Here is a 121896-nt window from a genome sequence, read left to right as displayed (position 1 = left end):
CCATATCTTTGACCTACAGCACCAGCTCATGGCTATGGCGGATACTTAATCCACTGAGCAAGGCCAGGAATTGAAGCCTCATCCTCATGGATACTAGTAGGATTTGTTTCCACTGTGCCACAACAGGAACTCCCAAGGAAGATTTTTTTTAACAAAAAAATTTTTTTTAATTTTCTGCACTAATATTCATACAGCTGTAAACTCAAGGTATCATCCAAGACTTATATAAATCTGGGGAACAGTTAAGAAGCACCTTCAATGGTTTCCACAGTTTGAGAATTTACCATTTCAAAAATTTTAGAATGAATCTAGTAAAATGAATAAAATAGTTATAAACATTACACAAAATCATGACAAAACATTTGATATAGAGGGCTTGATATGGAATGATAAATATGAAAAGAAAGTGAAACTAACTTGTGGGGTTGGGCTAGATAAAAGACCCATGTGTTCCCCAAACCTGGAGACTCTTGGGGATATTTCTGCCTCTCAAAACAAACTCTAATTATTCAAGGAAAGGCTCTCTTGACTCTGATTCCCATAGGGTGCAGAGGGGGGCGGTGAGAGGAGCTGAGTGTCCTGAGGTTCACAGATGAGAAGAGGCATCTCTTCCGTAAGGAGAAAACTAGGCAAATTCTTCCACGTCCTGAAGTCAAGCTCTTTGAGACTTTGCACTGCGTCTTCTCTACGCCCCTCCCCTGATCTTGACTGACTCAAGCTCCCAATCCTCAGCTTTCAATCCCAAATTTCTATTGTTTTAGGACTCTGGGAAGTAGCTGACCAAATAATAATAATCATAATAATAGCACTGATGTTAATAATAATAAACATCAGGAGATGTTTTCTGAATAGACCGTAGAAACAGAAAATGAAATGGGGCAATGGTCCTTTTAATGACAGCAATGATCAATAAAGGGTCTGGACCCCTAGTATAAATATTCAGTTTGGCCCTCCTGGATTGTGTCTCTGGATGAGAATATATCCAGCAAGGGCCATGGACAGAGGAGAAACAAAGGAGAAGAAAGCTCACGTTGACCGTAGAGGGTCTCCTATGGGTGGAAGCCGAAGGTGAGGAACTATAGGGGGGTCATCCCTGGAACCAGCCCCAGCCTGTGTCTCAGATGGGTGTCCATGCAGAGGCTGGACACAGGTGCCAGCAGCGAGGCTGTGCTGTCCAAGAGACTAGACCCTAGGATCCAAGTGCTTTGGACAAAGAGGAGGAGTAATGCGGTAATCTTTGGTATAATTTAAGGCACATCAATAGAATCCTCATCCTCAAACATCAGACTTTACACCCTGTAAGTCCTACCACTGGACACTCCTTTGATTTAAGCCTTTGACTACAAAAGCCTACTGCTGAAATGCCAATAACTTACCTGGGAGGGGCTGCTCAGTATCATCCACCAAAATACCCATAAATCCCTCGGACAGGGTGGGTTCTGATCAAAAGGCAGGGCCTGCTCACTAGTATGTGGGCACTGGGCAGGATGCAGGGGGTACAGACCTCAGGGGTAAAAAGCTAAGAGTTTAAAGAGGGAAATCAGAGCACCAAGAGAAAAAACATGGGAGGGCTAACTCCCTCCTCTGCTCACAGCCTTGCCTGGACAATCCTAGCTGGTGTCCAGCCCCTGATGGGATGATGGGTGTCTCCAAGTGAGGCTGAGCTCGTAAGGCCACAGGGCAGGTTCTGCTCATCACCGGGATGTTAAGGTTGAAGAAAGGGTCCAGGGTACCAGGATGGGGCACACGATCCTCACTCGGGGCTGTATAAGTCTGAGGGTTGGGGTCAGGGAGAATTTCTGTCTTTCTGTAGGGTTAGAGGCTTTCCCATTCCAGAAGCCCAGGGCCTATGTTGTGGGGATCTGTGAGGGCAGTGCTGTTGAGGTTCAGGCTGAGGTTGGACCTGGGTCTGAGGGCCACGCAGCCACAAAGTCAGATAGTCTTCATTCTGGACCCTTTCAAGTAGGGTGTTGCTGTGAAATACTTGTCTTCATTTCTGCTCGATACAGTCAACGCCCAGGGTGTTGTCAGGGCAACGGCAGGTCCTGCTTCCTGGGGTGGCCAAGCAGAGGTGGGTGCAGCCACCATTGTTCACTGAGCAGTAGTTGTGACCTGGAAAAGGCAGAAGTCAGCTCGACAGCTCAATCAGCTAAGAGAGTGGCCCCCAGGGAATGGGAGGGCATACTGGGCACCCAGCTCAGCTTATCTACTGGCTGTTTCCTCATCATTAGAGTTTGTCGGATGCGCAAAAACCTGGATCCCTGATTCCTGACCTGGGGGCTATGCCGATGTACCATCAAAGCTCCAAAAGGTTTTTCCAGCTCTGCTGAGAACATGGAACTGGAGTTTTAAGGCACCAAGTACTCTCTCTAGCTTGGCCACTTGCCTGGAGGACCAGAGAGGAGAAAAGAAGGTTGGAGAGAGACCTTGGGAGATAGCAGAGCATTGACTCTGGAGCCAGGCTGCCTCATTCACCCCAGTTCTCCTACTGTGGCTTTGGGCAGGTGGCTTCCATTTCCTTATTTATAAAGAGGGCACAATAATAGTGCCTACCAGTGAATACAGAGCACTTAGTATGCTCCAGAGCATTGACTCTGGAGCCAGCCTGCCTCATTCACCCCAGTTCTCCTACCGTGACCTGGGCAGGTGGCTTCCATTTCCTTATTTATAAAGAGGGCACAAAAATAGTGCCTACCAGTGAATACAGAGCACTTAGTACACTCAGTGACTTGATGTACTTGATGTACCCAGCTCACAGCAAGCATCACACCTGTGCCTGCAGTTATTATTGTTACAAATTACTGTTGTTGCTGCCAGGCTAAATGGATGGACTTGAAAGCAGCAGAGATTCTAACCCTGTTTCTCCTTGGAGCCTATTCTGAGACCCAACCCAAGAGTGAATACTTTTCTCAGCCTTGACCGCTATTCACCTTTTTCCCTTATGTTTTCTATTGATTCATCTACTAAATAATGAAAACTTTTTTTTTTTTTTTTTTTGGCCATGCCCACAGCATGTGGAAGTTCCCAGGCCAGGGATTGAATCCATACCACAGCAGCAACACCACGGAGTCCTTTAACTGCTGTGCCACCGGGGGGCTCCATGAAGACTTTTTTCTTTCTTTTTTGTCTTTTCGTCTTTTTTAGGGCCACAACCATGGCATATGGAGGTTCCCAGGGTAGGGGTGCAATTGGAGCTGTAGCCGCCAGACTACATCAGAGCCACAGCAATGCGGGATCCAAGCCGCGTCTGCGACCTATACCATAGCTCATGGCAATGCTCGATCCTTAACCCACTGAGAGAGACCAGGGATAGAACCTGTGTCCTCACAGATGCCAGTCGGGTTCGTTAACTACCGAGCCAGGACGGGAACTCCGCCGTGACTACTCTTGATGGAAGGGACCGCGTTTCACTCACCATGGGATCAGGGCTACCAGAAGCCACACAAATCCTCAGCACACCCCCAGTCCCTCACCAGCCAGTGCACAGGGGCGTTACAGGTGAGTTACCTTCAGGACACTGAGACAGGGCAGTCGTGATGCCATACAGCCGGGCCTGCTTGTGGGGGTGGAAGGTATCCGTCTCTTTGGAAACAGCAAGATCTATGGCAACCACGGAATTCCTACAGGGCACCAAAGGAGAGAAGGTCAAAACACATCTAATGGTGTGAACTTTTCTCTCCCGGGCAGCCTCTTTTGGAGTTGGGGGGATAAACTGGAGGCCGTAAGCAGAGACATTGGCCTCGCTCCTGGCCCTCCCTCCCTCTTCTTGGGTCGAGGCAAGCCTGGCTTCTTATACAGAGGACAAAGGTCAGCTAGCTGGCCCACAGCTCTAAATTCCAAGCTTTCTATACAGATGTGCCTGCCACAGCTGCTTGCTCCATTTCACCCCCAACTTCCTGTAGGAAGAGCTGGTCCTTAAGGGGCTCTAGGAATTTTGCAATTTTAGCATTTTAACTAAGAAGGGGTATGGAGCCGCCTGGCTAAGGGGGGTTCTCGGGGAAGAACAGGCACACTGAGAAGGTCCAGGTTTGCAGGCTTGACGCTGCCTGTCTAAGAGCGTCCAGATGATACATGGTACCAGGGGCCCTGCCGGCCCCCTCCTCGCCCTTCTCTCTGACCCCCAGAGGGCAGGGCAGAGGCATCTCTGGAGGCAGGAATTCAAGTCAAAGGGCCCCTTGGGGAAGAACTTGGCCTCCAGGGAGGGCGACAGGGCAGGGCCCCGGTCCCCACGCCGTAGCAGCTGACGTACATCTTCCAGTCGGTGTAATACAGATTCTTCCCATAGCTGGTGACAGCGAAAGGGTACTGGAGGCCTTCGAGAACCTTGCGTCTGCTGGGCTGACCCGGCTTCAGGCACTCAGCCCTACTGGTGCCTGTGTCGGGCAAAAACAAGCCGTCCATTGTTCCGACAAGAAATGGCCTCTTTGTGTCAAACAACCAGAGTAACGAGAGCAAGGTTGAGAGGGCCTTACAAGCTCAGATCCTCCCGAACACAGGACCTGCCCTTCTGAACTGGAGAGCTGGCAGTTCGTCCTCCGTGGGCCCTCTCACTGGTCGACCCCACCCTCACCTGGCACCCACACCTGGTTCTGATGGGGAGATGGGGCCGGAGCAGAGGAACTGCACCCCGTTGTACCCGTGCCCCGGGCAGCTGGCGTCTTGGTAGGAAAAGATGCCATCTTCCAGCTTCTGCTCCAGCCTCTCCTCCCTGGAGCCTCTTCAGATGTCCCCTCCCTGCATCCCCAGTCCTTGGAACTGCTAAACTGCCCCACTGGTTGGCAGCTGTGCCTGCGCCATGACCAACAGAAGGCTCGGGGTTTTATCCAACTGGGCATGCTTTCCCTGCTGCATCCCCCAGGGCACCTGATGGTGCCTGGAACAAAGCAGAGACCTAGCAGAGACTTGGTGTGTGACAGATGTTCCCCCCCAGCCCATGTCCCTCACCTGAGTGATACCCCAGGTCCGCCCGGGCAGGGGTGCACTACTTTCTCTTCCTTGGCCCCAAGTCCTGCCTAAGCCCCTGGGGACAAACAGGGGTGGGGGTCCAAGAATGTAAGTGGTGAACTGCTGAATAGGTACCAGGATGAAGACAGGCACTGGGCTGGGGGAGGGGCCAATATTTTCTTAAAGGGCCAGATAGTAACTATTTTAGGTTTTGTGGGCCAAGAGGCAAAATTAAGGACACTATATAAGCATTTCTATAACCTTTTAAAATGCCACATTTAAAAATGTAAAAGCCCTTTACATTGGGGTTGTAACAAAACAGGTGGCAGGTTGGATTGAGCCCATGGGCCAGCAAACTGGAAGATTGAGAGCTTGCCCTGGACTGCGTGAAGCCTAGAGAAACAATTGATTTCAGAGCACAGATATGCAGCTATTTTTGTGCAGAGGGAAAAAAACAGTTATCTTATACTCTCCTTCCCATAAGAGATATTCTTGATGGTACAGGGGGTGACAACAGTTGTTTGGTAAAAAAGAAACTGTAGTGACACAGTTTCAAGCCCAGGAGCCAGGCCCCGGGCTTTCCATCACCTGCATCAACCCAGCAGAGCTGAGAGGAGTAGGCATCAAAGGTCAGCCCATTGGGTAAGCCCAGGTCGTCCTGCACGAGGACCCTCCGGTTTGTGCCATCCATGTAGGAAGTTTCAATTTTGGGGCTGTCTCTGTTCCAATCTGTCCAATAAAGGTTCCTGGAGGAGAAAAAGAAGGAGAAAGAGGAAGAGAAACTGTGAAGATGCATGAGAAAAAGTTCACTTACCAAACACTTAGGAAGAACCTACAATGAAGACATCAGCAGACACTGAAACACAGAATGGGGGTTCCCACTGTGGCACAATGGAATCAGCAGCATCTCTGCAGCAGCATCTCTGCAGCACCGGGACACAAGTTTGATCCCTGGCCTGGCACAGTGGGCTAAAGGATCCTGTGTTGCTGCAGGTGGGCTCAGATTTGATCCGTGGCTGGGGAACTCCAATATGCCATGGGGCAGCCAAAAAAGAAAAAATAAAAGAAACACTGAATGTCTACAAAGGATCTGGAGGGGCCGAGACACAGTTTGCTTTGTAAAGACACATGGATTTGGTTCTTCTTCACTTGAATCATTCTGTTACTAAAGCTTTCACTTTCCTTAAACAAAAGTGACATATGATATCTCAATAAAGCTGTTAAAAACAAAGAAACAAACAGGGAATTCTTTTGTGGCACAGCAGGTCAAGGATCCAGCATTGTCACTGCGGTGACTTGGGTCACTGCTGTGGCACAGGTTTGATCTCTGGCCTCGGGCCTTCCACATACCATAGGCACAGTCAAAAAAATAAAAAGAAAAGAAAAAAACAGAGCCCCATAACTGACCTAAACACATAGGAATTCCCACATGCTGGCACCACACAGGAAGGCACAGTTGACCCAGCGGAGGAAGCACAGAAGCAGTGCTGCAGAGGTGGTGGTCAAGGCACCTGCTAGGAGGGAGATGGCCCAGTGGCCACAGAACAAAGGATGTGCTCTCAACGGGAAGGAATTGAAGCCCTGGGTCTGCATAAGCTGTGGAGCGTGCAGTAAGGGAAAGGGGGAGAAAATGCTGACGTGCTGACAAAGCCCCAGGAAGAGCGTTCCTGCTGAGTTTGCCCTCAGGAAGAAGCCCCAGGGCTATTTTTATGCCACCTGTTTACCCTTCTGGGGCTGACCCAACCCAGGTGGTGATCCACACTCAACCTCAATGGAAAGATCCGATTGCTGGACTGTCAACTTGCAAAGTCTCTTGGTAAGATTTGAAAGTAGGAGTTCCCATTGTGGCTCAGGAGTTAACGAACCTGATTAGTATCCATGAGGTCGTGGGTTCGATCCCTGGCCTCACTCAGTGGGTTAAGGATCTGGCATGGCTATGAGTTGTGGTGTAGGTCGCAGACGCGGCTCAGACCCTGCGTTGCTGTGGCTGTGATGTGGGCCAGCAGCTATAGCTCTGATTCGACCCCCAGGCCTGGGAACCTCCATATGCTGCGGGTGTCGCCCTAAAAAGACCAAAAAAAAAAAAAAAGATTTGAAAGTGGAACCCATGAAGCAAGTCCATGACCACAGGGGATAGCCACGGGTGTTCTGGTGTTTCACCATGGATGTCTGCACACCACCAGCTAGGCTCCTTCATCCTAAACTCACTCGTTTCAGGGGAGCAGTGCTGCAGTTACAGCTAACATGGGGGACTATCCCAAAGGGCAGAAGACGCAGATAGAAGAGACGCACACACTGACTGACACAGTTACCCTCGCACGGAATCCGTTACGATGCCTCTGGGATTCACCAAATCAGTATCAAACAGCACCCGGCGCTGGGTGCCATCCAGCTTGGCAACTTCTATTCGATCCAGGTGAGAATCTGTCCAGAAGATGTTGCGGCCAAGATGGTCAAGAGCAATACCTTCTGGGCTTCCAAGATCTAGAAGCAAATGTGGAACACCATTGATATTATTTTATTTTTTTTAGCAAGTAAGATTAGGTTTTTCTGATTACTCAGTGCTAGTTCACCTGGCATCCAATCCTTGCACTTTTAGACGTGGGAATGTTGTTTCTAAGTAACACCTAGTGACACATTTTAAAATGCCACCTGTTCACTTGATGGACATCCACCCTGTGTGCCACCTTGGAAACCAGGCCCATAAGGATGCTGAGGCTGTGGCCCCACCTTCAAAGAGCCCACAGCCAATCGCAACTCAGATTGAGTTCTGGGTTCCATGCGAACATGGAGCAGGGACACTGAACTCAGCCTGGGGAGACTCCGGAAGGATTCCTGTGAGAGGTCACACCTCCTAAAGCTGGCTCCTGAAGGAACACCAGGGCTTTGTCAGGCAAGATCCTGGACAAGAGTTTTCCAGGTAACTGGAAGTTTTCCAGGTAAAAGGAAGAATGGATATGGCTTGAAGCAAACGGTATCTAATTTTGTATGGCTGGAGACCATGAGGGTGGAGCGTGGCCAGAGATAAAGTTAGGATGCTGTGCTAATGAGCTGAGAGATACAAAAGGGAGGCACAGGAAGAGCTGAAGGTGGGGATGGGACAAACAGATTTACCGTGTTCATCAATGGGGGAAAGGTCATTTTAGAGAAATAATGCATGCAAGAAATCGTACCTGTTATTTCTTTTATAAAGTATTAGGAGTACAAAGAAGAGGCGTCAGTGATTGCAAATAACACCCCAGAAGTCTTGGCTTTAAGTGATTTTTCAAGCCAGGGGTTGTACCGGTCTAAGCTGACTGCAACATGAACCTTCCAATGCCCGCCTGACCTAATCGCAAGTTCAACACTGCAATGGTTTCCTGACTATAAATCCAACCAAATTAAAAGTTCAAACTCCATCAGGGTTTTATTGGTGTCACCCGGGATTCCTTCCCCTCCACTGACAATGAAGTTGAAGGTCATCTAGCAGGGCTGGAACTGACATCCGGAAGGGGAAGAGCCGAGGATGGAGCGACCCTGCCCCGGGGGTCTGGGGAACATGGAAACCATCACCGTGCTCTTTCATACAAGCAGTCCTGATCCTCAGCCCTCTCTGCCCTGGCCTTCACTGGACTCCAAATACCATCATGACTGCGAATGCCAGAAATGCCGAAGCCCCCACGAAGGAACCCCAGTAGAGGAAGTTTATTGAGAATTAGAAAAAGCAGTTGAACAAGGTCTTTATTATTCTTTATTATTCCCCACCAGGAATAAAGATTTATAAAGTGCTAAAATATTTCCTAAGTGGGAGTTCCCATTGTGGCTCAGCAGTAACAAACCTGACTAGTACCCAAGAGAACACGGGTTCGACCCCCAGCCTCGCTCAGTGGGTTAAGGATCTGGCATTGCTATGAGCTGTGGTACAGGTCACAGATGAGGCTCAGATTCTGTGTTGCTGTGGCTGTGGTGTAGTTAGATGTGGCTCTGATTCGACCCCTAGCCTGGGAACTTCCATATGCCACAGGTGTGGCCCTAAAAAGACCCCCAAAACACAAATTCCCATGTGCCTAGAGGCCAACTTATGGGGAGACTGACTTGCAAAGCCCCCTTCCAACTTTCAGACACAACCAGGAGGAATCACTCTGCGAGGTATTTGGAATGAGCACATCCTGTGAGAGAGGCACTAGCTACTCAGACACACACGGAACAGTGGCACCCAGGAGGCTGTTCAATGAGAACATCTTTCCAAGTTCCTGGAAGGAACCCCATGTCGCCTGTCTCTTTATAATCAGCCCTGGTCCCGACGTCAAACTCTGAGAGCAGCTGTACCTCCTCCCTCTACCAGGGAAATGCTTCTTCACAGGCTACAGCGCCAAAGGAAAGGCCTGGAAAGCCTCATCCTCTGCTGTGAGTCAGAGCAAGCTGGGAAGACAGCTGGACAATATGTTCCAAACAGATCATGTTGAAAGGAAACAGATGATGATCCACATTAAAGGAATTTGGTGAGGACTTGCACTCAAGGCAAGACAGAGAAGCCCAGGATTCAGACCGTATGAAATCAGGAAGAAAAGAAAAAGAAAAAGATACCCACTGCCATTTTCACACGCTAGGAATGCACCCACATGTACCATGGTGAAGATGGAAGTGGAAGTTTCTTCCTCTCTTTATAAACTAAAAAAAAAATTACTCCTAGTGATCTTTCTTTTATGAAGATGGGCTCTGGCCTGGAATGTTTCTTGCTGTGCTGAATGCTTTTGTGGATGATTGTCAGTTCCAAAAGCAACAGGAAACAGCAAACGATGACCCTCCTCCACTGGGTTTTGAGGTCAACTCACAGATAAAAGCAACAACATTTTTAAGAGGGATAAGATACAAAAAGGCATAGTCAAACTTCTGTTCATTTAAAACAAGCCATAAAAGCTGGCAGACATGACTTAAGCTGCACACTGGCATCCAGAGAGGTCTCTGGACAAAGTCAGACATACTTAACTCAACCTCAGCTTAATTCTTACTGCATCAACTCTTGTCAAGAAGCCAAGGAAGGAAAAACACACGCCAGGGGCCATTCTGTAGGCACAGGGACCCTTCCAGAGTATCAAGTGTTAGGGAAACATTAAATTAGAAATTTGGGGAGTTCTCGTCGTGGTGCAGCAGAAATGAATCTGACTAGGAGCCATGAGGTTGCAGGTTCAATCCCTGGCCTCGCTCAGTGGGTTAAGGATCTGGCGTTGCTGTGGCTGTGGTGTAGGCCGGCAGCTGAAGCTCTGATTAGATCCCTAGCCTGGGAACTTCCGTATGCCTTGGGTGTGGCCCTACAAAAAAAAAAAGAAAGAAAGAAATTTGGAAAAGCAACATGCAGCCCCAAGTAAAAAGAAATACCAAAGAGGCTTATATATATATTTTTTGCTTTTTAAGGCTGACTAAAAAAGGTTTCCAGGCTAGGGGTCAAATTGGAGCTACAGCCACTAGCCACAGCCACGGCAATAAAGGAACAGAGCTGGGCAGAGTCCTTGGCTTAAGTCAGCATCTTTAACTTAAGGAAATGAGGTGAAATGTTGAGGGGGAGGCTGTGCCAAAGTGTCAGGCACTTGATCAACAGTGATGCAGCAGAAAACTGAGAAATGTCTGTAAAAGTTCAGCCTGATTTGCTGGAGGCCTCCGACAATCTGAGCAAGGTCCAATGGCGGGTAAAGAGACCCAACTTATCATAATGTTACAGGTCAAAGAGACAACACTTCAACCTGAAAACTGTCTTGGAAACAGACTCAACTCTCATGGACAGTATTTGCCAGCATGCTTGTGACCCTCCTATCACCTGATGGAGAAGCCCCTGAAGCAGACACTCAAAGTATCAATTCTAGGCTCAGCAGAGCCTCAGAGGAAGAGATGTCTTTCCCTTCTGGATGGTTGAGTTTGGCCTTTATTATTCCTTAAAACTGGCTACATGAGCTTTCAGAGATAGGCGTGGACAGTTACCCTTTTTAATTTTATTTTTTGAAGACTGGCAACAAATCCCAGCTAAGATGTCCATGATTTAATGATGAGTCCTTACAGGACTCTTCAGGGAAGGCTGGAAAGAGGGATGTTTGAGATCCCAGCCCCTCTCCAATCATCATATCCCATAAGCAACCAGATACCACACCCCTCCACTCCCTCCCCAAAGCCACTTGGGCTGCCAGAAGCCAAACCCAAAAGGAAGAAGGATCTTAGCTTGCCCACCTTGTCGAAGGATGGTGGTTGGCTCCCCACCATGCAGACTGGCTCTCCCAATGGAAGGCTCACTGATGTCGGTCCAGTACACCATCTGGTCCACACAGTCGAAGGCCAGTCCGATGATGACTTTATCCTGGAAGCGCAGACCAGCGGTGAGCCTGGGCCACCTGCTAGCATCTGAATCACGAGTAACGGTGGGAATCTTTCACGTGCTTATAAGCATGTGGATACCTTTTTTTCCTCTCTCTCTCTTTTTATGGCCACACCTGCAGCACATGGAAGTTCCCAAGCTAGGGGTCGAATGGGAGCTGCAGCTGCCGGCCTACACCACAGCCACAGCAACCACCAGATCTGAGCTGCATCTGTGTCCTATGCCACAGGGTGTGTCAACACCATGATCCTTAACCCACTGAGCGAGGCCAGGGATCAAACCTGCATCTTCTCGAATACTAGTTGGATTCTTAACCTGCTGAGCCACAACAGGAACTCCTGGATACCTTTATAAATGAAGTGTCTTCAAGTCTTTTGTCCATTTTTACAGTTAAATTACTGAGTTGTAGGAGTTCTTTATGTATTTCAGATAAAAACTTTGGTCATACACATGTATGTATGTGTGTTTATGTATATGTTTATTTCCTCTCAGTACATAGCACTTTTTGATTTTCTTCATGGTGTTTTTGGGGAGCAAGTTTTTAAGTCTATTTATTTATTTATTTATTTAGGTTGCCATTGTGGCATGTGGAAGTTCCTGGTCCAGGTATTGAACTCATGACACAACAGCAAAGAAAGCCACAGCAGTGATAATGCCGGATCCTTAACCCATTAGGCCACTAGGGAACTCCTATTATTTTTCTTTTATGGCTAATGCTTTTTGTATATTGTCTAAGAAATCTTTGCCCACTTGAAGATCATAAAAAAGAAATAAAAGATATAAATATTGGAAAGGAAGAGGTAAAATCAGTTTAAGACATTACGATTATTTATGTAGAAATGAATCCTGGAGACTCTATAATAATATTTTAACAAGCAACTGAATCTAGCAAGGTTGCAGGATCCAAAGCCAATATACAATTGTATTTCTACATAACAGCAAAAAGTCAAATTTTAAAGTAATGTTTATAATAGTAACAAAAACAAGATATTTAAGAATGAATGGGTTTTTTTGGTTCTACCTGTGGCATACAGAAGTTCCCAGGCAGGGACTGAACCTGAGCCACAGCAGTAACAACACTAGATACTTAACTCACTGAGATACCAGGGAACTCCAAGAATAAGTATTTTTAAATGTGCGAGATTCTATACTGAAAAAAAAAAATATATATATATATATATATATAACACTGTAGCATGAAATTAAAGGCCCAAATAATTGAATAAGTTAGTTCAATGAATCATAATATTTAATATTACTAAGACATCAATTCTCCCTAGAGAATGCTATCCATAACAAAATCCCAGTAAGCTTTCTTTTCTTTTTTCTTTGGTAGAAACTTACAAGCTTACTCTAAATTGTATATGGAAATGCAAAGTGAGGTCCTGGGGACCATACACATGGAAAGCCAGAGTGATCTTTTACTGGAAGAATTAGGGTTACCAGTGGACACTTCTCCTCCAGAGATCAGGTCAAAAAGGTCACAGAGATCCTTACCTTATACCATATACAAAAATTAACTCAAAATGAGTCAAAAGACTAAATGCAAGCACTAAAGCTATACAACTCTTAGAAGAAAACACAGTTGAAAGCCTCAGAACACTGGATTTGGCAATGATTTCTTGGATATAACATGAAAAGCAAAAATAGATAAATTTGGCTTCATCAAAATTAAAAATTTTTGTTCAGAAAAGGACACAATCAACAGAGTGAAAAGGCAACCAACCCATGGAAGGTGAGAAAATATTTACAGCCTATGAGTGATGGGACAGTGGTAGGGAATGGGTGGGAGAGGAAGCCAGAAGTCTTGGAAAGAACTGGATTTTATTGTGGCTGAAGAGGGAACCCATCAGAAGGTTTTGTGCTGGGGAAGAACATGAATCCAATCAAGGCTGCTTTGCAAGAGGCTTTTGAAAAGCATTTTTAACATGGATGGACCTGGAGATTCTCATACTAAGTGAAGTAAGTCAGAGGGAGAAAGACAAAGACCATATGATAGCACTTCCATGTGGGGAATCTAAAATACGACACAATGAACTTATCTATGAAACAGAAACAGACTCACAGACATAGGGGACAGACTTGTGGTTGCCAAGGGGGAGAGGGGGTGGGTGAGAGATGGATTGGGAGTTTGTGATTAGTAGATGCAAACTATTAGGTATAAGATAGATAAACAGTAAAGTCCTACACAGGCAACTATATTCACTATCCTGTGATAAACCATCATGGAAAAGAATATGAAAAAGAATGTGTGTGTATACACATATATAACTGAATCACTGTGCTGAACAGTAGAAATTAATACAACATTGTCAATCACCCACACTTCAATGAACTAAATAACAACAACAACAAAAAAAACATTTTTATTTTGCAGACTCTTGGATCATTTCCTTCCACTTCAAAAAGAAGAAAGAGTGTCAGCGTGTGCTGTCTGGGACGTGGACATCAATACAGGAAGGGAAAACAGGGCAGGCGGGAAAGACAGGGAAACAGAGAGGAAGGCAAGAGGAAAGGAACAGCTCTATCTGGAGTTGTCAAGCTGGCTCTGTGGCCAGGACTGAGGGGTGATGAGGATTTCTGCTGCTGGAGTTCCCATCGTGGCACAGTGAAAAGAATCTGACTAGGAACTGTGAGGTTGCGGTTCGATCCCTGGCCTCGCTCAGTGGGTTAAGCATCCAGGGTTGCCATGAGCTGTGGTGTAGGTCACAGACACGGCTCGGATCTGACGTCGCTGTGGCTGTGGTGTAGGCTGGTAGCTGTAGCTCCAATTCAACCCCGAGCCTGGGAACCTCCATTTGCTGCGGGTGCGGCCCTAAAAAGCAAAAAAAAGGATTTCTGCTGCACCTTCATATCTGAGAAGCAAGGGCCCTCTTGCAGCTACTTCTTTACTCTTTCTTTCCTCCTCAACTGCCCTGGCAACCCTGAGCCCACAGCCAGAAGCCTGCAAGTCTCAGGTCTGGTGTCCTGGCAGGACGTCAGGCTCTCAGATCCACCAGAAGAGCTTTCCACAAGGGTCCGACCTCTACCTAACAGACCCAAATCTCCCAACTCACAAAATGCCTCTTTGAAGCTTTGAAGAGCTCAAAGCCCAAGGCTGGCTATGGCCTCTGGGCAGATATGAGGCTCTTGAGTGGAACAGCTGCCGAAGATGCTGTGCTAATTTAGCAGGGATGGCAAGATCAAAGCCGGCAAACTCATGTGATGCCTCCACCCGAGGGGTCTCTGGAAAGCCTCCTGTTTCTGCTCCCATGCCTAAGCCTCACAGTGGGCGTTGGGGGCTCTCGGGAACACAGTGGCCCCATCTAGAGATGGATCCCCCCCAGGGTCACATGAAATGAAGAGGCCCCTGGGCCAGGGGTCCAGCCCCAGCCCTGGTCCGAATGCACCCTGCTCGTTGTCATCAAAGCAGAAGTTGTCACCAAGTGCAGTGAGCAGCACTCACCGGGGCGTGGAGCAGCGCCTTGGCGTCCGTCTTGGTCATGGTGCTTCCTGCCAGGGGCAGGCGCTCTATCTTACCCGTCTGGGCAAAGAGCAGGTGGGTCCCAGGCGGCAGGGGGATCACGGCGGTGGGAACTGCGGGTCCGTGGTGGATTGGGGGTGCCACTGTACTTAGACCTGGAGGCAGTGGGAGAGAGCAATGAGCAAGGTCACGTGCCGCAGGAGTGTACACACACACATGTGTAGGTGTGTGCAGACTCACATGCTGGGTCACGTCACCTTTACGTCACCACAGATGGCACAGCCACAGGTGCCCATTCAATACCTGACAGCACAAGGAGCAGAAAGACCTCAATCAAAGGGCATTTGTGATGAAGATGGTGAGGGCCTGCATTTAACATGAAAGGTCAAGTGAAAAAAAATGGCTTAGTCTCCCCTTTACTAGAAGGCAGCTGGCTACGGGTGCCCCGCTCCGGGCGGGGTCTGCAGCCGTGCAGGGAAACAGCAGCAACCCTGAAGCCCTGGCCACAGGGGGCTCGCAACCCAGTGGGAAGCTGCTCAGCTTTTCACTCCCAAGGAGACCATCAGCGTGAACTCGCCCTGCTCACCCATCCCACGGGGATGGGAGAGTCTCAGAGCCCGCCAGCAGGAACGCAACCCTTCTGGGCTTTCCAGAACAAACCAATGTGCTAATCCCCCCTCATACTCAGCCCGGCCTCCTACCTGCTGACCCGGATGCCCGGCGCAGCTTCTGGCTCACCTGACAAAGGAAAGCCCCAGGAGGAGACAAGTGGCCTGTGCTATGGGGTAGGGACACACCGTGGGTCCTGCCACTCAACATGTGGACATGCCGTGGACCTTTTGGGGCTGGTCTCCTGCTCTCTGTGTGAGTGAGCGGAACCCAATCATCGCCTGGTTCATTTTCAGTTCTTTCTCTTGTCCATCTTCCTCATTAACCCAGTTAGTGGCATAAACCAATCTGGTTAAACTTTTCATGTTTCTATTTTTTAATTTATTTTTTTAGGGCTGCACGCACAGCACATGGAAGTTTCCAGGCTAGGGGTCTAATCAGAGCTGTAGCTGCGGGCCTACACTACAGCCACAGCAACACCAGATCCGAGCCATGACCTACACTGCAGCTTGTGGCAATGCCGGATCCTTAACCTACTGAGCTAGACCAGGGATTGAACCCACATCCTCATGGATGCTAGTTGGGTTCATAACCTGATGAGCCACAATGAGAACTCCCTGGTTGACCTTTTTAATCTCTCTGAGATCTATCACTCCAACCTCACCGCCAGCACCTCAGGTCTGACCTTGGATTAACTGTAAATACCACAACAGCCCAGCCTCCCCACTGCTAGGGCCTCACTCGTCCCTCTGAGGTCTTCTAAAATGAAACCCTGTCCCATCAGCACCGGCTCTAAACACGTCCCAGGCTCTCCTCTGCCCTCAGGATGAATCCAGGATCCCGAGGCAGGCATCCGACATCCTTACCTCCACTCTGCCCCCCATCCCACAGACACAAACCCCTGGGGGGGGGTCTCTCTCCTGCCTCTCAGCCTGCTCCTTCAGCCTGGACCATCGGCCACCTCAACCCACCTCCCCAGGGAGGCCGACTCTGGCCCTGCTCCAAACCTTGGTTCATACAGTATCGTTCTGCAAAGCCCTTCCCCACTGGCCCAGCATGTTCCAAGCCAGGGACACGGCCCTGTGCTCCCTGGCCCTCAACTCTGTCTTAGGGTTCCCTTCCCTACCCTGCACCTGTTTATCTGTCCTCTGAGGTTGTGGGCCCAGCACTGTGGCTTCCCTCTGTGGCCCCCAGCCCTGGCCACAGCCTCCGACACTCAGTTCCTGTTGGCTGGATGTCACACTGAGGTTTGCAGAGGGCCACTTCTTAATCAGCAGCCTCTTGGCAGCTTTCGGAAACATCTGGTATGGGGTCAATTTATGATATTTGCTAAATGGAGAATGGACAGTCAAGGATTGATTGTATTAGATTTTGATAATTTGTGACATTACCATTTTCTTTTTTTATTATTATTATTTTTTGGCCCTGCCCAGGGCATACAAAAGTTCCCAGGCCAGGGATCAAACCTGAGCCACAGCAGAGACTCGAGCCATGGCAGTAAGAATGCTGGATCCTTAACCTACCTCGGCCCCCCAGGAAACTCTATGACAGTTGCCATTTTCTTTTTTCTTTTTTTTTTCTGTCTTTTTGCCTTTTCTAGGACCGCTCCCGTGGCATATGGAGATTCCCAGGCTAGGGGTCTAATTGGAGCTGTAGCCACTGGCCTATGCCAGAGCCACAGCAACTCGGGATTCACGCCACGTCTGCGACCTACAGCACAGCTCACGGCAACACCGGATCCTTGACCCACTGAGCGAGGCCAGGGATCAAACCTGCAACCTCATGGTTCCTAGTTGAATTCGTTAACCACTGCACCATGACGAGAACTCCACCATTTTCTACATCTGTGAACAAGGAAGAATTTAGAGCTGAGTACCACCCTAGAGATTATTTTACTCAAACTCTTAGGTGGAGGCTGAGGAAGAGAGACTGAAGCACGAAGTCTGTCCAGAGGCAGACAGCCTGGCCAGGCCTCCGACGGGCCCCCAGCTCCCAGATCCTGCCCACTGTCACGGGCCATCACAGAACCAGCTGGTGGCTGTTTGCTCTAAATGGCTAGTACCTAAAGGTCCAGGCACAACTGCGAAGGAGACAAGAGTGTCAGGAGGAGAACAGTTCCACACCAAGGAAAAAGGCCCTGGAGGGGCTCTCCTCTCGCTGCCTTGTCCAGCACAGAGCAGCTGGGAGGCCCGGCAGCCCACTGCAGAGGTTTACCTGTGGGACCCCTAGATACACGCTCTCTCTGCCACCAGTCACAGCAGCAGATCCTGAGCATCATCCACCCAGAACAGGTGCGTGCAGAAAAGGAAGAGGAGGAGGTAAGAAGAGAGAGAGGGAAAGATGGGGGGGTAGTGATAGGGAGACAGAGAAGGGGGCTGCAGAGGAGGGAAGGGAAGGAAGGAACGGAGCAGGTCAGGATTTAGGGCAGCCAGAAAGCACCAACTGAGCCCCCAGCAAGGCCCCCCAGCTGGAACTTCTGGTCCCTGAGGCCTGTCCCAGGCAGCACTGCCCTCCGACTTACAGGGGGGCCTCATCCCGGGTCTGGTCCTGGTGCCCTCCACCTCGCGGCCGTCGCGGTCCACACACCAGCAGTAGCCAGTGCTGCCATGGCACTGGGTGGGCGCGTAGTGTCCGTGCTCGTCACACTCAGGGACAAACAGCCCCGGGGGCCAGGGCCGCTGGGCATCGGCCGGCCCCAGGAGGTGCTCTCGTTCAAGCTGGCATCGGGTCTTCTCCACTTCTGCTAGAGAGATGAGCAAAAGGAGAGGCGTCAGCTCACGTCCCCGCAGCCATCGCAGAATCCCAGGAGCTGCCTGTTCATCACTAGCTTTGGCTTTTTTAATTTTTTTTTTTTTTGGTCTTTTCTTAGGGCCGCACCTTCTAGGGATCTAATCAGAGCTACAGCGGCTGGCCCATGCCACAGCCACAGCAACGCCAAATCTGGGCCTCATCTGTGACCTACACCATAGCTCACGGCAACGCCGCATCCTTAACCCACTGAGCAAAGCCAGGGATTGAACCTGCAACCTCACGATTCCTAGTTGGTTTCGCTTTTGACGAGCCATGACGGGAACTCTGGCTTTGTTAACTTAAAAAAATTTTTGAGCATCATTATTCTTTAACAGATTTAATGGTGAGGAAGAGTAGATGTATATTTTCTTTTTTTTTTTATTAAAGCATAGGTGATTTACAATGTTGCATCAGTTTCTGCTGTACATCCTAGGGACCCAGTCATATATATATACCTTTTTTTCTCATATTACCTTCCATCAGGGTCTTTCCCAAGTGACTGGATATAGTTCCCTGTGCTGTACAGCAGGACCTCATTGTTTATCCATTCTAAATGGAATAGTTTGCATCTACTAGCCCCGACCTCCCTGTCCATCCCCCACGGCAACAACAAGTCTGTTCTCTGTATCTGTGAATCTGCTTCTCTTTTCTACATTTTCTTTTCCTTCTTTTCAGTTTTTAAAAACTGAGGCAAAACTGATCCAACATAAAACCAACCATTTTACAGTAAAGAATTCAGTGGAGGAGTTCCCATCGTGGCGCAGTGCTTAACGAATCCGACTAGGAACCATGAGGTTGCAGGTTCGGTTCCTGCCCTTGCTCAGTGGGTTCAGGATCCGGCGTTGCCGTGAGCTGTGGTGTAGGTTGCATACGCGGCTCGGATCCCGCGTTGCTGTGGCTCTGGCGTAGGCCGGCAGCTATAGCTCCAATTGGACCCCCAGCCTGGGAACCTCCATATGCCGCGGGAGCGGCCCAAGAAATGGCAAAAAGACAAAAATAAATAAATAAATAAAGAATTCAGTGGAAGTCACGATGCTGAGGGGCCACCCCCTCTCTCTAGGACCAACCCAGTTTCCTCCCCTCAAAAGGACCCCCCAGACCCTGGCAGCCACCAGTCTACATCTGCCTCTCTGGATTTGCCTATTCTACTTATTCCCCCTAGATGGAAGCATACAGTATGTGGCCTTCTGTGTCTAGTCGCTCTCACTCAGCAGAATGCTTTCAAGGTTTATCTGCATTGTAGCCATGGAACAGTACTCTGCTCCTTTTCACGTTCCTATCACATGGCTGCACCACGTTTTGCTTATCCACTCATCTGCTGACAGACAGCACTGCCATGTAAGACATTGTAAGTTTTTCATTGTAAGTTGTCCTTTTTCTCATTACCAGCTTCTTGATTACCCATGCCAAGTCCAGGTCAAAGAGCTGGGGTGCCCCGGGGCACATGTACCAATATTTGTGTTTCCTTTGCATTATGGGCTAGTGTTTGGTGTGAAACATGGCCTCTAGAGGAGTTCCTGTTGTGGCTCAGGGAGTTAAGAACCCAGCTAGTATCCATGAGGATGCAGGTTTGATCCCTGGCCTCGCTCAGTGGGTTAAGGATCATGGTGTTGATGCAACCTGCGGCATAGAACACAGATGCAGCTCAGATCTGGTGTTGCTGTGGCTGTGGTGTAGGCTGGCAGCTGCAGCTCCAGTTTGACCTCTGGCCTGGGAACTTCCATATGCCACAGGTGCGGCCCTAGAAAACAAAACAAACAAACAAACAAAAACCATGGCCTCTTGACTATGAACCTCAGATCCCAAAGCAGAGAAATACTGCTCCATCTATGGGGGAATCACTGATAAGAAGCTATGGCCTGGAATAAACAATCCCCAGATACCCACATTTGTAGCCAGTTGCACACTAGCTAGAGTCCAACCACCACAGCATCCAGACAGGCCAGCATCGCCATCGCCTTGGGGGTGCCCATGACACAAAGCAATGCTCAGACACTGCTAAGGACCACACTCCAGCCGAAGGGAATTATGTCCACAGCCCCTCTCCTGCAGGCCTTCCCATGTCAGTTGTGTGACTCCCTGGCTAATCCTTCAAGAGTCAGCTCAGGCAGCCGCTCCTTTCTGAAGGTCTCTCCCAGGCTGGGCCCAGCACTTCCAATGAGCTCCCAGGATGCCCTGGGCTTGCCTGCCTGGTGGCTCTCGTCACACAGATGCCGAGCCTCGGAGGCTGTTCCTTGTCTGTCTCCCTGCATGGATTCTAGGCTCTGAGAGGGCAGTGAGTCTGTGTGTCTCCTCAGCCTTGACTTAGGAAGCCCTTCCTGGGCTGGAGTGGGGATGTCCAGGGGAGTAACCTCAAAGGAAGGGAATGGCAAACACCCAATAACAACCCAGTGAGTCAGTGTCTTGACAGAGAAGCCCAGGACACAACAGCCACACCCATGAGATCCTCTCTGTAGGACTTGGAGAGCAATGGCACACCTGACAGCTATTTTGATCTTCACTGGAAGACTGACCTTATATAATCTGGGGCAGGGCTCCACGGACTTTTCCTGCTAAGGGACAAAGAATAAATATTTTCTTTTCTTTTGGCTGCACCCACAGCATGTGGAAGTTCCTGGGCCAGGGACTGAACTTGCACCACAGCAATAACCAGAGCCACAGAGGTGTAATGCTGAGTCCTTAACCCACTGAGCCACCAGAGAACTCCAAGAAGATACAAGAGTAAATATTTTCAATTTTGTGGGCCATAGGGTCTCTGTCACAACTCCCCAACTCTGTGGTTGTGGCAAGAAAGCAACCAAGCTGAATACATAAATGAATGAGTGTTCTAATAAAACTTTATTTACAAAAACAAACAGTGGTCCATATTTGGGCCATGCAGACTAGCTGTCAACCCCTACTCTAGGGCATTGCCAGTTGAGCTAGGGGTAAAATTTATATAACTGTTATAATTAATATATGAATATGTGTTAATATATTATTATTAGTAGTATATTATAATAATAGAATCTATATTATATATTTCACAGAAATATATGTCTGAAAAATGTTTTTCATCCTCAGTTCCACTACTCTGGTCTTGTTTTGGGCATGTATGTCAGCAATGCTGGTTAAGCTGTACCCCTCTTGGAGAAAAGGACCCTCCTACACTGTTGGTGGGAATATAAACTGGTGCAGCCACTATGGAAAACAGTATAGAGGTTCCTTAAAAAACTAAAAATAGAGTTGTCATCACAATCCTGGGCATATATCCAGAGAAGACTATAATTCAAAAAGATACACACACCTCTATGTTCACGGCAGCACTATTCGCAATAGCCAAGGCATGGAAACAACCTAAATGTCCACCAATAGATGGATAAAGAAGATATGGTGTGTGTACACATACACACAGGAACACTGCTCAGCTATAAAAAAGAATAAAATAATGCCATTTGCAGACTACTATCGTACTAAGTGAAATGAGCCAGACAGAGAAAGACAAATACCATATGCTATCACTTATATGTGGAATCTATAGAACATGACACAAATGAACTACCTACAAAACAGAGGCACAGACGCAGACAACAGACTTGCGGTTGCCGGGGAGTGGGGTGGGGGTGGGGGAAGGAAGGGAAGGATTGGGAGTTTGGGGTTTGCAGATGCAAACTAGTGTGTATAGGACGGATAAACAAGGTCTTACTATACAGCTCAAGTAACTATATTCGATATCCTGTGATAAACCATCATGGAGAAGAATATGAAAACGAACATATATATATATATACACACACAAACTAAATTGCTTTGCTGTACAGCAGAAATTAACACAACATTGCACATCAACTCTACTTCAACAAAATACGTTTAAAAAAAAAACAGTACCTCCCGGGGCTGTAGGCCAGCGACGGCAGCAATAACTAATCCCACAGTATTATATTTGAGGCGTGAGTGGAACAGGATGAGACAGTGTGCACAACAGGCATTTTAAGTTCATCCGGGACCGTATCTGCACCAGGCCTTCACAGTGACACTCGGAATGCGTGCTGCCAATGAGTTTTTAAAGTGCCTTTGTCTGTGCTGCAAGTTCTCACCTCCTCCTGCCCCCTCGATTGGAAGCAGCGAGGCTGCCAGAAAAGTGTGTGTCGAACTTGGCAGGCGGAAACTGGGTCTGCTTTTCTTTTGTCCCAGAGGTTATTAATATTAAAAAACAAAACACCAACATATTTGATGTAGGAAGAGCCAAAGACACAAACAAGCCATCTGGTTGAGAATAAAAAATGTTGGATGTGTTCACTCTTGGATGGAGGGGGCGCCTGTTTAACTTCCTCACTATCTCACATTTGCACGGGGTTTTAGAGTTTCCCTGTAAGATCTCTCCTTTGACACACAGTTCACTTCATTCCCACCATCATCCTATGCAACAGGCAATGAAGTTTTTTATTTATTTTTATATTTTATGGCTGCAGCTGTGGCATATGGAGGTTCCCAGACTAGGGGTTGAATCAGAGCCGAAGCTGCCTGCCTACGTCACAGCCACAGCAACGCCAGATCTGAGCCACATCTGTGACCTACACCACACTTCACAGCAATGCCCCATCCTTAACCCACTGAGCAGGGCCAGGGCTTGAACCCCCGTTCTCATGGATACTAGTCAGGTTCGTTACTGCTAAGTCACGGTGGGAACTCCGCAATGATGCCTTTTATGTCAAATGAGAGAACAGAAGCTCAGACTGGTGATGGGTTCTCCCAAGGGCTCAGCTCAAGCGAGAAGCAGGGTCTCTGGATCCCTGGCCCAGCCGCTGGCCCTCTGCACCCCCGTGCCCAGTGCCCAGATCCCCCCCACACTGAACTTGTTTTGTCAAGGATGACATACCCATGTTACATAACACACTCACCAAAATTACCTGTGGCCCACAGATTTGTTTTCTTTCCATTAACATCTGTCTACAGTGCTGCCTTTCCAACTAGAAAACCAGCCTGGTGTTCTGTGTACTGTCAACCAATTTTTAAGGGAGCAAGGATGCCTCCCTTTTATGCAGCTGACAGCTTTGGGTTGGCCAATACACAAAATCTCAAGTTATTTAGAATTTACAGTGGAAGTTTTAAGTGCTATATTTTGAAATTATATGGGGGGGGGCTCAGCTGTGACTCAGGAGACAGAATTTCAAGTGTGTTTATGGAAAGTTGTGCTATCATGAGTTCCCTAGGGCGGCTTCTCAGCCTGGTCAGGGGGAGCAGCGCCCATGGGTGCCTTCTGCTTAGGACTCCAGGCCCCCAGGGGGGCCATGTCCCACTGTGGGGGTGGGGGTGGGGACAGGGTACTAAAGACACATATCCTGGCCTTGTTTCTTGATAATTCAGGCAAGATGCTCTTACTCATCTAGTATGATCTGCTTAGGAGAGGGAACATTCAAGACCCGATACTTCTCCTGGGAACAACAGGGAGTCTGGGGGCACTTTTTTCAAACTGGGGACGAGGAAAATAAGCGGTAAAGGAACAAGATGGAGAAGACAAAAGCACATTTTGGATCTTTTGATATGCATCCCATTCCCTTGCCTGATTGAATTTTTTTTCTAGGTATTCATTCAAATAAATAAGTACTGTGGCCTCTGATGTACTCTGCAAGGTAGAGGAACTCCTTTGGGTGGGTGCCCTTTATTCAGTCTCTTCCTACACAGCTCACCCCCCTCCATAAGGGGCTGCCTGCTCCCAGGGGCATACATGTCTTGGGATGAGCTACCACAGGCATGGGGAACCATGCCTGGTGTCTGCTGAGTCTGAGACCTTCTGGCCCGTAGCCTCATCTCATTAACTGCCACATGGACCCCTGCGAGCCCCAAAACACCTAATTTCCAAGAATGGGAATTTCCAAGCAAAGGAGACGATATCAACCTGATACGAGGTTTACAAAGGACACCAGCACCAGCGCCACCACCGATGCTGATGGCGGTGATGGTAAAAATAGCTCTACTTGTGAACTCTCTTCAGGTCCCTTCCCAACACCTGCCCCAATCGTTACAGGCCTGGTGACGAAAGGGAATGCCCAGAAAGGGGGAAATGAACTAGCAGTTTTAAAAGGGCAGGAGTTCCCCCTGTGTTGCAGTGGGTTAAGAATCTGACAGCAGTGACTTGGATCACTGTGGAGGTGAGGGTTGGCTTCTCGGCCCAGAGCAGTGGGTTGTAAAGGATGTGGCATCAGGTTGTAGGTGTGGCTCAGATTCAATTCCTGGCCTGGGAACTTCTATGGGCGTGGCTATAAAACTTAAGAAAAAAGGGAGTGAGAAAGAAAGAAGAGAGAGAGAGAGGGAATGAGGGAGGGAGGGAGGGAGGAAGGAGGGAAGGAAGAGAAAAGAACAAAAGGGGAAAGGATAGCAGAAAGGTCATATAAAGCATCCAGAAGAAAAAATGCATCTCTGGTTTGTGTGCTGTGCTATCGTGTGAAACTGCATCTTTGGGTTTTACTTGTCTCTGCCTCTTAAGGCCCTTTCCTGCATCCTTCCTCTCCTGGCACCCTATTGGTGTAGGCTTTTTATTTTTGGGGTTCATTTTTTGCTTTTTGGGGAGCTGCACCCATAGCACATGGAGGTTTCCAGGCTAGGGGTCCAATCCAAGCTATAGCTGCCGCCTACGCCACAGCCACGGCAGATCCTTAACCCACTGAGCAAGGCCAGGGATCGAATCTGCAACCTCAAGGTTCCTAGTAGGATTCGTTTCCACTGCACCACAACAGAAACTCCAGTGTAGGCTTTTTAAATCAGGATATTCTCAGATCAGGAACCTCATGGACCCCTGAATCATGTATGTTTGTTATAAGCATTTACTGAAACCTCCCTGAGCCTGGTGCCCTGCAGACAGTTTGTATTAGCGCTAGGGAGGAGGGTCCTAGGAATTCACAGGACCCCAGCAGGGTCATACACTGTGAGAAGCAGCTGGCAGGGGTCTGAACAGGCTGCTTGGGAGCAGAGAGGAGGGGAGGACCATCTGGGTCCAGGGCTCCCCTGCCACCGAGGGCAATCAATCTACCATGTCCCTACTACCTCTGGCCACGTGGTTGAGCCTGGTGGCCTGAGGGTAGGGCTGACCTGCTTCAGGCTTGAGGTTTGTAGGCTGTGTGTAGAAAAAGAATAAGAAGCCAAGATATTCAGGGTATTGGTGAGAGTGCTTGACACGAGCTCCTTGGCGTTTCAGTGAAAGGACTTCGAGGAAAAGAAGGGATGGAAGAGCCGATGTGGAAATGAGGGCATGCGAGGCTACCAGGCGGCGGGGGGGGGGTCTCAGCCAGAGGGGACCCCGGCCCTCAAGACCACAGGAGAGCTTCAGCCTCTGGGGTCTGGTTTTGGGGATCCTCCATACCTCGACCACTCTGTTTAACCATCTCTCCTCCTTATTCCTCCCTGGCTCCTGTTTAAATCCTACCCATCTCCCAAGGCCAAGGGCAAATCCTACTTCTCAACTCTCCCTCGCCTCCCTAGACCACCTGGATCCCTGCTTCCAGCCACTAGTCACCATCGCATCACTGCAGTTCCAAGGGTCCTCTTGTCCTGCCCAGCTACAGTGTGAGCAGACATTACTGCTTATGTGCCCAGCATGGTGGCAGGCACATCAAGGATGCTCAAGAAATTTTTTGCAACTGACCCTGGCTACACGGCTAGTTAGAGCTGGGTGCCTTGGACAAATCAGCCTCTCTAAACCCTCAGCCACTGAATGAGGTTAACTGTACTGCTAGTGACACATACCAGCCAATGATGGAAAAAATGAAAAGATATGGTGTCCTGGACACCAAATAAAGTGCTTTAGGTGGCAAAGTGAGGTCGACTGTACCAACTGTTACTGAGAAGGGGCGGGAGGCTGAGAGCTAACAAAGTGAAGGTCATGGCTGACCTTTATGGGAGCAGTTCCAGGGTTGGGGTGGTAGGCTGAAGCTGACAGCAGTAATTCAACAGGGAATGAGAGACTCTGAAAAGGAGGTAACAGCCTAGTTGTACAATCTACTTACAGCGTAACTACCAAATCCACTGGCAACATTTACAATGAAATGTAACCCAGGGACCAGGTTGTCCTGTGAACCCCCAAACACAAGCCACAAGCCCCCCGCCCCCCATATCAGTGTCTGTGTGGGTAAAGGAAGCAGTAGGGCATCTAAGAGGTCTGAGAACAACAACCCCAAAGAGCAAACAGGTACTCAGCCAGCAAGTAGGCCAATGTGGACCCAGCAGCTGACTCCAAGGTGGAGTATAAAGCCTACGGGGGCTGGAAGAGCTAGTCCCTGCTGGGGAAAAAGTGCTGGGAATGGAATCAAAATCAAGGGGGATGGAGACGATAGGGACAAGGAAACAGAAGGTCCAGACACAAGTAAGGGAGGGGAACAGAGCCAGGAAACTAAAAGCCAGCCGAAAGCTTCCTATACCCTTCACCAAAACAACAGAAGAGAAAGCTTTATGCCATGAGAAAAGCTGTCTGAACAAAAACGCCCATAAAAACGAGCCAACAGAAAAGGATGAAGGTCAATTCCAACACAAAGTTAGATTAAGGAAAAAAGACATAAAAGGATAGTCAGGAGTAGAACCAACCACCCTCCACCAGCAAAAGGTTGCCCCAAAGATGTGCTTACTGAATAGGTCAAAGTTGTCATCTTTTTTTTTTTTTTGGCTGTGCCCACTGTATGCAAAAGATCCCAAGCCAGGGATCAGACCCGCGCCACAGCAGTAACCTGAGTCACAGCAGTGACAATGTCAGATCCTTAACCTGCTGCAAGCCAGTAAATTCCCTATTTTAACTTCAGAAAAAAGACAATTAAGAAAATGATAAAAGACAGGAAAGAACCCAATGAACCAGCATTTCAAAACCTCAGAAATGAGGCCACAGAATTCAGGAACAAAGGAGCAATTTTTTTTTTTTTTTGTCTTTTTGCTATTTCTTGGGCTGCTCCCGCGGCATATGGAGGTTCCCAGGCTAGGGGTCGAATCGGAGCTGTAGCCACTGGCCTACGCCAGAGCCACAGCAACACGGGATCTGAGCCGCGTCTGCAACCTACACCACAGCTCACGGCAACGCCGGATCGTTAACCTACTGAGCAAGGGCAGGGACCGAACCCGCAACCTCATGGTTCCTAGTCGGATTCGTTAACCACTGCGCCACGACGGGAACTCCAGGAGCAATTTTTTTTAAAAAAAGAATCACTTCAGAAAGGAAGATTCAACTAGATGGAACACAAAATGAACAGACAGATTCTGCTTTAAGAGAAACAGAAGGGGTGGGTGAGAAAAATGTTTAAAGACAGAAAGAAAGTCAAAAAGATTTTAAGAGATGAGGGCAAATACTAGAGACAGGCAAAGGAGGTTCAACATGCAAAACAGCAGTCCCTGAAAAATAACCCAAAGCAAGGAAAGAGATCAAACACCAAAACTAGAATTCCAGAAAAATTTCCTGAAATTATAAAAAGGATTTGAAATGATAAATTGAAAAAGCACACCATGTACTAAGGATACTGGCCCAGAATAGCCAACACCAAGCCATATTCTTATAAAACAACTGAGCTTTTGAAGGGAACTATGGAAGAGAAAGAAAAAATCCTGTGGGCATCCAGGTTAAAGAGAGAAAGGGTGAAATTATCTTCTGATTATCTTTTGACAGGCATGCTTTATGTCAGAAGACTATTGGAGATAGTCAAGGAAAGAAAATGATTCAAGGAATTTTATTCCCATGAGCCCTTCCAAAGCAACTTACTAGAGAACAAGTGTCTGACAACCAAATAACTGGAGAAGCACTGACACTAAAGACGGGTAACAAGCAATAAATATACAGTTATTTGTTGAGCTAAGACCAAATGAGAGTTGAAAGGGGGATCACAGAGTAGGTATTGGTTTCATGCCCAAGCAATGTAGATAAAACTACAAAATTAGGAAGGCATGTGCCAAAAAAATTTAATTAACCTAAGAAGTTGTATTGGTAGCATGTAGTATTAGTATTCTCAGACTGTTGTGTGTGTGATGTGGAATAAAGTAAAAAAGGACTTGCAGTCTATTCTAATTCTTATCATCCACTGTGCCCTTAAGAACCAGGATTCTCAGTGTAGAAGAAAGGAGCTATAGATATAATCCAGATAAAATCACGGCCAAAAAATCCTGTCATCATGAATTTGAATTGGAAATATTAATATTAGAGTTTCCATCGTGGTGCAGCAGAAACAAATCCGACTAGGAACCATGAGGTTGTGGGTTCCATCCCTGGCCTCGCTCAGTGGGTTAAGGATCTGGCGTTGCCATGAGCTGTGGTGTCACAGACACAGCTTAGATCTGGCATTGCTGTGGCTGTGGCATAGGCTGGCAGCTGTAGCTCCAATTTGACCCCTAGCCTGGGAATCTCTGTATTGCACGGGCACAGCCCTAAAAAGAAAAAAAAAAAAAGAAATATCAAGATGAAGCCATGAATTGCTAGCTCTGTCTGAGCATTCCTAGTACTTAGATCTTGGCCCTGCGATGCCATTTTGCACTAAAAGAAACCACAATTTCATGGAGAAATGGCCGGTTCTAGTCCAGAGGCAAGAAACATACATGAATAAAAAACATCTTGTCACTCTAGAGAGAAAAGGAAGCAATTAAAGACCACAGTCGACCCTCTGTATCTGCAAGTTCCACAACCTTGGATCCAACCAACTATGGACAGATTAGATTAGGAAAAAAAAAAAAATCCCAGAAAGTCTAAAGAGCAAAACTAGAATTTGCCACATGAACAATTTGCATAGCATTAGGTATTATAAGTAATCTAGAGATGACTGAAAGTATACAGCAGAATATGCACAGGTTATGTGCAAATGCTGCCCCATTTTATACAAGATACTTGAGCATCCATGGAGTTTGGTGTCCTCCGGAACTAGTTTCTTCTGGGTACCGAGGGATGACTATACCCAGATCATGTCAAAAGGATCAGGAGCCGACTTGAAGAGGTTCCCATGGGCCAAAGATGGGATTCTGAGCCACAATAAGAATAGTGATTACAACCAATTGATACTCATGAGTTTATAATGCTATGAAAAAACCAACAATTAACTAACTTCAATGACTAATAAGGAATCAACCTGTTATCTCATCAACTAGGAAAAAAGAAAGAGCCAGGCACTAATCCCCCCTTTTCTTTGTTAAATGTTCCACTGGGCAACCAAAGAGTAATGAGGGGAAGCATTTCTTTACGAGTACTTCAACTAATAAACAGGGGGAAAACCATGATGATAAAATTAGACTATCACCACTAGACACTAATGGACCTAAACAATGAGCATCAATCCCAACGAATAAATGAGAAAGAAATGATAGAACTAGCAGCTCACCATTTCCCACTCCTTGGAAATTAGCATCTCCAGATCATAATCATTAAAGACTCCTAACATCACAAGGAGTGAGACATGCAAACTCTATGTGATTCTGATGTAAGGCAAGACCACCACCTAGGGCTTGCAAAAGGACTGAACCTGAGTCTGATCAAGGCTCTGGGCCCAGCCGCCAGTTTGCAGACAACATAGAGGACAGACGAGTGTGTTGAACTGCACCAGATTGCAAGAAACTACAACTCGGAAGTCTTGGGTTCTTCGATAGACAAACTTCAAGGAAAAGAAAGGATTCAGAGGGAACTATAGATAAGAGGATGACCAGTTCTAAATAGTGTCTAGGAATGTACAGATGTGATCAAACTCCGGAGAAATGGGATCAGCGCTGTCTCTGGAGCACTGGGACGCAGGTTGGATCCCCAGCCTGGCACAGTGGTTAGGGATCCAGTGTTACTACAGCTGCAGCACAGGTTGCAACTGCTGCTTGGATTTGCTCCCTGGCTGGGGAACTCCATGTGCCTTGAGGCAACCAAAAGAAAAAAATGACAAAAAAATAAAAATAAAAGCTATAGAAAAATGCAAGGAAATGATTATTGTTGGTGGCTACTTTGGGGGAGAAAGAAGGTGAGGTGATGACTGGGACAGAGCACCTGCAGGGGCTTCTGGGACTGCTGATAAAGGTCTACTTCTTGACCTGGCTGGTAATTATGGGGTGTGACGTGGGAAGTCACCTTGGAATGACTCCTGAGCTATCCATCTGTCCCATAGGGCTTTCTGTATCTATGTTTTATCTCTATTACACTGTTGGTGGGAATGTAAATTGGTGCAACCACCATGGAAAAGAGATTCCTCAAAAAACTAAAAACAGAATTACCATTTGATGCAGCAATCCCTCTCCTGGTTATTTATCCAGAGAAAACCATGACTCGAAAAGATACATGTACTCCACTGTTCATTGCAGCACATATACAATAGCCAAGACATGGAAGCAACCTAACCATCCATCAACAGCAGAGTGGACAAAGATGTGGTACATATACACAATGGAATATTACTCAGCCATAAAAAGGAATGAAATAATGACATTTGCAACAACCTGGATGGACTTAGAAATTATCATGCTAAGTGAAACACCGACTTCATATACTGTCACTTATATGTGGAATCTAACAAAAGGATACAATGAACTTCTTAGCAGATACTGACTCACAGACTTTGAAAACTTACAGTTTCCAAAGGAGGCAGACTGGGGGGGTGAAAGGGATGGAGTGGGGGTTTGGGATGGAAAAGCTATAAAATTGGGGTGTGATGATTGTTGTACAACTATAAATGTAATAAAATCCATTCAGAAAATAAAATAATAGAAAATAATAGAAAAAAAAGAGAAACTGGGAGAAGAGGAAGCAAAAGCAGAACCTCCAGAAAACCATTGTGAGGAATCATGTTATAAAATGGAAGAGAAACGGGTGGCAGTGGGAGCGGGGAGGAGGGTCAAGGGAAGCTCTCATTTTTGTATTTTAGATGAGAAATATCTTCTCTGCAGGCAGACTGGAATTATCCAGCAGGGACAAAAGAATTACCATGCAGGATGGGGGAGCCAACCTTAGGAATGGCAATTTCACCTCAAACAATAATCTGGCACATTAAATTCATGTTGATTTGAAGTGTAGGATTTGTCATTTTGTTGGTATTTAATGTATAAATGCATTTGGCTTTTATAATCATAAAAGAAGTTGATACCTAGATTTATCCATAATAAAAATACTCTAAGCGAACCCTGGAGGTCTTAAAAATGCTTTTTTTTTTAAGAAGGGTTTTACTCAATTTGGAGGAAAATGGCTTTAGAAAATTCTTTTCTATACAGAGTTCAAGAAACCATTTTGGAAATTAAAATTATTCAGGCCTCATGTTCCTTATTTACAGAATAAAGGAGATAAATTAGAGAATTTCTATAGCCCTTTCCAGCTCTCCCTGGGATAATCAAGTCTTCTAACGGTGGGTTTGTTTGAAACCAAGTAGAAACTGTAACATAAGCAACAGATACATAGCAACCAAAAAGTGTATGTTATGTGTATATGTATGTGTGTGTGTGTGTACATATATATATATATATATATATTTTTTTTTTTTTTTCCTTTTTCAGCAGCCTCATATGGAAGTTCCCAGGCCAGGAATCGAACCCAAGCCAGAGTTGTGCTCTATACCACAGCTGCAGCAATGCCAGGTCCTTAGCCTACTGTGCCACTGCAGGAACTCCAAAAAGTGTTTGCTAAATTGTTCTTCAGTTTTCCTTCCTTTACACTGTATTATCCTAAGTGTTTTCCTCCTTTCTTGAAGCCCCACTTTCTGGATTCTGTTTTTTTTTTTTTTTTGCCCTTTTTTTAGGGCCGTACATGCAGCATATGGAGGTTCCAGGCTAGGGGCCCAATCGGAGCTACAGCTGCTGGCCTATGCCACAGCAACGCCAGATCTGAGCCACGTCTGCGACCTACACCACAGCTCATGGCAACGCCAGATCCTTAACCCACTGAGCGAGGCCAGGGATCGAGCCCAAACCTCACAGTTCCTAGTCAGATTCATTTCCGCTGCACCACGATGGGAACTCCTACTTTCTTTCTCTCTATAGATGGGTGGTGCAGCTCAGGATACAGTAGTAAATGCACCTGGTGTCAGACATACAGAGAAGTGATCAAACACCCCAGGATTGGTATTTGTCCTTAAGGATCAGGCTTTACATCTTTAGCCCAGGACTCTACACTCCTTTGAGCTCGAAATGAGCTCTCCTATATTCCAAACTTCCACCGAGTTACACTGCCTCAGATATTGTCCATACAGGTAAGGTCAGTGGCTGTGATAACCAATCAGCCACCTCCACCCATGCCCACACTTGGGGAGTTTCCTTCACACTCTGCTCAGTATCTTGTAATAACCTACAACGGAAAAGAATCTGAAAGAGAATATGTATGTATAACTGAATCACTTTGCCGTACACTTGAAACTAACTGAGCGTTCAATTTTAAAAATGCAAAAAAATGAGCTCCTGTCATGGCTCAGCAGGTTAAGAACCCAACACAGTGTCCATGAGGATTTGGGTTTGATCCCTGGCCTTGCTCAGTGGGCTAAGGATCCGGCATTGCCACAAGCTGTGGTGTAGGTTGCAAATGTGACTCGGATCAGGTGTTGCTGTGTCTGTGGCGTGGATCTGCAGCTGCAGCTCCCATTCAATCCCTGACCCCTGGCCTGACCCCTGCCACAGGTGTGGCTGTAAAAAGGAAAAAAAAAAAAATGGAAAAGGAAAGAAAAAAATCTTTGAAAAGACTGTGCTTCCAAGCTGGGCACTCTCCCACCCCATCACTAGCTCTGGAGGGAGCCAGCTGCCAAGTCTTGAAGACACCTAGGCAGCCCTGGGGAGACCCCCACTATAAGGAGCTGAGGTCCTCAGTCCAACAGTCCCTGAGGACCCAAGGCCTGCCCACTACCCTATGGACCCTTCCCCCAGATGAATCTGAGAAGAGCATGGCCCAGCTAACGTCTTGAAAAGAATGATGTCGCAAGAAACCCCAAACCCAGGCCACCCGGCTAAGCTCCTGAATCCCTGCCCCACAGAGACAGTGAGATAAAAGATATTTATTGTTTGAAGCTGCTGACTCTGGGGGATAATTGTTTTTTTAATTCAAGTAGAGTTAATTTACAATGTGGTGCCAATTACTTTAGGGGATAATTTACTATACAACAAGAGGTAACTAATAGAGCAGCTTTCAATCTTTCTGACCACAGTGCATAGAAATACATTCCATTCAACTGTTCAGTCACACAACACACACACACACACACACACACACACACACACACACTCAGCCATGCACTAGACAAACTACTAATTCATGAAACAATATTTATTCCTACTACCTAGACTCTACACACTCTATTTTCCTGATTACTGTTTTCTATTTCATTCCACTCCGTTGAAAAAAAAATGGTAATAGCCCTCCACTGAGCCAATTTCACAGTCCATTCATGGTCTGTGGACAAAATCTGCAGAAGGACAACAGGGAACAAACCATAATTTTTTCTATTTTGCTTTTCACTGGTTGACACTGCAGTAGCCATAACCTTTACAAACTTACCCCTAAAGCTAGTTTAGGGTTTAAAATTTTTTTAAACCAGTCCCCTTTGTGTAGAGTAGGTACCAAAAATGTCTAGTCCCTCCATTTCATTATGTTTGGCAATAAGAGTCCAGATGACCTTATACTTAATTTGGGGGGTTAATATTTTGTTAAGTATTTAGTCGTACCAAATTTAGAAAAATATGATGAAAACCTCCATGTTCCTATTCCAGCCAAAAAAAGAAGACACTGGACATACAAATGCAGCCCTGTGTACCCTCTCCAATCCCAATTCCTTCTCTTCCACCACAGAAGTAACCTTCATCCCAAAGACTTTCTCATCCCATGCATGCTTTTATCATTTTATTGCATATGTATATATGTATATATGCAGGTTTATTTTCATAGAGGCTTATATTTCATATAAATGGGATCATATTGCATATATTTTTGCTTTTTAGGGCTGCATATGCTTCATGTGGAAGTTCCCAGGCTAGGGGTCAAATCGGAGCTGCAGTTGCTGGCCTATGCCACAGCCACAGCAACGTGGAATCCGAACCAAGTCTGTAACCTACACCACAGCTCACAGCAGCGCCAGATCTTTAACCCACTGAGTAAGGCCAGGGATTGAACACACATCCTCATGGATACTAGTCAGGCTCATTTCCACTGAGCCACAGTGGGAACTCCCATCCTTTTAAGACTTTTTTGCTCAAGGTGTTGTTGAGATTTATACACTATTTCTAGTTCACTCATTTTCACGACTATTATGTCATTGTATGAATTGTCACTGAGATTTTTTTGCCTGTTTTAAACAATACTTACTGGACATTCTTATATATTTCCAGTGTACATTCTCTCTTGGGCTTTTAAATAGGTGTTGGATTTCTTAAGGAAACAGTATCAAATACCTGAATAACCCTAGCAAAGAGCTCTGTTTTCATCCTGGTCTCATCTTCCTATCCCGGCCTACAGGTCTGGATTTGTTTCTGCTTAATCAAGAGGGCAAGGAGTCAGGCTAAAAAAACAGAAATGAAAAAGGAAACATCTGCTTGTTTTTGAACTGGAGATGTGAAGGAAGACTAATAAAATAATGTCTCAATCATTTTTAAAGGTGCTGGAATGTCTCAACTGAAATCATCATGAAACCTTTCTCTGTGCTATCTGCCTATCAGAATCTGTGCATAGCCTGTGACTTTTACCCATAAGAATTTCAGGAAAAAAAGGTTGGCCCTTCCTGGGTTCATCTAGGCTGGAGGCCGGCAAACTTTTTCTTTTAAAGGCCAGGTAGTAAACATTTCAGGCTTTTCAGGCCTTACAGTCTCTGCTGCAACTACTGACCCCAGGCTTTGTAGAATGAAAGCAGCCATAGACTGTCCATAAACTAGACTATGACTGTGTTCCAATAAAACTTTATTTACAAAAACAGGCAGTGGGCGAGATGTGACCTGCAAATCACAATCTGCTGACCCCTGTCCTTAGAAGAAAAAAACCACTGAGACAAGCAATATGTGGTATTATATATCAAAATTTAAACTTAACGTGATTACTTTTCTCCTTTTGGATGGTCAACTATCCTAAAGACTGGCCACTCCCAATCCTGTTAGGAGTTTGAATAAATAAATATATACACTGCTGGCAGGAGTGGAAACTGGTACATTCATTTATCTCTTCAACAACTATAAAGAGCTGTGAGCCATACCATGGGCCGCATATTCCACTGGATGCTGGGGACATGAAAATAAAATGCATAAGCATAATGTGAGAAAAGGAATATATATACGTGTGTGTGTATATATATGTGTGTGTGTGTATATATGTATATAACTGGGTGACTCTGCTGTACAGAAGAAATTGACAGAACACTATAAATCAACTATAATAAAATAAAATGCACAGGCACACTATCTTCAAGACCCTCAAGGCTAGTGAAGGAGAAATGGAAATTTCCACTTATCTCTTACTGAAACGTTGAGAGGGACATAAATATATCTGGAGTTCCCATCGTGGTGCAGTGGTTACCGAATCCAACTAGGAACCATGAGGTTGCGGGTTCAATCCCTGGCCTTGCTCAGTGGGTTAAGGACCTGGCATTGCCGTGAGCTGTGGTGTAGGTCGCAGACGCGGCTCGGATCCCGCGTTGCTGTGGCTCTGGCGTAGGCTGGCAGCTACAGCTCCGACTAGACCCCTAGCCTGGGAACCTCCATATGCCATCAGAGTGGCCCAAAAAATGGCAAAAAGACAAAAAAAAAAAATATATATATATATATATGGCCAATAATGGCAGCAGCAATTAAAACTAAGTAATGACACAACTGGCTAATTCCAGTTGGAGGCGTCAAATACATTCTTAATTCATGGCGGGATACCATGTGCTTTAGGGGGCTGAATCCAGACTGGTATCCATCCATCTGACACACCTGGGTTTGAGTCTTAGTTCCAGCAAGTACTACCTGTGGGGCCTTGACTGTGCCTTTCTCTCTTTATGTTTCAGCATCCTCTGTGGAAATGGAAATAGTACAAGTCCTTCCTTTCAAGAGATCATTACGAACATAACAGATGAAACAGTTTAGGTAAAACATCCAGCACGCAGAAGGTTCTACCAAAGGGCAGCCAATTACACATACTCATTCAACAGCTGGGCGCCTCCTGAGTTCCAGACTCATTCCAGGTGCTGACCTAGGACTATCATTATCCTTGTGATCTGACACGATACCCCCTCACGTCTCAAGTCAGCAAGCAAGTCTGGGAGCTGCACAGTCCAGGTGTAAGAGGTAACAGGACACTTCTGCAGAATCCTCAGCCTGCTTCTTCTCACGACTGGTGGAACTTCACCTCCCACACCCCCACCCCAGCTCTTTTTCCTGTGACTCTTAAGAACCCATGAGGGTTCATTTTAAGTACCAACTTGGAGTTCCCGTTGTGGTGCAGTGGTTAACAAATCCAACTAGGAACCATGAGGTTGCAGGTTCGGTCCCTGGCCTTGCTCAGTGGGTTAAGGACCTGGCATTTCCGTGAGCTGTGGTGTAGGTTGCAGACGTGGCTTGGATCCTGCGTTGCTGTGGCTCTGGCGTAGGCTGGTGGCTACAGCTCTGATTAGACCCCTAGCCTGGGAACCTCCATATGCTGTAGGAGTGGCCCTAGAAAAGGCAAAAAGACAAAAAAAAAAAAAAATTAAGTGCCAATTTGACCGGGCCACAGGGTGCCCAGATATTTGGTCAAACATTCTTCTGGGTGTTTTAGATGAGATTAACTTTTAACTCTGTAGACTGAGTAAGGTAGATGATCCTTCCTTAGGTGGGTGGGTCTAACCCAATCAGTTGAAGGCCAGCATTGAACAAAAAGTCGACCCTTCCAGTAAGAATGAATTCTTCCTTCCTGATGACCTATGAATGGAACACAAGCTTTTTCTTGTCTTTGGACTTGAAGAGAAACACTAGCTCTTCCTGGGTCTCCAGCTTGCAGACTGCATATCTTGGGACTTGCCAACCTCTATAACTGTGTGAGTCAGTTCCTTCTAATCAATATCTCTCTACCTAACTAAGGTCGCGGACGTGGATCAGATCCCACATTGCTGTGGCTGTGGTGTAGGCTGGCTGCTACAGCTCTGATCAGACCCCTAGCCTGGGAACCTCCATATGCCATGGGTGCGGCCCTAGAAAGACAAGACCAAAAAAAAAAACAAAAAAACTCTATATAAATCAATGTTTCTCTCTCTCTTTACACACACACACACACACACACATTGATTAGTTCTGTTTCTCTGCAAAAATCTAATACAGATGAGTTCTTACCCTGTACTTCTTGCTCAAGTCACAGATATGACCAGACTCCAGGCTACCAGTGCAGTTATGGTTGGGGTGTGGCGTCCCCTGGAGTTGTGCAGGATACAACTTGCATTCCCCTGAACTGCAGCTGTGCTCCGGATTGCCCACCTCAACTCTCCACCGAGCCTCCCACTTCCTCATCCCACCTCCTCCCCCAGAGCCACATACTCAGTACTCATGGGCAAGGCAAATCATCCCCGACACCTTACCTCCAGGCACACAGCGGAAGCCATCTCCCTGATACCCAGGTTTGCACTGGCACATGAAGGAGCCTGGAGTGTTGTAGCAGAAGGCATCAGGGTGACATCGGCTGGGCTGGCATTCATCCACATCTGCAAAACAGCCACCAAGCCCAGGACAGTGAGCTCTCCGGAGTTCCTAGTTTACACAATAATGTAAGCCACTTGCTCAACTTTGAGGGGCCCAGTTTCTGATCTGGGAACAGCGCTGTAGAACTTACTAGACATTAATTATCAAAACACTAACACTTCGATTTCTATAGAGCACATTTACAAATGTGTTTCACTTTGGTGGTAACATTTTCATGCAAAATCAAGCCTGCAAAGGGAAAAATGGGTGGATTTTGTGCATTCTAAAATGACCCTTCACATCATGAATGAGAGCTTCAAAAATATCTCTAAGCCTGGAGACAGATTATTAACCGCTTGACAGAAAATTCTCCAAGATGAGAAAATTCACATTCAGTAACAAGGAAAAAATATTTCCGAAATTATAATCTCAGGAAAGCTTGGGCTTTCCAGAAATACTCTATAGTATAATGTTAAGTAATTTTGAACACCAAGAAACTGGGGAATTGTGTTCAGAAGTTATCTTACTTAAAATTATCTTTAAGAGCATCCTGGCCTCCAATGATGAATTAATCTTAGGTTTGAGAGAATTTTGTGGAGTTATTTATCTGCCTCTGCGGTCATTTATTCAATAAGGGAACTTCACTATTTTTGCAGTACAAGATTAGATCAGGCCACGTGAATGACTATATATATATCTTGTTAAATAAAAGGCTGGACTTTAAGCTCCACTGTATAAGGATTGTTTCTCTTTCCACAAAAGAAACTTCTGGCAGACAATAGGTGTCTCATTATAGCCTGAATGAGCAAGTCATATGGAACAAAACAATTCGGGGAAGACAAAGGTCTTACCCAAGGAGAACAGCCCCCCAAAGAAAACACATAGTTCGAACTACCAGAGATACAAAATGCAACTCTACAGAGTTGAGAGAATAATTCTCTTAAATTTGGGGATGAGTCAATAATTAGCAAATGATAAGTGCCAGCCAGGGAATTTTTTTCAGGCAACACAGAAAGTCAGAGAAACCACGTACCTTGGCAGGCTCGGCCATCCCCAGAGAAGCCTGGCAGGCAGGAACAGGTGTACGAGGCCCCTCCCAGGTAGATGCACTGGGCCCGCTCGGGGATGTCACAGTCATGGAGCCCGGTCTCACAGTAGTTGATGGGACGCTGGTCCACGACAGCTTCCAACAAGGAATTGATATACAGTGTTTGAAAGAGTCCCCTGAGCAGCCCAGGGCCCTTCCAAGCCCCTTCCACACAGCACATCTAGACCCCAGACCCCCAGGCATCGCTTCATATGCCTCCTGCTCCCCAGTGGGTGGTACCCCTGGTTCTCCTCCTGTTTCCTCCCACCTGGATCCCACCTCTGGGAGGTCTTTGCAGACTGATGCTACGGTGGGTCATTCAGCCTGGCTTTCGACCTCAGCTTCACCCCAGGGCTTGTCTCAGGCCACTCTCCACACCAGGTCCCATCACCCAGCTTTCCCTCCACTTGGATGTGGAGGTGGAGCATGGCAGGTGGACACGCTTCCTGGAACAACTCGGTGGAGCATTGGGAGCTGAGGTCTGACACTCCCATGTGGTGTCTCTGACCTGGGCCCCCTGGGCAGGTGGACTGTTCATTACAAAGGCCAAAGTCACCCATTTCCCACCAAGGAAGGAGAAATAAACTTTCCCAGGAAAGTGAGACAGGGGTGGTAGAATGACCGTGGGCTTTTGGTTAGACAGATCTGGGTTTCCATCAAGGCCACTTTGCAGTAAATTGTAAAAATTCTCAGAACCTCACACTCCTCCTCTGGGCAACAGCCATGACTTCCAGCGTGCCAAGCATGGGGCGGCCCAGCAGATGGGACTAGTATTTTCTAAGGGTTCTGATGAGAGGACTCATCGGATGGGGGCTTAGGTACTTGGCATGTGACACAGAGACTAGACAATCATACCCCATCCTGGGCTATTCCCTCAAGATTTAAGCCAAGGGCGGAGGTCTAGGGGGTGATTTCCAATGGCTGATTCAGATACTCTGGGGTTCAGAAGGCACCGTTTAGCTTCTGGTCTTAAAGCTGAAGGCCCAGGGAAGAGTCCTGGCCCTTGCAATGTGAGAACAGAACCTTTCCATCCCTCCAAGGAGGCCCTTGGCATTGGATTGGCCCGGATACAGGAGACTTCCTCATCCTTCTCCCCAGTGAGCCTCCCCCCAGGATGAATCCCGGTGTATCCTGCCTGCAGTGCTTCAGGGAGAGAAAGTGCGAAACACTGTCGGGACAGGCACAGAAGAGGACACGCTTCACAGCTCTGTGTGCGTGAGAGGCTAGCAAAGCCCCATATTGGCAGATGGAAGCCCAGCCTGTGCACCCAGCAGCTTGGCCTCCTGAGGTTGGGAATGTTAACGAATTCCCATGGGACAGAGACCATCAAGCCAGGTCTCATGGGCCAAGGGGTTACTAGATTTTAAGCTGTTACAAGCGGTCTGAATTTCTGTCTGGAAAATAGTGACCTAGGTTACACTAACCAGTCCAAGGACACACTCTGCCTTCCTCACTTCCCATCATTTGTTTTTTTCTTTTCTTTTTTTAAATGGCTGCATCCATAGCATATGGAAGTTTCCAGGCTAGGGGTCAAATCAGAACTGTAGCCGGCAGCCTATACCACAGCCACAGCAATGCCAGATCCGAGCAGCATCTGCGACCTACACCATAGCTCACAGTAACAGCGGATCCTTAATCCACTGAGCGAGGTCAGGGATCGAACCCACATCCTCATGGATACTAGTCAGGTTCTTCACTCCTTAACCTGCTGAACCACAATGGAAACTCCCCCGTCATTTCTAACATTCTTTTTTTCTCTAGAGTCCTCCTTTGCCCAACGCCTTTGGTTTGAAAAGTGTGAAAGGGACATTCTCCAAGAACCGGGACCCACAAAAGTAGGAAAGGAATATTCCAACAGAACAACGAGGAAAGGAGCCTCACTCCTATTGCATCAAATAATTATGTCACTTAACAGCGCAGAAGTGATCCCTGTATGCATTGTGTTTGCTCCAGCCTCATTTGGCCCTGCCCTTGTTAACAGGGGAGGACCTTACTACAGCCTGGGTGGGTCCTCATGTCCCTGCCTCACTGTCACCTGCACCGAGGCTTCGTTAACCCTCTTATTCTTCATAGAAAAATGTAGTTCATAATTTAATTAATTTATTTTCTTTTTAGGGATATACCTGCAGCCCATGGAAGTTCCTAGGCTAAGGGCTGAATGGGAGCTGTAGTCGCTGGCCTATACCACAGCCATAGCAATGCCAGATCCGTATCTGCGACCTAAACCACAGCTCACAGCAACGCTGGATCCTTGATCCACTGATCGAGGCCAAAGATCAAACCCACATTCTCATAGATAGTAGTTGGGTTCTTGTCTTTTGCCTTTTTAGGGCCCCACCAAAGGCATATGGAGGTTCCCAAGCTAGGGGTCGAATGGAAGCTGTAGCTGCTGGCCTACACCACAGCCACAGCCACGCCAGATCTGAGCCGCATCTGCGACCTAGACCACAGCTCACAGCAACACTGGATCATTTAACCTACTGAGCGAGGCCAGGGATCGAACCTGCGTCCTCATGGATGCTAGTCAGATTTGTTTCCACTGAGCCATGACAGGAACTCCAGTAATCGGGTTCTTAACCAACGGAACGCCTATAATGTAATTTTTTAAATCACGTTTGCCTTTCTATAAGACTGTTTTTCAAGCCAGAGCCATTTTTTCCTAAAGGAAGCTTTAAAACTTTATGACTCTTAAACAATTTAGTTCTACCTCTATAATTTTTGAAGGATCCAAAGCATTTTTCTTTTTTTTTTTTTAAGCAAATGTTCCACATCAATTAGAAGGAAAAAAGCTGAGTGGCTGATGCACTTTTCTTAGCCCTGCAGGTTCTCAATCATCACACAAACAGAGTTTCCAGATGGTCTTACCAATTCAAAGGGGAGTAATTTTAACGCCAGGACAGTCACCGGCCAATCACTACAGAAAGGAAGCTACACCAACAACCTAAAGGAGACCTTTTTTACTAATTTACACAAAGGGGCCACCAGCACGCCCAGCTGTGCTCCTGCAAAGGCTCCCTAACCCTGCAGGGTGACAATTTCCTGCAACTCTCACCCTGCCTGTCAACTAACAGGGCGGGGTGTGTGTGTGTGTGACAGCGTGCACACACACAGGGTGGTAGGAAGTGGAAGGTTTTGGAAAGGAGGGAAAATTGGGCTTAAAATGGGAATTAAAAATTAATTACAATCGCATGGATACTAGAGTTTTACTTTTATAGCTCCTCCATTTCCAAAGAGAACCGTGGTAAAAGGGTTGTGCCTTGACCTGAGATGAGCAGAGCAGAGGGACAGTGGTCCCCGAGAGACACCCGCAGACAGGCTGGGGCCAGGAAATGAGACAGCAGAGATGCAAGGAGATACCAAGAGGTAAGGACAAGCCAGGGAAAGAAGCCCTGCGTTACAAGAAGAGGAAAGTGCTGGGAATGAAGAGCTCTTTGAAAAGTGGATTCAGGAGTTCCCATCATGGCACAGCAGAAATGAAGCAACTGGAAACCATGAGGTTGCGGGTTCCATCCCTGGCCTCACTCAGTGGGTTAAGGATCTGGCATTTCCGTGAGCTGTGGTGTAGGTCGCAGACGCAGCTCAGATCTGAAGTTGCTGTGGCTCTGGTGTAGGCTGGTGGCAACAGCTCTGATTAGACCCCTAGCCTGGGAACCTCCATATGTCACAAGTGCAGCCCTAAAAAGACAAAAAAAAGAGAAAAAGAAAAGTGGATTCAAGAGTTCTCATTGTGGCACAGCAGAAACAAACCTGACTAGTACCCATGAGGACTTGGGTTTGATCCCTGGCTTCACTCAGTGGCTTAAAGATCCAGCATTGCCATGAGCTGTGGTGTAGATCTTGGACATGGCTAGGATCCTGAGTCACTGTGGCTATGGTATAGGCTGGCAGCTGCAGCTCTGATTCGCCTCCTAGCCTGCAAACTTCCATATGCCTCAGGTGCGGCCCTAAAAAGATAAAAAATAGTAATTAACATTTTTTTTAATTTTAAAAATCTCTGCAAAAAGAAAAAAATTCAAAATAAAATCTTATGAAAAAACAGTCAGCTCTGGCCTCCCACACACCCTGCCTGAGCCCTGGGCCCTCAGAGAACCATCCAGATCGTTTCCTCGCCCTTCCCTGCTCTGACCTGGACAGACCCCTTTCCCAGCCCAGGCTTCCAACCAAGGATGATGTTTTCACAAAGAAGTCTAGGAGAGTGAAACTGACCGATAAATTAGCCAGTGATGAGCCAGAGTCTTCATTTGAATGCATTCAGGCAGACTTGGTTTTACCAGTGAGCCATCTCTCCATGTGGTGAGTCTCAAAGGAGCCAACCACAAGGGGCAAAAAGCCAAGTGGGGCTACCAACAGCAGGACAATCAGGAAACACTGACAGCTGATCTTGGTGGAACTTGATGATTTTGGGGTGGTTTTCACCCTTGTTTCTGAGCAATGGAATCCATTATTCACACAAAATCTTACTCAGAATTTGACCTATAGAAAAATGGAAGAGTCCTCCACAGCTTCCTTGTAGCCCTACTGGCAGAGCTGAAGCCTCTGCCAGGGCTCCACGGGGCACAGAAAACCCACAACACAGCCCAGTTACCTCACTTTACAGGTGAAGAACTGAAGTTACAGGTCTTCCTCAAAATCGAATGCCTGGGGAGTTCCCATTGTGGCTCAGCGAGTGGAGAACCTGACATAGTCTCATGAGGACACGAGTTCAATCCCTGGCCTCGCTCAGTGGGTTAAGGATCCAGTGTTGCCATGATCTGTGGTGTAGGTCACAAATGTGGCTTGGATCTGGCATTGTTGGCTCTGGTGTAGGTTGGCAGCTGTAGCTCTAATTCAATTCCTAGCCTGGAAATTTCCCTATGTTGCACATGTGGCCTTAAAAAGCAAGAAAAAAAAAAAAATCAAATGTCTGGGCATAGATGTTTGCACAGCACCTGTCTGGCACCCCACCCATCCCATTCAGTGAATGTGAATGCCAGGAATGGCTGGAGACAGAAGCCCAGGACATCACACATATTTGGGCTTCTCCATGTCACCACCCAAGGGGTAAGGGAGCCACTACATCCAAGTTTGAACCGAAATGTAATGTCAGTGGTGCTGCCCTGAAAAAACAGAACTTTGAATCTCCATCTCAAAAAGCAGAGAAGGAAATCAGGCTAAATTCACAGAAATTGTTGTTCTCTGTTGGGGGAAAAAAAAAAGAAGTAACTTGAGCAGAGCTGCAATCTCAGCTCTGTGCAAAGGGGACTGATGTCTCAAGTTCACAGATGTTTGGGTCATACTCCAAATATGAGAACGGCCTGTTCCCTCCTGCCCTTGAGACACCACCTCACCCTGGGGCCTTGGAGGCCTCATCTGAGTTTCAAGGCAGAGCAAAGAGAAAGCTTGCTAGGGTTTGGTAAACAGCGAGAAAGGGGCAAGGAAATAGTTCACTCGGGCAGTAAAAGAAGAATCTGTTTTCAATCAGGAAGAAAGGTTGAGAAAGTGGGACAATTCAAACAATCGGGCCCACCCTCCTCATCAACCTAAAAGCATAATTAGCCTAATGAATAGCCTTCGCTTCTAAACTGATAGGCTAAGAAGCTATCAGTGGCTTATAAAATTGAAATCTATAAGATAGGCCCCAAAGGGAATTTTAGATGTAAATCAGGAAGAATTCAGAAGGTGTTTCCTCGAGGTGAATACCAAGGCCACTAAGTACAAGGAGAAACAAGTCTAATTGTTTTAATAGCCTTTTGAATAGTTTAAAAAGAACTAAAAGGAGTCTTCTAAGAAGGGAAAGGTGTTACTAGTGCAGATAATAACACTGTCCACGGGGCTCTCCAGGAAGTCAGAGGGAAGGAATGAAGTCTGATTCACCTTTGTTAACTGCCCTCCCAACAACAGAGCCAGGCACCTTCCATCTCGGTGACGATAAAAATACCGGGGGCAACAACACTCAGACACGCGCTGATATCTGCCATATGGATACTCATTTTCAAAAGTCACCTACTGGAGTTCCTGTTGTGGCTCAGCAGTAATGAACCCGACTAGGATCCATGAGGATGAAGGTTCGATCCCTGGCCTCGCTCAGTGGGTTAAGCATCCGGTGTTGCCATGAGCTGTGGTGTAGGTCACAGATGGATTGCTCCTTGGATTCCTCCTTGCTATGGCTGTGGTGTAGGCCGGCAGCTGTAGCTCCGATTAGACCCCCAGCCTGGGAACTTCTATATGCTGTAGGTGTGGCCCTAAAAAGGCAAAAAAAAGAAAAAGTCACCTACAGTACTTACCCACACAGGTTCCCTCCTCTGAAAACCGGTAACCCTCTACACACTCGCAGCGGAAGGTCCCTGGGTGGTTATTGCAGACGGCGTGGCTCCCACACACCGAAGGCTGTTCTGAACACTCGTTGATATCTGCAACAAAGTTTTTTTAAAAATACAGACTTAAAAAAAAAAACAAACCCTGTTTAAACATCATTAAACATTAATACAATACAAAGCACTTGGCCCGCAAATGGATCTTTTTTTTTTTTCTTTTTTCTTTAGGGCCGCAAGTGCAGCATCTGGAGGTTCCCAGGCTAGGGGTCAAATTAGAGCTACAGCTGCCAGCCTACACCCCAGCCATGGCAACACCAGATCCGGGCCACATCTGCGACCTACACCACAGCAACACGGGATCCTTAAGGCACTGATGGAGGCCAGGAATCAAACCTGCACACTCAGGGACACCAAGCCAGGTTCTTAACCCACCCAGCCACAATGGGAACATCTATTTTTTACTGTTTTTTTTGGCTGTGCCTGCAGCACGCAGAAATTCCCGGGCCAGGGGTCGAACCTGCGCCACAGCAGCTACCGGAGCCACTGGAGTAACAACGCCAGGTCCTTAACCCGCTGAGCCACCAGGGGACTCCTCTGTGCATAATTTTAGGGAATGGTCCCAGGACCTTCCTCCTAAGTAAACATGGGCTTCCCCTCGCTCTCCTGGGGTTGGTAGTTGAGCCTGGGGCCCGCTAACATCAAATGGGCAAATACATGTTAGAAACATAGGCAGACAAGTGTCCGGACTCTGAATAAGGTTCCTAAACTAAAGAGCATAATTCAATATGCTATTGTTCAAAAATATTTCCTTTCTCTCATGACAGTGACAGAGGAAAAAACATTTTGTTGAAAGTCTAATTGTGAATTTTGGAACATGATCTAGAACTTAATGCACTAAAAGGAAAACCATGAACTTGTAAGACTGTAAGCAATGTCCTCCCACATGACAGTATTGTAGCTGCTGCATGAAATACTGGGGAAAAAAAAAAAGATCTGCTTTGGAGCTCGACATGGCTGGGGTTCAAATCCTGACTCCCTGGGAATTCCCATCATGGCTCAGTGGTTAACGATCCCAACTAGAATCCATGAGGACAAGGGTTCGATCCCTGGCCTTGCGCAGTGAGTTAAGGATCCAGTGTTGCCATGAGCTGTGGTATAGGTCGCAGACGTGGGCTTGGATCTGGTGCTGCTGTGGCTATGGCTGTGGCCGTGGCCAGCAACTACAGCTCCAATTGGACCCCTTCCCTGGGAACCTCCTCATGCAGCGTGTGTGGCCCTAAAAAGACACACACACACACACACAAAAAAAAGGCTAAATCCTGCCTCCTTGGTTATCAGCTTATGTGGTCTTGGGCAAGCTGCCTACCTGCTCAGCCTCAGTTTCTCCATTGGCAAGTAAGCACACTACTACCATTCACCTTGAGGGGTTCTTCTGAAGACGACAGAAAATGGATGTAAACCAGAAGGATATAAACCTAGCATGCTCAAGGAAGGTAGCTATTGGAGTTCCCTGGTGGCTCAGTGGGTTAGGGATCCAGCGTTGTCACTGCTGTGGCACAGGTTCGATCCCTGGCCCAGGAACTATCATATGCTGAGGGCACAGCCAAAAAAATGTAGCTATTATTATCATTTTTAGGGATTCATCCTACAACAGGGATGGGGGGTGGATGTGGTTGATTCTAGAACATGGTCTGCAGATGGCCACTGGCACTGGGGACCAGTCTGTGGCTGTCACCACAGTAAGGCTGGTTGCTCCAGACAAGAAATCAAGCTCCCCTGTCATTTCCTTGGTTACCTGTCCCCTGATAGAGTGAAATAAATACAGTCACACAAATTCCTTCTGTGTCAACCTCACTCTTAGAACGTAGTTACTTCTGGCAGTTTTTTTTTTTTTTTTTTTTTATGGCCACATCTATAGCATAGGGAAGTTCCTGGGCCAGAGAGGTTGAATCAGAGCTGCAGCTGCCAACCTACACCACAGCCATGGCAACACCAGACCTGCAGCTCGCTGCAATGCTGAATCCTTAACCCACCGATCAAGGCCAGGGATTGAACCCGCATTCTCACAAACACTATGTTGGGTTCTTAACCCACTCAGCCACAACGGGAACTCCACTTCTGGTGTTTTCAGAACCCTTGGAGGTGCGTGTGAGGAAGATTTCATAACAGATGAGACCACACAGCTCCCTTCCCCCTCCCAATGCCTTAATGGGAATCCTTCTCAAGCCTCCTCCTCCGATGGCCAGGCTAGCTGGCCTCTTCATTGCTGAGGCAAAAGCCTTGCTGGCTTATTGGACAATATTGCACAAGACTAGCATTTTTGCCACATCAGCCCCTGGTTTGACATATTCACAGACCAAACCCCGAGCCAAACGGCATTCAGCTTTTTGAAACTATAATGGAATGCATGTTCCTGTGTCGTGTTTAAGATACAAGACTCAGACCAGAGGACACCTCTAGGCACAGGTGGAAGGTTACAGAACAAAGCCCCTCCAAAGACAGCCTCTTAACAGCTGGAAGTGAGACAGGGGAGGAGGGAGGTTCAGCTTTGTGTGACTTTCCAGCTCCATCCACCAGCTGCTGCTCCCACAACATGGGAGGAAAGGATCATTGCAGCCTCGCTGTCTCTGCACCACAGCCCTGAGGACACTCCGGGCACAGGTGCCTGGACATGCTGTGCAGACTGCAGGGCTCCCTGGCTTTGACTCAACTGCCAGTGGCAGAGAGCAGCAGTTTTCAATCAAAGGGACAGAACAAAATCACCAGAGGAAATTTTCCAAGCTTCCTTCCCCCCTCCCAGGGAGGTTTATGGAAAGAGAAACTGTGTGTTTCAAGAAAGCTCCTTTGGTGATGGAAAGATGCTTACCCTGCACGCACACTCTACCTGGAGAAGGGCTGGCAAACAGGATCTGAGGGCCTGCAGGATGAGGGAAGGGATGGTCCCCTGGCGCCACCCCCACCTCCATGTGGGTCTACACGTATAATCCAAACAGGGCAACACCATTTTTTATTTTTTATTTTTTTTGTCTTTTGTCTTTTTTGTTGTTGTTGTTGTTGCTATTTCTTGGGCCGCTCCTGCGGCATATGGAGGTTCCCAGGCTAGGGGCCGAATCGGAGCTGCAGCCACCAGCCTACGCCAGAGCCACAGCAACGCGGGATCCGAGCCGCGTCTGCAACCTACACCACAGCTCACAGCAACGCCGGATCGTTAACCCACTGAGCAAGGGCAGGGACCGAACCCGCAACCTCATGGTTCCTAGTCGGATTCGTTAACCACTGCGCCACGACGGGAACTCCTTTTTTTTGGTTTTTTACTGCACCCATGGCATATAGAAGTTTCCAAGACCAGGGATCAAATCAGAGCCACAGCTGCAACCTATGCCACAGCTGCAGCAACACCGGATCCTTGACCCACTGCACCAGGCTGGGGATAGAACCCAAACCTCAGCAGCAAACCAAGCTGTGGCAGAGACACCACCAGATCCGTAACCTGCTGTGCCACAGTGGGAACTCCATGACATCTTTTCTTTAAAGCAAAACCCTAGCAATTGTCCTACGAATATCTCACGGTCCTCAGGGTTCAGAAAGTCTTTCTAATGCCTAATTTAAACCCTCCTTTCTGTAAATTGAGGCTAGGACTCTAATCCATTCTTTAGAGAAAGAATGAATTCTTTTGTGATTAACCATTTCTCATAGAATACCATAATACCTGCTTGAAGATTCTTGTTTATATTATTCAATAGTTGGTTAACCTCTCTAGGATTTATTTCCTTTCGCATAAATAATTCTCTAACCCAACAGGAAAATCCTGGCTTATACTTTACTGCTTCCTTTGTTTTTTACTTTTTTTCAGAGTGACTACTTTTTACCTATTTTCAATGACTCTAGGTTTCTCCAATTTGCACTTTTCATAAGCGCCAGGCTCTAGGAGGAGAAGCATCTCACGATTGATTTGCTAAATGCCTTGTGTGTATGCAAAACTACTCAAGGAGAGATTGTCCAAAACTCTGTCTTACAGGCTCCCGGTATAGAAGCCATTCTGCCAGGCTCCAGCACTCTGCGATTCAATTGGAAATCTTCCAAAGGACTTGGGAGGGTCACTCTCCAGTGTCTAGCCAGCACCAGCCTTGTTTCAGATGTCCTCTGTCATTACATCAATGTACGCCCATTAAATGTCAAAGGCTCACCTCCTTCGCTTCTGAGGCACTTTCCAAGTCACAATAATATGTGAAGTGATCTGCTTAATGCAATTTCCTATCAACAGCTGCTTGTCGCGACGCATTAACACAACGAGGCTTACTTCTTGACCCAGAACAAAGAGCAGCCTGCCTGGGAAGATACCCACATTCCACCGTGCAAATCTTCTAGGACGAGGACTAACCACAGGACAAAAGCGTGTGCGCACAGACGCTTGTCCTCCTGAACGAGGCCATCCGAGGGTTTTCCACCACAGCTGCAGAGGACATCCAAGAAGCACGCCTACTTGTGCCTTGTGCAGTGAAGCAAGCACTCCCAAGTGCAAAGTTATCAGCAAGCTGGCTGAACATCTGTACAAGCCATTCCTGGAAGCCCAGTCTCTGCTCTCCATTATTTCCAACATTCCAACGAGCACTTGACATACGTTTCACTCTGAAGCAAAGGCAGCAATACCTCAGCAGCAGGCAGCATCAACTAATCTTCTCGTTGCATCAGCACACTAAAGCTGCCCTTAACCCAGACCCGAGGCACTGTTCCCAAATTCCAAGGCTGCTGAGCTCCCCAGATCTTCACCCCTCCGCCCCTGTCGTTCAAGGGGGCTGCTCATCATGCTGGCCAAACACACGTGTGCACACCCCCAACTTGACCAGGGAAGCCGACTTCTATCTAGCATTCCTGACATTCCCTGGCCAGCCCTCTGCTGCAGGTTTAGCAACAATTATTCCTGGCTGAAGTGGTTTGACATTCTTACATGAGTGGCCTCAGCATGGAGACTCTTCACGGAGTCAGGAGTCAACTAACTGCACTTTGGGAGTGACTTAAAGTTTAGTAACAAACATAGATATGAAGCTGTCTCTGTGGAAGTATTTACAAGGAAATTAAGAGTAATGAACAAGTGCGACGAAGACAGTGTTAAATACAGCAGAAATGATCACAACATTGTAAATCAACTACGCTTCAACAGAAATTTTAAAAAGGAAAAGAGGAATTCCTGTCCTGGCTCAGTGGGAACAAATCTGACTAGTATCCATGAGGATGCAAGTTTGATCCCTGGCCTGGCTCAGTAGGTTAAGGATCCGGCATTGCTGTGATCTGTGGTATATGCTGAACATGTGGCTCAGATATGGGGTTTCTGTGGCTGTGGTGTAGGCCGGCAGCTACAGCTCCAATTCAACCTCTAGCCTGGGAACCTCCATTTGCCTTGGGTAAAGCCCTAAAAAGACAACAAAAACAAGGAAAAGAAAAAAAAAAAAAGAGTGTAATATATGCACTGGAGTCAGAGCCTCAAGTTTCATCATTCAAGGGCTCTGGCTCAATTTTCTCATCTGTGAAAACAGGAATGAACCTCCCACCCTGAGGATGGCCGCTATCAGGAAAACAAAACAAGGGTTGGCAAGGATGTGGAGACACTGCAGCCCATGTGCACTGGTGGTGGGGACATAAAATGGTGCAGCTGCTCTGGAAAACAGGATAATGGTTCCTGAAAAAAATCAAACATAGAATGATGGGATCCAGCAATTCCACTTTTGGGTGTATCCCCAAAGATGTTGAAAGAGGGGTCTCAGACAGACACTGGTACCCCCATGCTTATTCACAGTAGCCAAAGAATTGAAGCAACTCAAGTGTGCACAGATAAATGAACGGATTAAGAAAAAAGGGAGTGTTTGTATACAATGGAGTCTTTCTCAGACTTGAAAAGGCAGGAAATTTGGACTCAGGCTACAACATGGATAAACCTTGAGGACATGATGCTAAGGGAACTAAGTGAGCCACAAAAGGACCAGTACTGGGTGATTCCACTTATGTGAGGTCCCCAGAGTCATCAAATTCAGAGAAGGTAGTAGAAGAGTGGTTGCCAGGGGCTGGGGGAGGGGAGAGGAATGGGAAGTTGTTATTTAATGGGAATAGAGTTTCAGTTTTGCAAATGAAAAGAGATCTGGAGGTGGCTGGTGGTGATCATGGTTGCAAAATGATATGAGGTACTTAATGCTGTGGATGTGTATACTTCGAAATGGTGAGAATGGTCGATTTTACATGATGTGCATTTTACCACAATTAAAAATCATTTTTAGCCGAGTTCCCATCATGGCTCAGGGGAAATGAATCCTACTAGTATCCATGAGGATGCGGGTTCAATTCCTGGCCTTGATCAGTAGGTCAGGGAGCCAGAGTTGCCATGAGCTGTGGTGTAGGTCACAAACACAGCTTGGATCCGGCATTGTTATGGCTGTGGCGAAGGCCCGCAGCTGTAGCTCTGATTTGACCCCTAGTCTGGGAATTTCCATATGCCACAGATGCAGGTGCAAAAAGAAAAAAATAAAATACATAAATAATAATTTTTAGGAGTTCCCTGGTGGCCTAGCACAGTACAGATCTGGCGTGGTCACTGCTATGATACTGGTTCAATCCCTGGTTCGGGCACTTCCACATGCCACAGGCATGGCTACAAAAAATTCTTTTTTAATTTTTAAAATGAAAATTAAGATATTATTTATTTTTAAACATGTCATCATGGATTACTTTAATTTTTTAATTTTTTATTATAGTTGATTTACTGTCGCAAGACATGTTTCTTTGAAAACTCCATCTTGTCCTTCTTTACTTTATCCCATCTTCTTGTCTTACTTGATCCCATCTTCCTGCTTGGAAAAACAGTCACAGTGCTGGTAAATGACTTAAACTTAACAACAAAGACCTAAAGGCATAAGTGACTTAAGCTTAAGAACTGTTGTGTGCCTAGAGGTCAGAGTAAGAGCTTAACCTTTTACCACCTAAGTGGCTTTTTAAATAGTAAAAGAACTTATAGTAGTAAACAAACCCTATATCATCCACCCATAGCCACTCCTCACTTGATCTCATCTAAAGAGCACAATAAAAGCAGTGTGGTTTCTTGAGGCAGGGCTCTGGGTCCCTGAGACCTTGAGTCCCCCGGTTCCCACCTTTACTTAAGATAAATGTCTCTGTGTCTTGTTTTATGTTAACTTTTTCCTTAAGTTCCACAGCACCCATTCTTCAGCCTCATCCTGCTGAGCTGGCCCCAGCAATTTACAATGTTCTATCAATTTTTGCTACACAGTACAGTGACCCAGTTATACATATATATACATTCTTTTTCTCAAATTATCCTCCATCACATCACATGTTCCATCGCAAGTGATTAGATATAGCTCCGGTGCCATACAGCAGGATCTCATTGCTTATCTACTCCAAACGCAATAGTTTACACTACTAACCCCAAACTCCCAATCCATCCCACTCCCTTCCCCTCCCCCTTGGCCACTGGAGTCTGTTCTCCATGTCCATGAGTTTGTTTCTTTTCTGTAGATAGGTTCATTTGTGCCATATATTAGATTCCAGATACAAGTGATATCATATGGTATTTGTCTTTCTCTGTCTGACGTACCTCACTTAGTATGAGAGTCTCTAGTTCTACCCATGTGACTGCAAATGGCATTATTTTGGCTGAGAAGTATTCCATCATGCAATGTACCACATCTTCTTAATCCATTCATCTGTCTATGGACATTGAGGTTGTTTCCTTGTCTTGGCTATTGTGAACAGTGCTGCAATGAGCATAGGGGTGCATGTATCTTTTTGAATGAAAGATTTGTCTGGATATATGCCCAGAAGTGGGATTGCTGGGTCACATGGTAGTTCTATATTTAGTTTCCTGAGTTACTTCCATACTGTTTTCCATAGTGATTGTACCAATTTACATTCCCACCAACAGTGTAAGAGGGCTTCCTTCTCTCCACACCCTCTCCAGCATTTGTTATTTGTAGAATTACTAATGATGGCCATTCTGACTGGTGAGAAGTGGTAACTCATTGTAGCTTTGATTTGCATTTCTATAATTAGTGAGTGATATTGAGCATTTTTTCATGTGCCTGTTGGCCATCCGTATGTCTTCTTTGGAGAAATGTCTGTTCAGGTCTTCTGCCATTTTTCAATAGGGCTGTTTTCTTTTTTGCTATTGAGTTGTATGAGTTGTTTGTATATTTTGGAGACTAAGGCCTGTTAATTGCATCATTTGAAACTATTTTCTCCCATTCCACAGGTTGTCTTTTCTGGTTTTTTCCTGATTTCCTTTCCTATGCAAAAAACTCATCACTTTGATTAGGTCTCATTGGTTTATTATTGTTTTTATTTCTATTGCTTTGGGAGACTGACCTAAGAAAACATTTGTACCATTGATTTCAGAGAATGTTTTGCCTATGTTCTCTTCTAGAAGTTTTATGGTATCTTATGTTGAAGTCCTTAAGGCATTTTGAGTTTATTTTTGTGCATGGGGTGAGGGTGTGCTGTAGTTTCATTGATTTACACGCAACTGTTCAGTTTTCTCAGCACCACTTGCTGTCCTCTTTCCCATTTTATATTCTTGCCTCCTTTGTTGAAGATTAATTGATTGTAAGTGTCTGGGTTTACTTCTGGCCTCTCTATTCTATTCTATTGGTCTGTATGTCTGTTGTTGTATCAGTACCACACTGTCTTGATTACTATAACTTTATAATATTGTCTGAAGTATGGGAGACTTATGCCTCCTGCTCATTTTTCCCCTCAGGATTGCTTTGGCAATCTTGGGTCTTTTATGGTTCCATATACATTTTTGGATTGTTTGTTCTAGTTCTGTGAAAAATGTCATGGGTAATTTGATAGGGATTGCATTGAATCTGTAGATTGCTTTGGGTAGTATGGCCATTTTAACAATATTAATTCTTCCAGTCCAGGAGCATGGCATATCTTTCCATTTATTTGAATCCTCTTTAATTTCCTTGATTAAGGTTTTATAGTTCTCAGTATATAAGTCTTTTACCTCCTTGGTCAGGTTTATTCCTGGGTATTTTATTTTTGAGGGTGTGATTTTAAAAGGTACTGTATTTTTATATTCCTTTTCTTTTCTTTCTTTCTTTCTTTTTTTTTTTTGGTCTTTCTGCCTTTTCTAGGGCCGCTCCTACGGCATATGGAGGTTCCCAGGCTAGGGGTCTAAACAGAGCTGTAGCCACCGGCCTACGCCAGAGCCACAGCAACTCGGGATCTGAGCCAAGTCTGCAAGCTACACCACAGCTCACGGCAACGCCGGATCCTCGACCCACTTAGCAAGGCCAGGGATCGAACCTGCAACCTCATGGTTCCTAGTCAGATTCGTTAACCACTGCGCCATGACGGGAACTCCTATATTCCTTTTCTAATATTTCATTGTTAGTATACAGAAATGCAACTAATTTCTGAATATTAATCTTGTATCCTCTACTTTGCTGAATTCATTGATCAGTTTGAGTAGTTTTTGTGTGGAGTCCTTAGGGTTTTCTATATCATGTCATCTGCACAGAGTGACAATTTTACCTCTTCTCTTTCAATTTGGATACATTTTATGTCTTTGTTTGATTGTTGTGGCTAGGATTTGCAATATTATGTTGAACAAAAGTGGTGAGGGTGGGTATCCTTGTCTTGTTCCAGATTTTAGCAGGAAGGCTTTCAGCTTTTCTCCATTGAGTATTATATTGGCTGTGGGTCTGTCATAAATGGCTTTCATTATGTTGAGATATCTTCCCTCTATACTCATTTTGGAAAGAGTTTTTATCGTGAATTGACGTTGGATTCTGTCAAATGCTTCTTCTGCCTCTATTGAGATGATCATGTGGGTTCCGACTTTTCTTTCGTCAATGTGATATAGGACGTTGATTGATTTGCATATGTTGAACCATCCTTGTGAACTTGGAATGAATCCTACTTGGTCCCTGGTGGTATAGCAAGTTAAGGATCTGGTGTTGTCACTGATGTGGTGTGGGTTCAATCCATGGCCAGGAACTTCCACATGCCATCAGCATGGCTAAAACAATTTTTTAAAATTTTTTACATAAAAATAAAAATAACATTTAAAAGACAGAAATCAAAGAATCTATCCCATGACAGTTGCTGAATTAAATGCTGTGAAGCACCTAACACAAACAATGTGTACCTTACAGCTATGGTCGCAGTACTAGTGTTGTTTACAGCACTGACTTCCCCATTCATTTAAACCTGTGTATTCTCCAGGTGAAGTGGAATGTGGCCTTATAACTTCTACTCTCTGCTAATCTCTGCTTAGAGCCCAAGCATTTGAGCAGATGAAGGAAGGGGCAGGACCCCCAACATCCCAGAGGGACATGAGTGTGGGGCTTTACAACAGCAGCTTGGTGCGCCCATTGGTAATAACCTCATCCGAGCTTCCTGCCTCACCCAGCTCTCTGCTTTCCCCATCATCCACAAGCCAGAATTGATGCCTGTACCGTAACAGGTGCGTCCATCTCCTCGGAAGCCGATGGAGCACTCGCAGGTGAACTGGGTCCCGGGGCCGGGGCGACAGGCTGCATTGGTGTCACACCCATGAGTGCCAATGTAGCAAGGATTCTGAAGGGCATCCGGGGAGCCGTCTGTGAGGGCGGAGACATAAACCAAGTGAGTATTCAGAAACTTCTGCAGGTTTCCTCCTTCCACAGCAAGTGAGGCAGGACTGATGACAAGAAGAGCAGAGGGGGCTTTGGAACAAGAAACCTGCTGGCTCTTGTCCTCACCTGGAGTGGGATTAGCAAACTATATCCCTTTGGATCTGTGGATCCACGACTGTTTTGCAAACAAAGTTTCACCAGGAGCCAGCCACACTCGTTCACTTGTGGACAGTCTATGGCTGTTTTTATGTTATAGCTGATCCTTCAATCCCACTCCCAGGCATCTATCCAGAGAAAACCATAATTCAAAAAGATACATGCAACCCTATGCTCATAGCAGCACTATTCACAATAAGGAAGACACAGAAGCAACTTAAATGTCCATCAGCAGATGAATGGATACAGAAAATGTGGTACATATATACAATGGACTATTACTCATCTGTAAAAAAGGATGAAATAATGGCATTTGCAGCAACATGGATGGACCTAAAGGTGATCATACTAAGTGAAGTAAGCCAGACAAAGACAAATATTATATAACTTATATGTAGAGTCTTAAGAAAAATGAGACAAATGAATTTATATACAAAACAAAAACAGACTGACAGACACAAAACAAACTCATGGTTACCAAAGGGGAAAAGAGGAGTGGGGGAAGGGATAAATTGGGAGTCGGGGATGAACAGATGTATATACTACACTACGCAAAATAGATAACTGACAAGGACCTACTGTATAGCACAGGGAACTCTACTCAATAGTCTGTACTAACCTATAAGGGAAAAGAATCTGAAAAAAATGTACAACTGAATCACTTTGCTGTACACCTGAAACTAACACAACATTGTAAATCAACTATACTCCAATACAAAATCTATATATGGAGTTCCTATTGTGGTGCAGCAGAAACGAATCCAACCAGTATCCATGAGGTTTGACCCCTGGCCTCACTCAGTGGGTCAGGGGTCTGGCGTTGCTGTGAGTTGTGGTGTAGGTTGCAGATGTGGCTCAGATCTGGCATTGCTGTGACTGTGGTGTAGGCCAGCAGCTGTAACTCCAATTTGACTTCTAGCATGGGAACTTCCATATGCTGCGGGTGCAATCCTAAAAAGAAAAAAAAAAAACAAACAAACATATATATATATATATATATATATACCCACACACACACACATTAAAAAAAGAAAAAATATGCCAACACCTGATGCCTGGAGCTACAGCTATCAAAGTAGACAGATGGACACCTGCCTCCTTCTGCTTTATGGAGCTGAGGACAAACGTAATCACCTGGAGAAGGTGACCTGGGGACGGAGGAAGAACCAAAAATAACAGAAAAAGAGAAAGGCCTTAACACCCAGACCTTAATGCCTAAATACACAGAACCCCTGGGGCTTAAAGATTTGGATGATGGGAAACTTGATGCTGGGATATCAAGCTAGTTCCAGCTCCTCCCTGGCAGCCAGAAGCAACCCCAGACCAGATCTCAGGGACATGCCACCTCTAGGCATAGAGTGTGGTATAGGCTCTGTGCAGATTTCATGTGGATTTCCCAGGTCCTGACCAGGCATTCCTCTCAGGGTGAGTATCAGTGTTTTCAATGCCTGGCCATAGGCAGTTGCAGCCTTGGATAGCTTGCTCTCTTGGAGGGGACTCATGGGTCAGCATAATTTCCTGTTCCAAATATAATAATGAGGCCTTAGATTAGGAGAACAGAGACAAGTAGGGTTTCTAAGACTCAGAGATGACATTTAGCAAGACCAGGAGCTATTTTAGCATAATTTTCTTCTTACAGAGAGAAGGGGACGAACACAATGCAACAGGTGAAAAAGCACAGAGAGGGGTTGTTCCCTGGTGGTCTAGCGGTTATGGTTCTATGCTTTCACCACCATGTGAGCACACAGGACGCCTAGTCTGAGCTGCCATCTCTTACCCCTCACGGGACCGATAGAGTTGCTCAGAGCATAGCGCAAGATCCTCTCCTCCTGGTTGTACAGGACAAACACGCTGTCCACCGAGAGCTGCTGGGTGCTGGGCAGGGCCGGCCGTGAGTCATCATGGACGCACTCCTGGAAGGTAATGGTCTGGCGCCACTGGTAAGTGTGGACGTTCGAAGGGGCAGTGCCGTCCTGCTCTGGCTCCATCACCGTGTACTCCCGGGTGGAAGAGGACGTGATCACTGGATGAGGGAGGGAAGGAGGGAGACAAAGGGGAGATCACGAGGATGTAAGCACGAGGATGCAAGTGGCTGGTCAGGGGCTTTAAAACCACCAGCAGTTATTTCTTGCACATAATGCTAACAGAAGAGAGACCGGATGGAAGAGGATACATAACACCATGTGTTTCTGTGTTGAAATGCATTCTGCTCCCTAGACGTCCTATACTATTATCAGGATTATTTGCATATGGGAATATTTATTGCTTTTTCTCATCAAGTGCTTCTCTCCAAGTTCCTAACTCACCCAGAACCAACTCAGGGCTTAAAGTCTGGTGAAAAGAAAACAGGCTTGGGGAGTTTCCAGGTGGCCTGGTGGTTAGGACTGAGTGCTTTCACTGCTGTGGCCTGGAACTGAGATCCCATATCCAGCCACTCCAAGCTGCAGAAGAAAGAAAGACAGAAAGGAGGTAGGGAGGAAGGAAGAAAGAAAGAAAAGAGCCCAGACTCGGAGGAAGATACACTTAAATTCACACCTTGCACTTTCACCCATAAAGAGTGTGACTACAGGCCGGTTATTAACTTCTTTACCCTGTTTCTTTCACACCGTGGGTGGGGATGAGGAAGAGATAATGTATGTAAAATTTCTGGAGTCAAGCAGGCTAATTCTCTTATTAAAACAAACTACTGTTGGGAGTTCCCGTCGTGGCTTAATGAATCCAACTAGGAACCATGAGGTTGCGGGTTCGATCCCTGGCCTCGCTCAGTGGGTTAAGGATCTGGCGTTGCTATGAGCTGTGGTGTAGGTCGCAGACGCTGCTTGGATCCTGCGTTGCTGTGGCTTTGGCGTAGGCTGGCAGCTACAGCTCCGATCTAACCCCTAGCCTGGGAACCTCCATATGCCGAGGGAGTGGCCCAGAAAAATGGCAAAAAGACAAAAAAACAAAAAACAACAACAAAAAAACTACTGTTGGTGCAGCATTTACCACGTTAGCCAAGTGCTAACTGCTTTATATGGGTTATCTCACTTAGGAGTCAATAAATAGTGGCTGCTATAAATAACCCAAGAATAAAACGTTCTCTGATATTTAAAAAAAGAGACATTAATGTGTTTCAATAGCCAATTTCGATAAATTACTAAAGAGCTGTGAGTAAATCACAATAGAGATGAGAGACTCCTCTCACTCGGAAAAGAGCCTGCTTTTCACCCATACAATGAAAATCTCAATTTTCTGTTGAAAAAAAAAAAAAAAGTACAAGAGACTCTTTATGTTTGTATGTTCTGCTGTGGTTCATAACAAAAGCCAGAGGATAAATAAAAGATTAGTGTAAGCTGCCTCCTGTCCAGCTCCCGCGTGCTGGGCTGCCAGAAGCACCATCTGGTTGCAGCCTGACTGCAGACCACGGTCTTGCTCCCCACCCCGCCCCCATGCCCCCCATCTCCTCTCCCCCAGGAGAGTTCAAGCAAGCCACCAAGCCAAGGTGACTGGTACAACTGTCAAGTTGTTTTAAGGCACTTTAATAAGAACCTCTAAAGAGCTCCCATTGTTTGACTCAGCACTTTCATTGCTAGGAATTCAGCCAGAAAAGAACCAGAAATTTGGTCAAGATTTCAGAGGAAGATGATCATTTCAACTCATTATGAGCAGGAGAAATTGGAAATAACTAAACTGTAGAGAAGAGAATGGTTTAAATGAAAAGCCCATAAAAGAGAATCAAATAGATGCCTTTAAAAATGTTTTCAAAGCCTATTTAATGAAACGATAAAATATTCCTGATTGGGCACTTACTGGAAAAGTGAAGACATAATAATGTGGCATGACTGCAATTTTATTTGAATAAAAACCATATGCCTGACTGCAGAGTATATGAAAGTATTGCAGCAATGTGAAATTTCCTGACTTTGATGATTATACTGGGATGATATAAGAGAATGTTCTTATTCTTAGGAAAAAACATGTCAAATACTTAGGGGATGAAGAATTGTGGTGTCTACAACTTACTCTCAAAAATATAAATACATATGAGAGAGAATGATGAAGTAAATGTTAACAGTTGGTGAGGCTAGGTAAATGATATGTAGAAACTGCCTTCAACCTTTCTGTAAACTTGAAATAACTGAAAATACTATACATAGATGCCTATTATAGTAAGATTATATTTTTATTTTGAAATTACATAATATTTTGAGATATTTACGTTCAATATTATATGTGTTGGTACATACATGTTGGGATATTTTTAATATAGAAGGAAAATGTTGAAAGGAAATAGATGTTACCCAGTAATTGTGCTCTGGTTTTTACATCTGTGAATTAAGCTTATTTTCTTTTCTGCACTGAAATCTCTCCAAAGGAGCATGCATGATGTCTATAATTAGAGGAAAGGTGGTTTGAATTACGTGCTCCCTGAACTTCCCTCCTTGAAGGCCAGGAGGTGGCATGAGCTCAGGGCTGCAACCTGAGTCTGGGCCTGTGGGATGTGGCACTGCCCCACCCCTCCCACACCCCCTTCCAAGTGGCACCCTGGGCCCTGCCACTCCCCCACCTCTCCCCCACCCCCCTCCCCCGCTCCCCTGCCAAGCAGAGCCCCTCCCCCTGGGATAAGGCGCTGGGCTCACCCTGGCGGGAGTAGTGGTACAGCTCCGTGTAGGGCTCGATGTGCACCGAGGAGCCGAATGGGATATGCGGCACGCGACCCTCCAGCTCTGTGTCGATGGTCAGGTGTCCGTGCTCATCAATGCCGCTGAACTGCTGTTTAATGACCAGCTTGTCCGGGTGCCCCACAAAGGTCACCTCAGCCTGGCGGGTGAACTCGCCCCCTGCAAAGCCAGGTCAGACCATCACTTTGCCCTCAAGGAAGTTACCCTCACGCCCACCGCCCATGGGCTCACAGTGGGGGCAAGCTCAGAACTCCTCTGCAGATGCTTTCCTTGGGTTATTAGAAATGGGGCTGGTGACCCCAAGGACAGAACTGAGACATCCATGTGGCTCAGCCGAGTCATGAACACAAAGAAGCTGCTTTCCAGCAGCAAACCAGGATCTGAGATGGGTGGGTTCAGGGGTTGTGCTGGAAACATCAGGGGATGAAGGTTTGACTCCCAACTGTGCTAGGTTCTAGTTGGGTCAACTTGAACCAGTTTATAAACCCTGCTCAGTTTCCATTTCCTGATGATAAAAAAGGGATATATTCGATCTTGTAGAAATTAGGTAAGTATTTTAAAAAGTGCTCTGCTGAATGTCAGGTGCTTTAAGATGGTTCTGGGGTTGATTATTTCAACACAAAGACCTGGATGGGTGAGTTATTCAGGGCCAACCATCACCAGGCTCAGAAACCATCCTAAGAACACATACTGTGGTGGTGGCTTGGGACCTCCCTGTGGTCTGTGCAGGACAGCAGCCCTAGACAAGCTGGAAAAAATATTTCCCATATTTCCCCTTCCTTCAGCATCCTCACTTTTCCACATCTGCGGATACCATGGCACAGCTGGCAGCTATTTCATGACAGGTGAAATTTACATGAAATTTACATTTCAGTGCCCATTAATAATTTCCTTGAAACATGGTCATGCTCATTCTCTTGCATATTATCTATGGGTGCTTTCACTCTACAATGACAGAGCTGAAGAGCTGCAACAGAGGCTGAAGAGCCCAAAACATTTAGGCAAAGCTTAAAACATTTACTATCTGGCCCTTTGTGGAGAAAGTCTGACAACTTCTGCTTTATAGTCCCCAGGCCCCAGCAGATATCCAGCTGATGACACAGGTCCTGGGGCAATTAAGAAGGACCATTGCAGTAACAAAGATTTGCTGTTGTAAGAAATATGTAAGGACTCCCTCAGTCTCCCTGAGGTCGATGTAAGTTACAAAGCAACATCAATTTCAATCAACCCATATACAAAGCAACACCAATGTGAAACACTTCAACCAAGGAGTAGGAACTGTGGGTTTGGCTACAAGTTCAATTGCATATGCAAAGGAAAGAGCATGTGTTTGCAAGAGAGCATGAACTTGGTTCTATTACTCAGGATATATATGCCTGTGCCATAGAGATTAAAAACGTGGGGCCATAAATGAAGTACATTTAATATCCTTTTCACATATACATCTTTTCCTTTCTTAAAATGGCCACACTTCAGGAAGTGAGGTATGGATACTCTATAACTCTGGGAGGGGTATCTGTGCACAGCCCTCAGGCCCTGCTCCTGGCAGCATTTTCACAATACATCTGTGGCTGAAGCTCCAGTGAGGCTAGGGGGGTGGTGAAGGCAGGTCTGGGTGGTCACAGGCAGAGGTTTGGTACCCGTGTCCCTGAACAGCAGGCTCCAGGTCCTGGGAGTGGCCAGAGATGTAGGATGAAGTCTCCTCCACCCCAACTATTCTGGAAAAGTGTCTCCTAGCATGCACTGGGGGCAGGGGCAGGGACGGCCTCAGGGGGGCACAGAAGAGGCCACCACCACACCAGGGAAACATCCCCCGCCCCCTGCCTGCCCACATGACACTGAAAACTGAACTTCCTGTAGTTCCCTGGTGGCTTAGGGGGTTAAGGATCCAGAATTGTCACTGCTGTGGCTCAGGTTTGATCCCTGGCCCAGGAATTTCCACATGCCACAGGTATGGCCAAAAAAAAAAAGAAAGAAAGAAATTGATTTAAAAAAAAAAGAAAAAAAAGAAAAAGACTGAACTTTCTTTGTCAGGACACAATCTAAGAAGCTCCAGGGAAACTCAGGATCCTTAAGTCTCATGAGGATTATTTTTATCGGGCTGAATTTACCAGCTAGAAAAAACAGCTCCCTTTTCTCTAAGCAGATACTGAGGAAATGTCAAATATCAGTTTCAGATGGCTTGGAATTTGGAGGCAGCCTGGATTAAGTAGAAAGGGCCCTGTATTTTGGGCTGTGATCTAGGAGATGACATTATTTGCTCTGCGAGACTTCTAAATCTGCACCTCCAAATCACTTCATGATCAAAATGTAATTCTAGACAGTTTTAGTCAATGTATATTAATGAAAAGTTTCTTGATAATTTTTCCTCGACATTCTTATTTCCAGAGCCACAAAATGCCTATTGGTAAGTTGCCTGCAGACACGGAGTTTCCTTTCCATCCATCCTAGGGCCCCCAGGCCCCCCTCATTTCAAGGTCTGATGTCACTTACCTGTGATGCTGAACCCATTTTTGAATCCATCCTGCTCCACTGCAAACATCCATCCAATGATGCCTCCAATAGGGGCCAGAGGAAGCAGAGAGTAGCCGATGGTCTCAGGAATGGTGCTGATGGCTGTGTAGGAGCGCCCATGGTTCATGACCACATATGAGTGGAGGTCAGTGTTCTCAAAGACGATGGGAGCCGGGCTGTTCCCCACAAAGATCCTTCCTTTCACCTTGCCGTTGACTCGCTGGGGGGAACCTGAGGGAGAAACAGAAAGAAGCCCACCCTTCAAAAGAGAATCATCATGTCTGGGAAGATCTGTACCTATAAAGCCAAGAGCCAAGCAGGGCTGGGGCAGAAGGCTTTTGGATAAGTGAAAATGGCTCTTCCTTCGAAGAAGGCAGTTCCCACGACTGTGGCTGTGAGCCTTAGAGATCCTGCCTCTCTTCCACGCTGCTTGTGAATGGACAGCATGAAAGTGGGAGCCACTCTGTGACAGAAACCTCAGAGGTGGAGAAAACAGTCTTAGGAGAAAAACTCCTAAGCATCATGGGTGATTCGGAACTAGGTGACATAAAACTGACCACTTCTCAAAGTGTCAGGGACAGAATCAGTCATTTCACTAGGGCAGCAGAGCTGCACTGGATGGGACATTGGGTTGCCTGATCTAGAACACACCTGAAAGAGCATCTCTGCCTCAAATAGCATCCTATCACCCAGGGTTAGGACGGCCGGTCTGGGTCCTGGAGCTTCTTCACTCAACCCAAGCCAAGGCAGACATCACCCAGAGCCAGCTTGTGGACAGGAGTGTCTTTACAATAGATTATTCCATTTACACAAGTTAGAAAGATGTGAAACTTACTCTGGCAGATTTAAAAGCTTTCTTCACATATAGTCACGACAGCACTATTCACAATAGCCAAGACATGGAAACAACCTAAGTATCCATTAGCACATGAATGGATAAAGATGACGTGGTACATATATACAATAAAATATTACTCAGCCATAAAAAAGAATGCAATTTGGCACAACAATGTAAATCATCTATACTTTAATTTTAAAAAGAAAGTAAACTACAAGGATATATCGAACAGCACAGGGGATTTCGCCAGTATTTTGTAATAACTTTAAATAGAGGATAATCTATAAAAATGTTAAATCGCTATGTTTTACACCTGAAACTAATACTGTAAATCAACTATCCTCCAATAAGATACATAGATGAATGAAAGGAAAAAAAAAAAGAATGAAATAATGCCATTTGTAGAAACACAGGTAGACCTAGGGATTATCACACTAAGTGAAGTAAGTCAGAAGGAGAAAAACAAATACCATATGATATCTCCCATATGTGGGGAATTTAAAATATGACATGAGTGAACTTCTCTACAAAACAGAAACAGACTCACAGACAGAGAACAGACTTGCAATTGCTGAGGGTGAGAGAGGGTCATGGAGGGGTGGATTAGGAGTCTGGGATTGGCAGATGCAAGCTACTATATATAGAAAGGATAAACAACAAGGACCTATTGTAGAGCACAGAGAACTATATTCAATATCCTGTGATAAACTGTAATGGGAGTTCCCATCGTGGCACAGTGGAAACGAATCTGACTAGCATCCATGAGGACGCAGGTTCGATCCCTGGCCTCGCTCAGGGGGTTAAGGATCCGGCATTGCCATGAGCTGTGGATGCAGCTCGGATTTGGTGTTGCTGTGGCTGTGGTGTAAGCTAGTAATCCGATTGGATTCCTAGCCTGGGAACCTCCATATGCTGAAGGTGCGGCCCTAAAAAGCAAAAAAGCAAAAAAAAAAAAAACCATAATGGAAGAGAATATGAAAAAGAATATATGTATAACTGAACCATTTTGCTTTACAGCAGAAATTAACACAAGATTGTAAATCAACTATATTTCAATGAAATAAATTTTTAAAAATTAAAAATAAAAGCTTTCTTCATAAATTGCCAGAGTATGTGTAGGACACCATTATTAAAAATTATAATAATGTCAAATGTTAGCATATACTTAGGGGAAAATACCTGAAGAGATGTACACAAAACTGCTAACAGTGGTCAACTCAGGGTGGTAAGAACTTCCATTTTCCATACTATATATCTCTGTAATGTTTAAATATTTATAACTTGCATATATTTATTATTATTTAATCAGGAAAAGGTAAGATCTCCAGAAATTAAATTGTTCTTGTATTCAAATAAGAAAACTGAAGGTGACCAGAGGACCCAGAAATTCTAAGAGAACGAAAAAACACGTCCGCACACGGAGTTCCTGTTGTGGCTCAGTGGAAATGAATCTGACTAGTATCTATGAGGATGTGGGTTCAATCCCTACCCTTGTTCAGTGGGTCAGGGATCCAACATTGCTGTGCTGCAGTGTAGGTCACAGACACAGCTCAGATCCCGAGTTGCTATGGCTATGGTGTAGGCGGGCAGCTACAGCTCTGATTTAACCTCTAGCCTGGGAACTTCCATATGACACAGCTGCAGCCCTAAAAAGCAAAAAAAAAAAAAAAACACATAAAACCTTGTACACCAATGTTCTCAGCAGCATCATTCATAATAGCCAAAATGCGAAACCACTCAAATGTCCATCCACCATGAATGGATAAACAAAATGTGTATATCTATACAATGGATATTTATCTAGGAAAAAAAGGAATGAAGTACTGATAAATGCTAAAACATGAATTCCTATTGTAGCTCCATGGGTTAAGAACCCAACATAGTCTCTGTGAGGATATGGGTTCAATCCTTGGCCTCCCTCAGTGGGTCAAGGACCGGTGTTGCTGTGGCTAGGGTATAAGCCTCAGCAGCAGCTGCAATTTGACCCTGGCCCAGGGACTTCCATATGCCACAAGTGCAGTTGTACAAAGGAAGGAAAAAAAAAAAAAAAAAAAAAGCTAAACCGTGGCTACACCTTGAAAACCTTATGCTAAGCGAAAGAAGCCAAAGACAAAGGTCACAGACTGTATGATTCCATTTATACGAAATGTCTGGAACAGGAACATCCATACAGATAGAAATTAGACTAGGTGTTGACAGAAGCTAGGGGATGAAGGTGAATTGAGGGTAACTGCTAACAGATCCAGGGTTTCCTTCTGGAGTGATGAAAAATATTCTAAAATTAGAGGTAATAGTTACATAACTTGGTGAACATACTAAAAAGCACCAAATGGTATACATTATTTTATTTTATTTTTTGGCTCTGCCATGGAATACAGAAATTCCCAGGCCAGGGATTGCACCCAAGCCACAGCAGTGACAATACCAAGTCCTTAACCACTAGGCCACCAGGGAACTCCTGAATGGTATTCTATAAGTGAACATATCACTTTTTTTTTTTTTTTGTCCTTTTAGGGTCGCACCTGAAGCATATGGAGATTCCTAGGCTAAGGGTCAAATTAGAGCTGCAGCTGCAGCTGCCGGCCTATGCCACAGCCACAGCAATGCCAGATCCAGGCTGCATCTGCGACCTACACCACAGCTCAGGGTAACACAGGATCCTTAAGGCAATGCGCTGGGCCAGGGATAGAACCCGCATCCTCATGGATACTACTCAGGTTCATCACTGTTGAGCCCCACAACAGGAACTCCAAAGTGAATGTGTTACTTACATCTTTAAAAAAACAAAAAAACAAAAAACAAAAAACCACTGAAGTAAAAAATCGCCTTGGACTATTCGGCTTTGAAGTAGAATTAAGTTTTCTCAGTTATTGATTGTAGATATCGTGTTTCTCTTCCTAGATTACCAATGACTAGAGACATGACTTTCACATCCAACTGCCTGGCTCAGTCTCAGCAGAGCTTTCTGCACACAGTAAATTCTCAGACTATAGAATAACGTGAGACAAACGCACCTCCCCTGAGCACCAACATTGTGTTCTGAAGCCTTTCTGCTGTGTTCAGTATGCCTGAGAGCAAGGTCACTGACAAGCCAAGGCAGACTTGACAAAGAGTATTTCTGCACACAAGTTGGGTCATTACGCTGGGGAATGCTGTGAAGCTAGAAGACTAATATCGAAAAAAATGCTTCCCCCAAACAATTACAGAAACAAGCAGGAAAACCAAGTGAAGGAAACCAAATTTTTTTCCACCAAACTTTGAGCTAGAAAAATATTTCAAAATGAGCAAGAATCCAACAAATAGTTAAACCACAAAGCTATTACAAGGCATGTATACAACGTCAAAATCTGTAGCCATGCAATGGGTCATTTCTGAGCTTGCTGCCAAAGGCAACCTGCCCACACTTCAAGCTCTGACACCTGGCATGGAACCAGCTAGTGAGACTGCTCTTTGAGAAGAAGGGTTCATTGTAAATTTTGGAAGTTTCTCACAGGGTGACGAAAGTATAAAAACCAAGGCTAAACAAAGCAGCAGGGGCACACCAGTCCTGGGGCAGTGGGCTTTGGAAGAAAACACATTTATAGACATTCAAAAACATTCCTTGGAGTTCCTGCTGTGGTACAGCAGGTTAAGAATCTGACTGCAGCAGCTCCGGCTGCTGTGGAGTCTTGGGTTCAATCCCCAGCACACACAGTGGATTAATAGATCTGATGTTGCCACAGTAGTGGTGGAGGTTGCAGCTATGGCTTGGATTCAATCCTTGGCCCAGGAACTTCCATACACTGCAGGTGCAGCCATAAAAAAATTTTTTTTAAATCCCTCAAAGTTAAAATGGAAAGTATACAAAATTTTCTTTCATCACTGAAAGTGGTATTTAACAAAACTCTCCTTATCTAATTATGACCTAGAAGGAAACTACTTTTTATTTTTTTCTTAGAAAATTAAAAATAATTGACTTAGGAGTTCTCTTGTGGCACAGTGGATTAAAGGTCCAGCACTGTCACTACAGCAGATTGGGTTCGATCCCTGGCTCGGGAAATTTTACATGTGTTAAAAAAAATTAACAAGAGCTATGCCAGAATATCTGAGAAACAGAAAAACATTCCTCCGAGTTTTATTTAGTCAAATTTTATGAAGCCATTGAGGTTCCTCATGAAACACACAAAGGAAATGACCAGTGACAAATGAGGGAATTGGCCTCTGAAGGGACAAATGCTCAGTACCATCAGGTTTTGGTTTTGGTTTTTTTTGGGCCATGCCTGTGGCAAATGGAAGCTCCTAACCAGGGATCACGGATCAAACTCATGCCACAGCAGTGACAACACCAGATCCTTAACCCACTAGACCACCAGGGAATTCCAGTTTTTGTTTTAATTCTGGTTTATGGCCTCAGACTCAAACAGGTCTCCTGTGAATAAACTGTTATCTGGACCCTCTACACTTTCACAGAGAAGGTTCTCCTGACCATCTCAGAGTATCAAGACAGCTTGGTCCTTGTGGGGGCAGAGCTCAGAACTGACATGCGCCACATGGTTGAATATATTCTGGAGACACCCCCATTGTGGGTTTGGGCTCCAGAAGGAGCTGTGGTGCACACCTTGGGTCCACCTTCACCATGCTGTGATTTCAGGAGCACGAGGATGGGAAAAGCTGCAGGTAGGGCACTGGAACAGACTTTGCCTGCTACAAACATGGGTCTCCACCAGCCCACATTGGGATAGTCTGAGGTTTGAAAGAAATGGAGGAAAATGAGGGGCACTGCCAATTCCTGGTCCAGGCCACACGATCTCAACACTGCAGCCTTTTGTCCCACGCGAGAGGCAGTTGTGAAGATGGGCTCCTGATGGCCATCATTTTAGAGACAGAGAAATAGCACAGGAAAGAAAGAGACCTCCCCTTGGTAGACATATCCCCGGAGACCACCCCACCCCACCCCCAGTAAAGAAATACAAGCAAGAACAGGAGATGAGAGGAGTTCCCATTGTGGTGCAACAGAAACAAATCCGACTAGGAACCATGAGGTTGCAGGTTCAATCCCTGGCCTCGCTCAGTTGGGCTGAGGATCTGGCGCTGCCATGAGCTGTGGCGTAGGCCCAGCTGAGGCTCGGATTCTGCATTGCTGTGGCTGTGGTGTTGGCCGGCAGCTGTAGCTCCAGTTAGACCCTTAGCCTGGGAACCTCCATATGCCGTGGGTGCAGCCCTAAAAAGACAAAAGTCAAAAAAAAAAGCAGGAGATGAGAGATTAAATAGGGCCCACCTGGAAACAGCACCCACCTTTGGAGACCTAGGCAAGTGTCAAAACAAGGAGGGAAACAAAAACCCCAGCTCCTCCCCCTTCTCGCCTGTCCCCTGTCAAACTGAAGCATGACAGCAAAGTACCTTCTGCCACACACTGTCGGCCGTTCCCAGTGTAGCCGGCAACACAGCTGCAACAGAAGCCGGTGGCAAAATCCCTGCACTCTGCATGCACGGAGCACTGGTGTCTGTTGTTGGCGCACGTCTGGCGGTTATCCGTGTTGTAGCTGAAAACTGTTCGGAGAGAACACAGCATGCCTGTAAGCGCCCTACAGGGCTCAGGACAAGCTTGCACCCCCAGCCCTACAGACTGCACATCTGCTCAAACCATTCAGACCCAGGACTCTCTCCCCAGAGCCACTTAAATAGTATGGTGGCCCCATCACTCAAACCAAAACAAATGGGTCTAAAAAGGAGTTGGAGAAATCACAAGGGTGAACTGTTAAGAAAACGCCATAATCCAAAGTCCCCTGTATCCCCAAATTAATATGAGGTACTGACATCCAATGTCAGTCTTAACACAGCAACGGCATCCATCTAATGTAGCCAGATCAGCTTCACATTGCGGGGGAACCTTAAAATATTTTTCGACTATTTTTTTATTGTGGCAAAATATATATAACAAGAAATGTGCCATTGTAACAAGCTTTAAGTATTTTTCAGACTTGTTTGGCCCTTTCTTCTCACCAGGGGATAGATCAGAAGGTCTTGCACTCAAAAGCTGATTTGAAATAATTCCTCAGCCATCCCTGGTTGGTTTGACCCAAGAAAGAAGAATTTCTCCCTTTTTCAAATGTCTCCCTCCCAAGTTTATTTTCTTAGAATTGTGAACATTAAACTTCAGAATCCAGGGCAAATTAATTTGGAAGGCAGCTCTGGCTACCACCAATGCTCGACTGGAGCGAATTACTTTGGAATGAAGTTCAAAAACACCAGAGGGGATGAACTTTTAGAGAGGATGAGGACCCGAGTTTTAATTGACTATGACTTTATGAATGAAGAGAAAAGTCAAGTTTAAGCCCAGGTAGATTCCCTTAGTCCTGCATATCCAGAAGGGAGTTTCCTGCGTGTATAATGATGGTCTTTGGAGCCATGCACACTTGGGCCCCAGGCTGACTGCACATGACACTGACTGCTCAAGCCCAGCTCCCAGTGGGTCCACTATGGTCTCTGTGTCTGGGGGTGACTATTCAAATAACACCAGGAATGCAGTGCTGGCTACAGAAGACTGACCTCTTAATAAAAACAATGAAATAACTGGAGTAGAAACACATCTGGTTTAGCCCCATTTGGGGCTCGATCCTAGGCTTTTATTTTTACTAGTACCAAGTAATACACTACCGTAAGTTGGGGGCTATAATTGCTCTCATTTCAAAGTGATGTGTTCAGCAATGAGAGTTTCAGAGACAGCTCTGAAGGATGAAAAGCAGGATGAGGCTCAAAACGCAACACTTGCAAGTAAACACATCTAACCATCTTGGGAAGACTACCCTGAGACTCAGCTGTAACAGCAGAGTGCCATGTGCTAGATGTCAGCATCACCCCAGGAAATCAGGGGTGCTGTGTGTGTAGAGGGAACCCTGAGACATGAAGCCATGTCCCCATCAGGGCACCAAAGGGCAGCTTCTCCATTTCTATGCCTCAGAAGGCACACCACCCCCGGCCAGCAGATCCTGTCCATGCTTCGGGATACTCAATAAGAACGACCACTTGTGGCTGTTGCCGTGAGACAAATCACAAGTAAGGAGAAATACAAGTGCGTGAATAATGTGAGAGGGAGTAGGATTTTCGAGGGCCTTCTGGTCACTTCATAGTAGAAGCATTTATGAGTCACAGTGAGCATCATTTAAAGGCTTGGACCATCCCATTCATAGGAAACTTAACAGATTATGAGTCAACCTGAAGAGCAAAAAATAATGAACACGGTTGAGGTGGAAGGTCTTTTATAAGACAAATCAAAGCATGCTGGGGTTCAAATGGTCTTCCTTCAAAACAGACGAAAAACCTGATATAATACGGTAGACTAGAAAATACTGTACTTTTAAACCATCTTTGAGAAAGGGACCTACTTTTTAAATATTTGAACATGTTCAGGAACCTACTCTGAAACGGACAGGACCCAGGAGGAAAAATAATCCACTATTCCCCTTCCAAAACCAAGAGGAAATACATGTCAACGACAAACTGTGTCAATAGCCAAAGGAACTTCTAAAATGTTTTTTCAGGTGGGGGAATATATTTCTGACCTCAGAAGTCACAAAGGAGAAAATCTGACTTTCAAAAGAATTCTAATCCCTTTTTTCTTTAAAACAGACAAAAAAGAATAATAACTTGAAAGAGGATATGCTCTCCAGTCTCTGTAACCCCAGCCCCAATCCCAGAAGATGGCCAGGCGTCTTGCAAGCCTTCTTCTACCCACCAGGGCTCCGCTGCTGAGTCCTGCCTTCGCTCCCCAGGCACTTATCCTTAGGAACTGATGCGGATGGCATAGGATAGTCACACAGGTAGATGTAGAGGTCCCAGAAGGGGACCGTAGACAGAGAGGGAAGCCTAGGACACTTTGGGAGACCACTCCTAAATTAATAATCGCTCAAGAAAGCCATCTGAACAGAGTAGGCTTGCTTGCCTAACTATAAAACCACAAATGAAAGCAAGAGATATGCCTCAAGGTCATTACAATGAGGCCTGCATTCAAGTGCAGCAAGATAAGGATCCTTAGGACCAAGGGCAGGAGTTTAAGGACCGCCTTTCTGCTGAGTTGAATAAGTACCGTGACAATCCTAGTTTGACCATATAGGGTCAATACTCTCTCCCTGGATACCAAGGAGGGGCTACTACTCAAAGAAGAAGAGGTAGTCTTTTCCCCTCCCCAGTTTCCTTGGATTTTAAAACTGCAGCCCACCAAATCCTGGGGGCAGAGCCTCCTAGCCAGCCTGCGTGCATCTCTCCAAAGGATCTTATCTGAATAAATCTATTTCTTGCCTATCACTCTGTCTCTCAATGAATGCCTTCTCTGCTTGAGGCACAAAGAATCTAAACCTCAGTAAGTCCAAACACTGGGTGAGTGACTCTAATTTAAAAACTGTGGGTTCAAGTCCCAACCTGGGTTCTGGCTGAGTTCAAGTCCTAAGGGCTGTCAGTTTCAAAACCACCAGAGATGCGCACGGCTGACACCCTCCAGCCGTGCTCCCCATCTAGAAACTCAAGTATCCAGGAACTTACCAACTCCAGTTTCCTCCACTTCATCCACGTCTATGACCTGCGGTTGCTGCTGGGGAAAGGTCTCGGCCGGCAGCTGGAAAGACCTGGTCCTCTCCGTGGGAGGCGTGGGGGGTCTCTCGGTGGCCAGGCGGCGGGGGGCAAGGTCACTGGGCATGTTGTAGGTGCCGGCATCTCCCCTTCGCGGGGTCTCATGGGGGAAGGACGTGGTGCCCACGACCTCCAGGCCCACACCTGTCACTGAGTCATAATCCTCATCGTCATACTCTGTTCCGTCGTCTAGCCCCAGGTTCACATCCGAGGGCACCACACCGCTGGCCGTGGCTGGACTGCCAATCTCAAACACCCAGACGCCCTGCTGCCCGGAGTTGCTGCTCCTGGGGAGAAGGGCGGGATTCTTGGGAACAGCCCAGCAGCCCACAGATTGAACCCCCCACCCAAGCAGAAGGAGCCCCTGGGATCTCTGTCAATCTGAAACCCATCGCTAGCTTCTGCCCGCTGCTTCAGTGGGGGCAGGAGAACAGATGGGGGTCCAGTCTGTTCATCAGAGCTGACACCATCCAGGGTATACAGTCAGGTTGGACCCAACAGGTACAACCCTAACCAAGGCTTATTCTCAGCCATCCAAATGCTTCAGGGACATTTTCAGAGCTTAAAATGCGATTTCTACTCATCACCGGTCACCATAGGCATACCCTTTACTATACGAGCAGCCTTGACTGCAGCCATCCATTTTCTCTGGGATTCTTTCTGTGGCTGGCTGTCATATGTAAGAAATATGTGTTTGTTCTTGGTCTCTGGTTCTGGCACATAACCCCTCAAATCCCTGTAATCTCTGGGGCGATAAGAGTGTCTTTTGTATGCTAATCAGATGGCCGGGGATCTAGGGTAGCTTCAGGATGGGGGCTGGTCACTAGGAAGACCAAGGCATGATTACAGGGTTGGAATTTTCAGCACCATGCCCTGGTGGGGAGGATTGAAGATTAAGTTAATCACCAGTGGCCAATCATGTCTTTGTAATAAAAATTCCTAAACGATGAGGTTTACAGAGCTTTGGGGCTGGTGAGCACCTCGTGGTGGTGGGTGCTGGGGGGCAGTGTGCCCAGAGAGGCTGTGGAAGCCCCTCCCCCCACGTCCTCCCCTACCTAGCCCTGTGAATCTCGTCTATTTGCCTGTTTCGGAGTTGTAAGCCTTTATAATAAACTGGTAAAAGGAAGGAAAGTGCTTTCCTGAGTTCTATGGGCCATTCTAGCAAATTATCAAACCAAAGCTGGATGTCAAGGAGACCCCGATTTTTCGCTGGTTGATCAGAAGTGCAGGTGGCATCCTTGCAGGTGTAATGGGCATCTGAAGTGCAAGTGGTTTTATGAGACTGAGCCCTTCACCTGTGGGGTCTGTGCTGACTCCAAGCAGTTTGTGTAAGAACTGAATCGAATTGTCAGACACCCAGCTGGTATCTGAAGAGCTAGAGCCTTGCTCAGTGTGTGTGTGCTGGAGCAGGTAGAAACAAACAAACAAAACCCCTGCATGTTTGATGTTAGAAGTAGTCACGAGTGAAAACCGAGTACAGACTTGGTTTATAAGAAATTGCAGCACTGTTAGCTGTGAAACCTTGGACAGGTCTCAGTTTTACTTTTTTAGGCTCAAAGGGTGTAGTGAAACACAAATGACATTCAGAATCTAAAGACAGAACAGCCCTAGTCTCTACTTCCTGCACTACCATTTTTACTGCTCTCCTATGTGTGATTAGAACTGTTCCAATCAGAAACTATGTAAAATGACCAGATTATACAATGGAAAGAAGGGACATGCATGACTCAGCGGAGAACACTGAGCAAAAGATTGGGGTGGGGTAGGGGATGAGGCCTCAAAAAAGTCCTGCAGAAATTGGACGTCTAGTCAGTCTGTCTGCCTGGGACTCAAAAGAAAGGCAGTGGTGTGTAGGAGCTTGTAAAAATTCAATTGCACCAGCTTGTAAAAATTCAAATTATACAGACTTACAATTAAATAATCCATGTTAAAAGCAGAGGCAACAAATACTCGAAACTCATCGCATCTAAATTATGTTAGCTATGTTCTGTTAGTGAGTATCCCAACTATTAGCTATGTGCTTGAAGTTGTTTGAATCTCCTGCACCTCTATGGTGAGAATACTATATAATAAATCACCTTTTCTCAACCCCAGGTTGAGGGACATAAGGTAAGTAGCTGGAACTGGCCACAGTGGGAGTATTCACACCACGAAAATAGGCAAATGTTATCAATGAGGGCTTCTCTCACCCCCATAAAGCCAGCGCACTATTAAAGGGCAGAAGAGTTTGAGACTCAAATGATAAGATGAAATTGGGAGGGGGAGGTGCTTCATTTTTTTTTTAAAGAATAACAGGAAAGCTTTTTTTTTTTTTTTTGTCTTTTTAGGGCTGCACCAGCAGCATATGGAGGTTCCTGGGCTAAGGGTTGAACTGGAGCTGGAGCTGCTCGCCACAGCCACACCCACAGCAACACCAGGTCTTAGCCATGTCTGTGACCTACACCATAGCTCACAGCAACACCGGATCCTTAACCCACTGAGCAAAGCCAGGGATCGAACCCTCGTCCTCATGGATACTAGTCAGGTTCATTAATCACTGAGCCATGACAGGAACTCCTTTTTTTTCAGTCTTTTTGGAAAGATCTTAATTTTAGAAAAATCCATCTGAGTTTCCCCTTATTGGCCAAATTCTACAAATAACCCAACGCAGCACCGTTTCTATTATAACAAGTCCCCTCTTAGTCAGTATAGGGGGAAAAGGGTTTTCCCAGCCTAGGATTCAAGCAGGAGATAGTTTCAAATAACCTGTATTTCTAACTTTATACTTACAGAAGAGATGGTAAAACTGTTTCAAATGAGAATGATATCTAAAAAATAGGATACCTGTTCATTCTAAGAGTACATTCCCTTGAATTCATCAAAAAAGTACCACATAATATAAAAATTATACACAAACTTTAAATCTGTAGGAATATTTTTAGGTAATGTTTATATACCCAATATATTATTTTTAGGTAATGCCCAATATAGTGTTCTTTTTTTTTTTTTTTTCTTTTTAATGGCCACACCCATGGCATATGGAAGTTCCCGGGCCAGGGATGGAATCTGAGCCACAGTTGCAACAATGCTGGACCCTTTAACCCACGGCACAGGGCCTGGGGATCGAACCCACCCGCACCTCCACAGTAGCGCGAGCCACTGCAGTCAAACCTCTTAACCCACTGTGCCACAGCGGGAACTCCTATTAATAAAATAGTAAAATGCCAATCTTATTAAAGGGATTCTCTACTTAAGAACAAAGAAAGCATACTTAGCCAAGTTTCCAAGTGATTCTCTGTCATTAGCAAAGATGTTATAAGCTCCGTCACTCTTCCATATCAGTCCTACCACACCTTGGCTGAAAGCCACCACGGCGGGAACTTGATCCTCATCCTTCTTTGAGAATGTCGTGTAGAACTGCAGACCATCCTCGGGATAAAGGAAAATGGCATAGGAGCTGGCGTCCGAGGAGGCCAGAACAGCCTGGAATGTGTTTCTCTGCGGAGATAAGTTAAAAGTCAGTTACTCAGGATCTTAAAAGGTGCCACTCACCAGGCTATATGTAAAACATACAGACACGGCAGTGTTTGCACCTTATTCTAAAGTACTTCTGTAGCATGGTTCAAGTATTCCAACATAGCACCAAGATAGCTTAAATATCTCCAAGGCTATGTCAACAGGAAATTTTCTAATGCATTAATAACTACCTTCCGCGTAACTATGACCCGAAGGTTAACCAAAAATTATAGAGATGGTCCTCCAGACAGTGGCCTACATCTCATGCAACTTAGCAAATTCTTACCCACAGAATTTGTTTTCACGGCCATTAAATACATTCAACCACATTCGCTATTTAGCATATATTCATTGAGCCCAAGCACCATGCAGTAAGAAAGAACATGAGCTTTGGGAGAAAACAGATCTGGATCCAAAATCCTTGCTCTATTCCATCTAACACATCGTTGGCTATGGAAGCTTGGGCATGTTACCTAAGCTGTCTGAGCCTCAATTTCTGAATCTGTAAGATGGGAATAAAACCACCTTCTGCCCAGAAATGTTAGGAGGCCTGCGTGTTAGCCTAGGAAGAGCCAGGGCCAGAGAATGTCTTCCTTAATGTTAGTGCCTTTCCTGTGGGCCAGGCATTGCCCTGAGCACTGTGAAGACACAGAATAAAAATGTACGTCCCGGAGTTCCTGTCATGGCACAGTGGAAACAAATCCAACTAGGAACCATGAGGTTGTGGGTTCGATCCCTGGCCTCACTCAGTGGGTTAAGGATCCGGCATTGCTGTAAACTGTGGTGTAGGTCACAGACGCAGCTTGGACAGATCCCCATGCTATGGCTGTGGCTGTGGCTGGCAGCTGTAGCTCCAACCCCTAGCCTGGGAGCCTCCATATGCTGCAGATGCGGCCCCAAAAAGCAAAAAGACAAAAACAAAAACAAATACAAAACGTGACCCTTGCACTGGAGAATTTACAGACTAGCTGGGAAGACTGACGCAAACGAAACATCGCTGAACTGGAGGACAGATTCTGTAATCAAGCTGTGTGCAAGGGCTACAGGAGCCACAGAAGAGGTACCCAAAGCTGGAAGGGGTGAGGACAAAAAAAGTGGATTGAGGAAGCCGAGCTCCACAGGTGCGGTGAGGGTCAGGGAGAGGCAGACAAAAGCAGAGAACAGGGCTAGTGCCAGAGACTGTGGGGTAAAGCAAACAAGCAAACAGCCAGATCCAGGAATTGCAAATATTTTATGGGGGTGGGGGTGGGGGATGCACACACAGCACTTGGAAATTCCCCGGCCAGGGATCAAACCCTCGCTGCAGCAGTGACAATGCTGGATCCTGACCCTGCTGAGCCACCAGGGAACTTTCAAATTGTAAATAATTGGATGCAGCTGCTGCAAGTGGGTGCAGCGGAAGAAGGGTGAAGGGAAGTTGGGCCCAGGAGGTAGGAAGAGTTCCATATAAAGGAGTCAGGCAGTTATCACTCAAGTGAAAAGGAAGCACACTGGGGAAAGGTAAGGTTTTAAACAATTTTCAAGTACAGCAGGTAGGCAGATACAGCTGGCAGAGCAAGATGTGTCTTTTAGGCCCAGACTTTCTGTCCTGTGTCTGAATTAAACAAAATTCAGCAGGTGTCTTTACTGAAGAACTTTCCAGAGTAAGTCACCCAGAGGGAGATGGAGTGTTAGCATTTCCCAAACTTGTTTGGCCCAAGGCGTCCTTTTCCTCAAGGACTGTCTTAAAGGACCAATGTTCCACGGCACATATGTTGGGAACCACCAGCCTGGAACATGCCCTGTTTAAAGGGAGTGTTCTGGGAGCTTTCAAGTTTCTCCCTACCCTGTAATACCATACAAATTAAATTATGGTGGAGCAAAATTATTTTTCTGAGGAGAAACTGATGCATGTCTTAAAGAGATGGCTTCTTGACCGGCTCAAATAGGTCCCTTCCTTCAAAGGCAAGGCCAGGGTCTACACACCCGAACACCTTTCCTGACCACAGCATCTACAGAGACACCCACCCCTGGTTAGGACGAAATTGAGTTCTAAACTATCTACATGGTGCAAATGGTTTTTCTCTCCCCAGCTAGAGTGTGGGCCTTGTCTACATCCCATCCCTTGGGATTGCTTTGTTATATTCACCTATCACTTCATATTCGTAAATTCTCTATTTATCTAAACACCACCTCCCTCTATCTGCCACCCAAAGAAAGTACAGTGAGGGCTGCAATTTATCAACCTATTCTTGCCATGTGGCAGCGTTCCCAGGAACTGGCTGTCTTTACATCTAATCATCACTAAAGCATAGAGTTACACAGAGCCCTGCAGATACGGATTTTGAGTGTCTGAGCTGCGAATGAATAGCCAGCTGCATTTTGCTTTGGATTTTGCTTTGGATGTCAATGGCTTGGGCATGGCATCCATCACAGTAGCCCAAACCAGAAGACCAAAGCACACAAAGCCAACATGTCAGGCTCTTTGCACTTGAGCCTGGGTGCGTGCTTACCTTGTCTTCCTGGGCCGGGTCCTTGCCAGGCCCTTGGTAGGGAGCCACGTTTTCCCAAGTGACAACCACCACGCTACTGGGCTTGAAGGTGACTTCTGGGAACCCTCTCTGGACACACTCCATGGCCAGCTGAGTGGTCGAGGGGGATACATCCTCCCGGTAATAAACCTTCCCGAGGCCATCAGTCGTGTCCAAGTCCGCCAGGAAAGGGGCAACCGCCCCAAAGGTTGGTGGGAAGAGCCCAGGGTGGGCTTCTTTGGCTGGGGGTTCACTCGTGGCAATGAGACCATTTGTGGTGACCTGTACAAAACCAAGCGTCATTAAAAGAAGCCCAGAAGTAAGGTTTTCCTCAGGGAGTCTGAGCTCCCACCCACAGAATGCCGTCACCATGAATCAAACACGATGGTGTGTCAAATACAATAGGACCAGAAAAAAAGTCTGGAATTGTCACACAGCATCCCCTTCCTAGGGAGGGTGGCCTGGGGAAAAGAAGGACGGACAAGAATCACAGGACCGGACTCTGGCCAGTCACTGGACCTCAGGGCAGAGTCTTAACACTTGGATGCTCGGGCTTCCTACGTGCTTTGACACATGGGGCACCATTCAAACAAATCATCACCAAAGCCTGCGTTAATTGACTTAACAAGTGGAGTAATTGTTACAAATCAGGGCTGCACCAAGCACTGCAGGTCCACAAATGGGCTCCCACAATCCAGAAGGATATGGAGAAGAACCAACCCAGAGGATGAGCCAACGAGTGTCAAGAAGCAGAGATGAACTCAATGGGCCATGCCGCTGTCATTATCATCAACAGTTTAATGTGTTAGATCAATAGCGAACATTTACTGAATGTTTGCCATGTTCCAAACCTCTTATAACATCTAATTCTCAGAAGGACCCCATAAAACTAGTTACTACTATTACCACATTTTTCTGAGGCGGAAAATGAGGCAAGTTAATCCATCGGTCCAAAGTTACCAACAAATAGCAGCACTGGGATCTGAATCCAGAGAGCCGGACGTCATTGCTACACATACAGCCTTCTTGAAATAAGTGATCCTGCCTACGAAAACATTTCACTGTTCTTCTCCAGTTAAATACCACACTCCCAGGGATAATGGAGAAGGGACCACAGCCCCACGGCTAAAGGCCTGCTTGGGTCTCCTGCAGAGCCAGGCTTAGAAGGAGGCTATGCGCCCCTCCCACGTTCTTGCTGGTGCACAGTCCATGGGGGTAGGGGTGGGGGGGCGCAGAGAACACCGTGCTAGTGGTCTTGTTACTTCCAGCATCTGTGAATTAAGAAAAAAGTTCCCAATCCAATGGGAGCAACTTTGCAAATGGCGCCCTAGTTACACTTCACCAGGCTGCAGGCTGGGAAGAACAGATTGCAGCAAAGGGAGTCTTGCAATTCAGGAGTTGGTGGGAAGGCCGGTGGGGTTTCCAGGTCACGTCCTTCCCTCCTCCCCTCACCCCCCACAGCCTGATCCTTCAGTCACTTCAGGACTCCTTTCTGGGGGTAGGGGGGTGAGCGCAGACAAGAAGGAAAGGAACTTCAGACCTATTCAGACCTAACCCTACTAGCCAAGAACCAGGTGAAAAAGTTGAATGTGGCAAGACCCATGTGGGTCCCAGGAAGGGAAAAGAACAGCAGTTTGGGGAGTTATGGGTGGACTTGGCAAAACGCTCCCCTTTGGCCAAATGTCATGGGCTGTTAACTATTCAGGTGACATATGTTCCATCATCACCTGGCACCAGCAGTGATTTTCTGGAATGCATGGACAGGCTGCAGAGAAGGGAGTCAGGCAAGGAGCCTCGCCCAGCTGGCTTCCCGCCCTCTTCTCCCCCACAGCATCCCACCCCTGCCCCCACCCCCCACAAACATCCTGATTGGGTTTACACACGGGAGCGTGGGAAACAGCTCACTTTCTCAAGCCACCAGAAGTTGGCAATTACCAGCTGCCAGGGGGAAGTGATCACATGGAGACCACAGACAGACAACGCGGCTGTAAAAAGCTGTTTTCCAGTGAAATTTAAATCAGGCCAACAATTCTGAAAACGCTCCCAGGGTCTTTTATTATTTAGAATCTGGGCACAGGGATGTGTCTATTTTCACAAGGAATGCTGCAGGAATTGTACCATGAAGCCCTGCAAACACTTGGGACAAAGACTGCCATTAGCATTGGAAAATTATTTTTCGGTCAATTTTCTGGCACATTCAGCTCCCTTGTCAGTGATAACGAAGAAAGGCAAACATCATGTACAGAAGAGCCACAAGTTCCCTTTGAGTCTTAGCTTAAACTTCTTAGTATGTGGTTTTGATTTTTTACAGATGTAACAATTCCTGGCAGACTCATAAGACAACATTCCCTTACATGTGGGTACCAGTCTCCCAGGCGGGTACAGTCTTACATGTGGGTATACTCTCACAAATCTTTACAGTTTGTGATGGTCCTACTGGCCTTGTTCCTTTTCTCCATCTTTTTAAAGTCACCAGCTCAGAGTTCCTGTCGTGGTGCAGGGGAAACAATCCGACTAGGAAGCATGAGGTTGTGGGTTCGATCCCTGGCCTCGCTCATCGGTTCGGGGATCCAGTGCTGCGGTGAGCTGTGGTGTAGGCTGCAAGTGTGGCTCAGATCTGGCATTGCTGTGGCCATGGTGTAGACCAGCAGCTGTAGCTCTGATTCGATCCCTAGCCTGGGAACCTCCAAATGCCAAGGGTGCAGCTCTAAAAAGAAAAGAAAAAAAAGTCAACCAGCTCAACAGAAAGGGCAGGAGCATGAAGGGAAGGGCCTACAAGGTACTTAGGAGGCCAGAGGACAGACCCAGGGACAACTGAGACAGGCCGGACCTGGGACCCTCAACCAGAGCCCTTGGACCTAGACAGACTCTCCTCCAACAACAGAACACAGAGAAACTAAAGGGACTAAAAATCACTGCACACATGCGCAGTTGGGGCAAGTTATAAACAATAAGATACAAAAAGGCCACAAGCCAACTGCCACTTCTGAGACTCCGGGAGCAAAAGCAGTGTTCTGAGCATGATCCCTGCACACAGCACCACTAAGGGAGTAGGGAGACCACCTAAGCCGCCCCTCTGCTGACCTACTGATCCGCCCTCACCCTTACCCTCACCCCATTTAAGGGACCAGCTCCCCCACCCACCCCATGGGCCTCACAAAGGATCACAGCATCACTGGTTACCACTGTTCTTCCCACTGGAGTGTGATGTCATTAGGAAAACAGTTTGCATAAATGTGAACCCTTAACTCAAATCTGAGCAAGTCTCTAAATCTATCTACCACTTTCCAGGAAATGCAGGGGCAGAAGTGCACATAAATGAAACCAGAGGGCTATATCCACAAAATCCAGAATATGGGACATTCTGAAGGACAAATACCCAGTTTCTTTCCTTTTTCTTTTTGCAGCTGTACCTGCAGCATGTGCAAGTTCCTAGGCTAGGGGTCGAATCCAAGCCGCAGCTGCCAGCCCACACCATAGCCACAGCTACACTGGATCTGAGCCACATCTGTGACCTACGCCACAGTTCATGGCAACGCCGGATCCTTAACCTACTGAGCAAGGCCAGGGATCAAAACTGCATCCTCACAGACACTAAGTCAGGTTCCTAACCCAGTGAGCCAAAATGGGAACTCCCCCAGTTTCTTTAATAAACACAAGGCACAAAAAAAAGACTTGAGGGAAATTTGTAGCTTTCAAGAAATCCTGAGAAACAAATCTACCCAATGTGATATGTGATCATCACCTGGATCCTGATTTAAACGAATTAACTGAAAGGCCGAATAAAGTATTTCATGAACCTATGTGATATTTGATGATATTAAGGAATTACTGTTAACTTTTTAGGAGTGATCATGATTGTGCAGTTTTGCTTTAAAAAAGAGTCATTTTTCAAAGACACATTCTCTGAAGTATTTACAATAAAAGAAAATGTTTGAGATTTGCTTAAAAATAATCCTTTGGGGGGGGGATATGAGGACTAGGTGGGGCTACAAACAAAACTAGACAAGCTATAAATTGATCCTTGTTGAAGCTGGGTGATTCATGGGAGTGTATTGTAATATTCTATTTGTGTATATGTTTGAAATTTTCCAAAAAGAAGTTAAAAAAAAAGATAATGAAGTAATTGATCTAAAGTTTAGCCAAGAGGAGTTCCCTGGTAGCTAGGTAGGTTAAGGATCTGGCATTGTCATTGTGTTATAGGCTTCAAGTCCCCTTCAAGGAGGTTAAACCAAAAAGCCTCTGGCTCTATCACATTGTAATGCTCCTTCCCCAACCTTGACCAGCCTCGACTGCTCAGTCCCTACCAGGGAAAGAATGTCACCCATTCCTCATCCTGCCTCTATATAACCTGTCCCCCATGCAAATAAGGCATCCTCTCCCGAAACCAATGAGAAGATCAAACATGCCCCATATGGAGATCAAAAAACACTCAGCCCTTATGCACACTATAGGAGGCCGGGGCAGCAGAAATTGGGTCTCCCCTCAGGTCCACAGCCTGGGGGATATAAGAGCAATTGTAAAGTGAGGCTGGCCCACTTTTTATCCGTGTGCACATTCGCACTCTCCCTCTCTCTGAAAATGTACTTTTGCTTTAATAAATTTGTAAAACACAAGACCACCTGCCTCCATCCCTACATGGTGAGACCACTGGCTCTATCTCAGCACTGCTGCAGCTTTTCCCAGATGGAACAGCCCCTTGCCCCTGCCACCCCACCAGACTGACCACACAAACAAATCCTTGCTGCATGTGGGCAGGAAATAACGCAGAGAGATCTGACAATTGCAGCAGCTTGGGTCACTGCTGTGGCGCAGGTTCAATCCTTGGCCCAGCGACGTTGATCACTGGCCCAGCAATTTCCACATGCTGTGGGCATGGCCAAATAGAAAAATTTTAGCCGGAGTTCCCGTCGTGGCTCAGTGGTTAACAAATCCGACTAGGAACCATGAGGTTGTGGGTTCGATTCCTGGCCTTGCTCAGTGGATTAACGATCCGGTGTTGCCATGAGCTGTGGTGTAGGTTGCAGACTAGGCTCGGATCCCGTGTTGCTGTGGCTGTGGCGTAGGCTGGCAGCTACAGCTCCGATTAGACCCCTAGCCTGGGAACCTCCATATGCCACGGGAGCGGCCCAATAGCAAAAAGACCAAAAAAAAAAAAGAAAGAAAGAAAGAAAAATTTTAGCCAAGAAAGGCAGTTAACTTTTCTAGCTAAGCCCACGGAAATGTTCTCTGTCAAGAGGAAGATGCGTGTCCATTGTCTGAATTCTTCCTTCCCCAGATGTAACCAGCCCTTTCCTCTCAGCCCCTGCCTCTTTCTCTACGAGATTTTCAGGAGTGTTAGTTGCACTGGGTGAGCTAGACTCCGTTAATGCACAGGAGTTGCTGGTGAAGGCAGGTTTAATAATTAACTAAAGTTACATATGCTCGAGACAGCAAGTACAGGCCCCTGAGTCCAGAAGGAAACAAGTGATAAATATGTAAGTATTACACAGCAGTCATCAGTGCTATTTTCTGTTTACCACCTTTGTGCCAGTGAAAAAAATCACACGAATTATGAGACCAAGCTTTTGTTTTGATGTAAATGCTGGTGAGGAGAAGGCTAAGGTAGAAATACATGCGCTGGAAAAAAAAAAAGTTCAATTGCTTACGCTCTCCAAATTCACTGTGGTGTTTCACCTAAACTGCATAAAAGCTGAGTGCTTTTGCATCTATGGTCCCCTTGGCCTCAACAACCCTCACTTACTTTTGTCTTTAGCAAAAAGTCCCATTTCTCCCTGTGAAGCTCTCCTGCCCTGCCCAAGCTCCTTTACGCCTCCACCTCTCTCCATCTTTTGTCAAAAAAACAAGACAGGGAGTTCCCATCATGGTGCAGCGAAAACAAATCTGACTAGGAACTATGAAGTTGCAGGTTCAATCCTTGGCCTCGCTCAGCGGGTTAAGGATCCAGCGTTGCCATGAGCTGTGATGTAGGCTGACAGCTGTAGTTTCTATTCAACCCCTAGCCTGGGAACCTCCATGTGTGGCCCTAAAAAGAAAAACAAAAAAAAAGAAATACAATAGGCCCCAAATGGAGTCACTTACGCTAAGCCCCGCACCACTAAACCAAGTCTTAATTATAGTTTCTGTCCTCCCAGAAATGGCAGGCATCTTCAACCAGTGAGTCAGGAACCACCTGAAAAGCACTAGTGAGATCATCTGCCTGATAGACCCCTGCTTCCCCCAAAAGGAAAATAACTTGGCAATAACCAACCTGCTTTTTTTTTTTTTTTTGCCAGATAACTTCCTTATTCCCGCTCCCTTCCCGCTGCCTATAAAAATCTTTCATTTTGTCCAACTTCTTGGAGCTCCTTTCTAACTGCTAGATTGGATGCTGTTCAATTTGCATTGATTTTTGCTCAAACTCTTAAAAAAATCTTAATATGACTCAGTTTACCTTCTAACAGTTCCCAATTAGCACCCTGGAGCCCCGACTTAGGTACCCTGACTCCCAGCAACACCAGCACATTCTTTGCTATAGATTATGTAATAGGGAAAACAAATGAGTCCATATTGAATGTTTCTTTTACTTTGACCTTTGAATTCTATTGCTATTGCTAAAAGTTAAGAATGTTGCCTAAGCCTGAAGTTTACAGGAGAGCCAGCCCATTGTCAAGGCTCTGACCTTTAAAAGTATAACACTTTCGGAGTTCCCGTCATGGCGCAGTGGTTAACGAATCCGACTAGGAACCATGAGGTTGTGGGTTTGATCCCTGGCCAAGCTCAGTGGGTTAAGGATCCAGGGTTGCCGTGATCTGTGGTGTAGGTCACAGACGTGGCTCGGATCCTGCGTTGCTGTGGCTGTGGCATAGGCCAGTGGCTACAGCTCCGATTCGACCCCTAGCCTGGGAACCTCCATATGCCGCAGGAGTAGCCTTAGAAAAGGCAAAAAGACAAAAAAAAAAGTACAACACTTTCCCATTACTATGAAGACAAAAAGTTGCAGGACAGAGAAAAACATTTGTCTCATTGGAGGTTTATAAGAACACTGTTGACCAGACCCACCCGAACAAGAACAAAGGATTCCGGTGCCAAGAACTTTGCAGCCACCAATCACACCCGCTCTTCTTTTGGTATAAAAGAAGCCTGGATCCTAACTTGGCAAAGATGGTTCTTTGGGACACTAGTCCACCATCTTCTCAGTCTGTTAGCTTTCTGAATAAGGTCACTATTCTTTGCCCAAAAACTCAGCCCTCAATGTATTGGCCTTCATACAACGAGCCGTATGAGCTTGGATACCATAACGATCACACTGCAGAAATCTCATGCATTGAATGCACTCCTGGATTACTGACACTTAAAACGATAATAATGCTATATTATTGTCTTAAGGTAACTCTAACCACATATTGCATCGCTGAGGTTCTTGGTGGAGTAAGTAATGCATCACTCCCTTATTGAAAGACAGCTACATCCAGCACATTGACCCGCGTAAATATCACCCTGAATCTTATTGACAGTTCATGCTGGGAAAAAGAAGTTTGTTCAAAGCCAAGTTAATGTTTAGAACCGCTCACTGTTATTACTAGCGTAACCCGATGCCCCTTTGCAGAACACCCTCACCCACTCACCTCAAGGAACTTGCCTAAGAGGGGCTCTCTCCATCCAGCCGCACCATCAATAACATTACAAAATGCCCTCTTCCCCCTCCCCCACCACGGCTGGGGAGAAAACGCCAGCCCCACAGGGTTAGCAGCTGGAGTCACTTACATACAATTGTTTCAACTCAGCTGACAGTTAAGAAGGGGCAGGATGGAGCACTAACTCGCGGGGAGGGGGGAGTTTCATTTAATCAAGCATTTCCAATCTCTCACGCATCTTTAAAGTGACCTTCCAGGCACAGGATGCCCAGGAGAAGGTCTAAATGCGGGTACATTAAAATTACGTGTTCGATTCCTTATACTCATGTGCACATCGAAGCAGTCAAACAAGAGCCATCTTTTTCAGCTTCAAAGGGCCTAGTAGCAGTCCCCAGGGCAGAAAGCAGCCTGCAACCGTGAAAAGCCTTCTTTAAAAGCCTTCTTTAAAACAGATGTGGTTAGGAATACTTGAGGTAGGCACAAATAAGAAACAAATGGGCTCCTTTTAGAAATGCAAATAGCTGCCCTGGGAAGACAATGAAAATTGCTTGGAGTTGCAAAATCCAACTCCAGGGGTGGGAGGAAGCAGAAACTTAAGGTAAAATAATTTAGGGCAAAGAAGGAAAAGGCAGCAAATGCTTGCTGCTAAGTTTGAGGCCCTTTACTAAAGCTGTTAGCATTTTAAAAATTTTAATACAAACCACCCCTTGCATGTAAATAAAATAGACAAGGAAATGAAAAGAGACGTAAGGAAGCTTCATGTCACACAGCCAAGTGGGACCAAGATTTGAACCCACATCTGGTCCAAAACCTGTGCTCTTTCTGTTATATGTATTCAGTGGCCTAGTTTAAAGAAATTGGGAGCAAAAATCCTGGTTGCAAAGCTTCATGGGAGAGCTTCATGGATAGAGATTGGGCAGCTAGAAAAAACCTAGAAAACAAAAAAGGGCCTAAGAAAAGAAAAACTTTAGAAAGAAGTCCCCCAAAATAGCCTGCACTAATGGTAACGGTCAAGGTGGAGGTTGATGGATACCAGCCTAGAGCCCAGAGGGGTCCTGGGGCCTGACCCCCTTGTGCAGTACTTTATAGTTTATAAAGCATTTTCACTTCAGTTATGCAAACCTAGGAAAGAGTGCATGAATATCCCCATTCTTCATTTGAGAAAAAATGAGTTTCCATTGACAGGACTTGCCTAAGGTCACACACCAGAAGTGCCAGAATGAAACTCTTGAGTCGACACTGCAAATATTTTCTATTAACCCCACGGAGCCAGAGAAACGACTCTGGCTTGAATTAGAAACAAAGGGATTAGCAGATAAAAACAAGGGGCGACCTAGGGGTAATAGTTGAGCCAATGTTTTAAACTGAATCCAGTTAATGTCTAATGAGAGACTCTGGACCAGTTACCCATCTCTTTTGCAGATAACTTCCACCTGAGATTATTTTCCAACAGTTAAAAATGGCTGGGGGAGCTCCCATTGTGGCTCAGTGGTAAAGAACGCGATCAATATAAATGAGGACTCAGGTTCGATCCCTGGCCCCGTTCCGTGGGTTAAGGGATCGGCGGTGCCCTGAGCTGTGGTGTAGGTCACAGACGCAGCTTGGATCCTGCGGTGCTGTGGCGGTGGCGTAGGCGGCAGCTGCAGCTCTGATTCAACCCCTGGGCTGGGAACTTCCATAGGCCACACCAGCAACCTAAAAAGCAAAAAGCAAAAAGGAAAACAGGCTGGGAGTCTAAATTTTAACCTCTGGCGTGTCTATCAAAGATGAGGTGGACGTGTCCTTCGGCGTTCCAGAAACAGAGGGGATCAGGAAAGGAAGACAAAGGTCTTGTCCACACCCTCTGTCTCTGGGAAGAAGTGTGCTCTTCCCAACACCTTGGATGTGAAACTTACAACACTTCCGATTCCGCCAGAATCCAGATTGGGACGTGACCCCACAGTTTTTTTCATTCGATTCACTCGCCGGGTGTCTGGACTTATGGAAGGTCAGGCTCTTCGTGCCTCAGTGCAGAAGGAACTCAGCGAGAGGCAAAGTGATAGATAGACAAGAAACAGATGTATTAAGATAGGACACTTGTGAGGGACACAAGCAGGCAGGTGAGGAGCCTCTACCCCGAGGATGAGATGGGCTCCATTTTTATAATCCAAGGAAAGTGGGAAGGGGAAAAGACTGCCTTTTTCCCCACGCTTGGAGTAAAGGCCAGGCTTACATCACTAGCTCCTCCTTCTTATTGGGTAAGAGAATATTTGACCTAGAGGTCAAACTAGGACTGTCAAGCTGCTTATTTATTCAAATCAGCAGAAGGGTGGTAACAGATGCTAGAATACGTTGAATCATCTCAGGTTTCCACATAGTGAGAATCTCCTACTTTGGAAGGTCATCTTTCCCTTAAATTCCTGTCCTTAGTCCTAAGGATCATTATCTGGCTGCCCTTGAATGCGGGCTTCATTTTCTCTTTCACGTAATGACCTAGGCATAGCTCGTGCTTTTATTTATGGTTTTATCGTCCAGCAAGCCTGCTTTGTTCCACGACATTCTGATGCTTGCTTGAGCGATTATGAACTTGGAGTGGTCTCCCAAAGTGCCCTAGGTTTCCCGCTCTATCTGTGGTCCCCTACTGGGACTTCTACAACCGCCTGTGTAACCATCCTACTCCATTCCTACCAGATAAGAGGCTCTCAGAAATTCACCTGTGCTGACTGGGGCACCAGGACTCCCTCTCTGCATTTGGATGATACGAATCCCTTAAACTGAACACCAGTCCGTTAGTTTGACCATCAGAAATTACAGAGAAAGAATTAAGCACCCTTCTGCCTTTTCAAACTGAACCATATTAGTGTAACCCCAAAGCTCTAGCTAATGGAGGAGAGCCCTTTGCCATAGTATGACAGCTATTGGCACAACATTGTAAGTCAACTATTCTTTAATTAAAAAGAAAGAAAGAAAAAAGTAGGCCAGTGAATAAATGTACACAGAATGCTAGAAACCAAGACGCAAACAGCAAAACAAAATAAAGCACTTTGGCAACCCTTAATTTAATAATTGCTTTAGGCAAAAATCATCAATGGCTGCTAAAGACACTGACTGAAGACACTGAATGAAAGGTTGGTGGGCAAGGGGGCAGGTGCATAAGGACAAAGTGTCACCCCATGGCTTGCTCACTGCTCACAAGGGGAAAAACAACTTGACAGACATGATCTAGCTGTTGTCGCCTTCACAGGAGCAGCTGACAGAGCAACAACCAGACACCACTTCCCTCCTGATGTTATACAACATGATATATAGGGCTTCGTGCGCGAAGTAGTCTTGTTAAATAATGTCTAACCTACTCGTCAATAAAAATACAAATAACCCAATTGAAAAATGAGCAAAGAATGTGAATAGACATTTCTCCAAAGAAGATATACAAACACCAGTAAGCATATGAAAACACGCAGAGCACCATTATCATGGGAGAAAGCAAATCAAAACCACAATGAGAGAGAGACCACTTCACACGCAGTAGGATCACTTAAAACCACAAAGTCAGATAATAACAAGTGTGGATGATGATGTGGAGAAACTGAAATGAAACCCTCACACACTGCTGGTGGGAATGTAAAATGGTGCAGCCCCTTTGAAAAATGGCTTGATAACTCCTCAAACTGTTAAACATGGAGTAACCATATGACCTAGCAATTCCACGCCTACGTGTGGACCCGAGACACCTGAAAGCAGATAGCCACATAAATACTTGGACACGAACATCCATGGTGGCATTCTTCATAACAACGCATAAGGAGAAACACCCTGAAGATCCATTAACTTACGAATGGACAAATAAAAAATAGAGTAGTATCCAGCCACAAAGGAATGAGGAGCTGATATGTGCTGCAACATGGATGAGCCTTGAAAATATTATGCTCAGTGAAAGAAGCCAGTCATGAAAGGTCACACGTTATATGATTCTATTTATATGAAATGTCCAGAGCAGCTGAGTCCATATAGAGACAGACAGTAGATGAGTGGTTGCCAGGAACTGGGGGAGGGGAGGAGATGGGGGAGGTGGGGAATGATGGCAAAGGATCCTGGGTCTGTTTGGGGGTGAGCAAAATATTCTAGAGTTCAACAGCCACAATGGTTGCACAACTTCCTGGTTACACAAAAAACATGGAACTGTACACTTCAAAGAGGTGAATTTTATGGTATGTAAAGTATACCTTATAAAAGCTGTTATTCAGAAGATCGAGGGTTTACAATGAAACACACACACACACACACACACACACACACACGCTCGTACATTTGTGAATCTCTCTTCAGGGAGATAAAAAATTCATGAATAGTGATTGTCTCTGGGGAAAGAACCACAGGGCTGGAGGCCAGGGTAGGAAGGAAACGTCCCTTAACACAGTTTTTACAAGTTTTTTTTTTTCTTTTAACCATTTGCATTGTCTTACTATTCCTAAAATTAAATTAAAAAGAAAATTCTATGTTTTCTAAAGAAAAAAAAAGTCTAACCTGAATATTTTCAAAATTACCTGTTTTCAGAAAATGCAGCTAACAGACTAAACTACACGACAAAAAAATAGTCAAATGCAGAAAGCAGGATGTTTTATGGGACAATAAGCCATGACTCTTAAACAAATTGATAAATCACACTGGGGAGGGTATTGGTGGAGATGAAAAGACACTAAAGAGGAGTTCACTGGCGGCCCAGTGGGTTAGGAATCTGGTGTTGTCGCTGCTGTGGCTTGGGTCACTGCTATGGCGCAGGTTCGATCCCTGGCTCAGAAACTTCCACATGACATGGGCATGGCCAAAAAATTAAAAATAAATAAATAAATAAGACACTAAAGAGCCATAGCCAAACGTAATGCTCGTCCTCCTCTGTACCCCAGTCTGAGTAAGTCTTAACTACAAAGAACAACTTTGGGGATACTGGAGAAATTTGATATAGACTGAGCATAAATTGATAATAGGAAATTAATATTGATTTTAAGTGTGAAAATAGTCTGCTGGATATATAGGGAAATGCTCTTATTGTTTTAGGAGTTCATATTAATATATTTAGTGATGAAATGTCATGAAGACTGTAATTCACTTTGGATACATGAGAAAAGAGAAATAAATTAACCAAATAGGGAAAATGCTAACAGCAGTTACATTTATGTAGTGTGTCTATGGGCGTTCATGACACTAATTTCTCCCATTGTGTGTGTGTGTGTGTGTAGGTGTGTGTGTGTGTGTGTAGGTGTGAAAATATTTGTAATAAAAAACAAAAGAAAAAAAGCAGGGGGGAGTTCCCACTGTGGCTCAGCAGTAATGTGGTAAGGGTCCTCCCAGAACACAGGGAAGGTAACGTGGCATCATGAATATCTATGATGTGTTCATGTTTGACTCTGTCATGACCTTGTAGCATAGCCTCCCAATCAGAATGTAAGAGTGTATGTTACCATATAAGAGAGACAAAGGGGAAAAACCATAAAAAGGGACTTTGAAGGGTATATAAGGCTACACCCCACTGCACTTGGGGCTCAGCCTTTGGAGATGAATCTGCTGAGCCAGTGCCAGCACGAGTAAACACTGCTTCCTGGCAATAAGCCTCAGTGTCCCATCTCTCTGTACGAGAATCCTCCAACAGTAATGAACCCAACTAGTCTCCATGAGGACTCTGGTTTGATCCCTGGCCTCACTCAGTGGGCTAAGGATCCAGTGTTGCCATGAGTGGCAGTGTAGCTCACAGACATGGCTCAGATCTGGCATTGCTTTGGCTGTGCCGTAGGCTGGCAACTACAGCTCCAATTCGATCCCTGGCCTGGGAACTTTCATATGCCACAGGTGCAGCCCTAAAAAGAAAAATAATTAAATAAAAATAAAAGAAAAAAAATGTAATGAGGACAAACAATTAAGAAACCTTCTCCTTAGGGACTAACAACAAAATTTTTTCACAAGCAATGCAATGGTGAGGGGTGTGATACAGCAAGAGTGTGTAAGGCAGTGTGAGTCGTGTGATGCAGTGTGAGTCGTGTGATACATAAGTGTGTAATGCAGTGAGTGGTGTAATGCAGTGTAAGTGGTGTGCTGTCGCGTAAGTAGTATGATGCAGTGTATAAGTGGTGTGATGCACTGTGCGTTCCATGAGAGCCAGAACCATGTGCAATGTCACTTGTCATGTGATGTAGCCACACATACTTAGCCCAAAAGTCTGTACATCCCAGGGCTGATAAAGAGACTGTCAAGTGAATAAATGAAGGAAGGAAGCCCAGCTGACACAGTATAAAGACTGCAGAGAGAGGAGTTCCCACTGTTGATGCAGTGGGTTAAGAATCTGACTACAGGAGTTCCTGTTGTGGCTCATTGGAAACAACCTCTCCAGTATCCATGAGGATGCGGGTTCGATTCCTGACCTCGCTCAGTGGGTCAGGATCCAGCATTGCTGTGAGCCGTGGTGTAGGTCACAGATGTGACTCAGATCTGGTGTTGTGGCTGTGGCATAAGCGCGGATTCAACCCCTAACCTGGGAACTTCCAAATGCTGCAGGTGCCGCCATGGAAAGAAAAAAAAAAAAAAGCAGAACTGGGGTGAGAAGATATGCACTTAAGGTCCAACTCTGATACAAGCTAAGTGTAATTTAACGAGGCTGTATGTGTCAGTTTTCTTCTCTACAACATGCGGTTCATTCTATCACCTGCCTGGGCGACCTCACAGGGCTGCTGCATGTCTTAGATGAGATAACACCTGAGCAAGCCTCCCTGCCCCTACCTCCAAACAGCTCTGGAGTCCACAAGCCATGTCCACACATGGTCACCACCTCTCACCTGGACCCAGGTAACAGGTCCCCAGCCATGGGATTCACTCTGCCTCTTCCACACCTCCCTTAAAAGTCCTCTACCCTAAACGCAGCATCATCTTTTAAAAACTTTTATAATAACACCCCTTATAAGGGAAGCTTTTGAACACATACAGAAGAATCACACAAGGAACCTTCCATACACTCATCAATCAGCGGCCACAAGTACCTACATGCTCTACTTCTTATCTGTTCCTTCCACACATGTGCATGTTTATTTTCTTCTTTCTTGAAGTTTTGAATTTGAGACAGAAGGCAATAAAATATCACTCACAAGGGTCCATGTGTGAGCAGACACAAGTGACAGGAGGGTGCAGCCAGGGAGGTCAGAAGGGAAAGGGGTGCCTGGACCTGGGTAGGACAAGCTGGCAGTGGTGAGGAAGAGAAAGTGGCTGGTGAGTCTGCAGCCTGGCACGTGAGGAGATGAGGCTAATAAGGAACGAGGGCAGAGAGCCAGTGCAGCCTCGCCATGGCAGTTGCAGACATGAGGTGAGAAGCTGGATGTCATTAAGTGAAAAGGAAAATGCCTGGAGGGCTTTGAACTAGACTATCCAGCTCTGGCTTAATTCCCCCAGTTCTTGAGCCACTGTCCTCACTCACACTGGCTTTCATTCCCTTCCAGAGACATGCCAAGCTCCTCCTCTCTACATGCTCCTGGTCTCACGCTCAGTAAGGAACCGGCCTGCCGCTTCCCTTTGTCACATGGCTAGCCCCCTACCCATGCTTTAGTTCTAGGTTGAGAAAGTGCTCCTGATCCTTGCAACCAGCTCCGTTTCACCACAGTATATGAACTTCTCCCTCACGGCACTTAATCACAGTGGCAGCTGGTCAATGATCAATGTCGTTACCGGTTTGATGTCTGTTTTCCTCACTAGACTGTAAAGTCCGTGAGAGCAGAAACCATACTGGTCTGGTTTCAATCAGTCTCCTTCTCCAAAGCCTAGCACTGTCCTGGCATGTTAGGGAACAAATGAAACATCTGTTGAATAGATGATGTATTGCAATGTTGCATTGCATTTTATGAGAAATAGTAGGTGGTGTCCTGAGATAATAAATGTACATATTCAACAGCTGGTCCCTTGATCAGAGCATATCAAAGATCCAAGATAAAAGGAAACTTAGAGACAATCTTGTCAAACCTCTTTGTTTTATAAATAAGAGAGATCTGGAATAATAAGAGTGTGAGATCGGAAGGGACTGGACCTCAATTACGACTTGATTAATCAACATGATTAATCAATGTCACTTTAGCCCCTACTGGAAATTAATACTATAGTCTGCGACTCAGCCAGAGCTACTGTTAGACCACAGAGCTCCTTTGGGCAAATCAGAAGCAGGTGCCCTTTCCCGGGTGGCCCCAGCCCCATGCTGAGGCTCACGGCTTGGTGAGTGGTCTGTGGGCTGGACTTGAGAACCTGTGAGTTCCATCAGTCAGAGCCCTGTGTTGCAAACTGCCCTATAACCATGGGCGGTGGCCCTGGGCTTAACTATAAACTTCTATGTGCCACTAAGTGTGGCAAGTCCACAAGTGATGCCAAGAGGAAGAGAACACAATCTCAGGGAGCCAGGCCCCCATGCAGCTCAGGACTAGGACTGGGCTCTATGTGCCCTCCCATTAAACCTGGTTCTCTTGGAGTTCCTGTCATGGCGCAGTGGTTAATGAATCCGACTAGGAACCATGAGGTGGCGGGTTCGATCCCTGCCCTTCCTTGCTCAGTGGGTTAACGACCCGGCGTTGCCACGAGCTGTGGTGTAGGTTGCAGATGCGGCTCAGATCCCGCGTTGCTGTGGCTCTGGCGTAGGCTGGTGGCTACAGCTCCGATTAGACCCCTAGCCTGGGAACCTCAATATGCCATGGGAGCGGTCCAAGAAATGGCAAAAAAAAAGACAAAAAAAAAAACCAAACAAACAAACCTGGTTCTCACCTCCCCAAAACATCACGGGACCATGTCGAGTATAGAGAAATACTTCTTCAACCTGAAGTTTGCTATAAAAGAACTTACTAGAAGTAGCAAGAAATATGAGAAAGAAGAGAAGGCTGGAAAGCCCAAGATGAAAGAAGCCATTCAGAAGAGCAACAGAGAAGCTGCAAGAACACACGCTGAAAATACAACCCACCAAGAGAATCAGGCAATTCATTCTTGAGCCTAAGCACTGGGGTTTGTGCTGTGGCAGGAAGAGCTCAAACTGTGGGCAAGAGTTCACAGCCATTGGCTAAGTCTGCAGATGCTACCTTGAGGGGTATGAACCTTGAAAAGATGATCGCCCTTAGTTTCCCACTGTAGTGCAGCGGGTTAATGATCCAGCTTATCTCTGTGCAGATGCTGGTTCGATCCCCAGGCCACGAGCAGTGGGTTAAGGATCCAGCATATCCCCAGCTGTGGGGTCACAGCTCTAGCTCAGATTCAATTCCTGGTCCAGGAACCTCTGAACTTCCATATGTCATGGGGGTGGCCAGAAAAAAAAAAATAGAGAGAGAGAAAAGATGTTTGCCCTAATGGACGAATGTAAACGCCAACTGGAAATGCTGGATTGTCAAATGTGACAAAGAGAAGATGCCACGAGTGCCCCAGAACCCTCACATCACCACAAAACCAAGTGGCTATGGTGATTCAAGAAATGGCAGGTAATTTTCCAGCTATAGGGATGCAACTAGAGATTCTCATACTAAAAGAAGGCAGAAGTAAAAAGACAAATATCCTATGATATCGCCTATATGTAGAACCTAAAATATAACACAAATAAACTTATCTACAAAACAGAAACAGAAAACAGACATAGAGAACAGATTTGTGGTTGCCGAGGAGGAGGAGAGGGTATGGAGTGGGAGTTTGGGGTGAGTAGATGCAAACTAGTATAAAGAATGTGATAAATAGCAAGGTCCTATGGTATAGCATAGGGAACTATATTCAATATCCTGTGATGAACCATAATGGAAAAGAGTATGAAAAAGAATATATATATATATATATATATATATATATGGAGTTCCTTTTGTGGATCAGCGGTAACAAACCTGACAAGTAACCATGAGGGTGCGGGTTTGATCCCTGGCCTCACTCAGTGGGTTAAGGATCCAGCATTGCCATGAGCTGTGGTGTAGGTTGCAGATGCAGGCTTGGATTCTGCATTGCTGTGGCTGTGGTATAGGCTGGCAGCTGTAGCTCCAATTCGACCCCTAGCCCGGGAACTTCCCTATACCGCAGGTAGAGCCCTAAAAAGAAAAAAAGAAGAAGAAAAAAAAAATCCAGCACCAAAGTCCTACAGAATAAAGAATGGAATAAAAGGTTTGGGTTTTAAAAAAAGACATGGAAGTTCCCTGGTGGTTCAGTGGGTTAAGGATCTGGCGTTGTCACTGCTGTGGTGTGGGTTTGGTCCCTGGCCACAGAACTTCCAAGTGCCATGGGCACAACTGAAACAAAGAAAAAAAGGCACCATCTCCGCTCTCAGTGAAGAAGGCCCAGTTTCAGAGCACATTGCTTCATGACAAGCTATATAAATACATTAATGCAATGAATGGTCACAGCTCCATAAGAAAGGCAATGATGTCACTGTTTTATGGATGAACAAACCAGGGCTTACAGAGGTTAGATATCTTACCCCAAATCACATAACCAGTAAGTGGCAGAACAGAGATTCAAACTCACATCTGCTGGGCTCCAGAGGCCTTACTCTTTTTGTGCTACCTACTGATGTTCCAGTTGAATAGATTAAAAAATTGTTTTCTCTTTAATTTAATTTTTACTTTATATTGGAGGATAGTTGATTTACAATGCTATGTTAGTTTCAGGTGAACAGATAAAATTAAGATACATGGGAGTTTCCTAGTGGCTCAGTGGGTTTAGAATCCAGGATTGTCCCTGCTATGGCTCAGGTCACTGCTGTGGCATAGATCTGATCCCTGGCCTGGGAATTTCCCCACGCCATGGGCATGGCCAAAAGAAAAAAAAATTAAGATGCGTGAACACTGTCAGCATAATAAATTCCAAATCAGACAGGATTAGAGTTAGAGAGGGTTCTAAGGACGGGAGATTAATATAGTCTGCTGGTACCCGTCAGCCAGGCCTCCTTTCCCCAAAAAGACAGTGTTGGCTCTGGGATGAAGTGGGGTTCCTGCTGTGGCACAATGGGATTGCCGGCATCCTGGGCGTGCTGGGACCCTGGTTCTTTCTCCAGGCCGGCACAGTAGGTTAAGGACCTGCATTGCTGCAGCTGTGGCTTGGATATGCGTATCGACCACAGTTTGGATCCGATCCCTGGTACAAGAACTCCATGATCAAAGGGCCAAAGTAAAACCTATTTTACACTTACGCTATGGTGAAGCTGGAAATAAAGCTAGAAAGGCAGAGTGAGGCCCTGAATTGAGGCCAAGGCATCCACTTTCCTCTCAAATTAAGATGTGGGGAGCGCACTAAGGAAACCGAGCACTGCTGGCAAGTGTCACTTCCAACATGACAAGAAAGATCCAGATGCAAGGGCCTGCCGCGAAGGAGGGAGGGAGAAGAAGTGTTGACTTGCCAAGACGTCCACCATGTGGCTCCATCCAGCGGGGCAGTTCTCAGTGCTCACCTTTGGCCCATCAGCAGCATCTGACATGGTGGGTCACCGCGCCCTCCTGATGCCCCTTCCTCACCTGGTGTTCAGGACCCCACTGTGCTTGGTGTTCCTCTTGCCTTTCAGGCTCCACTGCTGGCTCCTCCTCCTTTCCCTGACCTTGGACCTCTTCTCTATCCACACATGCTTCCCTGATGGAGGTTATTTAGTTCTCTTGTTTTAAAGACCATCTAGGTGCCAATGACTTCCACGTTTATATCCAAAGCCCAGGTTTCCCTTCCAAACTCCAGACTCGAACATCCAACTACCTACTCCATTCTCCATCTCTAGTGTTTAGGATACATCACCTATATCAACTATATCACTGACCTATTTTTTATGTTTACTGCTTATTTTCTTGCTCCCACTCCCCTACTAGACTATACACGCCTCAAGGACAGGATTCTTTGTTTTGACCACTCATATTCTAAATGGGTAGATTAGTGACTGGCACACAGTAGGCACTTGATACATATCGGTAGAATAAATGAGTAAAGGGAAGGGGCACGGCAGCCTCAAGGCAGGATGAGAATCTTTAAAATGTACGTACCAAGGGAAAGCAGGTGGCAGTGGAAGTTGCTGAGGGGAGGAGGAAGGTGAGTAATTCTCAGGACACCATGTGGAACCTGAGGTGACAGGATGAGCATCTGGGGGGAAACATCCGGTATGATTTTGAAAATCTGGAACCAGTGCTCATGAGAGAAGTCACAAGCAGAGACAGTGCCCTGGAGCAGACAGGTGAAGCCAGATCTCCAGAGAAAGGAAAGGTGGAACAAAGGAAACCATAAACCACACTCTAGGACTTAAGGGGTTGTGTTGTCTATTTGTGGGCAGAAAATATAGGATGAAACCAGCAAAGGAAATGCTGCCAATGACCACAGTAGACCAAAGTCTGCTGAAAGGCTGGGGAATGCACCCTTGGAGATGCTGAGCTCCCTCAAGTGTTGGGTGTTGTTCCTTTATGACAGTCCAAAGCTCAGGGCATGGGGACTACCTGTTCCTCTATGGATCGTCCTTGAGGGCAGGGACCAGGTCATATTTCATTGCTGCACTTCACACAGCCCCAGCACCTAGCACAGCCCCTGACCACACAAGAATCCTTGGCAATGCTGGTGGAATGAAGCTAATTATGAAGAAAGTGAGCAGCCTGTATTGGCAGAGAAGGTAGGGTAAAAATAGGAGAAAGTTAGATCTTAAAAGAAGAGTTAAATTTACCCTGCTTAAGGAAAAATTCCTATATGTAAGCAGTATAATGAAAGTCAGTTTGTGGAAGACATATATGGTGTGTGTGTGTGTGTGAGAGAGAGAGACAGACAGACAGACAGACGGATATGAGGGAGGGAGATGAGGAAATGAGTCAGGACGGAGGTACACAATCTTTTTTTGCTCCCAAGAATATCCTTTTATTATTTTTCCATGGCACGAACAACTTAATTTCCAAAACAAACTGAACTTACTAAATAAGAACTAATTCTTTTTTCCATGTTATGAATCAAGACATAAATATCATATGCAATCAAATCATGTCCTAGAATTTCTTCTTTTGGTCTACAGGCAATCCGAGCTTTCAATCAGCCCGAGATAACCAGCCTTAGGAAACTGACGGGACAAAATTCCAGATAAAGGAAGAAAATGTCGTGATTACTCTATGCCACATCATTGTGGTTTTGAAGAACTCTTGCCTGAGACGTTCAGGTCATCGGCCAAGGCAGCAGCGCTCATGTAAAAGCCCACTGGCTCAGCAAGCTGGCTGAGTAGATTTACGGACTGGCTCATTCTCCACTCATCACCCAGGATGGGGTCCAAAGAATGACTGGCTTCATCACTGGGGCTGTGCTGACTCACAATTCAAAAACAGGAGTTTATTCCAAGGAGCGCATCAGACCTCATCACGTACTGGCCCACAGGCAAGTCCTGGCAACCAAGGTGGCCCCTCACCCCACCATGGAACACGTCCCCACTGATACTCTGCCTTTGAAGGGCTCTCAAACTAAGGCAGAGGCATGTGATATCTAGAAACCATTAGATCAGCAGCTCTTGAACATTTTGGTCTCAGGACCCCCTTAGACTCTCAAAACTTATTTTAAAACCATGGATTTGGGAGTTCCCGTAGTGGCGCAGTGGTTAACGAATCCAACTAGGAACCATGAGGTTGCGGGTTCGGTCCCTGCCCTTGCTCAGTGGGTTAACGATCCGGCGTTGCCGTGAGCTGTGGTGTAGGTTGCAGATGCGGCTCGGATCCAGCGTTGCTGTGGCTCTGGCGTAGGCCGGTGGCTACAGCTCCGATTCAACCCCTAGCCTGGGAACCTCCATATGACGAGGGAGCGGCCCAAGAAATAGCAACAACAACAACAACAAAAAAGACAAAAAAAAAACCATGGATTCTTGGAGTTCCCATCGTGGCGCAGTGGAAACAAATCCGACGAGGAACCATGAGGTTGCAAGTTCCATCCCTGGCCTCACTCAGTGGGTTAAGGATCCGGTGTTGCCATGAGCTGTGGTGTAGTTTGCAGACGTGGCTCAGATCTGGCGTGGCTGTGGTGTAGGCCGGCAAGCTGTAGCTCTGATTCAACCCCTAGCCTGGGAACCTCCATATGCTGAGAGTGTGGCCCTAAAAAGCCAAAAAAATAAATAAATAAAACCATGGACTCCTGTGTTGATATAGGCTGTATCGATCACTTGTCAGAAATTAAAACTGAGAAAAAATTAAATATTTATAATACTTAAATAACAAGGAACTCGCTACAGGTTAACCTATTTTTGCATGAAAATAAAACCCAAAAGTACCTAGGGAGAGAGGTGTCCTTGTTTTACACTTTTGCAAGCTAAGGTGATGTCTGGCCTAGTGGAAAACAACTGGATTTTCCCATCTTCTGCATGTGGTCTGTGGTGATAAATTCACAACCTACGCAGATAGCACACATCATGTAGCCTCTAGTGAGCTCCATTATACACACACCAGAACATGGGAGTACAAAAAGCAAGCAATGTTTTGACTTTGTGAATTTCTTGAAAAAGTCTCCAGGATGCCCAGGAATCCCCAGACCACACTGTGAAAACAGCTGAATTGGGTCATCAGCGTATCTTTTCCAAGGATTCTAAACTCAGCTCTTAGCTTGCTTCTTACTTTCCTATTTCCCTTCGTAAACAGCAGCAAAAGTTCCATTTGCCTCCCAGCCTGATTGTTCACATGAAGGTCTACAAGCTCCAGGGCATCACTACTTTCCGGTCTCCTTGGTGATCCCCAACAGCACAGGCAAACCTGGACTAAGGCCCTTTCACTCAAGTCAGCCCCCCAGGCCACTGCCATCACTCTTTCACTCCTCCAGACCAAGAATCCTTCCCTGCCTGCCTTCTCCTCCGGTGTCCTATGTGTGACTGGTTAGAAATCCCATTGGTGCATCTTAAATCAACTCAGGTTCTACAGATGGCCAGCAGGCACATGAAAAAAATGCTCAACATCACTAATTATTAGAGAACTGCAAATCAAAAGTACAATGCAGTACCACCTCACCTCACACCAGTTAGAGTAGCCATTATTACCAAATCAACAAACAACAAATGCTGGAGAGGATGTAGAGAAAAGGGAACCCTCCTTCACTGCTGATGGGAATGTAAGCTGGTACAATCACTATGGAAAACAGTATGGAGGTAACTCAGAAAACTAAATACAGAACTACCATACGATCCAGCAATCCCATTCCTGGGCATATATCCAGATAAAACATTCATTCAAAAAGATACATGGACCCCTATGTTCACTGCAGCACTATTCACAATGGCCAAGACATGGAAACAACCTAAATGTCCAACGACAGATGAATGGATTAAGAAGATGTGGTATAGGAGTTCCCGTCGTGGTGCAGTGGTTAACAAATTGACTAGGAACCATGAGGTTGCGGGTTCGGTCCCTGCCCTTGCTCAGTGGGTTAACGATCCAGCGTTGCCGTGAGCTGTGGTGTAGGTTGCAGACGCGGCTCGGATCCCCCGTTGCTGTGGCTCTGGCGTAGGCCAGTGTCTACAGCTCCGATTGGACCCCTAGCCTGGGAACCTCCATATGCCTCGGGAGCGGCCCAAAGAAATAGCAAAAAGACAAAAAAAAAAAAGATGTGGTATATATACAGAATGGAGTACTACTCAGCCATAAAAAGAATGAAATAATGCCATTTGCAGCAACATAGATGGAACTAGAGATTCTCACACTAAGTGAAGTTAAGTCAGAATGAGAAAGACAATTACCATATGATACTACTTACTTATGGATGGAGTCTAAAATATGGCACAAATGATTTATCTGCAAAGAAGAAATAGATCACGGACATGAAGGGCAGACTTGTGCTTGCCAGCAGGGAGTGGGAGAGAGACGGATGGAGAGGGAGTGTGGGGTAGGTGGATGCAGACAGTTACATTTAGAATGGATGGGTGATGGGGTCTTGCTGTACAGCACAGGGAACTGTGTCTGGTCTCTTGGGTTAAAATATGATGGAAAAAAATAATAATAAAAAAAGAATGTATGTGTAGGGGTGGCTGGGTCACTTTGCTGTACAGCAGAAATTGAAGGAACACTGTAAATCAACTATACTTTAATTAAAAATTTTTTTTAAAAAACCCTCAAGTTCACCCACTTCTCTCTTTACTCCCACCCCAATTCCTGCAAGCCCACATCCCCACATATCTGGATAAACCAGCAACTTATGGGACCAGTTTTCTTGCTTCCAAGCTCTCCCTGTCTGTCTGTTCATGCTGTCTTGCAAACTAATGCCCGACTTACCTTACTAAAGATGGGCATGCCTTGTGACCAGACCCAGACAGCGCCACCCACCGACCACCAACCTGACCCTCTCATGGAACATATTGTGTCATCTGGCCCCACATCTTTACCTCTCCCTGTATCCATGCCTGTTGCCACCAAGGGTAGGGTGACTTGCTTCACCTATTGACTCAGGGCTCAGCCATGAGACTTGCATTAGTCCATGAGATGTTAGGAAACATGACTCTAGCAGAGGCTTGGAAAAGCTCTACTCATTTGCACTTACTCTGTCTCTGACATCCCCATGTAAAAGGACATGCTTAAGCTGGCCCTCTGAAGCAGCACTACCCATGAGCATTTTTATCAATGATAGACACATTCTACAGCAGCATTTCCAATCTGGGAACCACGAGCCACATGCAAGTGTTGAACCTTTGAAATGTGGCTAGTGTGACTGAAAAGTTGAAATTTTAATATTATTTATTTTAATAAATTTAATTTTAAATAGCTACACATGCCAACAGCTACCACAGGAGGCAAAACAGCTGTGGGGGATGAGAGACCCATGAAGCAGAAGGAAATCGTCCCAATTACTTTTGCCAAAGCCAAAAGGGGATGCCTAGGTCAGCCCATCGCCTGCTGATCCCAGACATATGAGCAACAAACACTTGTTCTATGCCACCAAGGTTTTTTTTGTTACACGGCAAAAGCTAACTGATACATTTATCTCCTTACCCCACCTGCCTATCCAGACAGAATCCTCCTATTCCAATGAAACACTCTGCTTCAGTGGGGCCATCTTCCTCACTCTCCCAGCAGGTGTCAAGCCTGTTCCCATCCTCCTGCATTTGTTCCTGCAGTGCCTACCACCCTGAACGGCCTTGCCATCCCCCCCTCTGGCCACTGAAATTGGACCTGTTTTTCAAGTCTTACATGTAACTCTCTCTGTAAAGTGCTCCCTCACTGTTCCAACTCACAGTCTCTCAGGTCCGTTACCACATGTTTTAGGCTTGATGCTTGAAAGTATTATGAGCCAACACCAACTTGGGCTGAAATACTTGTCTGGGCATTTCACTAATGCTATGACCTTGGGTAATTACTAATTATTATTATTATTATTTCTTCATCTGAAAAAAGAGGGCGAGTTATTTTGAGAATCAAATAATGTAACACTAGCAAGTCCTGGACACACACAGATATACGCATCCAATAATTGTTTTCCTTCTCTATGCTTTTTTTTTTTGTTCGTTGCTTTTTTCCCTGCTTTTTAGGGCCGCACTGGCAGCATATGGAAATTTCCAGGCTAGGAGATGAATCGGAGCTGCAACTGCAGGCCTATACCACAGCCACACCAGAATCCAAGACTCATCTGCAACCTACTCCACAGCTCACAGCTCTGGCAATGCCAGATCCTTAACTCACTGAGCGAGGCCAGGGATCGAACCCACATCCTCATGGATACTAGTCAGACTCATTTCCACTGTGCCACAACAGGAACTCCTTAGCTGAGTCCTCAACCCACTGAGCTACAACAGGAACGCCCCTCAGTGAGTTTCTTTTCATTTTCCCAATCTAGTGCCCAGGACAGCACAAACCTAGATCATCCTCACACAACCTGTCAATTCTCCCTTCACTCAGGGCCAGGTGAGGGTCTCCCTCAGCTCAAAAGAGCATCTACACAGCTGCAGAGAGTGGTGGATGCTGTGCCGTGTCACTAGATCCCCCTTCAGCTCCTGGGAATGCAGCCTCCAGCTGTCAGCCCTCTTTGATGACTGCCTCCCTGGGAAAAAGTGCCTCTCCTGAGGGTCACACCTCCTTCCAGAGCAGCCCTTATCTAACCACTGGTCACTGGAAGGACACAGAGGCCCAGCCCTTTCAGGCGACTTGAGACAGCTCTGAAAGGTCATTCCACCTCCAGAGCTCCCAGGGGGCTGGTTGACACCCTTGCTGGCCTTTGGTGCAGCTCAGCTTCCCCCTCCATTCAACCCTTCTTCATTGCCTTTCCTTCCACAGGTGTGGATAGGAGGTGCTCACCTGCTTGCTGATCTCCACCCCAGAATCCTTTCTGGGAACCCAATCTGAGACACAGAAATAAGATGCAGTTGGAGGGAGTTCCCTTGTGGCTCAGTGGGTTAAGGATCTGATGTTGTTACTGCTGTGGCTCTGGCTACAACGGTGGCTCAGGTTCGATCCCTGGCCTAGGAACTTCCACATGCCCCAGGTACAGCCAAAAAATAAATAATAAATAAAGAAATAAAAGGAGTTCCCGTCGTGGCACAGCAGAAACGAGTCTGACTAGGAACCATGAGGTTGCGGGTTTGATCCCTGGCCTTACTCAGTGGGTTAAGGATCTGGCATTGCCGTGAGCTGTGGTGTAGGTCGCAGATATGGCTTGGATCTGGCATTGCTGTGGCTATGGTGTAGGCCAGCAGCAACAGCTCTGATTAGACCCCCAGTCTGGGAACCTCCATATGCCCTGGGTGTGGCCCTAAAAAAGACAAAAAGACAAAAAAATTAAAATAAAAAAATAAATAAAATAAAAAGATGCAGTTGGGAGTTCCTGTTGGGGCTCAGTGGGTTAAGGATTCAGTGCTACTGAAAGCAGTGTTGTAGATGCGGCTCAGATCCAATGTTGTGCCCCGGTTGCAGCTCTGATTCAGCCCCTGACGAAGAAACTTTCATATGCCACAGGTGCAGCCATTTAAAAAAAAAAAAAAAAAAGGCTCAGAGGTATGGATGGACAGAAATCACTTTTTAGCAGTAGATTCTCTAGGTCTTTAAAGTCTAATGTGGTCAGTCTGATGCCACAAGTAAATGAAGGCAGAAGATCACAAATTTATCATAAGAGCTCTGAGCTTGGGGGCCAATGACCCCCGCAGAGGGGTGTCTGAATAGAAGTCAGTGGGTCTCTTACCTTAGAGGGAAAAAGAAATGTCGCTTTTATTTTCAGTAACCCCTAACTGATATTTAGCATTTCCTTGCATTATGAATGTAGGCACCAAAACACAGTAGTATTAACACTTAATGACCTTGCCACTAATAGAAGTCACAGATATTCTATCACATTTAACCACTGCAAGGGTCTCAATATTATTTACAGTCCTCATGACCTTGAAAGTTCTCTTACTAGCTGACCCACCACTGGATCCACTGCTACACCTTGCTATTTAATATGGTTAAAAATAAGCATATATTAATTGCTTCCTGCAATTTTTAAAAAATATTTTAATTTGTATTTCAACATAACTGATTTCCTCAGCAGTCCTATGGTGTTGGTTTGTTTGTTTAAGGCTACAGGTGCGGCATATGGAAGTTCCCAGGTTAGGGGTCCAATCGGAGCTACAGCTACGGGCCTACTCCACAGCAACACCAAATCTGAGCTGCGTCTGCGACCTACACCTGTAGCTCCCAGCAACACCAGATCCTTAACCCACTGGATGGGGGCCAGGGATCGCCCACATCCTCATGAATACTAGGCATCGATACTACTAGGGTTCGTTTCTACTGAGCCACAATGGGAACTCCCAGTCCTGTGGGGTTTTTTTCTTTTTTTATTTAATGCATTTAAAAACCTACCACAGGAGTTCCCTGGTGGCCTAGCGGTTAAGGATTCCGTTGTCACTGCTGTAGCTCAGGTTGGATCCCTGTCCTGGGAACTTCCGCATGCCTTCGACGCGGCCAAAACAAAAAAAATCAAAAAAACAAAAAGAAAAAAACAACCTATGACGGGGTCTTAGGTTTGAGCAGGCTGCGTGCGCAAGGAGCTCAGCGTCAGTCAACCCACACGGGGATTGGAGACTCTGTGGGTGGAGACTTTAAAGGACGCATTCTTCTTCCAGCTCCACGTGGGTGGGTCCCGGGCGCAGTCGCCTCAGCCAAAAGACCAGTACAGCCATTTCATGGGCAGGACAGGCAGCCGCTGATGGTGCTGTTCCCCCCACTTCTGGAATGCACACAGCTTTATATGAAATCCACATGGTGTGCAGCGGCGGAAGGCAATGGCACGAAAGGACTTTACCAAGCTGACAGCGTACCCAGGCTCTGCCAGTTAGAAGGCTCCAGAGAGCGAAAAGGCTCAGGCCCGCTCCCCTTCTGGGGCCCCCCATGGTGACAGTGCTGGGCTACAGGAAATTGGATCACCAGGGCGCTCTGCTTTCCCAGCCCTGAACTTTGGAGTGAAAAAAAACTCAAGTAGAGAGCAGAATCATTGCCAAGACATATCCGGAGTCCACATACACAAATGCACGGGCTGTCGGTTAAATTCCCCGGGGGCGGAGAGCCGGCTTTGGCAGTCTTTTCCTGCCCCAGCACCTACTGGAGTCCCAGGGCCCGCGCGCCAGCTGCGACCTAGCTCTGGCCTTTGCCCCGCGCCTGGTCCCAACCAGACCATCTCCTTTCCTCCAAAGGCAGAGGGCAAAGACAAGACGCGGACGGGCTTCCCAGCGGGCGCAGCTGCCCACAGCCGCGGGAGAGGAAATTCCGCCCGGGTCCCAGAGTGTGGGGTCGCGGGGTCCTGGAGTGAGACAGGGCGCACACGGGGTGGCGCTGACGGGGCGAGCTCCCCAGACCGGAGTGCCCCTCTCGCGACAGCGAACAGGCTGCGGGGAGGCGTCGGAGGCCAGGGCGGAGGCGGAAAGCCCACGGGGGCTTGGAAACCGAGCGCCGCACCCCGCGCCCCAGAGGCTAGCTGGTCGCGCGGTCCCCGCCCACGACGCCCACGTCCGTCCGGCTTCGTCGGCGCCCCCCGCCCGCCTGGGCCTTCCTTCCGACGCCGCTTCAGCCTTCCACGCTCTCCCCCCAGATTGCTCCCACCTCCCGCCCGGGGTCGCACTCACGTAGACCGAGTGGATGTTGGATTTGTCGAAGAAGCGGAGCGCTGTGCTCAGCTCCAGGGCTGGGGAGACGAGGTCGTCCCCGGCCTCCAGCTCCAGGTCCCCGTGTCCCGGACCGAAGGGAAAGAGCTCCTGGCGGCTCAGGCAGCCCCCGGGCCCCGCCAGCAGCAGCTGCAGCAACAGCGCCCGCGTCCACGCAGCGTGGCTCCAGCGGATTGCGGCCAACATGTTGCCGGACTGCCGTCCCGCAAACCAAGGGGCTCGGCGGCCGGAGGCTGAGGAAGGCGGAGATGTAACCGGACGCCCCTCAGCAACCCCTCCACGCCTCCCGTCTCCCGAAGTTCCCACCCCGGGAAATAGGGGAGGGGAGGGGAACCGAGGGGAGATGGGGAGGGGCCCCGCCCCGTCCACAGGGCGCGGCAGCAGAGGCTGCCCAATGGCCGTGAGGGGGAGGGCGAGGGGAGACACAGAATCCCCTCGCCGTTGTGGCTGAAGCGCCCTCGTTCACGGCGGGGTAATGGGCACTGGTGGCCGCGGTTCCTGAAACTAACCCAGTTCCCATCGAACGGCCCCTCCCGGAGGTGGGAGCAGAGCGCTGGGCTCTTCACCATTGTCTTCGGGTCTGAGCTAAGTCATGGGGACCCAGGCGACATGGAAACGCTCTGGATTCGGGGACACGCTGCTTGGCGGCGTCCGGAGGTCGGATTCCCCTCACATGGTCAGACTCTGATAGGAAGAGGGGATAGTGGGTGCTGAGGATTAGTAAGAAGGGAGCAGGGCCATTTACTCGTCCATCCGTTCTCTTAACTCTTGAGTGGAAGTTCGGCCAGAAATAGGAGCCAACACGCAAAGTCTTGAGTGTATGACGTTATTTAATGTTATGTAGGGTGTGCTCCCTACGTGCCATTAGGACTGGAATAATTGGTCCAGGAGAGCGACTTTTGGGATATGGGAATCAAACCAGGTCTTCTGGAAGGGATAGAGTTCCACCAGGGGGCTGGGGAAGGAACTTTCTGGAAGCTGGAGGGCGTGAGCTCTGGGTGGATTCAAGGGGCCATCCCTCACTTGAGAATTTGGGGGAAGGAGTCCTGTTTGAAGTAAATCCTTTACTATCAAACCTAGGAACCTGATCTCTTCTAACACTGGCGGGAGTGTTCTTGACAAAGGAAGATAGGTGATGTAAGTGGTGTCCTGAATAATGGGTTGATCATTAACTTGGCGGTGGGTTGAAAGAAGAGGCAGAGGTCATCAGAGGACCATTGAGAGGGGAAAAAAAAAGAAGTGAGGAAAAAAAAAAGTGGAAACTGGGAAGAAATGAAGGGGAAAGGAGGAAAGTTTAAACTGGGTGGAAAGTTTTGAACCTGGAGGATTGCACAACCTCTCCTGCCTTTTAAAGTCGGGGAATGGGAGCTGCAACTTTTAGAGTTTGGATAGGTGTTTGATGTCAGACCTGTTAACTTGGAGGGATCAACAAGGTATCCTCCGTTGCCTGTCACCAGCTAAAATTAAGGGCCTAGGACCCAGTTTGGGATAATTTTTCTAATAATAGCAAATTCTCTATAATATTTAGGGAGCAGGAGTCCTGAACCAGGAGAAAATGTGAAGAAAAAGCCAGTGAAATGCACCATCGTTTTGCAATCACAAAGCCATCCCCCATTTATAGAAGAGGGACAGAGAGGCCCAGAGAGGTTAAATCACTTTGCTACAGTCACATAGCTGGAAGCCTGCATGGGGCCCAGGGTGGTCCAGCTCTAAGATAACTTTAACCACTACATGGTAGCCTCAGTATTGCTACATTTCTTTCTTTTGATGTTAAAGAGTGACTAATGCTGCCTGCAATCTGCTGCAAAATCCGGTGGCTTTTCCTTCATCTCTCTCCCAGAACTGCTGTGCTCAGAGCCTCCTCCGTTCAGCTCCAGAAGCACTTCTTGCGGTTAAGTATCCTCAGCTGCTGCACTGTCTGTCTCTGAGTTTCTGGGCTCCAGCTCTGCCCTTTTCCACAGAGAGAACTCCCTGCAGAGGCACATCTGCTCCTCTCTGCTCACCTGCATGGCTCCCAGGGCTCCGGTGTGTGCTCAGCCAGCCTCCTACTGCCTGCACCCAGACACTCCCCTCCTTCCTACCCTCTGCTTGACAGCAGAGCCATCTCAGAAGCCACTGCCTGTCCTGGAATGCTCTCACCCCTCTCACGAATTCTCTGCCTTTTTAGTACTCAGATGGCTTCTGAAACTCCTATTGGTCCATGGAACTTTACTCAGCTAATGCAGAAGCAAGAGCAGTTCCCCACACAGCCCGTTCACAGTAGCCTGGAGTCCAGGCTGGCTGAGGCCTGGGCTCTGCTTTTACTACTCGCCCTGTGAACCTGGGCAGGTTTCTATAACCTCCTCATTTGCAAGGGCTGTTCCTTTCTACAGTCAAAGGATTGTTATGAGAATTAAATAAGACGATTCATGAAATACTCCTAGCACAGAGCTGAGCACAACGTTAAGTACTTGGCTAATAGTAAAGCTGTCATTATTGGGAGTTCCTGTTGTGGCTCAGTGGTAATGAACCCGACTAGTATCCATTAGGGTTTGATCCCTGGCCTCACTCAGTGGGTTAAGGATCCCGAGTTGCCATGAGCTGTGGTATAGGTTGCAAAGGAAGCTTGGATCTGCCGTTGCTGTGGCATAGGCCAGCAGCTGCAGCTCAGATTCAGCCCCTAGCCTAGGAACTTCCATACACCGCAGGTGCAGCCCTAAAAAGCAAACAAAACAAAACAAAAACAAAACAAAAAAATCATTATTCTCTAAATGTATATTTTTCATGATTTGCACTATTTCCGCATTTACTAAGAATCCACTTTGAGTCAGACCCTCTATTAGGAATTCGAGATATAAAGATCATTAGCTCATAATCCCTTTTCTAGACAGACACAACATTACATAGTGGCATGTTTAACCCATACACGGATAGCAACAGTAGATGCGAATTTAATACTAGTAACGATTGCACAGCTGGTAGTTTTATAGCAAAGATAGGGGAAATGAGATTTGCAAAATTTTTGCACCCGGTTTCACAGTTAGTGGAAGAGCCAGGATTTGAAACCAAACTAATGTTCTTTCTACCGAACCCTCCTGCATTTTTTTTTTCTTGCCTTTTCTAGGGCCACTACCGCAGCATATGGAGGTTCCCAGGCTAGGGGTCTAATCGAAGCTGTAGCTGCCGGCCTACACCACAGCCACAGCAATGCCAGATCTGAGCCGCGTCTGCGACCTATACCATAGCTCACAGCAATGCCAGATCCTTAACCCACTGAGCAAGGCCAGGGATCAAACCTGCAACCTCATGGTTTCTAGTCGGATTGGTTAATCACTGAGCCATGACGGGAACTCCCCCTCCTGCTTTTCTGTAGAAGGAGAACTTTCTCCTTTGATTTCTATCCACAAAATGTATTTGCTCCCTTGTTTATATACAGTGTTCATGCTCTATTTTTACATATGCTTCTGTTTCCTAATTTCATTAGTATTGTCTTTAGTATATACTGTAAACAATCTGTCATTTCCTATTTATAGTCCTGTACTTACTACAGGTTGCCTGGTGCTGTGCCTCCTGATAGGACAATGTGGGCTGGGTGCCAGCCACTCCTTTAGAATTTATAGTTGCAAGTATATTTACTGTGATCATCTTCATCACATAATATTTGATTACATTTTTTTTCATTCACACTCATGGCATATGGAAGTTCCCAGATCATATTTTGCTCTGGTCATTTTATTTTATTTTGGCCACACTGTGGCATGGAGAAGTTCCCGTGCCAGGGATCGAACCTGTGCCACAGCAGGGAAAATGCCAGATCCTTAACCTCTAGGCTGCTAGGGAACTCCCATGCTGGTCATTTTCTAAGTGTATTTAATAGCGAGGTGTTTTTCTCTAGTTGTGTTATGTGCTTTTTTCCGAGATGTAAGCTCTTTGGGACAAGGATCATGTGTTCTGTTTCTTTTCCAAAGGTCACAGAGCTTAGTCCAATGCTGTGTGCACATTAATAAAACTCAACAGTTTGAGAATTCAATAGCACTTTTTTTTTTGGCTGCACCTGCAGCATGTGGAAGTTCCTGGGCCAGAGGTCGAACCCATGCCACAGCAGCAACACCGAGCCACTGCAATAACAACCCCAGATCCTTAACTGCTAGGCCGTGAGGAAACTCCTCAACAGTATTTTTAAGAATCATTTGATATCTGCAGTAGCATAGACAGCCACAATTACATGACGACATCGGTTTAAATCAAGCCCTACGCTTTCGGGAGACATAAGCTCCTTCATAGGCTGCCGTGGTTGGATGAGACAAGATAAAATTTAGGAAGCAGGCTCTATCTAAGAAACCAAGGTAATCTTTCAATGTGGCTTATTCAGACACATGTCCAGGCAATTGAGTGGAAAAATAGGTCAGTTGTCTGTTTCCCCAAAGGAGATATCTGTTCTAATCTCACTCTCCTGTGAGGTTTGGCCTTGGGAGTTTCTCATATTTACCAGATGTCATGTAGAGGTCAGTGTATTAATGTTTCAATTCCAGGGGAATTCACCTGATTCCTAAATAAGGTGATTGCTGTTTTCAACACCTGCAATGCAGTTGTTATAAGGAAACGATACATTAAGTGACCATCCCCACGAGAGAATGTGTCAAGCAGAATTTGGTGCTCATTTTACTGTATTTTCAAAGGAGATTTGGACTAAAAATACTTGGGGGAAAACACAATGATGGCCATCGATGTGTTTAGTTTAGTAGATACCACGGTTTTCAGGATAAAGTTTAATCCTTCTATTTCCACATCCTGTTTTCATCTGGACAGTTTGCTGCTTCATTATCATCAGACCTCCAGCATAACCTGCCCTTTGTTTTGGTTTTTATATTTTATTTTGATTTATGTAATTTTCAGATGTATATACATTTTGCAAAATAATAAAAATCTCATCTACCCTTCACCCAGATTTCCTCTAAATATTTTACCATACTTGCTTTATTTAATTCTGTCTTTTTTCTTTCTCTCTCGATCTCTATAGATGGATAGATAGACAGGTAGACAGATACAGATATACACGCACCTTTCTTTCCACACACACACACACACACACAAACACACACACCCACCCACACTCACACACACAAGCTTTAGCTGAGGATAAGTTTCAAACATGGTGTCTTTTTACCTTTCAAAGGCAAAAACTGTATATTTCCTAAAAACTAGAATATTCTCTTACATAACCGCAATACAGTTGTCAAAATAAGGATGTCAACACTGAACATATGTATGACATTGAATATATACATATATATCATATATGATATATAACCTATTAGCTATAATCTAATTTACAGTTTGTTTTGTTTTGTTTTGTTTTTGCTCTTCAGAGCCACATCTGTGGCATATGGAAATTCCCAGGCCAGGGGTCGAATTGGAGCTGTAGCTGCCACCCTGCACCATAGCCACAGTAATGCAGGATCTGAGCTGTGTCTGTGACCTACACCACAGCTCATGGCAATGCCGGATCCCTGAGCCACTGAGCGAGGCCAGGGATCGAACCCACATCCTCGTGGATACTAGTCAGATTCATTTCCGCTGAGCCACAACAGGAATTCCCTAATTTGCAGATCTTATTATCCTGAGTTCACCAAATGTCAACATGATGTCCTTTAATAGCAAAAGAAAATCCCAGATTATAAATCATTTTTAGCTGTCACGTCAGCTTAGCTTTCTTTTTTCTTTTTGCTTTTTTTGCTTTTTTAGGACTGCACCTGTGGCATATGGAGGTTCCCAGGCTAGGTGTCAAATCAGAGCTACAGCTGCTGGCTGACACCACCAACACAGCAACACCAGATCCAAGCCACATCTGCAACCTACACCACAGCTCACGGCAACGCCAGATCCTTATTCCATTGAGCGAGGCCAGGGATCAAACCCCCAACCTCATGGTTTCTAGTCAGATTCCTTTCTGCTGTGCCACAATGGGAACTCCTTTGCTTTCTTTAATTTGAGAGAATTCCTCATTCCTTATCTTTCAAGACATTGACTTTTTTGTTTTTTCTTTTTCAGCCACACTTGAGGCATATGGAAGTTACTGGGCCAGGGATAAAATCCAAGCTGTAGCTGTGACATATGCCACAGCTACAGCAATGCTGGATCCTTAACCTGCTGCACCAGGCTGGTGATCAAACCAGTACCTCCACAGAGACGGTCTGGATCATTAAGACAATGCACCACACTATGAACTCCCTTGACTTTTTTTTTCTTTTTATGGCCACACCTGTGGCATATAGAAGTTCCAGAGTTAGGGGTCTGATTGGAGCCACATCAATGACAGATCTGAGTCACATCTGTGACCTATGCCGAAGCTTGCCACAACGCAGTATCCTTAACCCACTGAGCGAGGCCAGGGATCAAACCCATGTCCTCACAGACACTATGTTGGGTTCTTAACCCACTGACCCACAATGGGAACTCTGACTTTTTTTGTTTTGACTGCAACTGAGGCATGTGGCAGTTCCCTGCGTCCTCATGGATACCAGTCAGATTTGCTTCTGCTGAGCCACGATGAGAACTCCCATTTTTTTTTTTTTTTAATAGTTTCCATTCTAAGGGATGTGAGGTGGTATCTCATTGTGGCTTTCACTTAGCATTTCCCTAATGCTTTTTATTTTTTTTTAATTCTTTTTTAGGGCCACACTCGCAGCGTATGGAAGTTCCCAGGCTAGGGATCAAATTGGAGCTGCAGCTGCCAGCCACAGCCACAGCCACAGCAGATCCGAGCTGTCTGTGCCTACACCACAGCTCACAGAAATGCTGGATCCTTAACCCACCTAGTGAGGCCAGGGATCGAACCTCCATCCTCATGGATACTAGTCCGGTTTGTTACCACTGAGCCACATGGGAACTCCCTTCAGGTCTTTTTCTAGGAAAAGCCTCATGGTTGTCACACATGTACATTTTTTTTCTTTCACCATGTTATATTTTATTTTGTTAATGATACACATGTACATTTTAAAAAACCATTCAACATGCATTAAACCATGCTGCCATTTTTATTCAGTTTCTACACTGCTTTTCAAATTTCACTGATGAAGTTATTGATTTTTGTGCCCCTAACCACATATTCCCCATAAGCCCATGGTTTTTATTTCTGTGGTGATTTTCAGGAATGCATGTGCTGCAATTTAACAGAACCTATCACATTTTGGTAACAGATACCTGCACAGCCAAGATAATATGCGGATTTCCTGGGATCCTGATATCATTCGAAACAAGAAAAAAGTGGTGTTCCCATTGTGGCTCAGTGGGTTAAGAACCCGACTAGTATCCATGAGGATGTGGGTTTGATCCCTGGCCTCACTCAGTGGGTCAAGGATCTGGCATTGCCATGAGCTGTGGTGTAGGTTACAGATATGGCCCAGATCCTGAGTTGCCGTGGCTGTGCTATAGGTCAGCACCTGCAGTTCCAATTCAACCCCTATGTGGGAACCTCCATAAACCTTAGGTATGGCCCTAAAAAGACCAAAAAAGAAAAAGAAAAAATTGATCTGCTAGTGCAATCCTTGAGAGTGATGACATTGAGACCACTGTGGGACTGAAGGGCACCTAGCTGCCCTTTGGGTTAACACAGACTCCCGAAGAAGCCCAGGGATTTCCCCTTCCAGATCCTTCTCAAAGCATCATGCTTATGCCTATTCTCCTCCTGGAGATGCTCCAGCCCTTGGCTTCTTGCCCACTGGAAACCACACACAGTCATCCATTTAGATGGCAAAAATTACCTTCTGACAGCAAAGAGCTCATCAGAAAGGAGAGGTACTGGAAACCAGCCAGTGGAAGTAAGTTCCAAGAGGTACATTAGGATTAGACTCAGCAAAACTGAATGTCCAAAGGGACCCATCTAAGATGAGAATTTTGACAGAGAAATCTTAGGCAAATTAGAGAAGACTGGATGAAAGCACAAAGGAGATTTTTTTAGGGTATGCTTGGCTGAGGAATTTTCTAGAGCATGACCTCCCAAATCTTTCCAACTACCTCATGGAAAAGCATGTGGGCTGGTGGCAATGGTTTTCTGCCTGTCCAGGTTGCAGAAAACCCCAGGTCAGTCTTATCAAACCTCTTACACCCCCAGTGGCATCTCCTGAAACTCCACCAGGTTGCAAAAGCAAACCACTGTCCCCTGGAGATCAAATCCAGGGTCTGGGTACAATTCCTTACTGCACACATAACCAGACCAATTTTCTGTGTTTTCCTTGGGTTAAATAATACTCACTGGAACAACCACACTGCATCTCTGTCACGATGAGCGGTCCTTAGACAAGGAAGGTCAGGTTAGGGCGTAGAGGGGCTGGACGAGCAGACCTGGTCCGGCCTTTCACACAGGATTAGAGACAGCTGCATTAGGCAATGAGGAGCCACTGGGAGTGTCTGAGGGGTGATGTAAGCTGAGGTGCACTCTGAGAAGATTACTCTTATCACTTAGGTTTAGATGGAATTAGTGAAATGAAAATGGGAGTGTCAAGGACAATGGAGAAGATACCAATGCATTTACAGAGCCGGCTTTGATCAGGAGAACATGGAGGAGGGGAACGTGGTAGCCATGGAAGCGCGCTCAGCTCCGGCTACAGGAGCGCGGTTGACCGAGAGCGCCCACTGCTGGCGCCTTGCATCCGCCGCCGCGTTCCGCTGGACGTCACTTCCCTGAGCCTGCGGTTACTGCGCAGGCGGGTGCCTGCAGGTGACTTGGCCAAGGAGTCACACTGCAGCATGCAGAGTGTCTTCCTATGCTTCCTCCCTCTCATCACAGGCGTGAGACCTGCACTGGGTCTGGTGGACTCCGCGTCTGCTCCTGGTCCCTTGATCCTTCCCAGGCCCAAGAAAACGGATGAGGTTTGGGGACTGGCTCACTCACTGCCTGGCTATCAAAGAGGACCGTGACATCTGTGCCATTTACCAAGTATGCATCCCAGATGCGATACCATCTAATGCGGCAGTCTGGTGAGGGATGTGAGCTGTGAGGAAACTGGGAGGGAAAACAAGAGTATTTAAATGGTTGCCCAAGGACTTGACAGCTAATGAATGGTACAGCAGAGGCTAAAGTGCTGTCTTCCAACTCCTAATGCCATACTCTTTCCATCCGTGTAATGATATTCAAGTGTTTGCCTAAACATTTTTAAGGCAACATAAGACTGTTACTCAAATACAAATTTTATTTTATTATTATTTGTAATCAACTCTGCAAATGTTCTATACAGAGCTGCCACCATAGTAAACATACACCATTTTAGTTATTTATTATTATTATTTTTAAAATTTTTGTCTTTTCAGGGCCGCACCCTTGGCATATGGAGGTTTCCAGGCTAGAGGTCAAATCAGAGCTACAGCTGCCAGCCTATGCAACCCACAGCAACACACGATCCAAGTTGCATCTGCAACCTACACCACTGCTCATGGCAACGCCAGATCCTTGATCCACCACTGAGTGAGGCCAGGTATTGAACCCACAACCTCATGGTTCCTAGTTGGATTCATTTCCGCTGTTCCACAATGGAAACTCCAAACATAGGCCATTTTATATTCACTTTTTTCCACGTAGCATGATAATGTAATGATTTTTCTGTGTTGTGGCATAGCCTTTATAATGATTACTTTTCATACAATTGCATATATTAGAGAATAATAAATCTGACCATTTCCCATCCATTTTCGGGGTGGGGTGGGACTGCTACTTCAAAACATCTGGGAGTTCCCGTTGTGGCTCAGTGGTTAATGAATCCGACTAGGAACCATGAGATTGCAGGTTCGATCCCTGGCCTTGCTCTGTGGGTTAAGGATACTGCATTGTTGTGAGCTGTAGTGTAGGTCTCAGACGTAGCTCGGATCCTGCATTGCTGTGGCTCTGGTGTAGGCCGGCAACTACAGCTCTGATTAGATCCCTAGCCTGGGAACCTCCATAAGCAGAGAGTGTGGCCCTAAAAAGCCAAAAAAAAAAAAAATCTGTAGTGAATATTGTCCTTTCTCTCTGGGGATTATTTCCTTAAATCATCTTCCCCCAGTAGGATACAGGGTCAAAGATGGGAACATTTTTATGGCCCTTGATAGGTATTGCTCTTGTTGGGAGCGAAAGTAAGGTGAGTTGAGAGGGAGAAGGTGGACAAAATCACCACCAACACTGGAGAAACGAGACATGTGCCTTTTAACATTTCTGCAGAGCCGACTCAAATCTACCTCCTGCAAAAATCCTTCCCAAGTCCACATCAACACAGTTCACCTCTTCCTTTCTTGCATCCCATTATATCAATTATTATAACACCCTCTCATCTTAGCTGAGAACTCTTTAGTTTGCAAAATATATCTACAATCTCCTTTAATCTGCAGAAGTATTTTAAATAATTGTTTATTTATTTATTTATTTATTTTTGCCTTTTAGGGCTACACCTGCGACATCGAGATATATGGAGGTTCCCAGGCTAGGGGTCAAATTGGAGCTGTAGCTGCCGGCCTATGCCACAGCCACAGCAATGCCATATCCCAGCCGCGTCTGCGATCTACAACACAGCTGATGGTAACGCTGGATCTTTAACCCACTGAGCGAGGCCAGGGATCAAATGAGCAACCTCATGGTTCCTGGTCGGATTTGTTTCTGCTGTGCCACGACAGGAGCTCCTAATCTTCGTTTTACAGATAAGGAAGCTGAGATGCAGAGAACACAGTTAGCAAAAGGCAATGCTAGGTCTTCATGTGACAGGGCTCTTCCAATTACAGAGCTATCAATAGAGAATTGCATGTCTTCACCTGATGAGGTTGCCGTTCCAGGAGTTGAAACACTAGCCTTGTGAAATAATGCCGACTTCTCACATGGCCAGCCTCTCCAGCTTTCAAAAACTCCACCAGGTTCAAGAGAGCACCTCCAGCTGTCTTCTTCCAGGACCGTGATACCTAAGCAGGGTGGGCTGAGAGGGGAGGGGCGGGGGGGGGGGAGTCAGAATTCCCTTTCTTGGATTCCAAGAACCCTGGGGGGGGGGCATGCGTGTGTGCCTGGATCTGGTAGGTGCTAGGCCAGCAAGGTGGGAGGGAAGGGGCTGGAGAGATGGAGAATCATTGATCAAAGCTGACAGTCTACTGACTGTCAGGATTGGGCTTTCTCTTTCGGCTCATTTTTCAGAGCATTTCTCACCATTCCATTTAATTCTGATTACAAATTATCCATTCCTCATGCACAAAGTATAAGAATAAAGAAAATTTAAACCCAGGCAATGCAAACAGATCAAGGAAGGGCATTTCAACCCTCATTTCATTCTAATTGTAGGAAGAAACAAACAGCAATTTGACCCCTGTTTTACTTCCTAGTGGCTGAGTGGCCCCGTGGGAAAAGACCTGACCTGGAAACTAGGTGTGCCAAAGAACTTGAAAACCAACAGGTTCTGTGACATGAATAGTTTCATTAAAAGCATCCTCCATATTTACCTCATGAGAGGCTTCCAGGAAGTTTCTCTTTCCTCCTTCATCTGCTGCCTGGGATGCAGATGTGTTGACTGGAGCTCAGCAGTCAACTTGAACCATGAGGCACACCCAAGGAGGGTGCTGCAATGAGCTGCAAAGACCCCCAAGGACCCATGAAGCTGCCCCACTGCCTGAACTGCTGGCCCCTGGACTTCTATCCTGTGAGAGGGGAATCATGGAGAAGGCCAAGTGCAACAACTTTAAGGGCCAATCACAGAAAGAGAGGCCCCCTCTACAGAGTATAAGAACCCCAGCATCTCATGGCTGATGGCACAAGATTGCCCTGAAGGGTCCATTCTGATTCTCTGCTTTTCCAGTGCTTGCATGTTGAATCCGGATTTGGCTGTAACAGGAGCTCTTTAGAGGACCTGGACCAGGGAGAGGCCTGGAAGTCCCTGGGGAGAGAGGAAATCACACCTACATTGTGACTGATGAACTAGTGCAGACACCTTCCTGGAGAAATGCTTCTCAGTCAAGGTGAAGGAGCCATCTCTAAGTGTCCAATATGGATCTGTTGTGGAATGATACTTTCATAAAACACAATTAAAATGGAAATTTTAAAAAGACTGGGCATTCCTATCATGGTCAGCAGTAGCAAACCCAACTAGTATCCATGAGGATGCAGGTTCAATCCCTGGCCTTGCACAGTGAGTTAAGGATCTGGCATTGCCGTGAGGTGCGGTGCAGGTTGCAGACTTGGCTTGGATCTGGCATTGGGGTGTGGCTCTAAAGAGCAAAAAAAAAAAAAAAAAGACATTTTTTCTATTCTTTTTCTTTATTATTTGAACATACTCATGTACAATATATCGAGATATGTAAAAAAATATATTGAGATACATATAAATGTATACTCAAATGTTATACTCTTTTTAACACAGTCACCTCAATTACTTAGATAAATCTCACAGTTTAAATTATTAGATTGGACAGACCTAAAATCACTCTGTCGAACTGAAATAAAATTTCTCATCACAGCTGCTCTCAGGTTTTCTTCTTGCCTCCTCAAGGACTGGTGACAGTCCACAGACCAGCACTGGGTAGCATGGACTTTTAACTCAGACCCAAAAGGAATATTGTGTGCATGATACATATATCAATAGAACTGTTTAGTCTGGGAAGTTCCCATCATGGCGCAGAGGAAATGAATCTGACTAGAAATCATGAGGTTTTGGGTTCGATCCCTGGCCTCACCCAGTGGATCAAGGATCGGGCATTGCCATGAGCTGTGGTGTAGGTCACAGATGTGGCTCAGACCTAGTGTTGCTGTAGCTATGGTGTAGGCCAGCAGCTACAGCTCTGATTAGACCCCTAGCATGGGAACCTCCATATGCTGCAGGTGCGGTACTAAAAACCAAAAGAAAAAAAAAAAAGAAAAGAAAGAAATGTTTAGTCTGGATAGAGTGTTCTATGTTAGGTAATTTTTATGCTGTCCAGCCCTATAACATAGGTAAGGAATTTGGAAAGATTACCACTGGTTGATTTTCATTAATTTGTTGGAGGCAATGTAGTGAATGGAAGGCAGTCCAGTGGAGGTCTTAGACCCCATAACTAAGCTCATTATTGGCTCACTGGGCCAACCAGTCCCACCTCTGGATTCCTGGTGTTATGAGATAATGGAAATTAGCTGTTGGCTTGAGCCATTTTGAGTAGGGGTTTCCATCACTTGTAAGCAATAACTTCCTAACAGTTCCAGATGCTGACCCTCCCTCAATCCACAGGGTCATCCTTACAGGCATGGCCCTGCCATTAACCAGTAGCCTTCCAGGTCTGCTTCTAGTCTCTCCTGAAGATTGGTTTACTGGTAACAGCAAAGCCTGGTTGAGAGTCAAGGTTTTAAGGCTGATTGTTTGAGACATGCAGTCTCCTCACCCTTCTGATGATGCTGGGACGTTCTGGAACATCAGAGAACTGCACACCTCCATCAGGTGATTTAGCCCTACAGAGTTGTTCACACTGTGTTATGCCTTGGTTCACATAAAGCTCCTGGCTCACAAAGGGGGATTCTGGAGGAGACAGCTGGAGGAAACCCTCTCATTTATCACCTGTGTATTGTGGAGGACATTGCTTCTAATATTTTTCCTTCATTCATTTTTTTCTACCGGCTACACCTGCAGCCTATGGAAGTTCCCAGTCCAGCAGTCAAATCAGAGCTGCAGCTGCAGCCTATACCACAGCCACAGCAACTCCGATCCTTAACCTGATGAGCCACAATGGAATTCCCATTGCTTCTAATGTTATCCAGAGCCTTAGATTATCATCAAATCCAAGTGTCAGGAAAAAGGTCACTCTCCCCAAGAGATTGCTATGGCTTTTCCCCTCTAAATTAATTGGCTGATTTTCTCTTTTGGTTTGTCTGCTCATGGAACTATCAGAGGAAAATATCAGGTTCGCTTTTTTCCTTTTTTCTTTTTTTTCCTTTATAGGGCCAAACCAGCTGCAAATGGAAGTTCCCAGGCTAGGGGTTGAATCAGAGCTGCAGCTTCCAGCCAATGCCAGATTCAAGCCTCGTTTGCAACCTCCACCACAGCCCACGGCAATGCTGGACCCTTTAACCCACTGAGGGAGGCAAGGGATCAAACCCACACCATGATGGATGCTCGTCAGGTTTTTAACCCGCTAAGCCACACCAGAAACTCCCAGTTTCACTTTGAATAGCCATGCAGACCTATAGTCTGCCTGAATTGCTTCATCGTTTCCCCTATCTTGATCTCCTGCTTCCATCTATATTATCGTGTTTTTGAACTTGTTGTCATTGTAATTGCAAATCTCTTCAAATTCTTTATGGAAGAATAGGAGAGAGGGTTGGACATCAACACATACCTTTAACCCACTTTTCAGTATCTGACTACAGAGAAAATCAGCTCAGTATGAAACTGGAGGGCAGGTGTAAAAGAAAAATTCGTGAACACGAGCCATCCTGAGGGGTGTGTGGAAGGACAAAGGGTTGATATTTGGTCGTGGGAGGGATGGAAAATAGATGTCATGTGACAACTTGAGCGGGTTCTCTGTCAAAGGACTGGAAACCACCTGATGGGCAAATGGATTTGTCGCCTGAAATTAAAGTGGAAGGCTTCCTTGCCAGCACACTGGTGTTTTGACTCCTTTCGGATGAGGGGACATAGCCCAGTGGCTCTCCAGATATGGGGTCAGCAGCAGCAGTAGCATTTGGGGACTTGTGGAAATGCACATTCTCAGGGCCCCATCCAGACCTATTGAGTCAGAAACCCCGGGGCGGGGGGGCAGAGGGATCCCACTCTGTTAAATCTGTGGTTTAATAAGCCA

The 121896-nt window shown here is 46.1% G+C and overlaps 1 protein-coding gene across 2 annotated transcripts; it reads right to left on the bottom strand.

The window, feature by feature from the left end:
• Positions 1-262: 262 nt before the first annotated feature.
• On the bottom strand, positions 263-107600 carry NID1 (nidogen 1). 2 transcript variants are annotated; one of them, XM_047760119.1, is made up of 20 exons: positions 107113-107600; positions 78466-78765; positions 75729-75955; positions 72392-72765; positions 69254-69403; positions 63016-63267; positions 60481-60681; positions 57639-57884; positions 55547-55690; positions 45051-45176; positions 38734-38883; positions 37601-37723; positions 17881-18102; positions 14733-14905; positions 11143-11269; positions 7257-7428; positions 5533-5690; positions 4250-4373; positions 3508-3620; positions 263-2112 (listed from the first exon to the last, which is right to left on the bottom strand). In XM_047760119.1, the coding sequence occupies exons 1-20, from the start codon at positions 107335-107337 to the stop codon at positions 1991-1993; spliced, it is 3729 nt and encodes a 1242-aa protein (XP_047616075.1). In that variant the 5' UTR covers positions 107338-107600; the 3' UTR covers positions 263-1990. The 2 variants fall into 2 exon arrangements, with proteins under 2 accessions (XP_047616075.1, XP_047616076.1); XM_047760120.1 differs by having other exon boundaries at positions 17881-18099.
• Positions 107601-121896: the final 14296 nt, after the last annotated feature.

The sequence above is a fragment of the Phacochoerus africanus genome, chromosome 15 (assembly GCF_016906955.1).
Source record: "Phacochoerus africanus isolate WHEZ1 chromosome 15, ROS_Pafr_v1, whole genome shotgun sequence".
In the NCBI taxonomy this organism is placed as follows: Eukaryota; Metazoa; Chordata; class Mammalia; order Artiodactyla; family Suidae; genus Phacochoerus; species Phacochoerus africanus.
This window is presented reverse-complemented; position numbering and strand designations above follow the sequence as displayed.

Bases quoted from the DNA above. Each gene is read 5' to 3' on its own strand.
- NID1 (XM_047760119.1), bottom strand. From the start codon at position 107,337: ATGTTGGCCGCAATCCGCTGGAGCCACGCTGCGTGGACGCGGGCGCTG. The intron at 38,884-45,050 runs GTAAGTACTGTA...CCTTGTTGGAAG, and splicing joins AGAGGAGGGAACCTGTGTGG to CTGTCGTGGACCAGCGTCCC. The intron at 7,429-11,142 runs GTGGGCAAGCTA...ATTTGCTTCTAG, and splicing joins AACCACCATCCTTCGACAAG to ATCTTGGAAGCCCAGAAGGT.